We start from the raw sequence: 144179 nt of genomic DNA on the forward strand, positions 1-144179 counted from the left end.
GAATGTTAATAAATATTTTAGGAGGTATCACTTTCTGTTTTAGAAGCAGAGAAATAGACATTTTTAAAATTGCTAATTTTTTTTGTAAATTTGGGATTTTTTCATAAATAAAGGTGATATATATATATATATTGACTCAAATTTATGACTCATGAAGTACAATGTGTCACGAGAAAACAATCTCAGAATGGCTTGGATAAGTAAAAGCGTTCCAAAGCTATTACCACATAAAGTGAAGCATGTCAGATTTGTACATTTTGACCTGGACACTGGGGCATCAATGACCTTTGGTCATGAAAGGTTTAAAGGGGTTATCCCATGACTAAAGTAAAAAAAATTCCAATCAGACATCATATAGTACATGACAACCTCTTTCTAACAAAGCTAGAACCAGCCCTGTACCTCACATGGATCCAGAGATCTCCCCCATTCAATGCTCTGCTAGATTGATATCAAGCTGGCAGCTCAAAGGGAGTGTCTTCTCTGCTGCAGCTAAGGGGGCGTGTCCATGCTCTCCCTATCACAGCTCAGGAGCCAGTTAAAGGATGAAACTGAGCATGTGCGGCCATCTCAGTGAGCAGGTCATAGAAATAAGAAAAAAAGCAAACAGCGGGTGACGCTACACAGACACATTTTATTGAATAACTCTGTGGCTTTGCTAACTTTTTAATTACATATAAATACAAAAGTATTCAGACCCAGGTGCTGGTTTGAAAACTGTAGAATATTTTCTGTGGGACAACCCCTTTAAATGTCGTGGGGAGAAAAAAAATGTTTCCCTCTGTAATGGAGATCGCAAATTCGAATAATACATCTGGTATGTCACTGTCCATGTTGCGGGACCATTTGTGAGGTATTCCATTAAAGGTATTGCCTTTAAAGTGAATGGGGCCCGCCGCGAACTTGCAGTTCGCGAACATTTGACCCCCGCCGATCAGCTGTTTAAGAAGGCAGTAGTGCCACAGCTTTCTCTAGGCCATGTGACATCACATTCATTGGTCACATGGCCTAGGCGCAGCTCTATACAATGTACAGCGCTCTGATTGGTAAACTGTGAGAAGGTCTGTTGCATTCTCAAACAGCAGAGTTTATATTTGAGTTATTTGGTCAGTTTTGGCCCTGTAACTGCCCAAATAAGTGAAGTGTGCAGTGATTCTAAGAGTGACGCCTGTCATCTGCATGTCATCCGAACTCACAGTATTATTTCCCTACCAAAGCAGACTCCATATGTGTGTAACTGCAAGGCACAGTGTTCTACACCACTATAAAGGCTCTCCACAGCCAGGAAATAGCAGTTTTTTAACATAATTCGCAAAATTTTTCAAACAAATTTGGCGAATCGCATTTTTGAAAAATTCACTCATCTCTAGTTGCCAGGGGAGAAAGGTCAGCCTTTCAAATGGGAGACTATTTTGTTGCTTTCCAATCTTCCGGACTCACAAAGGAGTGTCTTCGACTCCTATACACTGGGCATTCCATGACTGGTTTCATGATCCTCCCATCAATTGGTCCAGCAATTTCATTAATTCCTCTTATTAAAAATGTGATATAGCAATATTAATGTTAAATTAAAAATATCAATGTTTAATACCCTGAAGCACAAAAACACTTATATTGCTTCATCCAAACAAAACTAAATAAAAAATATATATATAAAAAAAGGAATACATTTTTTTTTCTTTGGGCAAAAACACTTGTCTCACTTCAGCAAATGGTATTTATCATGTAGATAAATGTAATACAAGGCAATTACTAATGTATTGTTATTGTCCATATTGCCTCCTTTGCTGGCTTGATTCATTTTTCAGTCACATTATACACTGCTCATTTCCATGGTTACGACCACCCTGTAATCCAGCAGCGGTGACAGGTTCTCTAAGTTTTGTTGAAATTAAGGGGTACATTTATTAGGACCGGCGTTTTAGACGCCGTTCATAATAAAAGCCTGTAGCTAGCGGGGTATCCGCATCCACTTTCTACGCTTAATGTGTCATGGATACCCGTGATTAAAATGTTATATAGATTATGTAGCATCACAGATGGCTGCATATGGAGCAGCAACTTGGTCAAAATGCCCACGCTGACCCCTGCCCACTACCTGAAAGCACCTACAAATGGGCATGGGAGGATCAGATAGAAACCATGGAGGAATGGAAGAAGGTAGCCTGGTAAAACATCTTGTGGACAGTTGACTGTGTGCATTGCTCACCTGGGAAAGAGATGACTGAAAATTGATTGGTGTTCTGCCTCCTCTTACAGCCTGGCGAGATGACTAATCACTGGGCCCCAGGCATTCAACATTAACCCTTTCACTGCCCTCCATATGTAAGGAAGTGGGGAAGCCCCTTCAAACTGTTTCATTCGTGCTTTGAGTATAGTGTGTCCCTGATAGTGTATGATGTCTGTCTTCTATGTTTACTTTCCTCGCGTCTGATGTGTCGAAGAGGTTAGAATGAAGCCAAGAACCACAGTTGTGTCTGCAGGCTGAGCTGATGACCAGTTAGAAGACTAGTCTCAGTCATGGGAAGAATGCAGCAAGAGGCAGTTGAGGGGAAAATGGCTGGAGCAGGGAATTGCGAATGGCTGATAACCTGGATAGCATGGCCCTGAGCAGAGATCACTGAACCACATCTTGTCAGTGTGAGTTGTTATGAGAGACTATAGCAACGATGCCGAGTGCCCTCAGTGAAAGACTGAAACCATTAAGCAGTTCGCCTTCAGAGAGACCATAGTAACTACTAAGCTCCAACATCTGTAACCACTAAAAGATTTTTGTGAACTCACTTGTAAAATCTCTTTCTCGCTTAGTTCATTGGGGGACACAGGACCGTGGGTACAGTTGCTTGTTGCCACTAGGAGGCGACACTAGGCTGAAAAAGACTTATGCTCTCTCCAGGGTGGAGGGGGTATAGCATGCAGGGGAGAAGCTGTCAGTTTGTGCTAAAGCAGTAGAAACATGTGTGAAGCAAAAGAGAACGCAACAAATGCCGATGGGAGCAAACCCGAGCTGAATACCCGACTGGCAACCAACCAACCACCACAAATAATAATAAATACTGGATGGGTGCTGTGTCCCCCAATGAACTAAGCGAGAGAGATTTTACAGGCGAGCTCACAAAAATCTCATTTTCTTGCTTGTATCATTGGGGGACGCAGGACCGTGGGACGTCCCAAAGCAGTCTACGGGGAGGGAAAAACAATCACACACCCATGGAAAAAACTCCCTCGAGGATGCATAATCCACTTCTAGCAAAAGAAGCTGCTTGATAAATCACAGCGGAAAAAAAAAACCTGAATCAGGCATGCCCAACTACAGGCCAAGGAACCAATACCTTTGAGAAAGGTATTAGTAAAGCCGGTGTGAGAATCACCAGCGATGGGAAGCCTTGTCAGCGACCATATCTTGACAGTGTGGCAACTCTGCTTGGAGGGACAAATGAGCAGGACCAAGATGAGAGAAATAGTCCTGCCGGATGGAGTGCAGTGACAACGTCCGACGCCGCCACCGTATCCGAGAAACTCTGGTCACATGGAAAAAATAAATTGAGCTGGGATTCCTGAGCCATACCACACATGGCTACTGGTCAGGTACACAGAAGGGGGAGACGTACAACCATTCAGCTCGATGAGGGAGAAAAATAGAGAGGGTGTTCCATGTAGGAACTAAACCCCTACCAGCGGTGGCAAGGTGTGACAGCCACCGGCTCTGCCTGGCGTGGGGAGACTCGTAGTCCACCCACGGAATGAGCAGTGAAGGGTATGACCACCATAGGGCCGACATGAAATAGTCATTACTCATGTCTGAAGAGAGGTAGCACCGATGGCGTCACAGCATCAACTATAGCACCCAAGTCCCGCTTATAACGGCAACCTAGTGATAGACGAGTGCTGTAGGAACTAAGCTACCCAATAGAGTGCACCTGAAGCGAGGTGCTGATCAGCTATAGCAAGTATGCAATCGCAACCCCTGTGTGGCGACAGAAGAACAGTTGTCAGAACAACGGCAATTATCGGTAGTGTAAATGAGGAAGAGGCTAGGGTACAGCCTATTCCCATCGGAGACTGGCACTATACAGAAGTAGCCACAGAATCCAGTGATAGTTCAATACTCCGCCTGAGGAGGAGGCAATACAAGGAGAGCCACACAATTTAATGATAACGCCATACTCCAGCTGAGGAGGCGACCACACAGTAGAGATTCCAGAGCTAGAATAATCCGTCACCTGACGAAGGAGCTGTAAGTAGTGGTAACGCAAATATCACTTATACAGTAGTAGCTACAGCATGCTCCGCCAGCGCAAGCTGAGGGGGAGGCCTTAGGACATCCCGTAGGAGCCATAGTCCCATACTGCCCCAGTTATGTAGAGCTAAAAACACAAACAGTCCACCTGGTAAGGGCGCTGAACAGAAGTAACCGCCAAAGCCAGCGCCATGGTAGAACCCCTACCTGAGTGGGGGCTGCCCCACTGCAGTGAGTACGATCTCTAGCACTAGCGTGACAACTGCACCTGCTGAGGAAAAGACGCTGTAGCAGCTAATCCAGAGTGCCATCATAACCACGTCAACTAGATAAGGAGAGGTGGTGGACAGAGTCAGTGCAACACTCTGCTCACTGGATCATGATCTTGAAATACTGTGCAATGGCGTATGAGCAACATGTTGTCGAGAACCAATACCATGACCGACCTGAATGGTGGAGACCCATGAGGATGGGGGGTATCTAGGACAGATAAGTGTTGCTGTGTAACCCCACTGAGCGGACAGAGGTGTCTACCACTACATCTTTGCGCCCCCAACCAGTACCAGAAGAAAAGGAGGATACAATATGAAAGTAGCCACAGAATCCAGTGGCGGTACCCATATGCCACTAGATGAAGACTACGAGGCACCAGCAGGTACAGACTTTTGCCCCGCCTGTGAGGGAAGCCAAGCCATCTAGTGCCGTGGCGTAGTTGAAATATAGCATCCAAAGATGCTTGGTTATTCCCCAGTTAGCAGATCACTTGTGGAAGGGGGAAATGCAACAGGAAGCATGGTAGTGGCGATGCTACTGATGTAGAGCAACACTGATGCGAGACAGTCAGAACCGTATACAACGGTAGTGTAAATACCCCACCTATGGAAGGGGGTAATGCCTACGGCAAGCACTGCACTCAGTGGTATTGCAATTACTCCACCTAGAAAGAGAGGTCACGCATACGGCTAGAACTGTATCCCATGGCAAGGAAACTACACCGTTTATGGAAGGGGGTAATGCATATGGCAAGTTCTGTACCCAGTGGGCGTGCAATTACTCCACCTAAGTAAGAGGGTAATGCATACAGTAAACACTGTAACCAGTGATAAGGTTATAACGTCACCTATGGAAGAGGCTAATGCATACGGAAAATACTGTGCCCAGTGGAAATTCAATTCCGCCACCTATGGAAGGGGGAACGCCTATGGCCGGCCTCGGAAACAGCGCTAGTGCAGTTAGTACACCTATGGAAGGAGGTAATGCATAAAAGTACTGTATCCAGTAGTAGTGCAAATACCCCGCCTAATGAAGGGGGGTGGGGGATTCATACAACAACTACTGCTGGCTACCGTGGACGCAATTTTGGAAGATTGCATCGGATTCATGTCAGAGTCCGAAATGCTGATCCCCCTGCTCAGACCGAACCTCTCCAGGGAGGGAGGGTGCGACTGAGGGTGACCCTATGGAGGAAGGGTGGAGGTGACCGAGGAGGAATATGCCCTGCTCTGGTCCGCTTGTGCGCAGTTCTACCCCTCAGAATCTTGCCCATGGCAGTTGCAGGTTGCGCCGGTGGGGATTTGACAACCAAACTACCCAGGAGGTGGAATAGGAACTTCTAAATGTCCACCCACCGCATTGCGCAGGTGGTGCTTTATCAACCAAATGGCCGCGGAGGGTGGATTGGGAAAGAGAGATCCTCCACTGTCCAGGATAGGGCACGGGCCCAGTCTAGTACCACACAGTCAGGGTTGTCCTGCGATGTCGGCTGAGGGGGGCGGGACCTGTATGGTGCACTTTATTTTCATGAAACTGTGATGCCCCATTCTCAAGTGGACAAGAGGCAGAAAGGGGTTGAATTATTCAATAATAAGGCACATTGCCTGCAGACAGCCACCCTGGATAATCTGGTGCTGGCCAGGAAGGGACTGCCTTGAGTATCGGGGGCAGAGCTAAGCGGGCTCCTGGGGGGAGGGAACAGCTAGGCGGGAAGAAATCACGCCAGAGAGATGGACCCGCCTCCCCTTACCTGGTAAAGAAGTTGTGGCCTAGTAGGCCGCCAGCCGGGGCCTAAAGTTTTGGCGCACGGCCAACCGGGAAGCATTGCCGGTCGGCTGGAGCACAATGGGACCTGAAACTGTGCGCAGAATGCACGGGCCGGAGAGACAGGTAGGCCCGAAGAGAAGCCAGGGCCAAAATTTTTCGGGATTGACTGGATGTCCGTTCAGCCGGCCGGGGAATGGCAGGACGACACACAGATCTGGCCTTATGACTGACTACCTTAGTCCACCAGATATTCTTGCATTTACTGCCCTAGCTGACAAAATTCCTTCATAAACCCCTTCATGGCCCTAGACCACCAAGAATCTTTATACTAACCCCCTGACTGCCCTAGACCACCAGGGATACTGAAATAATCTCATCACTGCCAGAGACCACCATAGATAAAGACATTTGCTGTCTACAGATACTGATGACCTATCCGGAGGATGGGTCATTAATATCAGATCAGTGAACATTCAACACCCCGAACCTCAGCTGTTCCCTGAAGATTCTGGCACTGGAACTAGCTCTTAGCAGGAACCACAGCTCCAGTATAGTGGCTGTTCTGGATTTCTGCAGCTCAGCTCCCATTCAGTTCAGTGGGAGCTTAGCTGCAGTAACCCTGCATGGCTACTATATTTTGAACAAAGCTGTGCTTCCTGCTCCATTCAAAGTGCTAGTTCCAGCTCCAGGGGCTGAAGATGTTGTGGGACGTTGGGCCCCCAGTGAGCAGATATTGATTACCTATCCTGGGTATAGATCACCAATATAAGGAGCCTGGAAAAACCTTTTAATCCATCCACTACTGTACTCCTTCAGGGATCTTTACATTTACCTACTGTTCTAGGACACACGTATATTGATATTAACTCTTTCACTTCCATCAATCACCCCCTCATTGCTGTAGGCCACCAAGCATGTAAACATTAACCTTCACTGCATTAGAACTGCGTGCTGTTTAATACCATTTGCCTGGATGTTACGCAAGACTGTATATATGGTTTCTTATTTGCCTGGATGTTATGTAAGACTGTATATATGGTTTCTTTATAGCCAATTATTGGGGAGCTGTATATATATATATATATATATATATATATATATATATATATTTATATATATTTTAACATACAGCTCCCCAATAACTGGCTATAAAGAAACCATATATACAGTCTTACATAACAGCCAGGCAAATAAGAAATATATATATATATATATATATATATATATATATATATATATATATATATATATATATATATATTTATTTCTGTATTGCCCAGCTAAAGAAGCAGCGTCCTGGTGCTAAAGTCCCCACTAAATGTTTACAAAAGATTACAATGAATACTGCTGACAATTAGCTCAAACACAATATACACAGGGCCCAAAGTATAAATATAATAACACCTAAAAAATAAAAAACTGAAAAGACATGAGGGTAATATTTGAAGTCTGTGTTCATGCCACAGGTTGATAAATTTGTATTATCCTTAAAAGGGGTTGTCTCATCTGAGACCATAGGGGCATATGGCTAGGATATGCCCCCATTGTCTTATAGATTTGGGTTCCACTGCTGGGGCCTGCACCTATATTGAGAACAGAGAGGGCGAAAGTGGTGGCTGGACGACTCTGGTCCGGCCACCACCAAGCACTCTCCCCATAGAAGTCAATAGGAGTGCACCGTGCATGACCCACTACCGCTCCCATTCACTTTTATGGGCATGGCGGTCCGGCCACCACCAAGCGCTCTCCTCGTAGAAGTGAATGGGAGTGCACCATGCATGCCCCACTACCGCTCCCTTCACTTCTATGGGCCCGACGGAAATAGCAGAGCCACCACTCGGCTATGTTCAATGGCCTCATAGAAATGAATGGAGGCCAGGTGCGCATGCGCAGTGTGCCTTCCACCACTTTTAGGGCACCTTTTAGGAGATAGATTCGGGTCCCAGCTTTAAACATAAGGCTTTTGTCTAGAAAAACTTCTCCAGTTTTCCTACTCCACCCTTCTACTGCAGAACAATCATTAATATAACCAACCACACCCACACTTCAAAACTGAAGTGATGTAAAAATGCAAAAAGTTGGAAAATTTTGAAGCCAGATCTCAGGAGTGTAGGAATGATAAATCAGTATCAACATTTTCAAAAATAAATATTCATTCCATAACATAATAGTTCGATTTAGTTTTTTTAGTTTCCTTAGCAAAGAACACAAACTAATCTCTTCGAAAAGATAAAAACGATTATTTTTTTTTATAAATTTTTTTTTTTAAGTATTCACTGCTGGAGTTTAACAATTTACATATGGAAGTCTTGGGCAAGTGTACGGAACTGTTGGCCAAGGGTCGAGTAACACAAGGCTTCATGTATAAGAATGGCTATATTGCATTGAGACAAGAAAAAAATAAGTCAGTTTATTTAACAAGCCGTTTTCGTTTCTTCAGAAGTGAGTCTCGGAGAGCAATCTGAGGGAAAGAAAACAAAAAAGTTCACGAATAAGAGACACTAACATTTGGGAATTTAGATCAATATGGCGTTACACAGTAGATAAAAATGCGATGGGGACAGAACAATATCAAATGAGTATTGGGCAGCACAACTGCCCCCCTTTGTCTGCAATAATCGTTGGTTTCCTGAAAGATGATGCACATTACATTTATCTCCTCTTCCTACTGATATGGCCATACATGTTTGTATCCAACTAAAGAAAGCAAATCTGTGGGTGTGCCAGTAGAGATAGGCGTCAGCTGCTCCCTCCTATGTGTACGGCCAAAGTTACTCATTAACATTACCTGCTTATCTCTGAATGAGCGCTTGTTTTTGGATCGGATGTTCTGGCTATATCTCATCATCATAAAGTTCTTGTTCTTTTTCTTCTCTTTGTTGGTTGTGCTAGCATGGGGATTTATTTTCATTTTTTTCTTTACAAATTCTTTTCTGTCCGTCTTACCAGCCTAGTCAATAAAATTCATTAGGGAGGGGGGAAAAAACAAACAAAAAAAAAAAACCAGTCAGACATAAAATATTTAACAAAAATGCCAAGCCTATGTCAAGAGGCAAGTTAGAAAATAGCTAAAAGGACATGCAAACATGCAAAATATTGAATCTATCAGACTGTCAAATAATGCACACAACAATTCATCTGTTGTAGACAGGAGTGTGATCAAATTGAGGCGATTACATTCTGTTTAAAGGGGTTAAGCCAAGTTCAGACGCTTAAGAGACAACTAACTGATCACTGGCACCCCCCCCCACTGATCTGATGAAGTGGCCCTGCAGCTCCATTCATAGCAGAGCGCATGCACATGCTCAACCTCCCTCTCCATCAGATCACAGGATCGGTGGGAGTCCCAGGGGTCCGCCACGAGCGACCAGGTAGTTATGCCCGATATTGTGGATAGCGGATAACTACCCTTTACAATTATGATGCTTCTCTTTACCAACTACTGCCATCGTCTTGGTTGTGTTTGGTGTAAAAGGGTGAAGTCAATTTACCTCTTGGCAACATAAATATGAGGCAAAAGGTTCCGAAAAGGCTTTTCACCACCACCAGCCACAGATGCAGAGAAAAAAGGTCAGTAAATTAGGGTCCATTCACACGTCCTGTTTTTTTTCATCCTGAAAAACGGTCCGTTTTTTGCGGATCCGTTGTTCCTGAAAATGTTTCGGATCCGCAAAAAACGGAAACATGTATACATTTCAATAATCAAATAAAGTTGTTTGGATTTCTTTGAAAAAAAATTGAAAAAAAAAAAAAAAAGAAAAAAATTTGTTATGTGTTTCCAGGAACGGAATCCGCAAAAAACGGATGACATACGGAATGACATCCGAATGTCATCCGTTTTTTGCGGATCCATTGACTTTGTATTGTACCAGGATCCGATTTTTCAGGACAAGAATAGGACATGTTTTATATTTAAACGGACATGCGGAACGGAACAACGGAAACGGACAGCACACATTGTGCTGTCCGATTTTTTCCAGGACCCATTGAAAATGAATGGGTCCAGATCTGGTCCTGATCTGTTCCTGAAAAAACGGAACAGATCAGGAAAGAAAAAACGGACGTGTGAATGGACCCTTAATGTATCTTTGTCTCTTTGTCTGCAGTAACAAAAAGTCTGAACATGGTGTGAACAGATCCTTATTGGAGGAAGCTCTACAATACATTTGTGACCAGTAAAAATGATACAACTCACCAGAACTGTCGCAAGCCTAGTTTCTTTATCAGACTTTGGCTTTTTGTGTAGATGTTCAATATCTCTGAGTGACAGCAATTCACCTTTGCTAAAATTGAAAGCCACATGTATAGTCAATAGGTCTTTTATCTACATTCATACCAACAGTCTGCCAAAGTCTATCTCCAGAAGATATGACAAACATAGAAGACAACACAAACCTGTCTTCCTCATCACTGTCTATTTCAATATTCTTCCTCTTCTCCGCTTTCCCAGGTGCAGATTTTACTTCTTTTGCCAACTGTGCAGCACGGATTTTCTTAAATTCTTCTTGTGTGAGGAGTCTGCTGGAACTAACCGCGGCAGCCTTGGCCTTTCGCTCATCTTCTGGAATTGCTTGAAGCTTTTCTGCCTATAAATTCACAGGAGGCACTTAGTTGTAACACGGTCTATGGGTGACCTTATCACCGTGAATAAAGGAAGTCGCTCTCTGTTATGGGTACTACTAATCTTGCCAAGCCAGGGGACAGTAATGCATTGCATTTTAGGAACTGCACTTTTCCCAGCAGATGTACAGTCACAGCAAGGTTATTAAAAAAATCCATTACAAGTTTATTATGTGTATTTTAAACTGACTTGACCGTTTCGAAAAAAGTGTCTGAACCATGAAATACAAAACATATCTGTTAATCCTATGGAACATTTTTGGCATAAATTGTGTTCACGTATAGGTGGTGAAAGGTACGGCCACACATGCAGTTTTTTTTATTTTTAAGACAAAACCAGGAGTGCATTAAAATAAGAGAAGAAGTATCTGTTCTTACTGCTTTATGTCCTTTTATGGCCCACAGCTGATTTAGGCTACAAAAACTGTATTAAAAAAATAAAAAATAAATGCACATATGGCTGTATCCTAAAGCATGCAAAAAGTGTCTAACCTGCTTAGCAAGTCAGGCCAAATATACTATGTGCCAAATTGGAGAACACCGCATTCATAGCAGGCTTTTTTATTTCTCTTACAATGATTAAGGGTAGGGTCACACTTCTGTTTAATTGATCGGGCCTAGCCGGGTACTGCTGTTCACCGCCGAAACAGCCTGCTGGATCAGTTAAAGGGGGAATTAAACCTACCCTTCTTATGGTTATCCTAACAAAAATGTTCTGCTCCAGCAAATGAAAGATCCTAGAATTTTTATTACATGTGTCAGTGATATTAGATTATTAGTATACAATCACATAACACTTGGTTGAGCACATACAATCACTTATTAAATTTTTTTGATTGTGGCACTAAAAAGCTTTACTTAGGCTACTTATACACTAGTGGCCAGGACCTCCGGCAGGCTGTTCCATCGGGTGAACACCCTTGTCTGCCTGCCGCTAGTGACCGTGTGGCCCCGGACTGCAGCTCCGTCCCCATTGACTATAATAGGGGCGGGGCCAGAGTTCCAGCAGAGGCACGGCGAAAGGCTGCCGGAATAAAACTATAACATGTCTGACATTTATTCCGGCAGCCTCTCGCCGTGCCTCTGCACCACCCCCATTGTAGTCAATGGGGATGGAGCAGCAGTCCGGGGGCACACGGTCACTAGCGGAGGTCCGTGCCGCTAGTGTGAAAGTAGCCTTAGACAGTCTGCAGTATCTTTTGTTGGTAGCAATCACATGCCAGTTCTATAAAAGATGATACAACTGTTTAAAGGCATTATCTGAGTTTTAGCTGTCATTTCCAGGATCACATGCAGCACATTGGGCACATGATCCCAGTCTGGGGTTAGAACACGCAGCGCATGTGCGAGTCCGAATCTCTCGCAGCACTTTGGCAAGACTCACACTTGTGCTGCAGGTTGTAATCCCGGGCTGGAATCACATGCCAAATGTGCTGCATGTGATCCTGGAAATGGCAGCTGTACAGGATTTAGCGCATCTCAGGTAACCCCTTTAAATACCTTTTACTTCTACTACAGACCACAATTCCATAAGAGAGTGAAATTGAGAAATTGATAAATAAAATTATATAAGTTCTTTAACCCCTTCCTGACCGCAATCTGTATATATAAATGATAGCTGCACATACCCCGTGCAGCTACCACGTATATAAACGTTCTGGCAGCTCTTTAATCCAAGCGCTGCAAAGAGCTTGGATTAAAGCTTCTGCCCCTGCCCTGTATGCTGTCACAGACAGCATACAGTGCAGTAATGCCGGTAAGGGACCATAGTGGCCCCTTGCCGGCAATCGATCCGATTGGTTAGTCTGTGCACCAGGGATCAGAAACTACATAAAGCGCTGCAAACCGCAGGTCTGAATTGACCTGCGGTTTGCAGCGATCGCCGATACGGGGGGTCGCAGGACCCCCCTCGGCATTGACCCAAGGTGCCTGGCTGTGTGTAACAGCCGGCACTCAGCGCTGTCACCATGTCTGCAGACATGGTGACAGTTGAATGCCAGGACGAGTATACTAGTCATGGAGCGCTAAGTAGCAGTGCTCCATGACTAGTATACATGTCATAGGTACAGCAGATTGTCACACTATCTCCTTCTCTGATCGCTTCCCTGACAGGAATTGGGACGATCAAAGAAGGAGAAGCACACAGTCCCTCCCTAACGCCCCCTTACCTGCCCCGATGCGCTGAGATTGGTCCCTCTGCAGTATTGGACCAATCACAGCGATCGTAGGCGGGTCAGGGCTCCAATACAGTTCCTTCCGGCTTCTCTGGTTGCCTAGCAACCCCAGCACGCCGGCTTCACTGAACCTTCAGCGCTTAGGTCCCTGCGCTGACAGTGAAAGCCGATCACGTACAGGGGTTAAAAAGTGGGTTTTGGAAATTTTCTTCAAAATTGTAAGAATTGCTTCTAAACCTCTAAGCCTTCCAACGTCCTAAAAAAATAAAAAATAAATGACATTTCCAAAATGATGCCAACATAAAGTGGGGAAACATATATGGGGAATGTTAAGTAATAAATATTTTATTAGGTATGACTTTCTGTTTTAGAAGCAGAGAAATTGAAATTTGACCTGGACACTGGGGCATCAATGACCCTTGGTCATGAAAGGGTTAAAACCTATTCCTCGGTTTTCCCTGGGCTAGTGGATAGAGACTAGCTGCTATATTTTCTCCCATATACTGCATACAGAGAGGAGATCTTGTTCATGTACATGACTACTTCATTTTTCGTTTGAAGTCATCTTTATTTAAACAAAAAAAACTCTACTCTACTCAGGAGTTTTTCTTGATACCTATATCCTAAAAATAATAATTTAGCCCCGCAAAACTAACTTACGCTTTCTCCCCAATTCGGGGCATTTAGATAGACCATTCAATATTTCTACATCTGGCAATAGAAGGCATCTCGTCCCAACTTTGTTGTTACATTAAAAACTGATGACCAGTATACTAGTAATGTAGGGCAATGCTACATTAAATTGAAAAAAATTATAATCTGCATTATCCAAAAGATACTATGGGTATCAGTGATCCTTTTTGCATCTATCAGATGTAGCAATGCAGGATCTTTCTATGATTATTAGGTACAGATGCTTCTCTTATATTCCTATATGTTTTTCGCCACTGTTTATTCCTTATTGCTATATCCCGGTCTCATTTGTTACATGTTTCCCTATGCTCAAAACAAAATTTAATAAGTCCATGAGAGAGATTATATATATATATATATATATATATATATATATATATATATAGTGGTCCTTAGTGTATTCATAAGCATGTAAAGCTGCAAGTAATGACAGTTTTTCATAACCTGTGTGCCCCCTAATATTCTACCCTATAAAAATAATTGCGAAATAAGATATATCCTCTTAGTTTCCCAAAATTTATAATCAGGAATATATATTCTTATAAATATATACTTTGCGGGGAACTGCTCCCGATATAGGTGCAGGACCCGCACCTATGAGACAACCCCTTTAATATCTGTATTCAATAATGAAATAGATCTATAAGATTCTATTTCACATGGCTCCTTTCCTTTTTATAACAAAGTAATAACAGCTTCTGATAAGGATGGGAATAACAGGCCCATTTCTCTAGATTCACACAGTAATATTTATTTCTTGTTCATACATTTTATGCCATCCTCTATAAATGGGCCTCTAGTAAACAAACAAGTTGATGGAAGATGTCTGTTAATTTGATCACAAACCATTACTCTTTTAGCTCGATCTCCTTGGTGCTCGCACATTCCATACGAATAGTCTAACACTTATATTACAGTGTTAAAATAAATAAAATAAAACAGTCCTTCCCCAATGGGCCCTCTGCTCCATATACTTTGATCCATGAAGCTAGTCATGCCTCACAAACCTCTTGCCATCAGCTAGCCTCCCTCCCGACCTCATTATTAGCCCCAGTTCTTTTATTCAAAGACAGTTTTTAGTCCGTCCAGTTTGCAATATCCTCTACTCTGATGAACTTCAATTGATGCTTAATATAATGCACAACTTCACAGGATACTACATGGAGTATATCATTTTTGCTTGCATAAGTCTCCTATTAATATTCCTAATTTCTCATCTTTTACTTTGGGTCTCTTTTGAAAAATCTAGAAACAAATTATTTTTTATATCAATTGTTAGAGGATCTGTTAATTCTCTCTTCTGTACAGAATATTTTTATAGACTAGCTATAGGTGGACTACCAACTAGGTGTTTTCTACTTGGGATCTTGTGGGCATGTTCCACTCCAAACCTTGGAGATAAATATTCTTGACCCATCTCTTTTTCAGAGCCCCCCGGGAAACCTACCATTCTTATATTAAACCGTTGTAATCTGTCCTCCAAGTCCATCATTTTCTCCTTCATGGCCCGATTTTCTGCCTCTAATCCACAGACTACCATTTTTATAGTAGCTACACCCGTTGTTAGTTCTACAATAGCTACTTCCGATTCTTTATTATTCTCTTGCAGTTTGTTCACGTCATCTCTGATCACTCTGCACTGTGCCCATCTTCATAGTGAGATCTAAAAGGGACTGGTTGGATTTATTCACAGCGGAGTTGCGCTCCAACCATGTCATGCCATTGCATTGGACTACTTAATTTAAAACTGTACAGTTTTGGAAACCATTAAATGAGCCTTCTGTTTCCAAGGAATTTGTTCTACTACACTCTTCACTGGGCCCTTTTTAGTTTTACCTTTTTTCCTCTATGCTGTAAATGCTATATTATCTACAAGCTACTACCTGCAACAATCTAATTTGTGAACCAAGCCTGGCAACAGTGTAGTTTTTATCTGGGATTTTACATTGTTTACGGTATGGTCTCTAAAAAGTTTCACCCATGACGGGTTGAGCTGCAGTATGTTACTGTGTCAGGAACTTTACAGAAAGGGCACAGTGCCCCTTTCTTCTGCTAATAGGTCACAGAGGCAAGAACAGCACTGATCGTATATCAATAGTGTACACTAAGGATAGGTCATCAATATGAAAACTGGGAAATCCCCTTTAACATCTGTACGGATACAGCATCAATGTGTTTCTGGAATTACAGATGAAGCCAGCGTTACTATGACACCATCTTCACCAGGATGTTAACCTGAGTTGTATTACAGTAATGTGCTTGTTACAATCCAAATAACAGTGGCTACATCTGTAAGGGGTTAAGTATGCTTATGGTTATCAACAAACATCCTTGCTCCTACAATAAAATTAGGAAGTATTAAACCATATTTTAATACTTACAACTTCCTGTTGCTCCTCATCAGAAGAGTGATGAACGTCAATCCACTCCCCATCTTCATCATCACCACTGAGGCTTGCACTTTCCCAGCCATCTGAGAACAGAACATATCCTACATTAATACATCTGCATGCAAACATCTGGGCTCCTTGTCATTAGGTTTCTTTAAGTTACCATCTTCCCCTTCCTCTTCCATTGCTTTTTTTTCAACTTCCAACACCTCAGCTCCAGGAATATAGTCTTTTGCAACCAACTCTCCATATGCATGAATTGTTGCCTCTGTAGATGCTTCTGTTGGTTTACCCTGTGTAAATGCATTAAATTCTTAGAATACTAGATTTGTACTGAACATCGCATTTTATATTATCCAGGTTAATACATATATAGACATAACCAGTAACGTTATGGAATTCACATAAAGGGGTTTTCCGGGAATTAAGAAAATTGGATTTTTGTACTTACCGCAAAATCCATTTCTCGTTCAATGCATTGAGGGACACAGTACCATGGGTATATGCCCAGCTAACATGTTACTGTGTCCCCCAATGCCATTAACGAGAAAATGAAAATACTTAAATATTACTTTATTTTAAATATATTCCTAAAAACATTTCATTAGCTTTAATGGTTAATTATGTCTAGGGAGCAATCATTAGGAGAAATAAAATCGGTAAACAAAAAACCTGTCCTAATCACACATGAGACGAACTGTAAGGTCAAGTAAGCAAACTTGACCAATTACTCCCAAAAATTAAATAGCAAATGTACTGATCCCCTAGGGGACAAAGGTGTAAAACTTAACATTTATTGTAAATATTTCTAAAATAAATGAGCGCTAACAGAAGGAGCCTCTAGAACAAACAAACATAAGACAGACCATTAGGGCCTAAACAAGACATACGCAGTATGGTGACAAAAAAAGAGAAATATGAAAAACAGGAACGTTCTCACCCATGTATGCAGTAAAACTGGATGGTAAAATCTCTTCCGTGTTGCGGATGTCAGACGCAGGGGCGTAGCTAGAAATGCATGGGTCCCATAACAAAAAAAAAAAAAAAAAAAAAAAAAAAATTTATGGGCCCCCCCACCTATCTATCGGGCCTCCTACCACCCATTCCAGAGCTCCCACCCAAACACCCATCATAGTTCTCCCAACGCTCAATGGGGACAGAGCAGCGGTCCAGCAAAATAGCGGCAGGACGGATCTGACAGGCTGAACAGCCTGCCGGATCCATCCTGCCGCAAGTGTAAAACTACCCTTAGTCTGTCATATAAGTGGGGGGGGGGGGGAGGGAACGATTCTGCAGCCAGCTCCCGCCTCCTGTATATGAATGATTGAGAGATTTCTCTTCATTAGTGGCGCAGTGGCCACAGCCCCTCCCCTCCTCTTGTCCTCCCTCCTCTCATTGGTGGCAGCACAGGGGGGAGGGAGACACAGCTTCCTTCTCCCCTGTGCTGCTGAGGGAACACGGAGAGCGCTGTCAGCAGCGCGATCTGTGTTCCCCATAAGTTATCGGAATATCGGCAAAATCAAAATCCTCAATATCGGTCGATCCCTATTCTGAGCCATAGTTTTTTTTTTGGGGGGGGGGCGATTGTCTCAGGTAGGGGCTCATTTTTTGCCGGATAGATGACTGTTAGATTGGTACTTATTTGGTGGGCATACGCCTTTTTGATTGCTTGCTGTTGTACTTTTTGTGATGTAAGGTGACAAAATAAAATTGTTTATTTAGCAGTTTTTATTTTTTACGGTGTTCATCTGAGGGGTTAGGTCATGTGATATGTTTTTCTAGAGCCGGTCGATACGGACGCGGCAATACCCAATGTGTCTAAATTTTTTACCAATTTTATTTTTTTAACTTTATTTGGGGAAAATTATGTTTTTGTTTATTTGGTGCAAGATGTTCTTGTGGTGCATGCGGTGCGCACCGGCATCCTTCATTGTACGCATATTTTGCTGGCGATTGCCATTGTCTGCGGACCGCATGCGGAGGGATTGCTCCCCCGGTTATAGACACGCCACAGTGTCTGGGTTTGGAGCATTTTCCCCCCATTTAGGGGGGGTTCACCAAGCTCATTGAGCCAAGGTGCCTGCTCAATGATCAATGATTTGAGCAGGCACCTTGTTTCGATCACCGCGCAGCGTATGTGTCCTTAAGTACCGGGACATCAAAACTGTATTCAGGATCATAATCCCTGACAAGTAGGAGAGGAAGACGGCGCAGCTCTAACTTGTCCTCCTGTGCAATTAGGACAGGTTTTGCGTGGACTAGTAAGATGGCGGCCATTTTATTTCTCCTAATGATTGCTCCACGGACAAAACGAGCCATTATAACTAATGAAAGGTATGTGGTAATATATTTATAATGAAGTAATATTTAAGTATTTTATTTTCTTAATTCCCGGAGAACGCCTATAAGGACTCCTAACATAATTCATCACTAAAAGGAAAAAAATGAGCACCTGTTTTATAAAACTTATAATGCAACACTAAAAAACTTTAGTACTAAAAATATTAATTTTAAGTTTTTAAGTGCTCAAAATCTACCAATAACAGATAAAATATACCTAAAGGAGAAGTAAAACTCACCCGGAACTTCTTCTGCAGCATTTGAGGGTTTAGAGTACGGAAGAGCTGTATCAGTGCTCTGGCAGACATAGAGACGTCTAAATGAGACACAAAATAAGAAAATAAAAATATTTAAAAAAGTTAACTTCTGTAAATGCCTGATCCGTTCATTTCTTACACTTTCATTAACATTTTTAATGCAATTCTAAGCAAAACAGCCAAAGTTTACATATACTCAATGCATGAACAACATATTGTCAAGCACTATAATAAAGCAACCGCAATGCAATCTGTACCCTTTGTGTACTGATTCAAAAACATAGCAACCTGCAATATGCATAAACTTTAGCGCAGAGTACCCCTGCAGTAAGTACCACTTGTCATTTAGTCTCGGATAAAAAAAAAAAATAAAAAAATTAAAAAGATTTTAAAAACAACTCTCCTCTACATGGGAGGAAACATTGGTGAGTCAATTGGGGAAAAGGGTCAAAGTAAAAAAAATAATGTAAGAATCTAGGGACTGAATTAGTGCCAGGTCTGTTTAACTAGCCCCTAGATCTTCGCAAGTGTGTCTGGGCAACCACAGTCCTTATATATAAGCATGTACATAGTAAGCACCTTAAATTGGTGCTATGGATGCATTTTTCTTGGGGTGCCCAAGTAAGACTCCATGAATTTAAGGACCTCACATGAGTAGCTCTGTAAGATCGTACACTCCTAGGACATATGCAGTATGGTGCCATCAGGCCCCGTTGCGGCCCGTATACAGCGGGTCCGCAATACACAGGACACCGGCCGTGTGCATTCACTTGAATGGATCCGCAAATCCGAAGATGTGGTGTGGAACGGAAGCACTACAGAGTGCTTCTGTGGTGTTCCATTCCGCAAAAAGATGGAACTTGTCCCATCTTTGTGTGTAATGGACGGATCGCGGACTCCATTCAAGTGAACGGGGTCTCGATACGCATTCAGCTTGCCCAAAGTCTGTGCCCGTGCATTGCAGACCGCAGCACACGTTCGTGTGCAAGAGGCCTAAATGTAATCTGTACAAGATGATCTCTAGCACTAATTATAAGGATCTTACAATCATCTTCATCTAGGTTATCTCCCAGCACCATTCAAGTGCCTTTTCCTTTAACGGAGTATGGTGACTAGTCATAGGTCTATAGAAAGAAGATTTGCAAGGCTCACAGCCTGAGCCAATCCTTCAAGGACCTGGAGATTTAGTGAGGCTCAGACCCCCAGATTGTATCCTAAAACATGCTTCAACTCTAGTTCAATGTGATAAAGCATGTTCTCTGGGAAGTTAAAATTTGATTGCAATAGTGAAATGAGCAACTAAATAATGTTTGCAGTAATCTCTTCCTGACGAATGTTTCTGGATCTCCCAGAGCCTTACACATACTTAACAGTCACTCAATGCAACTCATCCTCACTGAAGACTGGTTAAAAAGAAAAGGGGACCGCAGTACAACGCAGCTGGTAATTGATCAGAGCCTTATTTTGCCAATAGCTGACCTCATAGCACCTGAAAAAATGATCACTGGAGGGCAGGAACTACTTTACAATGTGTGCCATTTCATAATGTTAGCTTAAATTGTTTGTCCAAGATTTTGATATTGATGGCCTATCCTCAAGATATCAGATCGGTGAGGGTCCGACTCCCAGCACTTCCTCTGATCAGCTGTATGAAGAGCTTACACCTCTGCCTTGGCCATGTAACGTCACATTCAGTCACATGGCCTAGGAACAGCTCAAGTGAATGGGGCAGAGCTGCGATACCAAGGCCCTGCCGCTATCCAATGGATGGAACTTTGCTTGATAAGCTGTGAGGAAGCTTCCTTAAACCTCTGATGGGCCCCTGCCAAATCTGATATTGATGAACTAACCTGAGGATAGGCCATCAATATGAAAATCCCAGAGAACTTTTTCAATATATTCATGTTCATGGATCATGTCTAAAAAGTTGCAGTTTTTGAAACATTACTCACTTTTATCCTTGTGGGTCTTATACTGTGACAGATCTTGCAACAGATCTACTTTCATTGCTAAAGGACACCGGGCAGTTATTTCCTTGATGGCATTTAGCCTATACAATAAAAAAAGTAGGGCATCATTCAAGACATAATAGGAAAGCCCACACGGCAAAATGCACCACAACCTTTATTGACATTGCCCTTAACTTTAGGACACGTTCTAACATTGATTTGAGACGTCACAAAAGGGTTAAAGGTATCAAACGTCAGTCAAGTTTGACTGTAGTAGCCACAGGAAAAGTATGGGTTAAAAGATTTTAGGTCATGTTCATACAAAGGAAACAGCTACAGCAAAATCCAAGACAGAACCTCCGATTTCTGTTGCAGATTGCCCCATTCAGTAAGGTCATACATGTGTAGTAGTTCTGCCTCAATAAGTTTTGGGAGCAGGATATGTGTTGCTGTGGAGTTTTGCTGTGTGAACAGTGGCCAAGTTTAACTAGGTTTAGATTTAACGCAATAATGTGTTTGTAGTAATAAATAGGCACTAACTGACAGAATAAAAAACCATGCATTCCTTAAAGGGTTTGTGCAAGTTATTTTTATTGCAGACCTAGCCTTGGCATAGGTAATTAATATCAGATCGGTGGTGGTCCAACACCCGGCACCCCTGCTGATCAGCTAGTTGAAGGGAAGGGTGTGCTCCGTGCCAGCGATGCCTTCCCTTCATTGTTTAACTCGCCGTTGACATCGCAGAGGTGAGCAAGTGTAATTACAAGACTATCTCCCATTCACTTCTATGGGACGGCTCCTTCCTATTCAAGTGTATAGGAACAAGCCTTCCCATTGAAGTGAATGGAACGGCTTCTTGTAATTACACCTCCTCACTGCTGCGGTTGCAGGTGGACAGCAGATAAACAATGAAGAGAAGGCAGAGCTGGCACGGCACGCACCGTCTCTTCCACTAGCTGATCGGTGGGGGTGCCGGGTGTCAGACCCCACCGATCTGATATTGATGGATAGGTCATCAAAAATAATTTAGACAACCTCTTTAATGTAGAGTTTGTAGGATTGCTTCCATTAATAATTCTGGATAAAAAGCAGGGCAATGGGGAATCTCATATTACCTGTACCTGTCCAAATTATCAATGGACATGAGGCTATCATAAAACATGCATCTGGTAATTTATAGGGAAATTAAAATTATTCATAGGAATCACTGCGCATGCAAAGCTACAGGGATGACACAATCCTATCACTCTAGCATTTGGCTGTATTACAGCTCTGTAAAAACTATAAAGCTGTAGCAGTGCATCCGGACATCTATACCACCATACTCTAGTTCTGTATGACTGCAATCATACTGAGCATTTTTCTGACGTATATTAGGGGAGAATAAGGTACACACAGAGAACTTCCTTTATACAGCTCTGTAAGGTGCATTGGGACTAATACAGGAATTTTTATATACATTGCAAAAGAGAAGAAAAAAAAACTTCCATGGGGATGGCGTTAGAAGCGCTTGACAGTGACCTAATACTGAAGATTACCACTGATCACTTACCCAACAGTCATCACCTCTCCTGAATTTCTGTCAGTAACAAAGTTATTAGCAATAGTCATCAGCAAAGACTCGCCAATCTGAAAAAAAAATAAAACTTCCTCATGAGAACATGACATGTCATTTATCACAAATCATGACAAACTATTACTAAAACAATCCCAAATGACCATACACCATCAGTGTAAATGTGTTTAATGCATTGCTAATATTACTTTGCATATTAAATCCACAGCATTAAGTTTCCAATGGCTCATTTAGCAGTAAGCATGGTCGCCAAAGTCTACATTAACAGAAATTCTGTAAAAATTGTGGACTTTTGGTCTGTAACTATAAAAAAAATAATAATTTAAGCTGAGTGTATGAGGTTACTGTGACTAATTAGCACTCCATTACTCACGGTAAACAAATTTTGCAAACACTTTAGAAAAAAACCCTCAGCATAAAACCCAAGAATACCATGGCCACATTGATCTGGTGAAGTTCTCCTCAAACAGCATATCCCCCCCCCCCCCCCCAAGGGTACCTTGCGGATTATGTGCGGTTTTTCTCCATGGATTCATGTGCAGAAAACTGCAAATTAATACAGTACCAGCAAAGTGTATGAGATTACAAAAATCTCATGTACACTCTGCTTCTTTCTTCCATGTGGAAATTAACCCGTTGTGCGGATTTAGACATCTGCAGGATGTCAATTATGTTTGCGATTTTTGGTGTGGATTTCACCCTTTGCGACAAGACCGCACCAAAAACCGCAAGTAACAATTCAAATGGTCTTCCAGTAATAGTGTCCCATGGAGTTGGTTAGTATGAACTCTAGGCGTCCAAAGAGCTGTAGTTCACTATAGTTCTGGTATTTTATATAATTAAATATGAATACTTTTTTTTATAGTCCTAGCATCAATCAGAACTTACCTCTGGAGGCACCAGGTTATGAGTGGATTGAGCAGCAAACAAGAGGATCTTCGTTACATCTGATTATTAGAAAAGGAGGAATCAGAGAAGAAACTAGTTCATGTATTACACTTATTGTACTGTAGACTCTGCATTTATAGCATTATAAGGTTTGTCCAGCTGATTAAACTATGTTTTGTAATCGACGCGCAGAACAGTGAAAAATAACAAAACAAGTTATAATCCCCTTAATGACCCCCACACACCCGCTCCAACAAGTCCTCCATCTCAACACACCGGAAATGACTGCTCAACCAGTTGCTGATCACGTTGATGACCGCCTCTCAGCCAGTGATTGGCCAATTATTCCTCTCCTTTTTCTAAAAAACAATAATCAGCTGGACAACCCCTTTACAAAAAGTGCTGGAGAGAGGGTAAACCGGCAACTACTATTTTAAAAGAGATGGAAAAAAAACAAACAAAAAAAAAACAGTTGATTGAAGGGTGAGAACCAGCAGTGGACTCCATGTCATCCTAAGGAGACCTCCTTTAAAAGAAACTCAATCAACAACTGATTTAGTGAACAGAATAAAGGATGTAGAGTACAAACTGGTAATTTTTACTCCCATTAGCCTGCTGCCCTGCAGTCCTGGAACCCACGTCAATTATGTGCACATGCTTAGGAGTAGGGAAGAGCGAACGTCTGTTTTCAAGTTCGGCGTCCAAAGTTCGGGTTCTTTAAGAATTCCGTTAGGCATTCCACTACCACATAAAACTTATGGTCCGTGGGAGCGGAATCCATAACGGAATTCTTAAATAACCCGAACTTTGTACGCTGAACTTGAAAACAGAAGTTGACTCAACACTACTTAGGAGACCTCTCTATGCATTGCATAGTCTTGTTGTTGGTGCACAGCAATGGAGTGGGAGTACGTATAAAGTTACAGGTTGGAATTCAGCATCCTTTAAACGTATTCACTCATTAAAAGGATTGTGTCACGAATCCTATCTGACATTTTTCAAACCAGCACCTGGATCTGAATACTTTTGTAATTGCATGTAATTAAACATTTAGTATAGCCTCTAAGTTACTTTATAAAACGTATCGGTGTAGCGCCACCTGCTGTTTGTTCTTTACCTTATTTTTTTGTCCCTCTCACTGAGTTGGTCACATGTGCTCAGTTTAAAGAGGACCTGTCACCGCTCCTGACACTCCTGTTCTAATAGCTTCATGCATTCCCCATGTAATAACAATTCTGGAACATCTATTCCTATGGCTCTATGTTGAGCCGTTCCTGTGTTATTTCTACTAGAAGTTATGAATAAATTGCTGTTAGCCTTCAGTAAGGGTACAGAGGGTGGGTGTACCTGCACAGCACTGATTGGATAGAGTAAGTCTGTGCAGGTACACACCCCCCCCAACTGGTTACCTCCCCTCTGTACCCTTACTGAAGGCTAATAGCAGTTCATTCATAACGTCTAGTGCAAATAATAAAAGAATGTAGCAACAGACACATAAGACTACATGCTTCAGAACTGTTATTTCATAAGGAATGCACGTAGCTATTAAAATAAGCATGTCAGGAGTGGTGAAAGGTCGTCTTTAAATCTTCAACTGCCATCAGCCATATCTACTGTTAGAAGCTATGGCAGTTGAAGAGAGCTGCAGCAGAAAGGACATGCCCCCTGAGCCGCCAGGCTGAAGAGAATCTAGCAGAACAATTGGAGCTATGAATGGGGAGATCTTTGGATCCACAGGAGGTACAGGGCTGGTTCTAGCTTTGCTAGACTGCCATGTACTATATGAAATCTGATTTTCACATCAATCATGGCATAACCCCTTTAATGTAGTTTGAAGTTGTTTGAGACATATTAGGGTACTTTCACACTTGCGTTAGAGGAATCCAGCAGGGAGTTCAGTTGCCGGAACTGCCTGCTGGATCCGGAAAAACGTGTGAAAACGGAAACAATTTGTTTCCAGATACGGATCAGTTGGACAAATGCATTGAAATACCGGATCAGTCTCTCCAGTGTCATCCCGAAAAATGGATCCGGTATTTATTTTTTGCACGTCTTTTAAAAGGTCTGCGCATGCATTCCAATGGGAATTAATGCCAGATCCGGCATTCCGGCAAGTGTTCCGGAATTTTGGACGGAGAAAATACTGTAAAAGTGACTGAACTGAAGACATCCTGATGCATCCTGAACAGATTGCTCTCCATTCAGAATGCATTAGGATAAAATTGAAGCGTTTTTTTTTTCCCCAGTATTGAGCCCCTAGGATGGAACTCAATACTAGAAAACTTTGTGTGAAAGTACCCTTAGATTTATAAAAACAGAATAAAAGTTATACGTATTGTCCTAAACCCCCTCTGTTCCACCATATCCAATTGCAATCTAACAGTAGCAAACAGATTATATATATATATATATATATATATATATATATATACACATATACACACACATACATACACACACACGTACACAATAATTTGTTCCAGTGGGAGATTAGCCGATACCACGATTCCCCACTGAAATTAACATGCATGTTTAAGGTGGAGTCGGGTGAAACCACTGCTGGCCAAACGCACACTGTATATGTAGGGCCAGCCTTTACTAATTGCAGAATAAGCATCTGAGAATAAAGCACGGAAGCTTACCTCTTTGGTGCGGCTGCAGAAATCTTTGTATAAATGGGTAGAAGTTAAAAAGAAATAGCTGTAAGAAAGTAACATTCACAATCAGAATATACACTGAAAGGAAAATCCTTATAATAATGATGATCAACTAGACAATGACACTTGGCAAATAGGCAGCTGTGTATGTGAGTACAGGCCATCACAACATGAATGAAAACCCTATGCTGTTTTACATTGCTGGATCAGTAAAGCAACTAGTACATTTGCAGTATTGCCTTTCATTAAAGGGGTTCTGCACCTTCATTTAACTGATTATCTATCCTCTGAATAGATCATCAGCTTCTGATCGGCGGGGGTCCGACACCCGGGACCCCCGCCGATCAGCTGTTTGAGAAGGCAGCGGCGCTCCAGCAGCGCCGCTGCCTTCTCACTATTTACCGCCGGGCCGCCCGCCCACTGACGTCACGACTTGTATCAACTAGAGTGGGCGCGGCTAAGCTCTGTTCACTTGAATGGAGCTTAGCCGCGCCCACTCTAGTTGATACAAGTCGTGACGTCAGTGGGCGGGCGGCCCGGCGGTAAACAGTGAGAAGGCCGCGGCGCTGCTGGAGCGCCGCTGCCTTCTCAAACAGCTGATCGGCGGGGGTCCCGGGTGTTGGACTCCCGCCGATCAGAAGCTGATGATCTATCCAGAGGATAGATCATCAGTTAAATAAAAGTGCAGAACCCCTTTAATGATAAACAAGCTTTAATAAAAAGCTGTTGAAACCCTTCAAGACCCACCTTCAAAAAATGCCTGCTCGTCCGTCTGTAGGCCAAAAAGCCACACTTTGGTAGCCCATGCATTTAATAAAGGACGGATGCAATGTCTCTGAAAAGGAAGGAGTCTGCATACCACCGAAGTATGCAGGAATGAGGGTTGGCCTTCATGTGAGGAAGAAAACGCTGAAATCCAAGTTTCAGTATGAAAGACCTGGGTCAAACTGGTGGCTAGAAGCATGTAGTATATTGAGACTCGGAAAGCCATGTTCCAATAGAAAGGGTGAGATAGCTGTGCCCAAAGACTTGGAATCATGATTAACACTAAGGCTAGACAAAACCTTTGGCAAAGGAGGTATCTGAGATAACTACTGTATGTCAATTATTTCTCCAATTCTATCACTGGAGGCCAATCAAGTGATAGAAGTGGAGAAATAATTGTATCTGGGAGCTTTCAATCAATAAAAAGGACCTGAAGTCTAAGTGGGAAGGGAGAAATCTTCAGATAACTATGGAGGAGCAACTCCCAGACTGCGGGATAAGGCCTTCCAACAGAATGCCCAATAATTAACATACTATAGCAGGCGTGCTCAACCTGCGGCCCTCCAGCTGTTGTAAAACTACAACTCCCACCATGCCCTTCTGTAAGCTGATAGCTGTAGGCTATCCGGGAATGATGGGAGTTGTAGTTTTGCAACAGCTGGAGGGCCGCAGGTTGAGCATGCCTGTACTATAGCATTTGAGTCCAGGAGAAAGAAGTTCAGTGTAATAAGACCTCACGCTGAAGAGAAGGGGAAGAGGGCAGACATCATAGAAGGAAGAGAATGTGGAAGAGCAGGACCTTGTGATGCAGCTGTAGAAATGAGGGTCTGTGGAGGCCTCCTAAGAGGCAATCTGTAAGACAGTCCAAGATGCTCTGGAACCCAGAACGGGGAGACCAAGAGAGCTAGACTCAGCCAGAACCCCAACTGTGCCCAGAAGACTGGAACTAGAGCAGATTGAGGAGATGGGTAAGAACGGACCACAGTGAGATCCAGTACTGTGCCAGAGGAAATCCAAGAAGACTTATGAGGTTATCAATAATTTCACTGAGTGAAAGAACTCCCCTGGAATGACAAAGCAGCACTGCCTTCGTCTGGAGAGAAAAGTGCTTAGTCTCCACAAGGCTTCTGCCACATAAGAACTGTGAATCTGTGGAATATCTTGGAACTAAATGGCATAATTAGCATAATGATTTCCAACACTATTTAAGGCCAGACACACATGAGCAAGATGAATGCGAGGAACCCGCAGCATGTGTCAGTGTGAGGTCCTGTTCTGACCACCCCTCCTCTAATAGGATCTCACAGCTTTATAATGCTGTGTAACCTGAGAGTCCGGAAATCTATTGTACTGGCAGCATTATGTCAGTGTATAGGCTCATGCACACGATCGTATGCCCTCCGAGACACGCGGGCCATATGTCCCAGAGTGGTATACATCGTGTGCACAGGAGTACACAGCATCATAGATTACAATGATTATGTGCACGTCGGGCTGCCCGGGGGGCTATTGTCCTGCACTCATAAGATCATATGAGTGCAGGACAATAGTCCCGCGGTCGGCCCAACGGGCACAGCATCATTGTAATCTATGATGCTGTGTACTCCCGTGCACACGATGTATGCCACTCCGGGACCTATGGCCCGCATGTCTCGGAGGACATACGGTCGTGTGCATGAGCCTATACACTGACATAATGCTGCCAGTACAATAGATTTCAGGACTCTCAGGGTCACATAGCATTATAAATTATAATACGGTACAATCCTGTCAGAGGAGCAGAGGTCAGAACAGGACCTCACACTAATACGCACTGCGAGTTCCTTAAATTCAACGTGTGTCTCGCCTAAAGCAATTGGATGTTACTAGCAATACAGCCAGCAGGATCCTGCAGAATCTACAGACCTATGTCAGGTACAGGGACCAGCTAAAGCACATGCACCTATGGAGGGGAATGTGTGCCCGTGTGCCTTCCGCAATTTGTGGAACGGGTGGCCTATTGTAGACATGCCTATTCTTGCCCGCAAAAAGGACAAGAATAGGACATGCTATTTTTTTTTGGCAGGGCCATGGAACGGAGCAACGGATGCAGACAGCACACGGAGTGATGTCTGCATCTTTTGCGGCCCCATTGAAGTGAGTGGGTCCGCACACGAGCTGCAAAAAATGTGGCTCGGATGCGGACCACAACAACGGTCGTGTGCATGAGGCATTAGGCTACGTTCCCAAGTTTTTGATACTTTTTTCCTAATATTCAAATTAGGTGCTTGGTGCAGTGAGGGTGTCACCATTGCTCCCAAGCTCCACTCCTTTCTGAGGCCAGCTCCCCCTCGCTGCTTTGTCAGGGCAAGGCAGTGGCAAAGCACAGAGAGGGGCTGGCCAGATGAATGAGTGGAACTTGAATACAATGAGAGCAATGGTGACACCCTCGTTGCACCAAATGCTTAATTTGCAAGTTAGTAAAAAGTATCATAAGTCAGGAATCTCGGATAAACAAAAGAAAAGCAGTGTTTTAATCAGATGAACTATGGTTATGTGTCCATGTAGAGGTCACTGGTGACAGACTCCCTTTAGTAGTTCATTATTTACATGTAAAAAACAGCAACTCACTTCATGGATTCCAACGAGCCTGGAGATGAGGTCCATAAGCATCATCTTGACTTCAAATCGTTCTTTGGATTTCTCTAGCTCCTTTAAAAGTTTTTCTGCAAATTCTAAGGGAATAATGAACCAAATGTATAAATGATAAAGGGCCCCAAAGTTTTTTCTATATTCATCATTAAAGACATTTTGCAGTCGAAAATTCTTCACTTATTTGTGCCTAGCACGAGGGAATAAGTAGGGCTCTGTTTATACCCGAAACTGCAAGCCTCCAAGATAGTTGCTGGCGAAGTTTCTGTGACCTTTGATGGCAATGCAGCACACAAACCTCAACAGGACGCCAACATTATAAGTCAACAGGGCTTTTGGGGCATGAGATGATCCATTACACAATGTATCCGGCTCCACAGAAACTACTGCTAGTGAGAAGAAGCTCATCGGTTTATCAAAACTCAAAAGGCCATCAATATGGGAAACTGAACAACAACTTTAATGAGCAGGGGACCATGCAAAAGCTGTCCACACATATGGCATTTCAGTGCCCAGCATCTGCTGCCCAGCGTGTGCCATGTGAGACACACCATGCCCTTTAAAATTGTCAATTCATCTGTCAGACAGGTTCTGCTAGGTACAGAAATGCCATAACTGTGGATGTCAGCTGCCGTTTGGGTACGCTTTACTTTGCCAGTCAATACAAATACAGAGAAGCCAAATGTACTATATTTTTTTCTTAAAGTTTTACTACTTTTACACAATTGGAGATTTAAAAAAAAAAAAACGGACCCATTCACTTGAATGGGGTTCGCGTTCCGCATCCAAGGTCCGCACTGCAAAAAAATAGTGCATGCACAATTTTTTTGCGGTGCGGGGGAACACAAAGAAACCCCATGGAAGCACTCCGTACTGCATCCGTAGGGTTCCATGCCTCCGTTCCGCATCGACCTTCTGGATTGCAGACCCATTCAAGTGAATGGGTCAGCAACCATGATGCGGGGTGCACACGGCTGGTGCCAGTGTATTGTGGACCCGCTGTTTGCGGGACGCAATACCGACACGGCCAGGCAACTGCCGTGTGCATGAGGCCTACGAGACCTAGCTTGGGGCTGGGCCTCAAGGATTCAGTAGCTAGCAGCCCCGAAGGCCTTGGACAGTCACAGCAAACATTGGCACCCTGATAAATTAAAGTGCACATCCAAATTATACAGAAAAATTATAACAGTACAGGAGTGTGCACAACAAATCTTTTCCTACATAAAATGTCAGCATGGACCAGCGAACTTCTGTGCACTAAGACACAGTGTCCTGCTTTGTTTCATAGATTCTCGTATTCAGAAGAGCCAGAACTGTAGTGTGTAACATGATTTTACAGCACTGACTCTAGTAAAGGACAAGGGAGCGAACTGAGCTATAATGAGTGTTTAGGAAGTCAGAGAGCAGAGATAAGGAGCTGTCAGCCGAGTTGCCTGATGGAAACAGTAAAAACTCAGAAACTGTTACTAGACAATCTCAAGGCTGTACAATCAAAGGGGATCAACATTTTTTTAAATAAAGGCCAACTGAAAAAAATATTTTGAGCTCAAAATGAGTAGAAAAAAAACAAACAAACAAACTACCCCCTAAGGTGTACATAGCCATTAAACATAAAGGGGTTATCCAAGACTACTAAATGCCCCCCATATATCCAGGCCCCTCAAAATGAATATACTTACTTGCCGCCCCACAACGCCATTTCTTCCCGTGCGCGGATGAAAACATCTGAACATCTGGTATCAGGGTGGAGCAGCCAATGGCAGGAGGGGACGGGGACGAGCCTCCCTAACATCGTGGGTGATGCTAGAGAGGCTCATCCCCATCCCCGTCTCTCATTGGCTTCTCCCCCCACCCCAACACTGGATGTTTTCATCCACACACTGGGAGAAGCAGCAGCAGCAGTGCGGGGACCACGAGTAGCGCAGGGAGCGGGAAGCCAGGTGAGTATATTCATTGTGAGGGGCCCGGGCGTACAGGGGGGAATTTATTTATATAATTTTTGTATATAACCCACCGACTGGGGTGGTAAAGCTGAAGTTAAGCTAACTAACCACACCCACTTCCCCGCCTCTTTTTAGAAAACTGTAAGTGAGTGGTGTAAAAATGCAAGTTTGTTGTGCACATAAACCCAAACAATGTTATGCATATTTTAAATTTACTCCTTCATTTAACACCATAAATGTATGGTGGAAGTTGGGCCTTTAAAGTTGGCGCCAGATCCGGAGCAGAGCGAGCGCCACAGCCGTCGGGTGCCTGCTGTTTCACACAGCAGACATCAGGGGGTAATGCCTGCAATCAGCGATAACGCTGAATGTAGGCATTTAACCCCTCTGATACAGTGGTGACCACACAATCAGCGTTAAAACCAGGAGCTGCGCACTTCCCCCTTGCTGAGATCAGGGAATGTCCATAGTAGCTATAGGCCTGAGGCTGTACAAGGCTTGCACGCCCATTACTGGTATATTCCAATGTTGGGCCGCAGGTGGCAGCACAGCACTGGAATATACTGAATTCTGTAATGGATAAAAGTCCATTACTGAATACAAATGGCAATCTAATGATTGCTTGTTATAGTCACATAGGATGAAAAAGTAAAAAATTGAAAAATATAAAAAATGTTAAAAAAATTAAAAATATAAGAATTCAATTCACACCCCTTCCCCAGAATAAAAATAAAGAAAACAAAAACAGTCATCATCACATCCGAATGGTGTAACGAAAAAAGCCCCATCAGAATGGTTGATTCACATTTTTTCATCTCTTCACATTCTCAAAAATTGAATAAAAAGGTGATCAAAAAGTCACACACCAAAATGATAATAAAAAGACAGATCATCCTGCAAAAAATGAGACCTCTCACTACCTCAGAAACTAAAAAAAAAAAAAAAAAAACAACACACACAACAACACACACCTATACAATTATGGTATTGTTATAATCTTACTGACCCAGAGAACAAAGGGCATGAGTCAGTTTTACTGCATAGTGAATGCCATAAAAACAAAAACCCATAAAACTGTGGAGGAATTGCGTTTTTTTTTTTTTTTCCTGCTTGCCATCAGCAATTTTGGTGCCATTAGAAAGAACAACTTGTCCCACAAAAACAAAAAAAGCCCTCACACAGCTATGTGAATAAAAACAAATAATAGTTATGGCTCTGGAAAGACAAGAAGTAAAAAACGAAGCAGCAAAAATAAAAATGTTAATAAAATAAAAATAGCCATCTCAGGAAAAAGTTTATGTATATGTGTACACCATGATCTTTATTACATACAACTCAAATACGTTTATGAACTCTTCAGTCCCATAAGCAAACATAAAAACTGATATTTTTAAGTCTGCCTCCAAAACAGCTTAGGGCAGTGCTATAGACCACCCATTTGTGCTGGTGATGTCATTGGCCTCACATCACTATGCTAGTCGGGGTCTTCCACCTAGCATAGTGATGTGAAGCCCGGAACGTCACAGGCAATAAACAGACAGACCTTGCCCTGCGTGATGCAGCACAAGGCAATGGGGAGCATCGGAGCAAGGAAATGCTCCAATGCCCCACTCCTATATAGTAAAAGAATAGCTTATTTTCGGACAACCTCTTTAAACATATAGTTACCTTGAGGGTCATGCACCAGATGAATTGCCGAAAAGTTGAATACCTCTGGCCGTCTCTTCTTTTTATGTTTCTGTGCAATTCAGAAATAATGGAATAAGAGGGTAAAAAGAATACTAGAGTCAAGTTTGATTTACTATTTTAAACATACTTGGCACTTGTTACGTTTTATAACTAAATTCTATATCTTCCATAAGAAAATTCTTTAAAGGGTTTGACTTCTGAAAAGCATTTATCACCTATGTAAAGAATAGGTGATGTAAAGAATAGGTGACAAATGTATGATTGCTTAAACCCCACTGATCACTGGAAAATAAATGTGAATGGAGCAGCAGGGCAAATGTGTGACCAGCGCTCAATTCACTTCTTCTATGGGACTGCAGGAGATAGTCCAGCACTGTACTCAACAGTCCCACTGAATGAAGTGATAGTCACACGCATGAGCACTACTGCTCCATTCACACAGGGTGCTCATGACACCTGTTCTCATAATTGGTGGGGGTCCCAGAGGTCAGCCTGTGGACAGGTGAGAAGTCGTTTTCTTATCCCAACCACTTTATGATCCCCATACAATATACAAGACAGCGATTTTAGTAACTGCTAGTCTAACAAGGACCCCAAAACCTATCACATATGCACCTTCAAGACTTTCATGGCTTTCTCCAGTTTCTTCTTGCTCTTCGTATTCTTTTTCCCTGTGGCGTACCTCACCATTAAGTCTCGTGCAGTTGGTCCTTCATCCTGTAAGAGAAAGTGGGAAACAATTTAACCCTAAACAAAAAAATGTGCTGCCAGAGGAGCCAGGTACAGTAGACAAGGCACAGGCGTCGTCATAAATTACCTGCCTCCCCCAGCTCTGTGTGTGCCGGAACGTCTACAGCAGCTCCAAGGTGCCGAAGATTTCAGTCATTACGGACACCAGTTATTGGTGTGAATAATGATGAATGAGCTGCTCACAGTCTGCCCATGCCCCACCCGCTTTTCTGTGGATTTGTCATTTTTCTACGCAGTCTAACAAATTATCCCCTATCCGCAGGACAGGCGATAACTAGTGTGGAGCAAACTTGTGCTTTAAGTTCGACGTACAAGGATCGGGTTATCTACGAAATCTGTTATGGATTCCGCTACCACGGACCATAACTTATGGAATCCATAAAAGGAATTCTTAGATAACCCCAACCTTGTACGCCGAACTTGAAACACAAGTTTGCTCATTCCTAGCGATAACTACTAGATCGGTGGGGGGTCCAGCCGAATGAACCCTCACCAATAACAAAATGGAGGACCCTTTACTCTGCAGGGTCATCACGAAATGAATGGGGCAGCAGGCCGGCCATGTGCATTACCATTCCATTTACCTCTATGGATCTGACAGAAAACATTGCGTGCTTGTACTGTGCCATCTCTGGTAGCCCAACAGAGATGAACGGAGCAGCAGTGTACATGCCCGACTTGCTACTCCACTAATTTTGGGTTCCCCGTTCTTGAGATTGGTAGGGGCCCAAGCAGTTGGACCCCCACCAATCTAATAGTTATTTCCGATCCTGCAGATAAGGGATAACTTGTTACAACCAGAGTAGCCTTTTAATATCTCTAATCTGATAAGACTCACCTCTGACTCAGAGTCACTGTCATTCTTCACATCATCTTTTCCCAGGAAGAATTGCAAGGCAGCAACCAAGATCTGGGAAGAAATCACTGACTTAGGAGAATTTTTTTTTTTTTTACGAATTACAACATTCACACAAACATTGTTTTTCATCTAATCTGTCTTAACTTCTGTTTTCAGGACCGCCATCCTGCCTGAGCTGCTGCTCCACTCTCTTTACAGCAGCCACATGGACCAAGGAAACCAGTGGATGACCGATTTCTAATGGAGAATGTTCTAGGCATGCTGTGGGACAGGTGCAGGAAAGGGGAGGAGGTTAAAGGGCTTCTGTCACCCCATTAAACCGTTTTTTTTTTTTTTTTTCTTTACTAATAATCCCTACACTGCGATCTCATCATACATAAGCTAATTAATGATTTTCGTTCAGTAGAATTTGTTAAAAATCGATTTTTGAAATATGTCAATTACCTTGCTACCAGCAAGTAGGGCGGCTACTTGCTGGTAGCAGCCGCATCCTCTGATGGTAATGACGCCCCCTCTGCTTGTTGATTGACAGATCCCGTCCGCTGGCCCTTTCTCTGCTGGCCCTGCCTGTTTTGATTCAATATCTGGCGCCTGCGCCGCGGCCGTACCTCTCTTCAATCTGCGCAGGCGCACTGAGAGGCGGCCACTCGCTTGGCCGCTCGCTCCTCAATGCGCCTGCGCCAGGTGTAGATGTGACGTCATCGGCGCAGGCGCATTGAGGATGGAGCGGCTGAGCGAGTGGCCGCCTCTAAGTGCGCCTGCGCAGATTGAAGAGGGGTACGGCCGCGGCGCAGGCGCCAGATATTGAATCAAAACAGGCAGGGCCAGCAGAGAAAGGGCCAGCGGACGGGATCTGTCAATCAACAAGCAGAGGGGGCGTCATTACCATCGGAGGATGCGGCTGCTACCAGCAAGTAGCCGCCCTACTTGCTGGTAGCAAGGTAATTTACATATTTCAAAAATCGATTTTTAACAAATTCTACTGAACGAAAATCATTAATTAGCTTATGTATGATGAGATCGCAGTGTAGGGATTATTAGTAAAGAAAAAAATAAAACGGTTTAGTGGGGTGACAGAAGCCCTTTAACACTGGCTATCTTCTTATCACAAGTGTGTTACCTTTCATTATAATCCTAACTGAGAGGATAAAGAAGAGTGATTTCTAAAGAACAGAGTAGCTAGTGTGAAAACTGCAAGATGCTTTTACAGTTAAAAAGCATCCATCAGCATGATCAACCCTATTAAACCAGGAATACTGCAGAGATCTCAGTTTCTACTCATATGCAAATGAGCACGCTGGAGCACTAGTGTGGGATAAAATACTCCTATGTGCCCTTGATTGAATGACAAGATGTCTAGCCCTGCCAAAACACAGGGAAGGGGGTGTGTGCAGAGCACACGGGTGTTACAAATGCAGTGCTCCAAGGACCCCAGGCGTCCCCTTGGTGCTCGAATTTGCTTATTTGTGATAACTAAAAACAGATCTTTGCAGTGGTTCAACATACTAAAGAAAGGTATCATTTTAATCAGCATGATCAACCCTACCAGGCAGCATGCCTTGTTTAATAGGGTTGATCATGCTGAAAATGCTCTTTAACCCTTAGGATACCAGATTTTTTTTGTTTTTCTTCCCTATTTTCCTTGAGCCATAACCTTTTCAAATTTCCGTTCACAAAGCTGTATGAGGGCTTATTTTTTGTGGGACAAGATGTCCTTTCTAATGCCACCATTAATTATGGAATAAAATGTAGTGGGAATCAGTAAAAAAAACGAGATTTTTGTATAACTTACCAGTAAAATCTCTTTCTCGCTCTTTCCTTGGGGGACACAGAAGACCTTGGGTATAGCTCATCTCCATAGGAGGCGTGACACTAAGTGAGAACTGTTAAGCCCCTCCTCCACAGCTATACCCTCAGCCTGGAGAGAGAGACTGCCAGTTGCGTGTCCAAGTAGTGAAAAAAGGCAAAGTCCAAAAGTGGAACCAACAAGCCAACTACCCAACGGGTAACACAAACTCGGAAACCGTGTAGAGAAAAACAAATGAATGGGTGGGTGCTGTGTCCCCCAAGGAAAGAGCGAGAAAGAGATTTTACTGGTAAGTTATACAAAAATCTTGTTTTCTCGCCCAGTTTCCTTGGGGGACACAGAAGACCTTGGGACGTTCAAAAGCAGTCCAAAAGGGGAGGGACCACAGCACCAAGGCGAAGCACACAAAGGCATCCAGGAACCGCCGCCCGCACACCCAGGCGGGCCAAGGCAGCATCCGCCGAAGCCAGAGTAAGCCCCCTGCAGAACTCGGTAAGGCGTGCAAGGAAGACCAGTGGCCGCCTTGCCCAAATGCATGGCCGAAGCCCAATGCCTCCGGCCCAGGAGGCACCGACCGCTCTGGTGAAATGAATGGTGACATCAAAGGCAGACCCCTGCCCCTGGTGCGGCAACCTCAGCAATAGCCAAACTGATAAAGCTGAGAAAAGCCATCCCGGAGGCAGTCAACCCTAAGCACGGACCGCCTGGAAACACAAGAGACCGAACGTCGACAAGAGTCGGAGATCTCCAACCAAAACTGCAAAGCCCAAACAACATATAGGCAAACACCACCTTCAGAAGGAAGGAAGACATGGGATGTAGAACAGCCCTGACCTGGGGAAAGACAGAAGGCTCGGAACAAGAAGGGCCGCCATTCAGGCACCCGTCCGAGACACGACGGCTACGGAAACAACCGTACAGGACAGAAGAGGTAGAGAGAACTTCTGTAACGGCTCCAAGGGAAAGATCGGAGCGCCGAGAACTCAGCATGCAGCTCCCAGGGCGGTACCGGAGGACAGTACAGAGGAACCAAAGAGCCACTCCGAGGAAGAAGGTCTGGACAGGCCCCGAGGGCCGGGGAACGCTGGAAGAGGAAGGACAGCGCCGACACTTGACACTTCAAGCAAAAGAGTCCTAGTCCCAGGTCCAGGCCGGACTGGAGAAAGACAGAACCATGGGGGGGGGGGGGGGGGGGGAGAAGGGCAGAGTGGGGAATGCCCAGCTACCCACAGACACCCAGACAAAAAAAACCTAAGTCCAACGACAGATCCTGGACGAAACACAGCCAGGAGCGAACAGTAGCGAGCCCGCTGGAGTCACCTGGGCAAGCTGGTAAAAACCCAATGTGACCAGGCGCAGACCAGTAACACGGGCAGAAGGGTCGGCAAAACTGGTCCCGTCGGCCTCCGAGCAACGTTGTCCCGTATCCACCCGGAGTGGGGGAGCAGAAGGACAGACGGAAGGGAACCGAAGGGTCCGCCCAGCATCCGCCAGATGCCAGGACAAGACAGGCTAAAGTCCATGCTGATGTAGCCATCACAGGAAGACTATCTACAGTCCTGGTGTGGGAGATCTAAGGACGATCTGGACCGAAGGGCAGTCCCCCCAAGTTACCAGAAGGTAAGTCTACAGCAGGACCATAGCCTAGAATGGAAAGCGCAATCTGCACCCAGCGGGAGGACAGAACGCGGTAGACCCAGCAAGAGGCACACAGCTAATACAGCCAGTGTGAACAAGGGAGACAGTACGAGACCAAAGGAACACCGGAACCATCCACATGAACAACCATGCTCCCCCCAGAGGGGAGGACAGTGAAGGAACAGCCTCTGAAGCCTGGCCGGGGCAGAAGCCACATCGGAGTGATCTGTACCGAACGGGGAGCCAAACAGAGCCGGCGAGACAAGGTAGTCGAGACAGAGGCCGGCATCACACCCTCCAACCGAAAGGAGGAGTGGGCAGCAGGGAAGCCATAGGACAGCCCAAAAGCAGAACCCTGCTACACTGTGAGACGCCCGGTTCACCGCCTCGCAGAAGGCAAATACCCTGAAGAACCCAAGGTGGAGGTCCTCCGGACCTGGGTAATCGAGCATCCAAGAGAAGTTGGGTGATCTTCCCGAGAAGAGTGGCCCGAACCTGGTAGCAGATCAGACCGAAGCGTAGAGGGCGCCAAGAGGAAGGACTCATACCACACTGCATCCGAAGAGGAGGAAATGGTAGTAGGCGAAGGAACCATAGTCCCGACAGAGCCAATGAAGAATCCGAGGGGCGCTGCAGACAACAGCACGCATCTAGGAGCCACGAACACTTCCCGGGGGGAAGGGCCAACGAAATGAATGAGTACCACCCAGCTCGGTGCAGTAGAGAGCATAGAGCCCTCCGGGTCAGGTGGACAGAACGATCTCTGTAGAGACGAGTGCAAGGCTTGCGGCAAGTAACCCAAGAGAACAAAGGGATGTCGCAGGAAGGAGGGGAGGCATACGTACGAGCAGCCCCGTAAGCAGTGAGAAGGCCAACCCACCTACGGGAGGAGAAGGCATAAACGGCCCAAACAACGCACAAGAACGGCCGCTCCCTGCAAAAAAGCCACTCAGAGAAGAGGGCCAGCCACAGAGTGCCCCAGCATCTATGGAAGTGCAAAGTGCAACCTGAAAGGGAGTTATGCACAAGCCTAGCATGGCACGCGATGGAACGTAAGCAGTCCGCCCCGAAAGGGGGGAATGTACCTGGCAAACTGCAGTCGGCAAGAGTGCAAAGGCCCACCCCAAAAAGGGGATGACGCCTAAGGCCGTACCTACTCCAGAGACATAGGACATACCATATAATCCAGCAGGAACGCAGGAGGTCCACCTAGTGGAAGGGGGACATGCACAGGGTGATCCTAGCATTAAGAGAGCGTGCAATAATTCCCCCAACACCGAACTTTGTGAGAGTGCAACCACTCCGCCAATGAAGGGGACATGTACAAGTCCAGCACAGCACGTACAAGGACAGCCGTGAATCTCATGAGCGTGCAAAAGTCCGCCCATGGAATGGGGTGGTCACGCACAAGGCCAGCACCGAATCCAATGGGAGTGCAAGCGTTCCACCCATGTTAGAGGCCATGCTCATGGCCAGCAACGTATCCGGCTAGAGTGCAGTATGCCGCCCGGAAAAAAAAGGGGGGGGGCAGCATCTCATCCAGGGAGAGTGAGAGCACCCTGCCATGTACGGGAATCATGCACATAGCCAGCAACGTACTGGCGAGAGACAAACACAGTCAGTGAGAATGTGTGTATGTCGCCTGAGGAAGGGAGGCATGCCCATGGCCGGCAGCGAATCCAGTGAGAGTGCGTACACCGCCCACGGAAGAGGGGCCATGCATATGGCCGACAGCGGATCCAGCGAGAGTGCAAGCACCCCGCCATGGAAGGGGTTCATGCACATGGCCAGCAACGCACCGGCGAGAGAACAACCACAGACAGAGGGAGTGTATGTATGCCGCCTGAGGGAAGGAGGCGTGCCCAAGGCCGGCAGCGAATCCAATGAGAGTGCAGCATACCACCTATGGAAGGGGGTCATGCCCATGGCCAGCCGCGAATCCAGTGAAAGTGCAGCGTTCCGCCTATGGAAGCGTGTCGTGCACCTGGCCAGCACCGCATCCGGTGAGAGTGCAGATTTCCGCCTAAGAAAAAGGGGGACATGCACATGATCGGCAACAAATCCAGTGAGAGTATAGCGTTCCGCCAATGGAAGGGGGTCACGCAAATGGTCGACCGCGAATCCAGCGAGAGTGCTGCGTTCCGCCAATGGAAGGGGGACGTGCACATGGCCAGTACCGTATCCGGTGAGGGTGCAGTATTCCGCCTATGGAAGGGGGTCACGCACACGGCCGGCAGCGAATCCAGTGAGAATGCAGCGTTCCGCCTATGGAAGGGGGACGTGCACATGGCCAGCACCGTATCCGGTGAGAGTGCAGTATTCCGCCTATGGAAGGGGGTCACGCACACGGCTGGCAGCGAATCCAGTGAGAGTGCAGCGTTCCGCCTATGGAAGGGGGACGTGCACATGGCCAGCACCGTATCCGGTGAGAGTGCAGTATTCCGCCTATGGAAGGGGGTCACGCACACGGCTGGCAGCGAATCCAGTGAGAGTGCAGCGTTCCGCCTATGGAAGGGGGTCGTGCACATGGCCAGCACCGTATCCGGTGAAACTGCAGCAATCCGCCTAAGAAGGTGGGTCATACACAGGGCCAGCCCGCAGCCAGGGAGAGTGCAGTATCCCGCCTAGGAGGGGGGGGTCATACCCATGGCAGGCACCATACCTGGAGAGGGTGACGAATGCTGCCTACAGAACTGACCGCATGCACTTGGCCCGCGCTGCATCCCGGGAGAGGGCAAGAAACCGCCTAAAAGGGGAAATGCACCTGGCAGCGACGCAGGCTGGGAGCGCGAAACCATGCCGCCTATGGAAGGGGGGCATGCAGACAGGCAGCACTACTGCGATGAGGCTGCAGCGTCCTGCGCAGCCCACAAGAATCTGTTAGACATCTGTTTATTCATTATTATTTCATATTTTATCTATTTCTTTATTTTATTTTTTATTTATTTATTTATTTTTATTTTTTTATTTATTTATTTTTATATTTTTTTTAAACAGCCTCTCTGAGGCTAAAGGGGAACCACCAAATAGGGGCACAGATTCTCTTGAGGCAAGAAAAAAAGGGGTGGCCAACCATACAGGCCCATTGGGAGCCGGCCTGCACCCAAAGTGTTAACAGGGAGCCGGCCTGGGGGCCGGCGCTGCGATCCACTGGGGGCGGAGGAAGCCCCAGGCGGGAAGAATTCGCGCCGGGAGAAGTACCCGCCCCCTCCAACAAAGGCCAGAATTTCGCGGCCTAGTAGGCCGTAAAGCCGGGGGCCTAAATTTGTGCGGCGCCCGGCCGACCGGGGCCGCATAGTATTATATACCGCCGGGACTGAGGCGGAGCGGCGCATTAAACCGGCCGCGGGAGGCCACCCCGCAGGCCGGAAGAGTCAGGGGCCCAAATGGAGTGCCGGAATTGCGGCCCCGCAGGTCATTGCGGCGCCCGGCCGCACCGGACTGTCCATGCCGGCCGGAGGCGAGGTCTGTCAGGAGCGGGCCCCCAGGCCCTGAGCAACGCTCCGGTAAGGAGATGGGGGGACCCTGAGATCGGGCGCCCGCGCAGTATTATATACCGGCGGGACATCAAAAGATAAAGGGGGACAGCAGCTGCCTGTCCTATTGGGGCCAGGGGGGGGGGGGGGGGGAAGCAGGGAGCAGATTGCCGCCCTGCGACACCCCAGGGGCCAGCCTAGATCCAGCAGTGGAAGGGTTAAGGTTTGTCCAGGGATTCGAACTCATGACCTCTGCCATCAGAGGCAAGGCATTCACCCTCACAGCTATGAAAGCTGTTCAGAGAGGCACAGTATGGGGGTCAGGCCCGCAGGAGACCGGGTGGTGGTGGTGGAAAGGGGGGGGGGGGGGGACGTAGGGCTGGAGAAGCCAATCTCTCACCATAGCCGTCTTCACCCTCGGTCCATTCCAGCAGGGTCGCCCCTTCAGCTACTGGCACCGTAGTGGCAGGACGCTGGAAGAGGGGCTTGGCGTGCGGGCGACCCTTGCGCTGGCGGGATACAGGGGAGCTAGGCTGCCCTGGTCCTCCTTGCCTTCTGTGGGGGAGGCAGCAGTGCGGGTGACCGGCACTGGCGCAGCTCGACCCCGGGAGAAACAGAGAGGTCTAGTGCGTCTCTGTTGTCCCTGATTATCTGGAACAAAAAGAAAAGAAAAAGTAAAAATCAAAAATTAAACAAGGAGAAAAGAGCCCTGCAGAGCAGGGAGTGTCTTGCCTCCTTGGACACTAAGCAAAAACTGGCAGTCTCTCTCTCCAGGCTGAGGGTATAGCTGTGGAGGAGGGGCTTAACAGTTCTCACTTAGTGTCACGCCTCCTATGGAGATGAGCTATACCCAAGGTCTTCTGTGTCCCCCAAGGAAACTGGGCGAGAAAAAAAAAAAAATATATATAATAATTTCCAATGGGTGGAATTGATAAATAAACGCAATTCCTCCACCGGTTTACAGGATATGTTTGCTCTGCATTCCGTTTGCAGAAAAACTGACCCATTCTCTTAATTCACTGGGTCAGTGCGATTACAACAATACCCGATATGTATAGTTTTTTTTTTATGTCAAAATAAAGTTAAAAAAAAAAAACGTATTTTTTTAATCACCGTATTATAACTAAAAAAGTTATGGGGTCATAACTACAGAGCTTTATGGGGGCTCATTTCTTGCAGGGACAATCTGTAGTTTTTATTGATACTATTTTGGAGCATGTGTGACTATCATATTTTATAAAATTTTTGGGGTAAGAGAAGCAATGAAAAAATTGCCCATTTTGACCCTTTTTCCGTTACACCATTCACCGTATTTGAAAAATATTTTTATTTTTTAATAGTAAGGGGCGCTTTCCATCATGGTGATATCTATGAGGTTTATATTTTTGCCATTTAGGTATTTATATTTTTATTATACGGAAAGGGGTGATTTAATGTTTAATATTTTTTAATTTAGTAAAATATTAACATTTTTTCATATATGAGCCTTCAAAATCTTTTTTTTTTTTTCATTTTGAACAACCATGTATTTTTAAAGGGAACCCATCACCTTTATGCTGCCCATACCAATGGCAGAATAAAGTAGAGACAGGTGAGTTAATTTCAGCGGTCTGTCATTTATAAGGCTACTTTCACACTAGCGTTCGGGGTTCCGCTTGTGAGTTCCGTTTGAAGGCTCTCACAAGCGGCCCCGAACGGATTCATACGGACCCAATGCATTCTGAGTGGATACGGATCCGCTCAGAATGCCTCAGTCTGGCTCAGTTTGGCCTCCGTTCTGCTCAGCAGGCGGACACCCAAACGCAGCTTGCAGCGTTCGGGTGTCCGCCTGGCCGTGCAGAGCCAAACGGATCCGTCCAGACTTACAATGTAAGGCCTCATGCACACGACCGTTGTGTGCATCCGTGGCCGTTGTGCCGTTTTCCGTTTTTTTTTGCGGACCCATTGACTTTCAATGGGTCCGTGGAAAAATCGAAAACTGCACCGTTAGGCAGCCGCATCCGTGATCCGTTTTTCCTGGCCGTGAAAAAAATATGACCTGTCCTATTTTTTTCACGGCCAACGGTTCACGGACCCATTCAAGTCAATGGGTCCGTGAAAATCACGGATGCACACAAGATTGTGATCCGTGTCCGTGATCCGTGTCCGTGGTCCGTGATCCGTGTCCGTTTTTTCCTATCATTTGAATGGCAAACTTGACTTAGATTTTTTTTTCATTTTACATGTCCGTGGATCCTCCAAAAAACAAGGAAGACCCACGGACGAAAAAACGGTCACGGATCACGGACCTACGGACCCCATTTTTGCGGACCTTAAAAAAAAACGGTCGTGTGCATGAGGCCTAAGTCAATGTGGACGGATCCGTTTGAAGTTGACACAATATGGTGCAATTTCAAACGGATCCGTCCCCCATTGACTTTCAATGCAAAGTCTGGACGGATCCGTCTGAATAACTTTTACACTTATATTTTTTTTTATATATAATGCAAACGGATCCGTTCTGAACGGATACCGTTGTTTGCTTTATAGGAGCGGATCCGTCTGTGCAGACAAGTGTGAAAGTAGCCTAAATTATAAATTAGTGGTTGGCGAGAACCGACATCACAATCATTGCAGACAGGGCCTGGAAAAGAGAGTCCCGGCCCCCTGAGAAGAGTCCTGGTTATTCATAAATTCCTGCTCTCTGCCCACCTGCTGATGGCTGACAGTCTTCTACCTACCGTATTTTTCGCCGTATAAGACGCACTTTTTCTTCCCCCAAAATGGGGGAGAAATGCCCCTGCGTCTTATACAGCGAATGCAGTCAGTTTTACATCGCTGGCAGCGATGTAAAGAGAGCGAGGACTCGGGGAGGGACTGGGAGGAGGAGCTGGGGCCGGCAATAGCGGCGGGGCGGTGCAGTCACTGTACTAAAGGCCCGCCCCGCCGCTCCGGTGTACTAATAAAATATGTCATATTCAATGAATGGTTATTAAATATGCCCCTTTTATGCCTAATAGTACCTTAAATCCTAAGCTCATCCGTACAATGCAGGCCGGGCGGGCGGCAGCGTAACTCCCTGATGTCACGTGCCTGCGCCGCCTACTTTATGAATGAAGCAGGCGGCGCAGGCAAGTGACGTCAGTGAGTGACGCGCCGCGCCGCCTGCCCGGCCTGCCGGCATTGTACTGAAGCGCTTAGGATTTAAGGTACTTTTAGGAATAAAGAGGCATATTTAATAACTATTAATTGAATAAGACATATTATATTAGTATACAGGAGCGGCGGGGGGATCTGTGGATGGCACAGTTATGGGCTGGGAGGGTCTGTGGATGACACATGTATAACAGTGCCATCCACAGATCCCCCCTGTAACAGTGCCAGCCACAGATCCCCCTGTAACAGTGAAAGCCACAGATCCCCCCATAACAGTGTCCGTCATCCACAGTTCCCCCCATAACAGTGTCCGTCATCCACAGATCCCCCCATAAGTGTCAGTCATCCACAGATCCCCCCATAACAGTGTCAGTCATCCACAGATCCCCCCATAACAGTGTCAGTCATCCACAGATCCCCCCATAACAGTGTCAGTCATCCACAGATCCCCCCATAACAGTGTCAGTCATCCACAGATCCCCCCATAACAGTGTCAGTCATCCACAGATCCCCCCATAACAGTGTCCGTCATCTACAGATCCCCCCATAACAGTGTCCGTCATCTACAGATCCCCCATAACAGTGTCAGTCATCCACAGATCCCCCCATAACAGTGTCAGTCATCCACAGATCCCCCCATAACAGTGTCAGTCATCTACAGATCCCCCCATAACAGTGTCCGTCATCCACAGATCCCCCCATAACAGTGTCCGTCATCCACAGATCCCCCCATAACAGTGTCCGTCATCCACAGATCCCCATAACAGTGTCCGTCATCCACAGATCCCCCCATAACAGTGTCCGTCATCCACAGATCCCCCCATAACAGTGTCCGTCATCCACAGATCCCCCCATAACAGTGTCCGTCATCCACAGATCCCCCCATAACAGTGTCCGTCATCCACAGATCCCCCCATAACAGTGTCCGTCATCCACAGATCCCCCCATAACAGTGTCCGTCATCCACAGATCCCCCCATAACAGTGTCCGTCATCCACAGATCCCCCCATAACAGTGTCCGTCATCCACAGATCCCCCCATAACAGTGTCCGTCATCCACAGATCCCCCCATAACAGTGTCCGTCATCCACAGATCCCCCCATAACAGTGTCCGTCATCCACAGATCCCCCCATAACAGTGTCCGTCATCCACAGATCCCCCCATAACAGTGTCCGTCATCCACAGATCCCCCCATAACAGTGTCCGTCATCCACAGATCCCCAGTAATAGTGCCATCCACAGACCACCTAGTTCCAAACCCACAGCACACCTTTTGGTTAAAAATATTTTTTTTCTTATTTTCCTCCCCAAAAACCTAGGTGCGTCTTATACGCCGGTGCGTCTTATACGGCGAAAAATACGGTAGTTTTCTCCCTTTTTTCTAGGAGAGAATTGACAACCATCAGCAGATGGGTGAGAGCACGAGATTATGACTTGGGCCTCTTGCACACGAACGTGTGCTGCCTGTGCCCATGCTACGGACCGCAAATTGCGGTCTGCAATGCACAGGCACAGACAGTGGGCCAGCCACATGCGGATCCGTTCTATCTTTTTGCAGAATGGAAGCACGGAACGGAGCCCCACGAAAGCATTCCGTAGTGCTTTCATTCCGCATCTGCAGACCCATTCAAGTTTCCGCATCCGTGATGTGAAATGCACATGGCCGGTGTCCCGTGTATTGCGGACCCGCGGTATGCTGGCCGTGATACGGCAACGGGGGACACGCGGTCGTGTGCAAGAGACCTAACCATGACAAGTAGATTTTACTCTTTTCCAGGCCCAGGGTGCAATGATTATGATGCTGGTTCTCGGCAAGAACTTACATTTAGCTCATGAGTGACACACTGCTGACATCAGCATTTCTGTCATTAACGTATGCTGCCCTCAGTGAGGTCAGCATAAAGTTGAGGTTCACTTTAAACTGCACTTATTATTGAGAACTGATCATTTCTTATGTTGGCCTGCCATCTGGTGGCCAAAATAAGAATTGCACTTTGAATGCTTTCAGCCTCTTCAGCGAGGCTGGGCCCATTCAAATCAATTACCGTCGTCCCCATTGGCCGCCAGTGACGCTCCCGGAAGCGTTTTTGCCACGTCTAATATTTTTTCTCTCTCTCTCTCTCTGATGGATTTGTTTAGTTTTTTCTAATGATGGCTTGCTTCACTGATAGTGACAGCTCTTAGGATCTCATCTTGAGAGTTGACAGCAATAGATTCCAAATGCAAATAGCACACTTGAAATGAACTCTGGACCTTTTATCTGCTCATTGTAATTGGGATAATGAGGGAATAACACACACCTGGCCATGGAACAGCTGAGAAGCCAATTGTCCCATTACTTTTGGTCACCTTAAAAGTGGGAGGCACATATGCAACCTGTTTTAATTCCTACACCGTTCACCTGATTTGGATGTAAATACCCTCAAATTAAAGCTGACAGTCTGCAGTTAAAGCACATATTGTTCCTTTCATTTCAAATTCATTGTGGTGGTGTATAGAGCAAAAAATGTTACAATTGGGTCGATGTCACCTGGAAAAACATTGTGAACTAAGTATCATGACATATACAGCAGCGCCCAGGGATCTCACTGCACCTACTATTATCCCTGGGCGCCGCTCCGTTCTCCCGTTATGTCCTCCGGTATCTTCGCTCAGTAGGTTATAGTAGGCGGAGTCTGCCCTTGTTCTGCTGGGCGTCTCCTCCTCCTAGGCTGTAGTGCTGGCCAATCTCAGCGCACAGCTCACAGCCTGGGAGAAAAAAAACCTCCCAGGCTGTGAGCTCCACGCTGCGATGGAGGGAGGAGACGCCCAGCAGAACAAGGGCAGACTCCGCCTACTATAACCAAGAGTCCTAAGTCTCCACCTACTATAACCAAGTGAGCGAAGATACCGGAGGGCACAGCGGCCGAACGGAGCGGCACCCAGGGATAATAGTAGGTGCAGTGAGATCCCTGGGCACCGCTGTGTATGTCAGGATACTTAGTTCACAATGTTTTTCCAGATGAAAGGTCCTCTTTAATAACCAGACCACTTTTTACACTTCTGCACGACACTACTTTCACGGTTTATTGCTCGGTCATACAACTTACCACCCAAATGAATTTTACCTCCTTTTCTTCTCACTAATAGAGCTTTCATTTGGTGGTATTTTATTGCTGCTGACATTTTTACTTTTTTTTATATCAAAATTGACTGACATTTTTGCAAAAAAAATAAAAATGTAATTTTTCACTTTCTGTTGTAAATTTTCTCAAATAAAACTCAATTTCTATAAAAATTTCTCTAAATTTATTGTTCTACATGTCTTTCATAAAAAAAAAAATGCAATAAGTGTATATATATTGGCTTGGGTAAAAGTTATAGCGTTTACAAACTATGGTGCAAAAAAATGTATTTACACACTTTGACTTTCTGAGCACCTGTCATGTTTCCTGTAGTTCTACAATCTCCAGACAGTAGAAACACCCCACAAATGACCACTTTATTTCAGAAAGTAGACACCCTAAGGTATTCGCTGATGGGCATAGTGAGTTCACGGAAGTTTTTATTTTTTGTCACAAGTTAGCGGAAATGGAATTTAAATTTATTTTTTCTCTTACAAAGTCTCATATTCCACTAACTTTTGACAGAAAATAAAATTTTACATGAACTCGCCATTCCCTTCACGAAATACCTTGGGGTGTCTTCTTTCTAAAATGGGGTCACTTGTGGGGTATTTATACTGTGGACAAGAATAGGACATGGCAGTGTGCTTTGCGCATTTTGCGGATCCGCACATTGCCAGAACTATATAGAAAATGCCTTTTCCGGACAAGAAAAGGCATTTTCTATATAGATCTGGCAATGTGCGGATCCGCAAAATGCGCAAAGCACATCCGCGGATCCGCAAAACGCATACGGACGTCTGAATGGAGCCTTACAGGGGGGTGATCAGGGGTTAATAAGTGACGGGGGAAGGGGTGTAGTGTAGTGATTGGTGCTACTTACAGAGCAGCCTGTGTCCTCTGGTGGTCGATCCAAGCAAAAGGGACCACCAGAGAACCAGGTAGCAGGTATATTAGATGCTGTTAACAAAACAGGGTCTAATACTTTTTTAGGGAAAAAAAATTAAATAAAATCGCATCTACAGGCTATAGATCAACTCGTTTACCTCGCGACCATGTGAGCATGCGTTCACAGGAATCTCGCGTCTCGCGAGATGACGTGCCGACGCGTCAAGTAGGAATAACCCGGCCGCCCGCAGGACGCATCCCTGCGTTAGGCGGTTAAAGGGAACCTGTCACCAGGATTTTGTGTATAGAGCTGAGGACATGGGCTGCTAGATGGCTGCATCCGCAATACCCAGTCCCCATAGCTCTCTGTGCTTTTATTGTTTAAAAAACCCGATTTGATACATATGCAAATTAACCTGAGATGAGTCCAGCGTGAAACAGCCCAGCACCGCCCCGCATCCTCAGAATCTCCTCCTTGCTCCCCGACGTCAGAAAGCTAGAGCGCCGTAATCTCGCGATGCGCTAGCTAGCGCATGCGCGGTATTCCTTCCCTGTGCTGGCATCAGCCTCAGGGAACCAACTGCGCATGCATTAGCTCGCACATCGCAAGATTACGGCGCTCTAGCTTTCTGACGTCGGGGAGAAAGGAGGCGATTCGGAGGATGTAGGGTGCTGGGCTGCTTCACGCTGGACTCATCTCAGGGATGGGACTCATCTCAGGTTAATTTGCATATGCATCAAATTGTTTTTTTTTTCCACAATAAAAGCACACAGAGCTATGGGGACTGTATACTGCGGATGTGCTAGCGGCCATCTAGCAACCCATGTCCTCAGCTCTATACACAAAATCCAGATGACAGGTTCCCTTTAACCCCTTAGGGACCAGGCAATTTTTAGCAAATCTGACCAGTGTCACTTTAAGTGGTAATAACTTTAAAACGCTTTGACTTAACCAGGCCATACGGAGATTGTTTTTTCGTCACATATTGTACTTCATGATACTGGCAAAATGGAGTAAAAAAATAAAAAAAAAAATTATAAAAAAAATGAAAAATTGGCAAGTTTCAATTTCTCTACTTCTATAATACATAGTAATACCTCCAACTATAGTTATTACTTTACTTTCCCCATATGTCTACTTCATGTTTGGATCATTTTGGGAATTACATTTTATTTTTTGGGGATGTTACAAGGCTTAGAAATTTAGAAGCAAATCTTGATTTTCAAAAACCCACTTTTCAAGGACTAGTTCAGGTCTGAAGTCACTTTGCGAGGCTTACATAATAGAAACCACCCAAAAATGACCCCATTCTAGAAACTACACCCCTCAAGGTATTCAAAGCTGATTTTACAAACGTCGTTAACCCTTTAGGTGTTCCACAAAAATTTATGAAAAATAGAGATACAATTTCAAAATTTCACTATTGGCAGATTTTAATTTTTTTTTCCAGTTACAAAGCAAGGGTTAACAGCCAAACAAAACTCAATATTTATGGCTCTGATTCTGTAGTTTACAGAAACACCTCATATGTGGTCATAAAACGATGTACGGACACACGGCAGGGCGCAGAAGGAAAGGAATGCCATGCCATACGGTTTTATGAAGGCAGATTTTGTTGGACTGGTTTTTTTACACCATGTCCCATTTGAAGCCCCCTGATGCACCCCTAGAGTAGAAACTCCAAAAAAGTGACCCCATTTTAGAAACAGGATAGGGTGGCAGTTTTGTTGGTACTAGTTTAGGGTACATATGATTTTTTTGTTGCTCGATATTACACTTTTTGTGAGGCAAGTAACAAGAAATAGCTGTTTTTATTTTTTGTTATTTACAACATTCATCTGACAGGTTATATCATGTGGTATTTTTATAGACCAGGTTGTCATGGACACTGAGATACCTAATATGTATACTTTTTATTTATGGAAGTTGTACACAATGATTTCATTTTTGAAACAAAAAAAAATCATGTTTTATTGTTTCCATAGTCTGAGAGCCATAGTTTTTTCAGTTTTTGGGCAATTATCTTGGATAGGGTATGATTTTTGCGGGATGAGATGACGGTTTGATTGGCACTATTTTGGGGTGCGTGTGACTTTTTGATCGCTTGCCATTACACTTTTTGTGATGTAAGGTGACAAAAAAAAAAATGGTTTATTTAGCACAGTTTTTACTTTTTACGCTGTTCATCTGAGGGGTTAGGTCATGTGATATTTTTATAGAGCCGGTCGATAGGGACGCGGCGATACCTAATATGTATACTTTTTATTTATAAAGTAAGTTTTACACAATAACAGCTTTTCTTAAAAAAAAAAAAAATGATGTTTTAGTGTTTTGCCACATATTCTAAACCATAGTTTATTTTTATATTTTGGCCAATTGTCTCAGGTAGGGGCTAATTTTTTGCGGGGTGAGGTAACGGTTACATTGGTACTACTTTAGTGGGCGTACACCTTTTTGATCCCTTTGCTGTTGTACTTTTTGTGATGTAAGGTGACAAGAAAATGGTTTATTTAGCACAATTTTTTATTATGTTCATCTTTGGGGGTCTAATCCTTTACAATACATTGGCTGTATGAGAAACGAGTATTACTCATACAGCTTCCGGCGTGTGAGATCCAGGGGGCTGGATCTCACAGGAAGGCAGCGCATTTAGCCAAGGTGCCTGCTCAATGATTTGAGCAGGCACCTTGTTCTGATCACCGCCCGCAGGGGATCGGAAATGCGGTACGTCATGTGTCCTTAAGTACTGGGACAACATGCCGTACCGGTACGTCACGTGTCCCAAACAGGTTAATGGCATACCAATACATTTTTGTCAACTGTATGCTTCCAACTTTTTGGGAACAGTTTGTGGAAGGACATTTTTTGTTCCAGAATGACTGTGCCCCAGTACACAAAGGCAAGGTCCACTAAGGAATGGTTGGGAGAGTTTGGTGTGAAAGAACTTGACTGGCATGCTCAGAGCCCTGATCTCAACCCCATCAAACAACTTTAGGATGAACTAGAATGGAGACTGCAAGCCAGGCTCGGTCATCCAGGATCAGTGTCTAGTCTCACAAATGCTCTTGTGGATGAATGGTTAAAAATCCCCACAGACAATCCCAAATCTTCTAGGAAGTCTTCCCAGAAGAGCAGATGCTGTTATAGCTACAAAGGAGGGACCAGCTCCAAAAATAATGTCTATGGCTTTAGAGTGGGATGTCATAAAAGCTCGTATGGATGAAGTTTTGTGTAGGTATCCCAACACCTTTGTTCATATAGTGTATGTAGAAGTAACATTGGTTTTAAGTAAATGTCAGCCTTTAAACACCATTCTTTATCCAAACAAGCCCAAAATGCAATGCTGGTTCATTTCAAAATGTATTTTTACAGGACGGTAAGAGCTCACAGCTAGCAATCCCTTGCTTCGATTTGGGGATATAAAGATATACTGTATTACACAATTACTCAGAACAGAATAAAAAATGTTAAAGGGAAAGATTGATTTTGTGTTCGTCAGCTCACCTTGGCGACTTTAGAAAAACAGGCGGTTGTTATAACATTCACTGTTTTAGCATCATTCCTGAGATAGAAAAAAAAAACAAAAAAAACAAACAAAAAAAAAACTTATTTAGCCGTCAGAGGTGTTTTAGCAAGGTCAATTACATGCACGTATCTTCATAACTAATAAGCCATCACAACATAGCCTTGTGGAAAGATCAAACATCTGGTTTTAAGCTGGAAATTTTAAAAAGTAGCAACTTATAAAATATATTTTTCCTCAAAGCACACAACATAATGACTAAAGTTGCCTTGACAGACTGTTGACAACCATGTCCACCTTCATGTAAATGAAGTAAAAAAAAAAAGCACCAAAACAAATATTTACACCCAACACACAAAATAAAAATATTTTGTATTATTTATTATTATTTTTCATAATAATGATAGTGTACAAAGCTCATATATGCCACAAGTGTATACACCAAGAGCATGTACTCTTAAAAACACAGAAACAGGAGGTCATGTAATAGTTGTCCATCATCTACAAATTCATTAAAAATCTGTGTTTGTGGTGATAAAACCGAGGTCATACATAAAATCCCTACAATCTGATATACATCAAAGAAATGTGTGGCCTAATCCATATTTGGGCAGCGCGCTTCCTCACGAAAACTCAGGCCATCTACAGTGCCTTACAAAAGTATTCACCCCCTTGACTTTTTTTTCGTATTTTGGTGCCTCACAACCTGGAATTAACATGGATTGTTTGAGGATTTGCATCATTTAATTTATAGATCATGCCCACAACTTTAAAAATGTTTTTTTTTTTTTTTTTTTATTGTGAAGCAATAGCGTTTTCTTTGATGGCCAAAAAGTTCAATTTTCTCATCAGACCAGAGCACCTTCCTCCATACATTTTGGGAGTCTCCCACATGCCTTTCTGCAAACTCACAACAAGCCTTTGTGTTTTTAGCTGAAAGCAATTCTGGCCACTCTGCCATAAAGCCCAACTCTATAGAGCGTATGGCTTATTGTCGTCCTATGTACAGATACTCCAGTCTATGCTGTGGAACTCTGCAGCTCCTCCAGGGTTACCTTAGGTCTCTGTGCTGCCTTCTCTGATTAATGCCCTCTGTGCCCAGTCCGTGAGTTTTGGTGGGCGGCTATCTCTTGGCAGGTTTGCTGTTGTGCCATGTTCTTTCCATTTGGTAATGATAAATTTGATGGTGCGCCTGGGGATCAAAGATTTGGATATATTTTTTTTTTTTATAACCTAACCCTGACTTGTATTTCTCAACAACATTGTCCTTTACTTGTTTGGAGAGTTCCTTGGTCTTTATGGCAGTGTTTGGTTAGTGATGCCTCTTGCTTAGGTGTTGCAGCCTCTGGGGCCTTTTAAAAAAAGGTGTGTATATGTAATGACAAATCATGTGACACTTAGATTGCACAGAGGTGGACTGGACATCGTTTCACTAATTATGTGACTTCAAGATAATTGGATGCACCAGAGCTTTTTATGGGCTTTCCTAACACATACGCACATGCCAATTTTCTGTTTTCTATTTCTAAACAATAGTTTTATTTATATATTTTTCTAATTTCACTTCACCTACTTAGACTATTGTGTTCTGATCAAATCACAAAAAATTCAGATTAACAAAACATTGAACTTAAGGCTGTAATGTAACAAAACATGAAAAAAGTCAAGGGGGTGAATACTTTTGCAAGGCACTGCATCTGCTTTTACTGTATCGAACTCAAATTCACAGGGCGGTAACCATTGGATTGCCATTACTCCCTTCCTGTTTGGTATTCATTGTGTGGGACAATTTTGAAAAAAAAATAAAAATTCATGTTTATTGTTAATGTGTATTTTTATTTTTTTTTGTAAATCTTTCTTTGTCATTTATATTTAATATTTTGGTGTTTTTATTTTTGTAACTTTTTTTTTTTTTTAACTAACTTTTAGCCCCCTTAGGGACTAGAACCCTTGTCCTATTCACCCTGATAGAGATCTAGCAGGGTGAATAGGAGCTCACACTGTCCCTGCTGCTGTGTGCTTTGTGCACACAGCAGCATGGAGCTTATCATGGCAGCCAGGGCTTCAATAGCGTCCTGGCTGCCATGGTAACCGATCGGAGCCACAGCATTACACTGCTGGGGCTCCGATCGGAGGACCAGGGGAGGAGGGGATCCTGTGGGGGGGCGCACTGCGACTGGGGTGGGGGGGCCCTATGCGCCACCACTGCTTAATACTGGGGGGGCTTGGGGGGGAGGCGCACTGCGCCACCAATGCTTAATACTGGGGGGGCTTGGGGGGGAGGCGCACTGCGCCACCAATGCTTAATACTGGGGGGGGAGGGGGGCGCACTGCGCCACCAATGTCTAATACTGGGGGGCACACTGCGACACCAATGAAGCTTAATCTCTAATGTATTCATATACAGGAGGCGGGAGCTGGCTGCAGGATCACATAGCCGGCTCCCGACCTCTATGAGCAGTAGCTGCGATCCGCGGCACCTGAGGAGTTAACTACCGCAGATCACAGCTACTGCTCATAGAGGTCGGGAGCCGACTATGTGATCCTGCAGCCAGCTCCCGCCTCCTGTATATGAATACATTAGAGATTAAGCTTCATTGGTGGCGCAGTGGCCAGAGCTCATCCCCTCCTCTTGTCCCCTGTCTTTTCATTGGCGGCAGCAGCAGCAGCACAGGGGGAGGAGACACTGCTCCTTCTCCCCTGTGCTGCTGCTGAGGGAACACGGAGAGCGCTGTCAGCAGCGCGATCTGTGTTCCCATACACTATCGGAATATCGGCAAAAAAAAAGCTGATACCGATAGCGTTCAAAATCCTGAATATCGGCCGATCCCTAGTAAAATCGCTGACAGAGTCCAAGTCGTGATCCTGACAATGCTGTACACGGCAAACAGCTGCCATAGTTCCAAAATCTACATTTTCTAACAGCGCACAGCATAATTTGTACAAAAATATAACCTAATAATTTATCCTCCAGCAAAGGCCAATTTGATAAATCTGCCATATTTTTAGACTGGCTAGTCTAAGTCTTATGGCTCTTTCACACCTGCGTTATTGTCTTCCGGCATAGAGTTCCGTCGTCGGGGCTCTATGCCGGAAGAATCCTGATCAGGATTATCCTAATGCATTCTGAATGGAGTGAAATCCGTTCAGGATGCATCAGGATGTCTTCAGTTCAGGAACGGAACGTTTTTTGGCTGGAGAAAATACCGCAGCATGCTGCGCTTTTTGCTCCGGCCAAAAATCCTGAAGACTTGCCGCAAGGCCGGATCCGGAATTAATGCCCATTGAAAGGCATTGATCCGGACTTAAGCTAAACGTCGTTTCGGCACATTGCCGGATCCGACGTTTAGCTTTTTTAGAGTGGTTACCATGGCTGCCGGGACGCTAAAGTCCTGGCAGCCATGGTAAAGTGTAGCGGGGAGCAGCATACTTACCGTCCGTGCGGCTCCCGGGGCGCTCCAGAGTGACGTCAGGGCGCCCCAGGCGCATGGATGATGTGATCGCATGGCACGTCATCCATGCGCATGGGGCGCTCTGACGTCACTCTGGAGCGCCCCGGGAGCCGCACGGACTGTAAGTATACCGCTCCTACAATGGCACCCAGGACTTTAATAGCGTCCTGGGTGCCATAGTAACACTGAAAGCATTTTGAAGACTGATCCGTCTTCAAATGCTTTCAGTACACTTTCGTTTTTCCGGATCCGGCGTGTAATTCCGGCAAGTGGAGTACACGCCGGATCCGGACAACGCAAGTGTGAAAGAGGCCTTAGAAAGTATTAGTAAATGTGCTCTAATGTTTTATGGGGATACATTTTACACGTTAACTATAAAATCATGGTAAAGGATAGACAGATTCTTACACAATATCCATTTATAGCCAGGAACTACGACAAACTGCAAAATAACAAAAAGAAAATCCAAACCAGCACTGCAGAGCTGACTCTAGTCACAAAGCTGGAAGTGCTTCACTGTAAGAAGCAGAAAAGGACGGGCACACACGCTGGCTTTACTTACCAGATATTTCTTCTGTATAGCTCTATCATGACATCCAGTGACATCTTCGCAGCTACTGTGTTGCTGTCTCTAAGCATTGTATACATAAAGTTCTGCAGAGTCTACAAGAGACGTAAAAAGTGTGTAATTATCTTACAAAAGCTATCTCGGGGTATTCTTACCCAAATCAGATGCATAGGAGAGGGTACTCACCGTGTTCACTTTGTTGTTTTTATGTTTGGCATTTATATTTTTGATGTCTGTCACAATGTGAGTGTATAAGGTCTATTTGAGATAAAAAGAGTGATAGGAATTAATGGCAGTCTGCAAAGATTGATTCACAGTAGTTTCATTATTTCTTTTTCATTAATGTGTTTGTGCCAAGATCAAAACTTATTCTCCATCCACAGGGTAGGGGGATAATTATCTGTTCAGCGGAGGTTTGATCACTGGGTTACCCACTGATTACGATGAATAGTGTATTCAGCTATTGCCAGCAGTCCCATAGAGAATGAATGGAGTGGCAACACGTATGCTCAGCCAACTGTCCATTCATTTGGGGAAAATGGCATCTCCTGTGGGTAGGGGGACAAACACTTTAATAAGCAAACTGGCGAGATGTGTTCATCTTAACTGTAAAAATCCTTAGTGAAAAACTGTTGGTGGGGATAACCAATATAGGCCCCCATCACTTCAACAGAACAGAAGAGCCGCACTATGGCTGCATTTTGGCAACTATATATAGACGAACTACAGTGCTGCTGAACTGAACATAGATCATCACTAGATTTTTATAGTGTGGTAGAACCACGGGATGTCCAGGTTCTTGGTTGTAATATGGAGGCTATATTGTGGCAGTATTGCCATACCCCCACAGGAACACTTACAAAACTCTTCCCCCCCCCCCCCCCTATCTTCTGGATGCCTTTATTAAAAACACAAAAACGTTTTAATTTAGCCCTAAGAATTCATGTTAATATTGTAAATGTCATTACCTTCCTTAGGAGTTTATCTTGACATCTCAAAAGTTCAAAGAAGAGTTCAAGAAGAACTGAAGGGCTTATTAAATCCTTGTTTCGCAGCAAAACCAGAGCTTTGCATAAAGTCTGGAAGACAACAAGCAAATTAGTCAATACATATGAGGGAATACACAAAGAAACTACACCCAGAACAATTGGATTTTCGTACTTAACATAAAAACTCTTTTCGGTTTAATTCAATGGGGGTAACTGCACCATAGATTATAGGCCCTGCCATTAGGAGGCTGACAGAGCGCGGGATCTGTGTCCCCCAGTGAAATCAATGAGAAAGTGATTTTATGGTTACTACAAAAATCCAAATGTTTGGTTAAAGGGGTTATCCAATTCAAAAAATATCCCACAATGCCGGGAGACCCTCCTATAGATCATACTTACCCGGCTTCCCTGGCACCCAAGTCACTCCAGATCCCTGCACGGCCACCGCTGCATCTCCCCGTCGTGTGGATCAAAACATCCGGCGACCGGGGTAGCAGTCAATAGCGGCCCGCAACGGTGACGAGCTTCCCTAACATTCATGAAAGTGTCATTACATTCAAAAGACCTGGCCCTACAAGGCTCTGCCTGATTTAACAGTGAATTCCCTGGTGACAGACTCCTTTAAGACTACATGCTATGAAGTGAGGCTCTCTCCCATTTCACAGGGCAGGTTGTCTTCACGCTACACTGTAATAACAATTCCTGTACATAAAACAGCAAACGTCTACTAAAAGTTTACAGGGTAAGATAAGGCCGCTTTCAGACGAGCGAGTGTCACGCTCCAGACTCGCAGTGCATCACCCTCCCTGCACTTCCAGCACTGCCGGGGCCGCATAGCATTATATTGATTTATGATGCTATATAACCCTTACAGTTCTGGAATGTATTGGATAACAGTGACTGCATTATGTCAGTGTTATCCAATCCATTCCAGAACTGTAAGGGTTACATAGAATCATAAATCCTGTGCTCCAGACAAAAAAAAATAAAAAAAAATAAATACCTAGTAGCCATTGGCTCCTGAACTGAAAAATGTAGGAGCCAAATGAAATTTAGTCGCCAAATCGAAACCGAATCAAAATTTTGGTATCATGAAAACGCTACGCTGATCAGATCGGCATAGGGTTGTTTCGATACCAAAATTTTTATTTGCTTTCGTCATAAAAAAGTATTGCGATACTCAATACCGCACAAAAAAAAATAAAAAAGCTGCGTGCATTTCACATTTTATGAAACGTTCGGCCCATAATAGAACAGTCCTATCATATTTTTGGGGGTGACAAGGTGACAAAAAATGGCGAATGCTCACCGCAGGAGATATTTTTAAATAATTTCATAGTTTGGACTTTTCAGACGCAGCGCTATGTAATATGTTTATTTATTTATATATAAAATTGGGAAAGGGGAGGGATTAAGGCCTCTTTCACACTTGCGTTGTCCGGATCCGGCGTGTACTCCACTTGCCGGAATTACACGCCGGATCCGGAAAAACGCAAGTGTACTGAAAGCATTTGAAGACGGATCCGTCTTCAAAATGCGTTCAGTGTTACTATGGCACCCAGGACACTATTAAAGTCCTGGTTGCCATAGTAGGAGCGGGGAGCGGGGGAGCGGTATACTTACAGTCCGTGCGGCTCCCGGGGCGCTCCAGAATGACGTCAGAGCGCCCCATGCGCATGGACGACGTGCCGTGCGATCACGTGATCCATGCGCCTGGGGTGCCCTGACGTCACTCTGGAGCGCCCCGGGAGCCGCACGGACGGCAAGTGTACTGCTCCCCGCTACACTTTACCATGGCTGCCAGGACTTTAGCGTCCCGGCAGCCATGGTAACCATTCAGAAAAAGCTAAACGTCGGACCCGGCAATGCGCCGAAACGACGTTTAGCTTAAGGCCGGATCCGGATCAATGCCTTTCAATGGGCATTAATTACGGATCCGTCCTTGCGGCAAGTCTTCAGGATTTTTGGCCGGAGCAAAAAGCGCAGCATGCTGCGGTATTTTCTCCGGCAAAAAAACGTTCCGTAACTGAAGACATCCTGATGCATCCTGAACGGATTTCACTCCATTCAGAATGCATTAGGATAAAACTGATCAGGATTCTTCCGGCATAGAGCCCCGACGACGGAACTCTATCCCGGAAGACAAGAACGCAAGTATGAAAGAACCCTTAAACTTAATATTTTAGGGTACTTTCACACTAGCGTTTTTCATTTCCGGCATAGAGTTCCGTCCTAAGGTCTCTATACTGGAAAAGAACTGATCAGGCATATCCTAATGCATTCTGAATGGAGAGCAATCCGTTCAGGATGCATCAGGATGTCTTCAGTTCAGTCGTTTTGACTGATCAGGCAAAAGAGAAAACTGCAGCATGCTACGGTTTTATCTCCGGCGGAAAAAAACTGAAGACTTGCCTGAATGCTGGATCCGGTATTTTTCCTGCACCTGAGGGGTCACTATGATTTCGTAGTAAAGAGGTCACAGAGAGGCACGGAGCATTATCAGTCATGTTACTGCTCCGTGCCTCTGCAGTCTGCATCGGGTCTTGGCACTCTTTCACGGAGCGGATGTCACGCACGGCATCCGCTCGTGTCAAACAGCCCTAACAGATCCTGAGGGTGCGTTAAACCTGGAGTGCATATTCCTGACCCAAAATAAACCTGAAAATGTATGAAAGGGCAATCATCCAGAACGTATTATGTAGAAAACAGCTTACCATTCTGAGATCTGGATCCATGACTGTGTGTTGTGAAGACAGGATGGATTTCATCTGCTGAGGGAAATCCTCGAGATGCTGTGGATAACAGTGTGCAGTCTGGAAAGCACCACAAGACATACACGATTACATCAAGGCTAGTTTCTAGAATGCAACACGGTAACAGTTTATTCTATGGATTAGACCGCAACACCCAGACTGGCCTGTTTTTCTATTGAGATGAGTTTAAAGGGGTTGTCCCACGAAAAATATTCTACAGTTTTCAAACCAGCACCTGGGTCTGAATACTTTTGTATTTATATGTAATTAAAAAGTTAGCAAAGCCACAGAGTTATTCAATAAAATGTGTCTGTGTAGCGTCACCTGCTGTTTGCTTTTTTCTTATTTCTTTGACCTGCTCACTGAGATGGCCGCACATGCTCAGTTTCATCCTTCAACTGGCTCCTGAGCTGGGATAGGGAGAGCATGGACACGCCCCCTTAGCTGCAGCAGAGAAGACACTCCCTTTGAGCTGCCAGATTGATATCAATCTAGCAGAGCACTGAATGGGGAGATCTCTGGATCCATGTGAGGTACAGGGCTGGTTCTAGACTGGATAGCCGCCATGAAATACTGGCCTTAAAGGCATTTTTCCCCCCACTGCTCAAACTCCCACAATCAACAGAATGGGGGTCCCAAATGCTGTGCAGTGATTAGGGACTCCCACTCTAGTGATCAGTGTGGTTCACAATAATAACACGTCACTTATAGGAGAAGATGAAGATAAATGTTCTCAGTCTTAGGGCCCATTCACGCAACCATATTTTCTGTCCACAACCGTTCCGCAATGTTGCAGACCTATTCATGGGAGCCACAAAAGATGCGAACAGCACACCATGTGCTATCCACAAAAAAACTTAGACCATGTCCTATACTTGTCCGTTTTGCGGCGGACATTTCTATAATAGGGCAGGACGTTCCAATCCAAAAAATGCGGAATGCACATGGCTAGTATCATTGTCTTGCGAACCGCAAAAACAGATATGGTCATGTGAATGGACCCTTACAAACAGATCCTACAAAATCCAGTCATTTCTGTATCAGCTATCACTAGATGAGTACTTAAATGGTCACTGACTTTTCCTAAAACTTTGACACGTCATAGAGACATATCTAAGGTTTTGATCGGAGTGGTTCCGAGTCCTGAGACTCCCACCGATCACTAGAAGGAGGAAAGAGAAGCTCCAGCCCATCGCTATAGAGGATGGACTGAATAGGAAGTTGAATGGCCTTTCTTGTTTCTATCTGCTGCAGTGAGGGGAGAGAGCGCGATACGAGAGTGCTTCTCTCTATTAGCGATCAAGGGGGGGGGGGGGGGAGAGACTTTTGCTATTTCTCTATGATATATAAAAAGCTTTCTGAAATCTGAGTGACCCTTTAATAGCAAGCAGGTCCCAAAATAGTTCAGAACAATTCTTACCTGTGCCATAAACATGACCAATGTAGCCAAATCCTTGTTCGGTCGGTCTGGTCGCAGCTTGAACACCTCAATGACAGACTGAAAGTGCTTGTACTGCTGTAAAAACTTTAGGAAACAAGAATGTCTTAGTATTTACCATGGTATAAACCCCACCATCAGAGATTAATGGGAGTGGGGGGGGGGGTGCATGCTTTGCCAACATCACAGGAAAATAAGGGCACATGGGTCTCCGGTTCTTCTGAACAGTGGCGGTCCCTGTGGTCAGTCCCCCAGCCCTGCTGCCTCTCCATACACGGTATATAAACAGTTTGGTACTGCAGCTCAATCCCGTTCACTTTAGAGGTGCACACAAAGGAGACAGAGTCACAGGTCTTCAAACAGCAGATCGGCAAGGGTTCCAGAAGTAGGACGCCCGTGATCAGACACATTCTGTTTTTTTTTCCTTTTCTTTTTTTATATTCACGGCCGGATGATAGGGGTTGTCGTCCCATCACACTGAGAGCACAGCATGTAGGTGTAGCAAGGCTTTCCATCAACTTGGTCAGATTCCCTTACCAAAGCCTTACCAAATAAACCCTTAGGGTACGACTACAGCTGTCACAGTCAGGATAGCAGAGTATCGGTGATCCCATTCATTTCTATGAGATCCCCGCTACTCTGCCATCTTGGCCATGACCAGTGTTGCCATGTACCAATACCCTTAGGGTCCAGCCGCAGCATGTCACATCATTGACTACCTTTATAGAAAAAGTCACGTGACTTTTCTGCGACTGTATGGGCTCTTTCACACGAGCGGATGCCAATGCGGGTAATCCGTTGCGTGAAAGACAGCCAAGCCCTGCTCCGGACAGCAGAGACACGGAGCAGTAACATGACTGATAATGTTCCTGCCTCTCTGTGACCTTTTTACTACAAAATTACGATAACTTTATTCCACTGCGATTTTGTAGTAAAAAGGTCACAGAGATGCACAGAGCATTATCAGTCATGTTACTGCTCCGTGTCTCTGCTGTCCGGAGCGGGGCTTGGCGTCATTCACGCAGCGGATTTCCCCATAGCTGTACACTGCCAGCCCCTAAACCATCCCACGACAGGCCGTCATTTACAGCCGGAGTGTCCAGGCTCTCACCTCCTCCGTGTATGAGGCCGGGTCCCTCTTTATCAGGTTCTGCAGCTGCGGCAGGTTAGTCGGCAGCTTGTTGTTATTTCTGCCGGACATGATGGCGGCTCCGTGGAAGGCTTCTCAGAACCAGCAGCAGGCGCTCCTATATCACCTGATGTACCGTGCTCGCTATACTATCACGTCAGCAATAGGTTCAATACCCAGCACACGTGTGTACATACTTGGAGGACACCATGTTGAATTTCCTAGCCGTCAGGGCTGCGCGTTACGTCAGGACGGCAGCTCAAATGGGACAAAACTTTGAGAGAGCAACCATGGAACATGGCGCCATCTAGTGTCCTCACAGGAGATTGCCGTCCGAGTACGCGGTGTGGCGGTTTCAGGTCACACTGGCTGGGGTCATGGGGTGAGTTTTGTCACTAGGTAGGACTCATGGCTCATGATAATGTTTCTTATATTGAAAGATGTTATAAAACAGGTGAAAGCTTGTCAATGAACAGATTACATGATCAGAACTCCCAAAAACATTAAGAGGGACAGTATGTGTGGCCCTCATATTGTGCCATAGCAATTTTTTCATACTGGCTACTTTCACACTAGCATTATTACTGGATCGGGCAGGGTTCTGCAAAAACGCTTCCGTTACTGACAATACAACCATCTGCATCCGTTATGAACGGATCCGGTTATATTATCTTTAACATAGCCAAGACGGATCCGTCATGAACTCCATTGAAAGTCAATAGGGGACGGATCCGGATGTCAGGCAGCGTTTTGGTGTCCGCCTCCAGAGCGGAATGGTGACTGAACGTAGGTAAACTGATGCATTCTTTTTTTTTTAAACCAAATTTTTATTAGTTTTTAGATCATCAGACATCCATAGCATGTACAAGATACATATATCCGAAATCCACATTACATCGGCAAAAATTTCAATCTTATACATATATCATGCTAAGTAAGTGTGAATACATGAGTTTACCTTCCCGCCCCCCTTCCCTCCCACCCTACTTTGAATAAGCCCCAGTAATAACCCCTACAGTAACCTGTGCCAGAACTCTCATTATTCCCTATTTCGTGTCTGACTTTGTTTTACCCCTAAACCCAAACCCCCTGACCCTACTGCTCTAAGTTACCTAAAGTACCCTTCAATTGCTCTAGGAGATACCAAGACGTCTGCTTCAAAGGGGCCATAATGCCCTTTATTTCTGTCGGATCCAATACCTTACTGATAAATCCTCTCCATCTGGTCATCAGTTTCTGCAAATCTTTCTCCGCGCCTTGTTCTGCCGCAAAGATTTCCCTACTTAGACACCATTTTATTTGAGTAACTACCTCCCCGATTGATGGGACAGCTTGGAGTAACCAATTTTTGAGAATGCAACGCTTTGCTGCCATAATGCATATATGAGTAATTTGCGTCATCTTCGTACCCTCGGGATAAAAGTGGAACAGTGTAAAGTCCGGAGTTAGTGACATTGTGACATGCATTACATCTTTTAACCACTTCTCAACAGACGCCCAAAATTCCGCTATCTTTGGGCATGCCCACAGACCGTGAAGTAAGTCGGAATTTTCCAGCGCGCACTTTGGACAGTGCGTAATTTTATTCGCCTGCACTGCTGATCTGGTATTATAGAACCCATAAATCGCTCTGTGTGCTATCCTGAATTGAGTCTCCCGCCATATTTCGTTAGGAATCACGTTCCGCAGACATAACCACCCTTTCAAAATATCCTCATGGTCCCCTAGCCTATCTAGCCCTTTACCCCATGCCTTAAATGGCTGGAGAGGGGAGGCCGCCCACCTGGCCTCTTGTAGTCTACCTTGTAGATCTGACAAGGATAAAGGCGAAGCGTTCACGTTTCCTAGTAGGTCAAACTTATTTGTGGGAAATTCTTTACTCAAGTCAATTATCTTACTTTTCAGGAAGCTGTATACCTGCCTGTATGCCAAATGTTGACTAGAATGTAAGTCATATTTGTTGCACAGTTCCCCGAAACTGAGGTATCGGCGGTCTGTACTATTCCACAAATCCGCTACAGAGCGTATTCCCTTGTCTCTCCATATACGGAATTGTTTGTTAAGCCTCACCTCCTCAAATTCTGGATGCCCCCAGAGAGACATATGCTTAGATAAAGAAAAAGGTAACCCATATTCCTTCCGCACTGCCTTCCACGTAGCCACCGTGTCCTTTATTATTAAGCTGCTTCTCAGAATCTGAGGCAACTTGGCATATTTAGTGTGAATCAGTGCAGACAAGGACCAAGGGTGAGCCAGATGCGATTCCAGTTTGTAATTGGAAAAACTGCTTCTCCCCGTCATCCAATCTAAGGCATGTCTGAGGTTGCTGGCGAGGTTATACCTCCTAATATCCAGGAAATTCACTCCCCCCTTTTCTTTAGGGAGTTGTAGTTTTTTCAATGATATTCTTGCACGCTTGCCTTTCCATAAAAAATACCGGAATGCAGACTCCAGGGTCTGAATATCAGCATGCTTAATTAATAACGGGATCGTCTGCATAGGGTACAATAAGCGCGCAAAGCTGATCATTTTTAATAAATGACATCTTCCCAGCAGGGAGAGCGGGAGATTCAGCCACCTGTCTATATCACCCTGGATTTTCTGTATCATGGGAGAAACTGATGCATTCTGAGCGGATCCTTTTCCATTCAGAATCCATTAAGCGCAAAACTGATCCGTTTTGGACCGCTTGTGAGAGCCCTGAACGGATCTCAGAAACGGAAAGCCAAAACGCCAGTGTGAAAGTAGCGTACCCTAAGCCACACCTCTAACTCTGCCCAAAACATAACTATACACACCCAATCCCACCCAGTATCCTTAAAGGGGTCATCCAATTTCACAAACAGCCCCCCCCCCCCATGTGCTGGGCCCCTCACAGGTATACTTACCACGCTCTCTGCTCCGCTCCTGGTCCCCGCACTGCCGCTTCTCCCTGTACACGGATGAAAACATCCATGGTCGGGGGGAGCAGCCAATGGCAGGATGGGATGGGGACGTGCTTCCCTAGCATCGCCAGTGATGCTAGGGAGGCTTGTCCCCGCATGCATTGGCTGCTCCCCCCGACCATGGATGTTTTCATCCGTGTACAGGGAGAAGCGGCAGTGCGGGGACCAGGAGCGGAGCAGAGAGCGTGGTAAGTATACCTGTGAGGGGCCCGGCACATGGGGGGGGGGGGGCTGTTTGTGAAATTGGATGACATAGCTACTAAACACCCTGTGTTAAGCCACGCCCCCATGACCACACCCCCTTTGGGTGCAGCCAATAGCCGGCGCTGACCTGCTCCAGGATACACGGACCAGTAAGTATTGTCAGTATTAGTGTTGAGCAAACCTGTGTTTCAAGTTCGGCGTACAAGGTTCGAGTTCGGGATATCTAAGAATTCTGTTATGGATTCCGCTATCACAGACTATAGCTTATGGTCCTTGGCAGCTGAATCCATAACAGAATTCATAGATAACCTGAACCTTGTACGCCGAACTTGAAACACAGGTTTGCTCAACACTAATACTGACAATACTTACTGGTCCGTGTTTCCTGCATCGCTCCACCTGATGTCACACATGACGCAAGGGGAGCAGGTCAGCGCCGGCTATTGGCTGCACCCAAAGGGGGTGTGGTCGTGGGGGTGTGGCTTAACACAGGGTGTTTAGTAGCTATGTCATAATGTGTCACCCAGTATTAATAATGCCCCCAGTAGTGCCCACCAGTAATACTAATACCTCCTTTAGTGCCCGCCAGAATTAATAATGCTCACCATTAGTGCCCCCCAGTAGGGTTGGGCGATATAAAAAATATTCTGATATAATATTAGGAAATTTATTGCGATACTGATATGTAGCGCGATAAATGCCCATTTAGAAGAAAAAACACTCATCATGTACTCGTGTTTCCTTGTTGCCCCCATATATTATAATGTTTCTTGATGCCACCATACAGTAATATCTCTTAGTTGCCCCACCAAGAACAGGGTCACTGTTCCCTCTAATCTGAAGGAGCGGCCGGTCGGGCATGTGCCCTGCTGCTCCATTCATTCTCTATGGGAGTGCTGGAGATAGCAGCCATCAGCTATTTTCGGCGCTCCCATGGGACATGCTAGCGGAAAACTCTGATAAATGGTTTGTTCAGAGTGTGCCCATCATAAGTGCTTACTGGCATCATAAACATGCCTTTCAGTCAATAAAACATTGGGGGTCATTAGCGCAGTGACTGTTATCACAGGCCTGGCACCTCCGCGGGGATTTATAACCACTAGATGCCATTTCTTGGTGACCTAAAAGACCTGAGATGACGTTATGCCCCCGTGACTAGGGTTGTCACAATACCAAAATTGTGATTCAATTTCGATCCCATAAAAAAGTATTGCGATACTCAATACCATTTAAACATAAAACAAAAAAGCCACGTGCATTACGCATTTTATGGAACGTCCAGCCCATAATAGAACAGTCCTATCCTATTTTTTGGGGGGACAAGGTGACTAAAAAATTGTGAATCGTGGGGGGCGTGGCCTGACCGAGCTAGATGGCGGCTGCTTGTTAGCAGAGCTCTCGCCACCAGCACCCGTCTAAGCCTCATTCTTAGCGCTATTCTGACCTTGGTATGAAGATTCAATCGAAGGAGTGCATGCAGTCTGCATCGGGACGCAGAGAGGACCCGAATTCCAGCCTAGAGATGGATAAATTCCTGAGTAAATCGGCAGCACAGCCCTCCAAGATGGCGCCGAAACCTCCCGGCTCAGCTACAGGAGATCATGCTCCCACCCAGATTCCAGGAGATGGCGAGACATCGCACAGCGACGAAAGGTCTGGTCTCACCAGGGAGATTCTTGAGGAGGCTCTACAGCGAACCCTAGCTCCTTTAGCCGCGGACCTAGTGGCGATCAAAGCGGACGTACACCACATAGGTGACCGCGTTGAGGCGCTTGAGCAGTCGGAGGACGCCATACTCACCTTTCATGCGTCTGTAAAGGATTCCTTGCTCTCGCATGCCAGGGCGATGAACACGCTCCTGCTTCAAATGGAAGACCAGGAGAACAGGAATAGAAGAAGGAACATCAGGCTCAGGGGGCTTCCAGAGGCGGAGGATAAGGAAGACCTTTTTCAGGTCATGGACTCCCTCTTCCGTACGCTACTAGGCCCAGAGCAAGCGTCACACATTACTGTGGAGAGAGTGCATAGAGCATTGAAACCGAAGCCAGCGTCCCGAGATAACCCAAGAGATATAATCTGCGGTATTTTAAGCTTCAGAGACACCGAATTAATACTCCAAGCGGCTAGGAAGCAAGGAGAAGTGAAGCTTCAAGGAGTCCAAGTTCAAGTCTACCAAGATCTAGCGCAAAAACGGCGCTTACTGAAGCCCCTCACGGATCTCCTGCGGTCGTCCAAGTTCCCATACAGATGGCTCTTTCCATTTGGGATCTCAATTACGGTAGGGAACCGCCGTTACACCGTTCGATCGCCTGAGGACTTACCACCTGTGTGGGAAGCACTCCAACAGCCTCCGGTCGAGATTCCCTCCTGGTTACCCGTCTTGCCCGCGGAGGACCTGCCACCGCTCCCCCAGGCGTCTAGATGGATGAAGCCAAAGCCCCAGAGATCCGGGAAGAATAAAAGAGCGTGGCCGCAAGGAGTCCCGGACTAAGGGTTCACTGTTAACGCATCTTTTTTTTCTCCCTTAGCAGTGTAGCATTATTGGCACAGCCGTACTGCGTCCTTGTTAACTGTTAACTACCCTTCCTGGGTTTATTATGCCTTTCAAATTGTCCATGATAGCCAGTATCTCTGACATTCTTTAGTTTTACTAGCATCTTGTTTTGGGCGAGGGCACATGCCCAGCTGAGTGGCTATGGTGCCTATTGCTACGCTCTGCCAATCTGCTGAGTATTGTGCCTTTCCTTCTTCAACAAAATGTTGGTCAGGATAGCTTTATTATAGCATTATTATAGCTTTATACAGTAGCTTTATCATAGCTGTATTATATATACTACTGCGCATGAGGTTTAGAAGTGGGGTTCTGGGCTGGTTGGGATACACATGGTTTTTACATGTGTAATTTTTTAGCCCCCTCCCCCCCCCCCCCGGTCCAATAGACCGTACTTCTTTGCTATTACCTTTAAGTTACAGTAATTGTTTGAATTGGTTTTTTAACCTGTTTAGTACATCCAGGCGGTCTAGTAAGACAAGTGACCTAAATATGCAAAATGTTACTTCTATGAGATGGCTCCGTTAACTTTATGTTTTTCCACCTTCAACGTACATGGTTGTAATTAGGGGTGGGCGATATGGCCTAAAATCTATATTGCGATATAATTTTAAGCATGTGCGATATGCGATATATATTGCGATATATTGTTTTCTATATTGGGGGGGGGGGTGTTTAAATTTTATTTATTTTTTACTTTTTATTTATTAACTATTGGCCTCCTTAAGGGCTAGAACCCTTGTCATATTCACCCTAATAGAGCTCTATTAGGGTGAATAGGACTTTACACTCTCCCTGCTGCCCTGTGCATAGTGCACACAACAGCAGGGAGCTGACCATGGCGGCAGCCTCTGATCTGCCCCCCTTCCCCAGCCTCTGATCTGCCCCCCTTCCCCAGCCTCTGATCTGCCCCCCTTCCCCAGCCTCTGATCTGCCCCCCTTCCCCAGCCTCTGATCTGCCCCCCTTCCCCAGCCTCTGATCTGCCTCCCTTCCCCAACCTCTGATCTGCCCCCTCTGGTAACGCAAACCCCCCCTCCCTCCCTCGCCAGTATTAATCATTGGTGGCAGTGGCCACAGGGTCCCCCCCCCCCATTGGTGGCAGTTTGCAGTTCCGATCGGAGCCCCAGCAGTGTAATGCTGGGGCTCCGATCGGTTACCATGGCAGCCAGGAGTCACGCTGCTGAAGTCCTGGCTGCCATGGTATGTTAGTGAGCAGAGAGCAGCGCATTATACTCACGTGCGCTGTGGCCGCCGGTCGCTCCTTCTTCTCATAGGTCTGTGCGGCGCATTGCTAATGCTGTAAGCATTAGCTATCCGCCGCACAGACAGAAGAAGGAGCGACCGCCAGCCACAGCGCACGTGAGTATAATGCGCTGCTCTCTGCTCACTAACATACCATGGCAGCCAGGACTTCAGCAGCGTGACTCCTGGCTGCCATGGTAACCGATCGGAGCCCCAGCATTACACTGCTGGGGCTCCGATCGGAACTGCAAACTGCCACCAATGATGGGGGGGAGGAGGGGGACCCTGAGGGATATGGCCGGCACATTCATTGGTAGTGCAGTGGCCACAGTCCCTCCCCTCCTCCTCCTCGGTCCTCATTGGTGTTCAGCGGCAGCCGCGCACAGTGGGGAGGGAGGGACTCCCTCCTCCTTCCTCCTCCTCCCTCCGCTGTGCCGGCCGGCTCAGAACATGGTGCGCGCGATCAAATCGCGGTCCGGCGATATAGGCGATATGGTGAAAATCCATATCGTGGCCCAAATTCATATCGCCTATATCGCCTATATCGCCCACCCCTAGTTGTAATAGCCCTAAAAAACATAGTAGAGTGTTTCAGGTTCTCAGGAGAATTGGTGCGGATATAATACTCCTCCAGGAGACCCATTTCTCTCATTCGCATGTTCCTAACCTAGAACATAGCCCTTTTAATGTGTGGTACCACGCTACCTCCAGTAGTTCTGCGGCCAGAGGAGTCAGTATAGGCTTTAGGCGAGGCACCCCTTTTGCTTTCCAGTCCGCAGTGAAGGACCCGGAGGGGAGATACTTATTATTGAAGGGAGAGTTGGGACAAGTCACTGTCACAATATGTAATCTCTATGCACCAAACGTGAAGACGGTTGGATGGATGGCAGAAGTGCTGGACAAAATTGGTCCATTTGCTGCGGGTCTATTGATAATTGGAGGCGATCTTAATCTAACCCTGAACCCTTTACTTGACTCCTCTGCCCAGAAATCTGCCGTTTCATTCCGAGCTCTCAAAACAGTTCAGTCACGTCTTAGATCTTTGCACCTTAGTGATGTCTGGAGATCGGCGCATGGTGACAGACGTGATTACACGTTCTATTCTAACCCTCACAACTCATACCAGAGGTTGGATTACCTATTTGTGCAGGATAAATACTTACCAGCTATTAAGTCCTCCACTCTCCACAACATCACGGTCTCTGACCATGCGCCGGTCTCCCTTGTCATCAGTTTTCCAGAATTGTGCAGTAGGGAGTGGACCTGGAGGCTAAATCACACCCTTTTAGATTCGCAATCTAGGGTCGATTCCATATCACAGAAGATACGGTCATACTTTGCTACCAACACAACACCCAATATGTCCCAGGCAATAATATGGGAGGCACATAAGGCGGTGATTAGGGGAGAATTTATTGCATTAGGGTCCCACATTAGCAAACTAAGAACGCGTAAAATGTCTGACCTCTTATCTCGCATTGCTAGCCTAGAATCATCCCACAAACGTTCTGGTGCACTTAGGGATCTGGAGGAGTTAAAGATCGTGAGACGAGAATTGCAGGAGCTGTTAAACATTAAGGCGTCTAAAGCCTATCTAAAAGTGAAACACAAGCATTACGTCCACGGAAATAGGGGCGGGAAAATAATGACCACGCTTATTAAAAAACAAGAGGACCAGGTTTTCATTAAGCGCATGAAATCGCAAGCAGGATCGGTTAAGACTGACTCAAAGGACATATCAAAGATCTTTAGAGATTACTATCATAATCTATACAACCTCAGAGGGGAGGAACAGGAGGAGGTACGGATAGAGCGCAAAAGGGAGATTGAGCAATTCCTGAAGGCATTAAACCTCCCCACCCTGGACGATTCCTCCAAATCATCACTGTTGGCCCCCATTTCACTAGCCGAAGTAAAAAAAGTCCTGAACTCAACTCCATCAGGTAAGAGCCCAGGCCCTGATGGGTTCACAGTGGCCTATTGCAGTGTCCCAGGGGGTCAGTAGTGTATGCTGGGCTTTGTAGTGCAGATTGACTCACTAACCTGGGATCCACTGTCGTCTTCAATTGGGGCAAATGCTGGAACAGGCAGGTATTTAAAAGTTCGTGACGCCAGTGTCAATTAAACGGTGACACGCCGTGTAGGATATTGTAGAAGAACGAAGCAAGCACAGGATAGCCAACGAAAACTGGAACTTTACTGAATATCAGTTATAATCATACATGGACGCAGTTGGAAGCGCCGTTCCATGAAAGACAGTTGGTTTTCCATAAGAATACAGGTGGTTCTTGGAATTACAGAATGGCCGGTCTTAGCAATGTATAATACAGAGTGTTGATTGCAGGAGATGCAGTACAGGCGGCTTGCACACTATTCCTGACTGGTCCTGACACATGTGACTTTCTCTCCAAGGTCTAATGCCCTTTATCTGGCGTACCCTTGAAGCTGTCCTTATCTAGTACCTCCTCTGTTATCTTGAGTACCTCTTGCTTTATCTGACCGGCCTCTGTGGTATTCTGTGTCTTGGCTGATGGCTTGCTTATGCTGTCTCAGCTAAACGGAGGATGACTCAGGAGGGGAACCTTTTCCTTGGATCCGGAACCCGGTTACAGGGCCTTTACTACCCTCTCCTAGCCGGCAGGCTTCAGGCCTGCTCTGCTCTCACAGGCCCATAGCCTGGCCTTCACTCAGACACAGGATCATTTCTGACCTCTGCTCCCACTGTCTGTCTCCTACTACTACTTCCTGACTGGGCCTTATATATCCTAGGGTTCCCTAGCTCCCTCTAGTGACTCAGAGCTGGAACTACACCCTAGCCGGCCTGCACATGCACGTTTCACAGTAACAGGAAAATACATAGCAGTACATTGACAAGATATTCTATACCAACCTCCCCTTAAATACAGGGGGAACGACAATACCCAAGTGACCCTTCTGTAGTGACGGGGTATTACTCTCCCGTACACTACATACCCCGCTGCTTTAAGCTGAGTACGACCTCGTACTCCATCAGGGCCCGCCCAACTGGAATCATTACCTGAAATAGAGAAAGACACATGCATACATATATGTCAATTACACTCTTATCAGACCCAATTGGCAAAGGTGAAGTCTGGTGACAAGGGGCGTCGTTCTCTTTTTCACAGGATAGTGAGTGGAACGGGGGCGCTGACCTGGCACAGCGGATGTTTAAAGAACCAGGATAGTCCATGACAATAAATAAGTCCATAATAAAATTAACCTCTCAGAGGCTTGCACATAGGAAGTCCATCTCTGGGCACATAGACGTGAATAAAAAAAAACGGTTACTAAATACAGTCAGCAGCACATATATAAAATGACAATACAGGACTCTAACAATACCAGGGCCATGTTATCCTGGCAAGTCCTGCTTACCCTTTAAAATAGTGCTGACATAAAAATGTCTTTTCAACCTGAAATGGGGGTAAAAAGGGAAAAACAGTGCAAACTAAGGCACAACTGGGATTATAGCAGCAAACCGGATGTCCCAAACATAACAAGGGCAGCTGGAAGCAGTGGTATACAGTGGCACCATTATTCAGTTAGAATGCCACCGGCCGTGTGTAACTGGCAGCGAGCTTCACCAGCTCTGCCAACTGGAGGGACAAAACGGCCATTAAGGGGACGGACATGAGGAACAGCGTACTCACAGGCGAGTGTCATATTCTTCCTCTGATGACGAGTCGATGTACGGAACTTGCAACAACTGTTCTGGCAAGGCCGGCCACATCTGGAAACCATCTCCTCTGACAATCTTTAGAGGGGGAGGCTTGTCCTTCATTGCCTCCATTTCGGCATTCGTCCTAGGAAACGGGAACCACCGCACGCCTCCTGCGCACCCGAGGTCCGCCACCCAATACACCCTCTTGCGTAGGGCCTCTAGGTCAGCTTTGGTGCAGGTCGTCGGAACTACCGGAGGTTCAGGGACAGTGGCCTCTGGGGTAACGGTGGCAGCTGCTGCTTGACGTCGGGCCTCAGCACATTCTTCTGCCCGCCGGCAGCTGTCCTGTCGCTCTCTCTCCTCCTCTCGCCGTACCGCATCCGGAGGGGGATATCGTTCCTCCAGCCCCTGCAGCACGATGGGCTCCCAGAAGACATCGGGACTTAAGTAAGCCTGGCTATGCAGGTGGGTAGTTCGGGCCGATTCCACTGGCACTGCCTCTGTCTCACCCGGATCTGTCCCCTCTTTCTCAGGGTCCCAGGTCTCAGCCGGCGCCTTCGGGCGAGTGACTGCGGTAGCGTAGGGGCCCCGTAGACGTTCGGCGGGGGTATACTCTACGATCTCTCCCATAGTCAAATTATGGAGATGCTCCGGGAGGTAGTGCCGCTTCACCGACCGCCGGTTCACATAAAAGTCCCGGCCAGTTCCCAACTCCTGGATGAACCCGTAGCCTTTTTCTTTGTCAAAGGACACCACGATCCCGCGGCGCCTTTCTAGCTGGGGCTTACCCGGAAAGGAGTCTCCTTGGATGGACTTGGCCATTTCCTCGAACCGCTTTTTCCGGCTGGTGTTCTTCTTAGCCACCGCGGCTCTCAATTCTTCCATAATAGCCGGCCATTCTGCGTGCCGGCGACGGATCGGTGGGGACTGAGGGCGAGTGATACTCAAGTCCATGGCCTGGGCCCAGGGGGTGGCCGTCCAGGCTAGAGGGTCCCACGGCCCCAACTCGGGAGAGTCCGGAGGAGCGGCGCCCCACTCGCACGTGGCATCGAACTCCGGCTCTTCCGCGTACGCCATCTCTTCACTCACTGGGTGCAGAGTCGACACTGACTCCTCCCACACACTGGGCCGGTCTACCTCAATCTGAGGCCCGCCTCCCAGGCGTAACTCTTCAAAGTAGTCAGCCGCGTCGTCACTCCTCAAGGTGGGTGGCGCTCCAGGGCAATCGTCTCCTCCTTCTTCTTGGAAGGTTTCGGCGCCAAATATTCGCGCCTCTGCACATCCTGATGGCGCAGTAAAAAGCCTCATGGCGTCGGCGGCCATTTTAAGTGTCCTGATGCCGCAATTCACTGACAGCAAGCAGGATGATGAAAAGTCCAATAAAACACAGTCCACAAATGCGATTTTCTCTCTGGGGGTAGCGCAACACAGTACAGCGCCTCTGATTCCTCCCAGGCACAATTGTAATCCACAGGTTTAGAAATAAAGGTTACAGTCTTTGCAATACGGTGGTGAAATAGTTAAAGCACACAGTTCACACTTCTCTGCACTTCAGAAGTATGCGTATCCTGTTCGTGACGCCAAAAAGAGCGATGCAGTGTCCCAGGGGATCAGTAGTGTATGCTGGGCTTTGTAGTGCAGATTGACTCACTAACCTGGGATCCACTGTCATCTTCAATTGGGGCAAATGCTGGAACAGGCAGGTATTTAAAAGTTCGTGACGCCAGTGTCAATTAAACGGTGACACGCCGTGTAGGATATTGTAGAAGAACGAAGCAAGCACAGGATAGCCAACGAAAACTGGAACTTTACTGAATATCAGTTATAATCATACATGGACGCAGTTGGAAGCGCCGTTCCATGAAAGACAGTTGGTTTTCCATAAGAATACAGGTGGTTCTTGGAATTACAGAATGGCCGGTCTTAGCAATGTATAATACAGAGTGTTGATTGCAGGAGATGCAGTACAGGCGGCTTGCACACTATTCCTGACTGGTCCTGACACATGTGACTTTCTCTCCAAGGTCTAATGCCCTTTATCTGGCGTACCCTTGAAGCTGTCCTTATCTAGTACCTCCTCTGTTATCTTGAGTACCTCTTGCTTTATCTGACCGGCCTCTGTGGTATTCTGTGTCTTGGCTGATGGCTTGCTTATGCTGTCTCAGCTAAACGGAGGATGACTCAGGAGGGGAACCTTTTCCTTGGATCCGGAACCCGGTTACAGGGCCTTTACTACCCTCTCCTAGCCGGCAGGCTTCAGGCCTGCTCTGCTCTCACAGGCCCATAGCCTGGCCTTCACTCAGACACAGGATCATTTCTGACCTCTGCTCCCACTGTCTGTCTCCTACTACTACTTCCTGACTGGGCCTTATATATCCTAGGGTTCCCTAGCTCCCTCTAGTGACTCAGAGCTGGAACTACACCCTAGCCGGCCTGCACATGCACGTTTCACAGTAACAGGAAAATACATAGCAGTACATTGACAAGATATTCTATACCAACCTCCCCTTAAATACAGGGGGAACGACAATACCCAAGTGACCCTTCTGTAGTGACGGGGTATTACTCTCCCGTACACTACACTATTATAAGAAGTTCTTCTCGGAATTAGGTCCGCAACTAGTGGGCTTTTTCAACGCCCTTTTAAGTGGTTCCCATATAGCCAATCAGGCCCTAGAGGCACATATAATTGTGTTGCCTAAGCCGGGTAAAGATGTCGAGGTCCCCTCTAGCTACAGACCAATCTCTCTGCTAAACGCAGATGTCAAGTTATGGGCCAAAGTATTGGCCAATAGGCTATCCCCCCTACTCCCAGGGATCATATCCCCCGAACAATCAGGCTTTGTGGGGGGCAGGGAATGCAGAGACAGCACCTTCAGAGTTCTTCAAGCTCAACAATTTGCTTTAAAACAAGGGAAGAAGCTTGTGTTCCTCAGCACCGATGCCGAAAAGGCATTTGATAGAGTGGACTGGGACTTTATGGAAGCTACACTGCATAAATTTGGCCTCCCCCCCAATTTGTGGGGGCGGTGCTGTCTCTGTATTCTAACCCCTCCGCAAAAGTGCAGGTAAACGGTATCTTGTCACCCCCATTTAAGATCTTAAACGGGACACGCCAGGGATGCCCGCTTTCACCCACTTTATTCATCCTGTGCTTAGAGACTTTTATACAGTCTCTGAGGCAAGACCCTGGGATACGGGGGCTCACAATAGGCAAGGACTTACATACAATCGCCGCATTCGCAGACGATATGCTTATATTACTGACCAATCCTGAAAAGGCATTCCCATCTCTCTTACGACAATTGGAAGTGTATGGAGCCCTTTCAAATTTCAAGATCAACCTCTCTAAGTGTCACGATACTGGTGCAACAGAACTGGAATCCGATGGCCAGGACTTAGGAGCAGAGTATATATAACACGGATGTAGCAGAACCCACGTTGTTGTGCTCCGCACAGGTGAGACAGAGTCTGTACACGAGAACCGAGGTCAGGATAGCAGAAGTCAGGGCAGGCGGCAAGCTGGCAGGAAGGTAGACAAGCAGAAGGTCAGGGCAGGCAGCAAGCAGGTACGAAGGTCCAAGAACAGTCCGGGTCAGCAACAGGAGGTAGCAGGGAGAACCGCTAGGGCACAGAACACACGGAGGAGTGAGTTCCAGCAAGAGGATTGCAGACTAAAAGCCAAACACAATACTCTAGCAAAGACAGGAAGGTCTGGCCAGTTTAAAAAGGAACAGGAACAGGAAGTGAGATGGCAACCAGGAAACACATAATCCACCATCTTGACTGAGGGCAAACTTCAGGGCAAAGTAAACTATATCAGGGTGGTTTCTGACAGGAACAGGAACAGGAAGTGAGATGGCAACCAGGAAACACATAATCCACCATCTTGACTGAGGGCAAACTTGAGGGCAAAGTAAACTATATCAGGATGGTTTCTGACACTAAGTGTACGGCAATGGGTATTAACATCTCTCATTCATCTATCATGAAAATGGAGAGGGACTTCCCGTTTGAGTGGAATAACTCCCATATAAAGTACCTAGGTATTGACATAACTAAAGACCCTAGCTTATTATTCCACCGCAACTACACGTCATTATTCGACAGTATCAAACAACAACTAGTTGATATAAAGATTCCTTTCTTATCCTGGCTAGGGAGGAAAAATTTACTGAAGACCTATGTACTTCCTAGAATACTATACACACTCCAGACCTTGCCCATACCCCTCCCTTAATCTTTCCTAGCAAAAATCCGACGTCTTTTCTCTTCTTTTGTGGGGGGGGGGGGGGGTAGGCCCAGGTTAGCATATAAGATCCTCACCAAACCCATTTTTAAGGGAGGATTCGGTCTTCCTGATGTTGCAGCATATTATAGGGCTGTCCAGCTTAGACTGCATTCCGAAATTTGCAACCCTATGAATACAAAACTCGGTTGTAGGATAGCTAGGAATATACTAGGTCCTAGAGGAATGGCAGCATTATGGGACCCAAAACTAGTGACGAACCATGCCATAAGTAAAAGGGGACTAAATCCTCTGCAAGGGGTAATGGTCACTTGGTCAAAGATATCACCACTCTTGCGTAACTCCCCATACATGTCTCCATATACTCCCATTTGCTATGTCCCGTATTTGGTTACTCAAGGATTTCAGGATGATTTAGGTTTATGGAAGGCATTGGGGAGTGTGGCAATTGGAGACATCCTGAAGAACAGGTTAATCCCCTCTGCTTAAAGTTTGTCAATGAGCTTTCCTCATATTCCTTGGTCGCCCACTCAATATTCCCAGTTCCATAAGATATGCACTCAATATTTGGCATGTACCCCTAGTAAACTAGACCCTACTTGGTATGATACGTGTCTACTCAGCCAGGGGAATAGGAAAGGAGTTATATCTAAGGTATACAATAAGTTATTGGAGGAAGAAGGCCATGTTAAACCTTGGTTTATTTCCCAATGGGAAAAAGACTTTAATACCACATTTGATGAGGGTATGGTGGATAGGATTCTTTGCCATTCACATGGATATTCTCGGTGCATTAGGATCCAATAAAATGCATTTAAATTGGTAACTAGGTGGTATAATACGCCAGCAAAATTGCATGCCATGGACCCCTCGCATACGGAACAATGCTGGAGATGTAAAGGTTCCAGTGGCACTTTGCTGCACATCTGGTGGACCTGCCCCTCGATAAAGCTATACTGGGAGATGATTTCTAGGAACATATTGGAAATTATCCCTTCCTCTTCCTCACTGACCCCCTTAGTGGTCCTATTAAATCTCCCTAATGAGAAATTCATTCTTACCAAACATTCTCTATTATCTTCCCTTGTAGCTGCAGCTAAACTTTTGGTTCCAGTTCATTGGCTTACCAATAGAATTCCAACAATTATGGACTGGGTCAACAAAGTCCAGGAAATCCGCTTGTTAGAGGAGTTGTCCAGTTGGGAATCTCTATCACACGAAAAACACCTGCAGATATGGGCTCCATGGCTGCAATGGCAGGCTAGAAATCAAAATGCTTTGGCACTGGGAGTGGCATCTGGTCCTACTAACAGTGATTAGTGTTTATTGTATTTATGTGCATTATGCATCCTACCACAAGAAGGTTTGTGATCGAGCTTCCGTGATAGGGGGCAGGAGGGGGATTTGCCCCTGACCGCCACTCCTATACACAGCATGTGATTTTGTTCAAAAGAGGCTTTAATATTAGAAATGATAATAATAGCTTTTTGTTACCATAACCATACGCCCACCAGTATCACAACCTATGTACTGTACTGTTATTATATCATTATGTATGCTATAAACTTGTATTCCATCTTGTGCTCTACCCCACGGGTCGCATTGTCTTACCCCTCTAAATGACTCTTATGGTATATACTGGACACTGGATGTAAGGTTCATGTTTTGTTAACGTTTATCAAATATGTCATGCACCTTATCTTCGCTCTGTAAATTGAGGAAAATCTTTAAATAAAGATTTGTTAAAAAAAAAAAAAATTGTGAATCGTGTGTTTTTAATATTTTCTTTCGGTTACAGTGTTCACCGCGTAGGAGTTATTTTAATAGTTTGGACATTTTCGGACGTGGCGATACCTAATATGTATATTTATTGTTTACATATTTTTATAAATATTTTAGTAAAATTGGGAAAGGAGGTGATTTAAAATTTTTATGTTTTGGTGAGTTATTTTTTTTTTTTTTTTTTTTTTATTTGTTTTTTTTTGTAACTATTAGCCCCCTTAAGGGGCAAGAACCTGGGATCTTTTAATCCCTTGTCCTATTCACCTTAATAGAGCTCTATTAGGGTGAATAGGATTTTACACTGTCCCTGCTGCCCTATGCTTTGTGCAGGGCAGCAGGGACTGGTGTGTGTGGGGGGTGAGGCCACTGCGCCACCATTAAATATAATTCTGAGGAGGAGTAGGGGACTCCTGCGCCACCAATGCATATAATTAACCCATAAATACAAATGTAGGCGGCGGCTGCTAGCTGTATCACACAGCCGTCCTCAATGACAGGAAACTCTAGCCCCCAGTAATAGTAATGCCTCCATTAGTGCCCCCTAGAATTAATAATACCCACATTAGTGCCCCTCAGTAATATTAAGGTCCCAATTAGTGCTCCCCAAAATGAATAATGCCCCCATTAGCGCCCCCAGAATTAAAAATGCCCCCATTAGTGTCCTCAGAATTAATAATGACCCCATTAGCATCCCCCAGAATTAATAATGCCTCCATTAGCGCCCCCCCAGAATAAATAGTTCCCCTCAGTAATATTAATACCCCCATTAGTGCCCCCCAGAATTAATAATTCCCCCATTAGTGCACCCCAGAATTAATAATTCCCCCATTAGTGCACCCCAGAATTAATAATTCCCCCATTAGTGCCCCCCAATAATAGTAAAGCCCCCATTAGTGCCCCCCAGAATTACTAATGGCCCCATTAGTGCCCCCCCAAAATTAATAATGCCCCCCCCCCCCCCCCGCTTGTGCAAAAAAAAAAAAAGAACGCACGTCATCCATTTGATCATGCCTCGTTGAACACTCGCAGCTAACTGGAAGCTCAGGACAGTATGTGCCTCCTTCAAAGTAGTTATGCCAATGTATGTGCCCCCTTCACAGTGGTTATGCTCCCTTCACTGGAAGAAAATAAGCAGTGAATACCTAGTTTCTCCGATGATCATCCCAGCTCACCCTGAGCTCCCAAGTAGCAGGCAAGATGCTGTCACACATGGCTCTGCTGGGCCATGCAGGATGAGCAGAGGCAGACTCCCGGGCCTGCATCCTCCTCCTACACGGCCCAGCAGTGTGGAGCTCTGACCCAGAACAGACGGCTCTCTGCTTCACCATTACAGGCAACTGTCTCTGCGTCCTATGAATGAGAGTGAGACATACCTCAGCTGTTCCGGGACAGCAGGACAGCCACCAAAATCCGGGACTGTCCCACCAGATCCAGGACAGTTGGGATGATATGCATGGATTATTAAAATGAAGCCACAGGCCTGTGCTGTACTATTTAGCCCATATTGTACCTGCACATGGCTCTGATTGTGTATGAAAGCTTGTGGAGATTTCTCTCTATCGGATTCATATGGAATTTCTGAGAATATTGCATACCATATTATTGATGTAAAGCCCATAAAAACTATGCTTCTAGGGGAGAATATGGTGCCTCATGGAGGCACTATACCATCAGCAACCTTCAGCACTGTATAGTGCAGGGATAGGCAACCTCTGGCATGCCAGCTTCTCTGAAACTACAACTCCCATCACGCCCCAGTCACTTCAGCCGAGAACAAGTGTGCATATTGGGAGTTGTAGTCTCACAACAACTGGAGCTTACCTATCTCTGCATTACACAATAGCAGACGGAGAACCTTGGCATACATAATACCAGGGGTGGCCAACCTTACAGACACAAAGAGCCAAAAAAAACAACATATGACTACCAGGAGCTACAAGCTATACAATTACACATGAGTCACCGTATTTTTCGCCCTACAAGATGCACCTAGGTTTTCACAAAGAAAAATAAGATAAAATAAATATTTTTCATCCGATCTGAGGTCTGCTAAAATATTTTTTTATTTTTCATTAGCAGAGAAAAAAAACTAAAAATATATTTATCATCAGACCTCAGATACCCAATCCTAATCTGACCTACAATAAGATCCTCAAACCTCATCAGACCTCCAAATCAGACCCCCCAAATCAGCCCCCCAATGATCAGATCAGGCAACATAAATCAGACTCCCAGTGCTCAGATCTCCCCCTTTCTCAGATCTGACCCCCCATGATCAGACCTGACCAACCCATGCTCAAACAGGACCCCCATGATCAGATCTGGCCCCTCATGCTCCGATCGTCCCACTCATGCTCAGATCAGACCCCCATTGTCCAGATCAGGACCCCCCTCCCCCCCATGCTCAGATCAGAACCTCCCATGCTCAGTTCTATCAATTAAAAATATATCTTCCCTCCTGATCAGGCACTGGGCTCCTGCTACTCTGCAGGTCTGACACGCACTCCACATACTACGTTCTCACACTGTGTGCATCAGGACGTAGTGGAGAGTGGGCTGGAGCTGCAAAGTAGCAACAGTGCCCGATCAGGAAAAGAGATCTGAGCTTGGGGTGGAGAGTGAGCCGGCCTGACTGCTTCCGGGCTCCACAGCTAGAGCCGCACTTGAAGAAGCAAAGAGCCGCATGTGGCTCAAGAGCCACAGGTTGGCCACCCCTGCATAATACGGACACATAGGTACACTGTGCTTCTATGCACCATTTGTGCACTATGTATGTGTAACAGACAGAGACCTAAAACAAACACTTTTTGAAGGCGGCAGTTATTAATAACTCTGATAGCTGTGAAGTGTTAGAACAACTTGGTCTTTGAAACTGGGTCCTTGGTCAGAATGTAATGGAGCAGGGCAGCCATAAGGGTTGTCCTTGCTGCTGGAGTTAGTTGCCTTCAAGAGGCTGTGAGATTGGTGCTCCTCATGAGCAATATCTTGTCAGTCCTGACATGCTTGTCCTGCCAATGTATACTTCTCCACTCCACCTCTGGACTTCAGGTTCAGGCTGCAAAATCTGCACTTAAAGGGAACCTATCATTAATGTTATGCTGCCCATACCAATGGCAGAATAAAGTAGAGACAGGTGAGTTGATTTCAGTGGTCTGTCATTTATAAGTTAACAGTAAGTGGTTCCTATGAACCAACATCACAATCATTGCAGACTGGGCCTGGAAAAGAGTCACGGCCACCTGAGAAGAGTCATGGTTATTCATAAATCCCTGCTGTTGCAGCGTCCAACTAATGTAGGTGGGTACTGCAAAAGCTTATTATGTCAAATGTTATATCATGCTGTATTTTATTCTTATGTGGAATCCCTGTTACCAGGCTGTTAGGGGCATTACACTCATTCCCCCACTAGATGGGGGTAGCACCACAGTATATATACTACAGTTCAGGCATAGTGAGGTAGTTTGGAGTTAGAGTTTGGAAGAAGAAGGAGATGGAGTGAGGAGCAAGGGGGAAGGAGAGGACCCCTCTCCTCTCAGTTCTCTCTTAGGCTCCACGGCCCAGAGGAGCCAATTCATGGTCTCAGTGTCAAGCCAGGAAAATTGGCAGAGGTGAAGTCTGTATTCTACCGTCTACTCTTCCGGAGTGTCAAGTGGATTTTACTAAGTTTATTGTGGAAAGACAAAGAAAGGACAATAGCCATTATTCTAGGCTTTAGGAGCCTTTGTAATAAGGTGAAGGTTTATTAGCTTCCAGCAGCCTCACTTTTACTTCGAGGACAGATTGGACATATGTTGCATCACTTGTGTGTAGAAGACACGGACTTGAACTACCTTTACTGAGACTGAAGCAAGGCAAAGAGCTGAATATCAGTGAGTACACAACTTCCTACGGTAGCCTGAGATATAACCACTGTGGGGATTCTCTCTGGTAGGCAGATTAGCAGACGCAGTACAGAGGCAAAAACAAAGTCTTTGACTTAAACAGTGCAGTGTTTATTTACACATAAACATAAATTACAGTTCGTCGTCTTGGTGTCACGGGTAGAGTCACGGGAATCAAGATAGAGCGGAGGTCCACCCCCTGAGCTGCCACCGGGTCCCCTGTCCCTGCCTACTTGCACCACCCGCCCTAGGTGACGGAGCGCAACTGGGCGACAGTCCCTAATCTACTAAGTGCAAGCAGAGAGAATGAGACAGCAAGGAAGAGGACAGCCACTGAGAAGTTACAATAAGCGGACAAGAGGTAGAACAAAAACGGAAGGCGAGGCGGGTCAACTGGCCGAGGTCAGTCCAGGAGGTCACGTCAGAACAAGGGAGGAGGCAAAGACAAATCTGTAAACAAGCCGAGGTCAAAATCCGAGAGGTAGCGTCAAGGGACAGGTTGCAGGCAGAAGAGGTGTCAAGAAGCGGATCGAGGTTCAATTCCAGAGGTAGCTTAATAACAATAAAGTACACAGCCTATAGGACGAAAATCACAGGCAACCTGTAGCCAGCAGGCCGCCTGTATTTATAGTAGGGAGTGAGGGTCATGTGACGTGGCCCGCGTCACATGACCGACAGACAGACAAGTCGAGCACCGATTGATCAGCTCAAGGCAGACCTAGGAGCAGGGAGCCTCCCAGCTAGCCGTCCTGGGAACGAGGCCAAACACAGATCCTCGCTCCCGAAGCTAAGCAGCGGTCTGCGGCTGATGGGAGACCGAGTGCGCCTTCGGCGCTCCGTTACACTTGGTGTTCATTCACACCATGGCAAGTCCACAGAACAAAAAAGTATTCACCTTGTCAGCGGTTTTGGCAGTAGTAGTCCCCAACAGGCTTGAGGGCCTGCTTCCCAGCAATGCGGCTCTCAGCCCTTTAGTACGGCACATATCATGCAGATCCCAAAACCACAGAGACTCCACAGATTCACTGTGAAATGGAGGATGATCCACACCAAGCTGAGACTGATGGCTGGGTTTTATATCCCTAACCAAAACCCGGCCTCGAAAGTGGGGAACAGCCACCCACCCTGCACTTTGTCTGCTCCCAGTAAGAGCCAGCCTGGATCGGCTTTACAGCCACACTAAATAACCATTAGTGTCAGTCAGCACAAGTGCAGCATCCTATCTTTTATGTGGGCACTGCAAAAGCTTATTGTGTCATATGTTATATCATGCTGTATTTCATCCTTGTGTAAAATCCCCGTTACCAGGCTGTCAGGTGCACTACGTACATTCCACCACTAGATGGGGGTAGCACCACAGTATATATAGCACAGTTCAGGCCTAGTTAGGGGGTTGAGTTTAGTTTGGAGGAAGAAGGAGATGGAGTGAGGAGCTAGGGGGAAGGAGAGGTCCCCACTCCTCTCAGCTCTCTCTTGGGCTCCACGGCCCAGAAGAGCCAACATGTATCTCGGTATCAATCCAGGAAGATAGGCAGAGGTGAAGTCTGTATTCTACCATTCACTCTTCCGGAGTTAGCAAGTGAATTTTGTCAAGTTTATTGTGGATAAGGACAAAGCCATTATTCTGGGCTCTAGGCGCCTTTGTATTTGAGTGAAGGATTTATTAGCTTCCAGCAGCCTCACCGTTATTTTTAAGGACAGATAAGATTTCTGTTGCATCACTTGTGAGTAGAAGACTAAGACTTGAACTACCTCAACTGAGACTGAAGCAAGGCAAGGAGCTTGATATCAGTGAGTACATAACTAACTACCCTAGCCTGAGACATAACTACAAGTACAGCCTGTTACTGGGATTCATCATATCCAACTTGCATGTGTATCAGAGACTGCTTTATTACTGGATGTAAACTGTTATCAAGAACCTGGTTATAGTAAAGTTCTCAGTTGGATTTAAACCTGCCTCATTCTTCTAACTTCATACTACTACCACTCTCAGTATTTTGCACCATCAAGGTGCTGACGTTACGACTCTACCTAACTGGTTAACTTTTTAACCAAGCTGGACCTTTTTCTCTCTGTTTCACGACACTACCTAAGTCAGGGGCCCAGCCACACAAGCACTCAGAAACCCAATCACCATCAAGGGCACCTCGATCACCACCAGGCCGGTGTCCCCTGGATTAGAGTGTGCCCCAGAGAATCTAGTGCTGTTCTCCCCTTCACTGCACTGCTGGCCCAGGGAAGCATCTGCTAAACAGTGAGTAACTGATGAACTGTTTGTACACTTTGGCCCACCGTGAACCTCACGTGTTCTACCCTGCGGACCGACACGTTGCACTCTCCCTGCCCACCTGATGATGACTGACAGTCTTCTACCTAGTTTTATCCCTTTCTCTATGGAGGAGAACTGCCAACCATCAGAAGATGGGTGAGAGAGCAGGAGATTATGAATAACCAGGACTCTTCTGAGGTAGATCTGACTCTTTTCCAGGCCTGGGCTGCAAACTCATGAGTGACACACCGCTGAAATCAACATTTATGTCTCTACTTTATACTGCCCTCAGTACAATCAGCATAAAGTTGACGACAGGTTCCCTTTAAGGTAGAGGCATTCCCTAAGCTATAGTAGGCCTGCGTCAACTGATCATCAGTCAACATGAAATTAGGGGTCACCATCTCTTCCTCAGTAGGGTCGCTGGCTGCCTCCACTGGTTTGCAGGTAAGGTATCAGCTTTCCCATTGCTTCATTCTGGTCAGTACACACCTTGTATTTGTTAACTGAGACAGCCACCATTGTTCCAAGGCACCCAGATTGGCAGTTACTGTCAGAAAGTAAAAATGACATATACTATATTTGACCTACAAAATAAAACAAGCCCAAAACAGTACCCATAAAATATAATAAAGCTTTAATGTGTATACAAATAACATAAAACAAGTTTTTATTAAAAATCACATGATGCAAGGACATTTGGCAGAAAAAGCATCCTCCAGAGACTACATAATTTACAAATGGGGCAAATATAGAAAGGTGTATATATTATAATGTATGGTCTGGACTACACCCACTGGGACAGTACCCTGTAAACAACGTAGCTACAAATAGTGCCAGGAATAAATAGTAATAACTGTGTCCAGACCAGAGTATACCAAATTTTTAAAATATGAATTTGTACTTTTTTAAAAATATGAATTTGGACTTTTTATCTATTTAACGATATCTAATAATTTTTATAACATATACGTATTTCACTTATTCACTTTATGTCGAGACCTTGTGGTCCGTTTTCCTGCATGATACATATTTTTCAGCATTTTCACATTTTTATCTCAATTTATTTTATTTAAGTGTTCTTGCATGGCAAGACCACTTTCTGTTATCTCACATATATATTCTTATTACTATAGCCAAATTTACCACTCTAACTCTTCCCACAGTTTTTACACTACATAGACAGTAATATAACGAAATGTGCGGATTGTTCACGATTGGTGTGCTATTACTTTGTGGAACGTTTCGACGAATGGTTCACAAAATATCTCAGTTTTTGTGGCGAAATTGGTCCCATAGGAATGAATGGCGGAATGTTCAAAACTAGAGTGGGAGCTGACAAAAGGTAGAGTCGGAGCTGAAAAATCAGAACATGATTTCTAAACTCTCTCATTTTCAAGCCCACCTACACATATCTTATTTTAAAAAGTTCAGCTTTCGCCTCATGCACACGGACATTGTTTGGGTGAGCATCCGAGCTGCCACTTCAATGCTAAAAAAATATAACATGTCCTATTCTTGTCCGCGCTTTGCGGACAAGAATAGGCATTATATTGACGGCCGCCCGTTCTGTTCCGCAAATTGCGAAAGGCACATGGCGGCTTCTGTTTTTTGCGGATCCGCAGTTTGCAGACCGCAAAAAATGGAACGGTCGTGTGCATGAGGACTATCCCTGCTGCCACTAAAAAATGTCCACGACTAAGCCATAGTTCTGATAGTTTTCACAATATGACCATTTGTTTGCAACTCACGCCACTCATTGACATTCATTGAAACTCCACTCTAGCCACCTCAAATTTAAAGGGAAATTTCTAAACTGCAACTGTGCCTTCATTTTTAATATATCAGAGACATACTATCAAAGTGTAGGTCTGGGTCCTGTGATTCTCACAATATAAAGCTCTTCGCTGTAGGATTTATATTTTTTTAACTACAACCGTTTAAATATGGCAACCGCCAGTGAAGTGAGCAAGTTGGAGCAGTTTGTTTTTAACCACTCTTCTCTGCCCTTGATGTAGAGTGAGTTGCCATAGGAACCCAGGTGTGTGAGCAGCCAGCAGAGTGACAAAAGCTAGAGTGTGAGCTGAAAAATCAGGACATGATTTCTAAACTGCCACCTCTCCCTCATTTTCAAGCCCACCTACACAAATCGGCTGCTAATGTTTTTATAAATGTATGTTTTAATGTAGAAAATCACAGAAATAAGATAATAATGCACTTAGTAGATGTAAGCATTATATATGGACAAAGTCCTCGCTCTGATATGATAAAATTGGAGACATATATATTTAGATCAAAACACGTGTGCCCGCCTACCAAGCGCCAAGATGGTCTCAGGTCAGGTGGGTCCCACGCTAAACCTACCTAAGCCATTGGGCTTCTATGTTCAGGAGCGCAGACCCCGCACATATGGTGTGCTGCTCCTAGTCACCTCCATGTGCATCAAGCAACCGATGGGAGGAGGAGCAAGCACACCTATATGTACCACTTGATCAAGGCGCTTTATTGGATAGGAAGGGCAAAAGTGCAAAGGAATGCTACTCCCAAGATAAAATAGAAGCGCATTCACACTTGAAGGTGCCACTCCCTCAAGCATACACTACATAGACAAAATAATAAAAATCACAGAAAAAACTAAGATAAAAACATCCTGCACGGTATGATATATAAATGTGCGGATGTCCCTGGCCATATTGAAGAAAATCACAGAAATAAGATAATAATGTGCTCAATAAAGTAGATGCAAGCATTATATATGTACAAAGTCCTCACTCTGATATGATCAAAACTGAGACACTTAGCCAATATATTTTGATCAAAATACATCTGTGCCCGCCTACCAAGCGCCAAGGTGGTCTCAAGTCAGGCGGGTCCAATAGAGCGCCTTGATTAGGTGCTACATATAGGTGTGCTTGCTCCTCCTTCCATCGGTTGCTTGATGTACATGGAGGTGACTAAGAGCAGCACACCATATGTGCGGTGTCTGCGCTCCTGAACATAGAAGCCCAATGGCTTAGGTAGGTTTAGCGTGGGACCCGCCTAACCTGAGACTACCTTGGCGCTTGGTAAGCGGGCACAGATGTGTTTTGATCAAAATATATTGGCTAAGTGTCTCAGATTTTATCATATTAGAGTGAGGACTTTGTCCATATATAATGCTTGCATCTACTTTACTAAGTGCATTATTATCTTATTTCTGTGATTTTCTTCAATAATATGGCCAGGGACATCCGCACATTTATATATCATACCGTGCAGGATGTTTTTACCTTTGTTTTTTCTGTGATTTTTTTTGTTGTCTATGTTTTAATCTAACTGTCAGTGACGTATTGCCAATATAGGCAGACCACGCCGTTGCTATGGGGCCTGCGGCACAGGGGGACCCAGAGCGCAATGAAGGCCCCGCCCCCCTACATCTACTTTGCACAAGACACAGTTTACTGGCTGAGGTATGAGGTGGCTTGTGGCCCGCCCACTTGTGTTCTCCCAGCGGAAGCAGCCAATCACAGAGCTGCATTACACACAGACCGACGGGGAATATTCGGGAGCTTTCTAGTCAGTCTGAAACTCATCCAATCAGCGGCGGCGGCTGTCCGTGATGTAATGGGGCAGAGGGAATAGTTCCAGGCGGAACTGTCAGTCAGAGAACTTCCGCCAATCATCGTGAGGCAGGGGCAGGGCGTGCGAGACAGCTCCTGAAGAGTCTGGAAGATGTGGAGACTGACAGGGAGCGGCGATTATCAGTGGTAAGAACGTTCTCCGTTGTTCTCGTCCCGTCTGCTGTGTGTGAGGGGAGGACGCAGTGGGCTGGGAAAACATAAAAATAAAAGTAGAGGCGCCGTGTATATGACAGCTGTAAGGGGAAATAGCTGGAAGTATCCTTAAAGTCGTAGAGTTTTACCTTACAGTATGGAATTATTAGGTGATGGCCCCACCAGGAAAAAAATAATATATAGTTTTTGTGGGACAATTTCAAAACCATTACATGTGAAATAAATAGAAGAACCTTTCATCAGACGGAATGCGCTATGAACTGGACCGTGTGACGGCGGCTGTATATTCTGCAGGTGCTCGGCTTCAGCTAGAGCCGGACCAAAGCAGCCGTAACTGTAAGGCCGTGTTCACATGGTCAGGATTTGCTTGTAAATTCTGTCAGAAACCATAGACATTGCTTCGGTAATGGAGTGGAGTGTGGTATATGAGATGTCGTACACTTGTTCTGAGAGAAACCTGCACAGAATAAGCCTCCTAATATGGCTTACAATGTAGTGGGAAGCGGGGGTGGAGTTTTAAAAAAAAAATATTAATTTCTCCACCGTTTTATGGGTTTTGTTCCTTCGGTGTTTCCTTTGTGGCAAAACTGACCTGTGTCTTTGAATCTTTGGGTCAGTACGATTACAATGATACCACATATGTATAGGTTTTTTATGTCTAAATAGTTTTTTAGTTACTGCAACAAAGTTGGTTAATAAAAAAAATAAAAAAATAAATAAAAGATTTATCCCTAAGGGCTCTTTCACACCTGCGTTCTTGTCTTCCGGCATAGAGTTCCGTCGTCGGGGCTCTATGCCGGCAGAATCCTGATCAGTTTTATCCTAATGCATTCTAAATTGAGTGAAATCCGTTCAGGATGCATCAGGATGTCTTCAGTTCCGGAACTGAACGTTTTTTGGCCGGAGAAAATACCACAGCATGCTGCGCTTTTTGCTCCGGCAAAAAATCCTGAAGACTTGCCGCAAGGCCGGATCCGGAAATAATGCCCATTGAAAGGCATTGATCCGGATCCGGCCTTAAGCTAAACGTCGTTTCGGCGCATTGCCGGATCCGACGTTTAGCTTTTTTAGAGTGGTTACCATGGCTGCCGGGACGCTAAAGTCCTAGCAGCCATGGTAAAGTGGAGCGGGGAGCGGGGGAGCAGCATACTTGCCGTCCGTGCGGATCCGTCTTCAAATGCTTTCAGTACACTTGCGTTTTTCCGGATCCGGCGTGTAATTCCGGCAAGTGGAGTACACGCCGGATCCGGACAACGCAAGTGTGAAAGAGGCCTAACTGTTTCAGTAGGTCATGTATACATTCCTTTATTGGCAAATGGGGGTGTGGCAGGGGAGGAGCCAGGACAGGAGGTGGGATGGGCCGGGGTGTGTAGTGGGTGGGGTTAGGGGGCCCAATTCAAATTCTTGCTATGGGGCCCAGTGATTTCTATGTACGCCCCTGGTAACTGTGAAGCACTTTAGGCAACAACATTGCAATTAAAATGTGCTATATAAATAAATAAAAGTTGAAGTGCATTTCTCACTCTATCAAGCTTGCCATGTGCACTTTTTAAATTTGATCAATAAATTGGTTAGTGTAATGTTTACAATCTTTACTCACTCCAAACACTCCACACAGTTACTCTGCCCACTCCATAAAGTTACTCTGCCCAGTCCAGCCTTTCCACAGTTACTCTAGCCACTCCAACCACACAACAGTTACTCCACCCACTCCAGTTGTAGACTACTGGTGGAGGCAAGAACACTTCACACAATTTCCCCAGAATGTTATTTGTATACACAATAAAGCTTTATTATATTTTATATGTACTGTTTTGGGCTCATTTCTTTTTTGTAGGTTTGCAGTTTTTGAGTTGGTACCTTGCTTATCATAATAGATGTGGGTAGTGCTCAAGCACAGTGTATTGTACACCCGTGATTTAGGTGTTATTAGTGCTTGGCCTGTTTGGTCTTTTTTGTATATACTGTATTTGGTATCGCCGTAATCACACGGAGAGTAAAGCCATCATGTTATTGATGACCAATATAAACAGACAATGGCTGTATTACAGTTTTTTTTCATTCCCCTCAGAAAGTGTTAATAAAAGTTAAAGGGCTTGTGTCACATCAGCAAATAGCATTCACCATGTAGAGAAACTTAATACAAGGCACTTACTAAGGTATTGTGATTGTCCATATTGCCTCCTTTGCTGGCTGGATTCATTTTTCCATTACATTATGCACTGCTCATTTTCAAGGGTACAACCACCCTGCAATCCATCAGTGGTGGCCGTGCTTACACACTATAGGAAAATGCAGTAGCCTACGTGCGCATCCACGTTCCCTGCCACCATAGAGGCTGGCGTTTCTTTCTATAGTGTGCAAGCATGACCACCACTGATATATTGAAGGGTGGTTGTAACCATGGAATCAAGCAGTGTATAATGTGATGTAAAAATTAATCCAGCCAGTAAAGGAAGCAATATGGACAATCACAATACATTAGGAAGTTCCTTGTAGTAACTTTCTCTGCATGATAAATGCTACTTTCTGAAGTGAGACAATCCCTTTAGGCCTCTTTCACACGGGCGTCATATTTTTGGCCCGAATAAGAGGCGGGTGCGTTGTGGGAAAATGCACTATTTTTCTGCGCGAGTGCAAAACATTGTAATGCGTTTTGCACTCGCATGAGAAAAATTGCGCATGTTTGGTACCCAAACCTGAACTTCTTCACAGAAGTTCGGGCTTGGGATTGATGTTCTGAAGATTGTATTATTTTCCCTTATAACATGGTTATAAGGGAAAATAATAGCATTCTGAATACAGAATGCATAGAAAAATAGTGCTGGAGGGGTTAAAAAAAAATAAAAAAGTTAACTCGCCTTCTCCTATTGATTGAGTAGTTCCCGGTCTCTTTACTCCTTGAATGATGAGCTGTGGGCTAAAGGACCTGTGGTGACGTCAGATCACATGCTCCAATCACATGGTCCATCACCGTGGTGATGGAGCATGTGATCTGACATCACCACAGGTCCTTTAGCCCACAGCTCATCATTCAAGAAGTAAAGAGACCGGGAACTACGCGATCAAGAGGAGAAGGTCAGTTTTTTTTTTAACCCCTCCAGCACTATTATACTATGCATTCTGTATTCAGAATGCTATTATTTTCCCTTATAACCATGTCTCCTAGCAACCATGCGTGAAAATCGCACCGCATCCGCACTTGCTTGCGGATGCTATGCGATTTTCACGCACCCCATTCACTTCTATGGGGCCTGCGTCGCGTGAAAATTGCATAATATAGAGCATGCTGCGATTTTCACTCAACGCACAAATGATGCGTGAAAATCACCGCTCATGTGCACAGCCCCATAGAAATGAATGGGTCAGGATTCAGTGCGGGTGCAATACGTTCACCTCACGCAGTGCACCCGCACGGAAAACTCGCCCATGTGAAAGGGGCCTTAATCAATGATTATGTTTACCCCAAAGTGGTGCCAATAAATACTGCCCTCATACGACTGCACTAAGGTGAAAAATGCATTGAGGGGGAAGGGGTTAAAAGCTTTCAATGACTGAGGACTCTCAAGTTTTAAGCCTCATTCACACGTCCTTGCTCAAATCCGTGAGCAGGTGGTCAGTGAAGATCTGTGACGCTGTCCAAGAAGGATCCGTGTTGCATCCGTGTGTCCGTTTTTTGCTGTCCGTGTGCCATCTGTGTTTCACTGGCACTGAACAGCTGAAAAATAATTTTCAAAGCATCGGTTCTTAATGATCCATGAAACACGGTTGCAACACGGATAGCATCCGCGTTGCATCCGTGGTTTTCACAGAGCCATAGACTATAATGGATGTTATGGATCCATGAACACGGACCCACAGACCGTGCTAAAACACTGATGTGTGAATACACACATTAAAATGAATGGTGATGTGTGCTGTCCGTGGAGAACACGTACAGCAAATGTCCGTGAAACACTGACGTGTGAATGAGGCTTTATCTACGTAAAACGCATAATGCAAGCAAGTATTGGCAGCAATTACAGTATTTAAAAAAATTCTGCCTTTAGACTGGCATTGACTGCTTTCCAATGAATTACCTATAGTTCGGCATATAAATTAGTGATGACATCATCAAGGTAGGCAGAGGACTAAGACTCAGTTGAGTTTGCAGCTTACATGCAGCCTAAATCTATAATCTATAGATCTACAGTATATGATCAATGTGGCGCATCCCTGGGATCCTCATGATCAGTACCAATGAGCGCCACAGTCCCTTCTCAGTTTATTTAGGTACAGTGGCTTGCTTCACATGTGCTTCTAACTACTCAGCCCCCTAGGGTGAGGGTTTGGGGGTCTGACCCCCAAGGATTACACAGTGATTTCTAAGCCACATGTATGCCTTAATATTTTTTGTTGCTCTTAATCATACGTTTAGACATTTTAAGTACAACTGGCTTAGTTGCCCATAGCAACCAATCAGATTCCATCTTACAATTTGGACAGCCCCTTTGGAAAATGAAAGGAGGAATCTGATTGGTTTCTATGGCAATTAAGCCAATACTACATTACACCAGTTTTATAAATGATCCCATTTGTGTTTCATGATTAAAATGCCAATAGATTCCTTATTGCCTTGTATTATGCTGTGTTCATTTATTGTATAGAATACAAGTTTAGTAGATATAAGCAGTGGTTACATGTTTGACATTTTCATTTACTTTTTGACTACTCAACCTTCACAGAGTATTCCAGACATGAACATTTATGTCCTATAAATTGGATGAATTCTAGATCAGTCGAGGGTCCAAGGGCTGGGACCCCCCCAGGTGCAAGACTGCTGCTATGGAATGGAATAGTTTTTTTAAGCCTGCCGATCTATGCAGAGTCTATGGCACTGATGGGAATAGCTCAGTACAGCGCCAGTGGTTGGGCCCCCTCTCCGGCCATTGGATAGGTGATTAATGCTTTAGGCAGGAATACCCCTTTCAAGATGTTGTGCATGATTAGGACATTATGCCAAGCACCTGCCAGAAACAGCGCCACTCCTGCTCACTGGTTGTGTCTAGTATTGCAACTTAGCTCTATTGAAGTGAATTAGGCTGAACTGCAATGCCACACACATAGCCTGTGGACATGCGTGGCACTGTTTCTGGAAGAAAGCAGCCATGTTTTTATAATCCTCGACAACCTTTTTAAGGAAGGATTAGGAGTCAAATAGATAATATGGTTGAAAAGGGATGGTTATGTTAGTTAAAGCCCGTATTCGCATTGGATTATATTGAGTAGAATAGACATTACTGTCATCTTGTTCCTCTTTACTCTCCAGATGATCTGTAACAAAGAAAAAGATCAATGTTTAGTGCACTAGATATCCCACCAAAGCTGGGCACAGCTTGTGTAATTAAAGGGGTTATCCAACACCTATATTGAGCCCCTCTAATGCCTAGGCCCCCTATATAGGTTATGCTTGCCCCGCGAGGGGGGGGTAGCCAATAGCAGGCTGTGACAGGGACGTGCCTCCATTGCAGGTGACTCTAGGGAGGCTCGTCCCCATTGCGGCCTGCTAATGGCTGACCCCACCTTCCCGCATCCCCCCCTGATCTGTGGGATGGGGAGATGCAGCGGCAGCCGTGCGGGCATCAGGAGCGTTGCAGGTCCCGGGGAGCGGGTAAGTATAACCTTATAACCTGTCTGAGGGGCCCGGGCATTAGGAGGGTCATTATAGGGGTTGGATAACCCCTTTAAGCTGCATTTTACCTCATGCAGTTTCTATAGGATTCTTGTTTTGTCTTAAAGGACTATTTTGTTTACCATAAATATAACTTATCTTTTAGTCTAATTAATCATTAATAATGACCTAATATACTGTAAATTTCTAATATTTATAATAATATAAAAGTAGTTTTCTTCTGCTACCCACTGTGTTTCCTCCTAAATTACCATGGCATCAACCTGTAGTTCTGAGCCTTTGTCAGGTCGAGCATGCTCAGTGTGTTGCTATCAATCCTCTAGCTAAATGTCTTGTGAAATAAAGGGCGTGTCAGTGTGCTGGCGATTACTGAGAAGAGGGGGCGTGACCGGACTGTGTATCAGGCAGCCAATCAGTAAACACCAACACAAACAGGAAAGCTAGGGATTGTGGGGATTGTAGTTTTGTGAGGGAAGATCAGGCGCCATGATACACCCAGTGTGCTGCAGGCTCACACAGGAGCTAGACAAATGGACTGCAAGGTAAAATGAAACTCTGGTTATATCGATAGGTATGGGCTCTGGTTGGGTCACAGCTTGCAGCCTTAATGCAGTTTTTCAAAAATGAAGTTACTTTACCAGAATACCCCTTTAAAGGGAATGTGTCGCCTTTACCTTTTTTAAGGATATTTGTCACCTATCCTTTTTTCCTAATCTGTTTTTATTTTATGATTTCAGATTTTTTTAATTCTGTTTCATGATAATGGGGGCAGCCATCTTGTCTGAGCTGCTCTTAACAGCAGTTACAGATATACTTCACAGCAGTCGCCATGGTCCATAGACACAATGGACAGGAGGGCACCCCATTGACTTATATGGGAGAGTTTTTAGGCATGTTGTGTGACCTGTGCAGAGATCAGGAGGGAATAGATAAGCCATAATATCACCTATTGTGAATTTTGAATCCTGCCATTTTGCTAGAGAAAATAGAGCAGCGTGCTACTCTATTTTTGTTCCATATTTTTGACGGAATTGGCGACAGAGGCCGATAATAGAGAGTCCTAGTTAATTGCACTCCTTTTTAATGACGTATGCAATCATAAGAAAAAAATGTAATGTGTGGTATGGGTTAGGGTCTTACTTTTTCTTTGCAAGTTCAAGAAGTTTCTTCCCCATTCTGGAGTGAGGATTGAGGCATATTGCCCTTGTCCCATGCTTTAATGTAACACTATAAAGATTCGAAACAAAAAGTAGAAAAGATAAATGCGGTAATAGTATTTCTGCATTAAAACCTGTGACTTCAGGTGAAAAATATATAATTTATTATAAATAAATATAAAAATATCAAATGTAACATTTCCTTTATATTCCTTTTGTACATTTTTCTCAGACAGCTGCTTAATGTGTGCATTTACAGATAGTGGGATGAAACAGGTCAGCATTGACCCAAATATATATGGAAGATCTTGTGGATTTCTACACGTGCCTTGCTAGAGTATTTGCATTGCTCCATTGGCTTAAAAGGTAGCTGTATTAAGATATATTCACTTGTGCTAGATATGGGCAGGCTTGTAATGAAATTGAACACTATGCTAACACTTGGCGGGGCACTCTGCTGACAGTGTTTAAAGAGGGTACTGTGCTGGCACTGATTATGCAGGACACAGCGGATCGGTTTATTATTGGAGAAGGGGGCTGCTGGCACTTATATTGAAAGTACGGGCCTGGCCTGTATATGGATGAAAATAGCAGAAAAATATCTGCGGCACACACAGGGCAACATGAAAAAAAAACTGCCTTTTCCTGTAGCTGCCACTTGAGGGAGTGATAATTGTATAAAATCCTATGCATTGAGCTCCCCCTAGTGGTGGTTTTAAGCAGTTTTATAGTACACTATAAAGCCACACATAGAGCTGTATGATGGGAGATTTATCAAAGTATTTATGTCAGTTGTGTGGCGTAAATGCATTTAGAAATATAGGGGGTAATTTACTATTCTGACATACGCCTAAAATAGACGTATTTCAGGCACAGATGGCAGCACAGCAGTTAGTTGAGCCGCTATCTACAACTTCACCCCAACTCACGCCAGGTCTAAAATTGTGGGTGTGATGTGGGCAGGGAAGAAATTTACAATTTTCTAAGCCTATTTTAGGCGTAGAAAGCTGTCTTACATTTAGAACTGGCATTGGATGCACCGAAGTTATGGAGAGCCCTGTGCCTCTTCATAACTTCGACGGAACCACCGCCAGCTATGGGGGTTTAATTAGACCGGCGTCTAAAACGCTGATCTAAATATATGTACCCCATAGTAGGGAATTTATCATGAGGGGAATATTTGAAGTCAGTTTTGCATGAGTCTGCGTTGGAGTACTTTATGCCACATTTATCAGATGTCTCATGTTGTTTGATAAATGTGTCTTATCCTTAGGGCTCATGCACACGACTGTATGCCCTCCGAGACATACAGTCCATGGGCGGGTGTCACGAGGGTGTCAAGAACCACGCCTGACTCAGTTATACCCGGGGTCAGGAAATCGCAGCGGTTTGCTGCGCGCTCTATGTAGAAAGATAGGGCTGTTTCTTTATGGTAGCTTTCTGGGTTTGCTTTGCAACCCTTTTTGGCTCACTCAGGGATCCGTAGCTCTTTCTCCTCAGCTGTTCCTTGTCCAGCACTCCCAGCCTCCTTATATTCCCCTCTCCCACTTCTCTGGTTGCCAGATATAGAGCTTCCTGCCTGGACTTCTATACTGACCCACTGGAGCTGTGTTGCTGCGTTCCCTGGTTGTTGTTCCAGAACGTTACCCTCCGGATCCCTGTTGGGCCTTTGTGGTCTGCTGTGGTCGCCCACCTGGGATTATATGTTTGTCTGTATTGTCTGTCCTCTCCTTGGTGTTTTCCTCTTAGTGTCAGTGGTGCGGACTAGTGATCCCATCGCCCCATTCACTACCTAGGGCCCATCTGAGGGAAAGCCAGGGTTTAGGCACGTGATCGGCGTACGGGTGAGGAACCCGTCTAGGGACGTCAGGGCAGTCAGGTGCCAGCTGCAAGGTGAGTCAGGGGTCACCACCTTTCCCTCTCCCTTGGGCAGGGCCTTCCCTTTTCCCTCCCTTTGCGTGACGCCGGTCATTACAGCGGGCCATATGTCCTGGAGTGGCATACATTGTATATTACAATGATGCTGTGCACGTCGGGCGGCCCGCTGGGCCAGGGGTGTAGCTATAGGGGGTGCAGAGGTAGCAGTCGCTACTGGGCCCAGAAGACCCTTGGGCCACATAAGAAGACACCGGTATTATAGAAAGTGCATGCTGGGAGGGCTCTGTTATAGATTTTGCACTGGGCCCAGAATCTTCAAGTTACACTTCTGGCTGGAGGAAAGGGGTTAGGTCAAGAATTTTGCATGGGGGAGTGCCGTTTAAATTTTTGCCTATGTGCTTCCCTGCCCCTGGCCACAAAGCACTGAGGGAAGGAGGCCCTAGGTGAACTCTTGCACCAGGGCCCATGAGCCTTTAGCTATGCCCCTGCGCGGGGCCATTGTCCCGCACTCATAAGATCTTATGAGTGCGGGACAATAGCCACGCGGGCAGCCTGACGTGCACAGCATCATTGTAATATATGATGCACGGTACTCCCGTGGACACGATGTATGCGGCTCCGGGGCATATGGCCTGCTCACGGACCATATGTCTCGGAGGGCATACGGTCGTGTGCATTAGCCCTTAGACCTAACTCTTTTGTCTAGAGAAGCTCCTTCAGTTTTCCTACTCCACCCTCTTCCTGGAGTGAGATTGCGACTTTAAAAAAAAAGTTGCAATGATAAATCTGGATTGAAACTCATTAACATAGCTAACCACACTCACTTTTCTACCCATATTACAAAACTGGAGTGAATGGTGTACAAATGAGTGAGTGTAAAAAGTCGCAAATGTTTACGCAAGCTCTAAAATGTTGTCAATTTTGGAGTGCAGGTATGATAAATCAGGGCCATAGTGTTCAGAATGAAGGTCATATTTATGCAGAACCTATTCAGCTTTTTCTGGCAAATAAAAACAAAAAAGCGAATCCGTTAATCTGGAGCTATGTGCTTTGCGATCTCTGTTGCCTGGGAGTGTCTGTTATGGGGGCACAGTAGGATTCTCACAATATTAAACAGGTGGTTCAAATGTTATGGCTGATTGTTGTATATTTGTAGTTATGTTTAATACAATTTTATTTAAAAAAAATTAAATTAGATTTAATTAAAAAAAATTATACACTTTTTAAAAATGTAATCAATATTTTTTAAATACCCGTTTACTAAGACAACCCCATTTTAAAAGAAGGCTGGCGTGGCAACCAGCTGATGTTGTGGATCTGGCTTCTCTAACCCTGGCTACAGTTGTTATTGCTAGAGGAATCCACATCTCACCAATCATTTCTACTGCAGAGACCGCTGAAGGTGAAATGTAGCATTAGGTGACTGCCGTTCCAATTATTGGTCTTCCATGTGATGCATGAGCAGATGGGTCTGCCAGAGCAGGAGTTACTTTTACAGAGTTGTTCTCTGTATTGGCTCATAGACAAAGTATGTGTGCTTTGTGTGGGAATTTATTGAGTCCTGAACTTCAGAGTTCTGACTTCAAAAACTGGCAAAATAGGGCTTGTGCACCTTTTGGGCTCACTTGTGCAAAATTTTTGTGAGGCTTTACAACACTCAATCTAGTTTTGAAGTTAGTGGAAAAGTGGGCGTGGTTAGTTATGTTAATGAGCGGGACTTCATAAAAAGTCCCAAAGCTACTCCAGTATGGAGCTGGTGCACAAACTGGAGTACCCAAAAGTGTTAGGTTTGAAGATGAGCTAAATTTAACAAGCAACACATGCAGTTTGGTAAATCTGGTACCAAAGCAGATTCAAGTAAAACTGACTTCAAACATATTCCCCCCATTATCTCCCAAAAGTAAAATACTTATTATTAATTTGCTTGATATACCATAATCTTAATGTTACATAGTTAATACGGTTGAAAAAAGACATAAGTCCATCAAGGTCAACCAAGAAATAGGTGGGGATGCGAATCCCAGAAGGAAGATGTTAATGCATTAAAGTGTGACATACGCGATTTCCATTTTCTCACACTTGGAACTTGGTGGAAATACTTTCAATGTCTTGATCTGCTTAATGTCCACAGAATTGGCACCAGACCCCTTGCACAAACAGCGCCTCTTCCCCCATAGGGACATCCCTATAAATGAAAACAATTACATGACTCTTTATACAGACCTTGAGGACAATCGTTTGTATTGTTTACAAGGCTCCATCTGTAATAAACTTTGGACCTCAGAATAGAAAGTAGTAGAAACAATTACTGGTTAGGGAACATCTCCAGAGCGCCAGCAGCAGTAGCATGTGCTTATATTACGAGTTTTTTTTTACTCAAGCTCCTAAAACATATTTACCCACTCTCCAAACCAAAATTCTATTACAGGAAGAACTATACTGGCACTATATCTGTAAAGAATATGTTTATCATTGGATAAATGAGAACCTTCACAGATATACTGGCACTGTTCATAGATGGTGCTTTGCCAACACCGCTTATGGAGGGTACTAACCTTGCAATTGTTTATGTGGGACACTCTTCTGACTTTGTTTATTGGGACAATTCGCATACGGAGAAGTGGGTGACTCTGATGAGAGTACCGGTACACGTAGCGCCTGTTTTCTACAATATCATTGAGAGTTTATTTATTTGGTATGAATGAAGTTCTTCCTTCACATCACAATACCTCAAGGTTGACACAGTGGTCTGATGGTGGGGATCAATAATTGGAGTCTTAGGCTACTTTTATACTCGCGTTTTGGCTTTCCGTTTGTGAGATCCGCCTTGGGCTCTCACAAGTGGTCCAAAACCCTAATCCATGGTGATGGATCATGTGATGGACCATGTGATGAGAGCAGTGATGTCATCAAAGGTCCTTTTCCTGTGCACAGCAAAGATGACCCCTCCAGCCCTATTGTACTATGCATTCTGTATTAAGAATGCTATTATTTTCCCTTATAACCATGTTATAAGGGAAAATAATAAAATCTACAGAACACCTAACCCAAACCCGAACTTCTGTGAAGAAATCTGGGTTTGGGTCTGGGTACCAAACATGCCGATTTTTCTCACACGCGCGCGCAAAACGCATTACAATGTTTTGCACTTGCACGGAAAAATTGCGCATTTTCCCGCAACACACCTGCATCTTATCCGGGCCAAAAACATGACGCCCATGTGAACGAGGCCTTAGGATTAGCAGATAAATTGAAGGTGAAATCAGGCATTTTTAATCAATGTTGTGACAATCAGGTGTGAGTGGCTGACCTGTTTTATTTAAAGAACAGGTATCTATGAAAGTTTAATCTTCACAACATGTTAGTGCAAGTGTATTACAGCACGAATTTCTGAGGACCTTAGAAGAAGTTATTGATATTTAGGCTGGAACGGGTTACAGAACCATGTCTAAAGAGTTTAGCCACCACCAATCCACAGTCAGACGATTATGTATTAATTTAACATAAAGACCATCAAGTGTAGCAAGGTAAAAGTATTAACAATCAAAACACAAAGTGTACCTTAGACCAACAGGACACTGAAAAAGTGGCCACCAGCCACCAATGGTGTCCCTTTCCCAATGCATTTTGCAAAGAATGCTCCTGTTTTGCTTGTTTAAGTACTTTTTACCTTGCTATAGTTGATAATCTTTACATTACCATCTGTGAATCATTTTTTTTAAGCTATTGAGCATCAGACTACCAGATCAAACATATGATTATGAACAGACTGGGGGCTACTATAAGGTAATGCTGGCGGTTTTATATGCATTTTTGAGGTGATCGGTTCCCTTTAACTGATATTTGGTCTGACGGCATCATAAATTTGTCCACCAGGTGTCCCCATAGTCTATCTGATTCCATTTGTTGCAGTATGGATGAATTTTAACATTTATGTATTTTTATGCTATTTATTGAATAAAGATTATATTTAATTTGGAGTGGTAGACATGTTTCTTTTTTGGTAGTATTTGGTATTTTCATGTTACCCCGAGTAAACAACAGGTGTTTGATCCATGAATCGCCCAATACATTTCCTGGTTCAATTAGAATTGGTATTTAAACAGTCTAAATCTTTTGTAATGTGTGCAGTCCTAGATCTGCTGTTTGATGGTGCTGTACCGGTAAGGAGGGGACTAGAGGTGCAGGGCAGGCTAGACAGGTGCATATAGTGGGAGATTCAGCTATTAGGGATGCAGATAGGGCGATCTGTCACAATGAACAGAATTGTAAAATGGTATGTTGTCTTCCTGGCAACAAAGTGTAAAACTTTTTTTTTTTTTTATCCCCTATCCACACTTTTATAATTGGGTAAAAAAAAAACCTCTACATATGTTTGGTATCACCATGTCTGTAATGACCTGATCAATACAAGGATCATGTTACCTTTACCACATAGTGAACACTATTAAAAAAAAACATGATTGAATTGCAATTTTCCTACCTCAATAATGAGGTATAAAAATGATCAAAAAAGTTATATGTACCCCAAATTAGTACCAATCAAACCGTCCCCTCATCGGCAAAAAATAAGCCTCTATACTAGACAATCTCCCCCCCCCCCCCCCCAAAAAAAATATGTCTTTCAGAAAATGGAGACACAAAAACATGATTTTATTTTCAAAAATGCTTTTATTGTGTAAAACCGAAATAAAATAAGGAAATTAGACATAATATGTATTGCCGCGCCCATAACAACCTGTTCTATAAAAATATCTCATGATCTACCCACTAAGGTGAATGACGTAGAAAAAAAAAAGTGCCAAAAAAGCTATTTTTTGTTACCTTACATCAAAAAAAGCATTATGCCAAGCGATCAAAAAGTCCAATGTAGACCAAAATAGTACCAATCAAACCATCAACTTATCTTGCAAAAAAATAACCCCCTACATGAGACAATCACCCAAAATTGTTTAAAAAATATGGCTTTCTGAAAATGGAGACACACAAACGTTTTTTTTTTCAAAAAGGTAAAACCGAAATAAAATAAGAAAAATAGACATAAGTATCGCCGCATCCGTAACAACCTGCCTATAAAAATATCTTATTATCAACCCCCTAAGGTGAATGCCGTGAAAAAAATAAATGGAAAATGGAGACAGCAGATAAATTCTACTACTAAGGCTACATGCACACAAATGTATATATTTTTTTTTTGTGGATTGGATGAGGAGCCCCGCAAAAAAATATGAAGCATGTCTTATTCTTGTCCTTTTTTCGGATAAGGATAGGCATTGTTACAATGGATCCACCATCTGTTGCTCCTAGAGGCCCATTTGCATATATTAAAACATAATTTTTCTCAGAAATGTGGGCACATATGAACATGGGACCAACACAGATGTTTTCAGCTGCCAAGTGCACATGTAACAGGACCGCCAGTTTCATAGGTACAAATCTGCTGATAGATGCCCTTTAGGGTCCATTCACACGTCCGTGTTTTGCGGTTCGCAAATTTTTGATCCGCAAAACACGGACACCGGCCATGTGCGGACTGCACATGTCTGGCACTATAATAGAAATGCATTTTTTTATTGTGCGTGTCTGCGGACAAGAATAGGACAGATAGTGCGGATGCGGACAGCACACTGTGTGCAGTTCACAGCTTTTCTGGCCCCATTAAAAATGAATAAATTGCGGAACGGATGCGGACCCATTTTGCGGACGTGTGAATGGACCCATAACATCATAGAAGAGGCTTAGTGATGTGTCTGGTCACAAGACCCTTCATCAGCCATCATCTTATTGACAGAACCTCTATGCGGACAACACAAAACATTTGCCTAACAAAGGGACATGGCTTATAAAATATAACAAACAGCACATCAAAAGCTATATTAGTAAGCCACATAGTCATCTTACATACACATTGGTCACAAGTAACCAGAAACTGACCAACTCTAGAAAGACAGTACTTTCCAAGGGTTTCCTTTCCTGCCCAGCATTTTCATAAAGCATGCCCTATTGGTGGCAGAAGTATACCACTCTGGCAGCTTCGCCGCTGCGATATGTATGTGTGTAAATAGATAGATATGACATAGATTATATATATATATATATATATATATATATACATACACACATATACAATGTATTTAGAATGACTTACCTTGCACACATGACTGAAGTAAGAACAGTGAACAGAGGACAACAATCATTGCTCTGTACATGGTGATGGATGAATGCAGACGGTGATGCTAAAGTGAAAGCGGTAACTAAGCTACAGTGAGTATATATCCTACATTCCATCCCACTGAAACCAAACAATGGGAAAATCCCATAGACTGATGTAACTGGGACTTTCGGATATTCTCAAGTTCTCATTTTCTTGAAAAGACAGATGTTATCAGAAAAGGAGCACCATAAACAGCCTAGTAATAATTATCATGATAGAAAGCTAAGGTAGAAAAAAAAAAATGATTTGTTGTGCACATTTTTGCAACCATTTCTTATGCTATTGTCTGTAACACGACATAAAAGAGCACGTATAACGCTATCCTTATTCATCATTTATGAGAAGCTTTGATAGTTGTATGGAGTAAGTAAGTGTACATATTGCTGCATTACAGAGAGTTTAAAGAACCCAGGAGACAACTTGAATGGAGCTACAATAGTAGCAATATAGATTTTAGTCAGCTTTTTTGGAAACTAAACTAAACTTTACTGAACTAAATAACAAAGCTTAACCACTTCAATACCAGAGTGTTTCCTAACCAGGCCAATTTCTCAGATTTAGCAGTGGGGCTATCTAACTGCAAATTGCTATTTAATTTCTGAGCCATGTATTTATTATTTTTCCCAGGACACATTAGACCTTTCTTTTGTGCCATTAGGCCTCTTTCACACTTGCGTTGTCCGGATCCGGCGTGTACTCCACTTGCCGGAATTACACGCCGGATCCGGAAAAACGCAAGTGTACTGAAAGCATTTGAAGACGGATCCGGACAACGCAAGACGTCACTCTGGAGCGCCCCGGGAGCCGCACGGACGGTAAGTATGCTGCCCCCCCGCTCCCCGCTACACTTTACCATGGCTGCCAGGACTTTAGCGTCCCGGCAGCCATGGTAACCACTCTAAAAAAAGCTAAACGTCGGATCCGGCAATGCGCCGAAACGACGTTTAGCTTAAGGCTGGATCCGGATCAATGCCTTTCAATGGGCATTCATTCCGGATCCGGCCTTGCGGCAAGTCTTCAGGATTTGTGGCCGGTGCAAAAAGCATGCTGCGGTATTTTCTCCGGCCAAAAAACTTTCCGTTCCGGAACTGAAGACATCCTGATGCATCCTGAACGGATTTCACTCCATTCAGAATGCATGGGGATAATCCTGATCAGGATTCTTCCAGCATAGAGCCCCGACGACGGAACTCTATGCCGGAAGACAATAACGCAGGTGTGAAAGAGCCCTTAGATGACAGATATAGTTAAAAATGTATATATATTGACGGGAAAACTGTGAAACAAAAATATTTTTTCTTTCTTATTGTTTTTTTTTTCTCTTACAAAAGATTTCAAGACAAAGCATTTCTAAAACCATTACCGTATGTTTGTACCATGAAAATAGATGCTACTCGTGTAATTTATCTAGTGGCAGGGCCCACCACAAGACTTTGAATGGCTGGGTCCACCACAAGACTGCCAAAACTGATGTAAGCATTTAAAATTCTTTTTAGAAATGAAAAAATATGTGTTACCTCTGTATTTTACATACGAAAAAAAGTTATACTAAATATAGCTAAACACATATCTAGAGTCATTTATAAATCTGAAAAAAGCCTAAGTTAGGCGTAGTTCAGGCGCTGTCTGCGACTTTTCCCCGCTCATGCCAGGTCTAAAATTGTAGGCGTGGCGTAAGCGGGAAAGGGGACGGACTGGTAGGCCCGTCTTATTCATCATTTTTTACGCCTGTTTTAGGTGTAGAAAATGGTCTAAATGTAAGACAGCTAGGAAGCTGTCTTACTTTTAGAACTGGCGCTGGATGTGCCAAAGTTATGAAGAGGTCTAGACCTCTTCATAACTTTAGCGGATCCACTGTCAGCTATGGCCCTTTATTAAGACCGGCGTCTAAAACAGCACTGTCAACTATATTATTGGTAAAACAAATAATGCTAATAGTGTGTGTCCTTAGTCTGCTGTACTATTGCTAAAATTTATAATTATAGCAATAACTTTATGTTTTTTATTTAACTTTTTATTTTTGTAAGTAATAAAAAAGTGAATTAATTCCTTCCTGCTACCGTTCAGGCACAACGTGGTTAATTCACGATGACAGCAGGATCACAGTTAATTTTATAGCCTGCAGGGGTCGCTCTCACATGGCTGGCTTTATACTCTTTTTCACAGTGAGCTCACAGAAAACATTAATGAAAGTGGGATAAAGAAATGGCTTATTGGAAAAAAAAACTCTAAAAATAACCTTTAATAGTATATACAGTACAGACCAAAAGTTTGGACACCTTCTCATTCAAAGAGTTTTCTTTATTTTCATCACACTGAAGGCATCGAAACTATGAATTAAGACATGTGAAATTATATACATAACAAAAAAGTGTGAGCCAACTGAAATATGTCATATTCTAGGTTCTTTAAAGTAGCCACCTTTTGCTTTGATTACTGCTTTGTACACTCTTGGCATTCTCTTGATGAGCTTCAAGAGGTAGTCACCTGAAATGGTCTTCCAACAGTCTTAAAGGAGTTCCCAGAGATGCTTAGCACTTGTTGGCCCTTTTGCCTTCACTCTGCAGTCCAGCTCACCCCAAACCATCCCGATTGGGTTCAGGTCCGGTGACTGTGGAGGCCAGGTCATCTGGCGCAAATAGCCCTTACACCGCCTGGAGGTGTGTTTGGGGTAATTTTATTCCAAGACACGGGGGCTCCTATTGCTTAATCTTCCTTTACTGACAACCACAGCAGCAAAGAAAAAAATGGAACACATTAATATATTGCCATAGCAACCGTCCCTCCCCACACAGTAGACCCTATATAATGTCCACCAGTCCTCATAACTTCGTCTTTCTTTGCTGCTGCCACAAGCTAAGTATACTCTGATCTTGCAGCATCTATTTAAAGTGTTGTAATTCATTTTGTGCTTGTTTTTTCTCCATTATCCTTGTTATTGCGTGGGGGGGGGGGGGGGGAATTTATTTATATTGAGATATACCTATGTAGGTTTTCTTTCCTAGGTTTTTCTGCCGATTATTAATCTTTGTTCCCTGTTCCTTCCCGCTCCTGTCTCCCTTCTGGGAGCGGGTTCGGGGGACGAAAGGGTTAATTTTTTGTCCTTTTTCTCCCCTGTGCGTTGTCCCTGCTTACCCCCGTCTCCCCTCTTTTTCCTGGTGGGGGCCATGCGCCCGCACTTTTATATCGCTTACCGCTTTGTCTTTCCCCGTTTCCAGCCGGTGCCTGGTGCTGGGCCGCAATCTCGCGGGACTTCGGCCACCTGCGATCTTCGGCGGCCATTTTCTTGTAGTCTTTTCTTTCGGCGCCTCTCCTGTCTATTTCTTCCCTCTGGCGCGGCGTGCTCTCTTCCGTCTGTAGCCACGCCCACTTCCGCCCTGTGCTCGTTCCGTTCCGATGCTGTTTCTGCGTGCGCACTAGCTGGGTGACTACCCTCTGTGTGCCTCCTGTCCTCAGTTTCAGTTAGCTGTTAGGCGGTTTTTTCCCCCTTTGTGCTTGCCTACCTTTAATATAACCTGACCCATCTGATATTCTTTGCTGACCACTATCTTCCTGGGCATATATATATCATTCTGCCAATCATGTCTCATACTGGGCATCCCTCACAAGTGGTTGAGACAGGGAGAGACGCACTGGTCTCTTCTCCTGCACCTGCAGCTGCTGGCACCGCATTCTCTGCGGAAGCCTTCCAGCGATCTGTCTCTGAAGCCATCATGGCTGCTATGGGGTCCGTTACCAACACCCTCACTAGGTCCATTTCTGATGCCCTTTCAGCACGCCCTAGTGTCTCTAGTCACACAATACAAGCTGAATTACCTGTACCTCACGCCTCCAGAACCACTGTGATTGGTGAGTCCAATGCCACCCAAGAGAGCACGTTATCGCGCAAAAGAGCCTCATCCAGCCGGGCAGAACGGGCGCGGAATTGGAAGTGTGCGATAACACACCCTGAGCTTGAGATCGACTCTGAGGTCGACTCTGATGAGGAGGTGAGATTTGAGGACATGGTTTTCCCTGAGGACGAGCTGTCCGATTCTGCCCCTGCCGACCTAGTTTCGGCACCCACCCCTGCGCCTCCGGGCGCTTCATCCTCTGACGTTATACAGGGTCCTTCTGGCGTCCTAACCAGCCCTCTTGGAGAACCCCTCTTTGACCCCGACAGTCTCCACCACCCTAGATCTGCCGAATGGCTTCCTATTGACCATGTGGCACAATACCTAGAGGCTCGGGTGCGTTGCCCTCTGTCTAAAGAGGCTCGCAATAAAATGAAAGCAGAATGCCCTAGACCCATTGTGGCGAATAAGGTTTGTGAGACCCCGTCGGTGTATCCTAAAATGATCCAATTCTTATCGAAGTCAGGGTGGAACCCCAGAAGGGGCCTGGAATCGGCCTTAAAAGCGTGCCAGGCAAACTCCTGGACGTTTTCGGCCCACTGGCCAAAATCTTTGAGATGGCTGAGATCGCCAGAGAGTCCAACACATCTGTGGATCCGGAGGAACTCCGTGGGTGGATCCAAAGGGCCATCTGTATAGCAGGCAACGTGAACAGTTCCCTGTCTATTGAACGCCGTAAGGCTATTTTATTTAAGATTGAGCCCAAATTAGTGAACTTGTCCCTCACTGAGGCCGGAAGTGATGCTCAGGGTCTCCTGTTCGGGGATTCCTTTATTAAAGACATGGGAAAATTCGTTGGAGCCTTTACAGCTCTTGACAAGGCTCAATCTTCCATGAGGAAGGTATTCCAGGGCCGTTTTTCCTCAAGGGCCGGCAACTTCAGGGGCCGTTCTGCCGGCCGCTCCTCCTTCCATGCACGGGGCTCGGGCAGAGGCTCCTACGGTCAACGACCCTTTAATCAACGATCCTCCTTCCAGGACGCAAGGCCATCACAGAGTTTCTTTCTATCCCGAGGTGCTCCTAGCCGAAGACCGTTCAGAGGAAGCTCCGGGTTCCGTTGTCCCCTTGGTAAGTGTTCCTCGTCTTCTTTCTTTTCCAGTTTGTGTAGGGGGCAGACTCCGACTTTTTTCTCATGCTTGGGAATCAATCACGTCGGACGGCTGGGTGTTAGCCACTATCCAGGGTTTCCAGAAAGAACTGGTTCAGTCCTCTTATCTCCCTGCTCCCCCACCTATTCCAGCTTCCGGGGCTGTGTCACTAGCCATAGACAAGGAACTCACAGACCTCTTCCTCAAGAGCGCAATCGAGTTGGTTCCGTACCCTTCGGTGGGTCTGCTCAGCAGTATTTTACTTGTACGAAAGAAAGGGGAAAGGTAGATGCGCCCCGTCAAACCTCTAAACAGGTTTGTTCGTTACAGGCACTTCAAAATGGAGGGTGTTCACCTACTCAGAGATCTCCTTCTTCAAGGGGATTGGATGGTGAAGTTAGATCTGAAGGATGCCTATCTCACTGTCCCGGTTTCGACGCCATGCAGGGATCTCCTCCGTTTCCTGTGGAAGGATCAGGTTTGGCATTTCACTTGTCTCCCCTTCGGCCTGTCCTCGGCCCCCTGGTGCTTCACCAAGATCATGCGCCCGGTGGTAGCTTGGCTCCGCAGTCGCGGGATCAGGTTGATCATCTACCTGGACGACCTCCTTCTTATGGCCCAGGACCCCGCTGTTCTCCGCTCGCAGTTACAGGTAACTATGAACCTCCTATCCCGTTTAGGTTTCCTCATCAACTACAAGAAGTCTTCCCTGGACCCCTCCAGAGTTATGGAATTCCTCGGCTTCTCAGTGGATTCCGTCTCAGAGACTCTCAGCCTCCCTCTAGCGAAACTCCGGTCCATACGCAAGGAGCTACGCAAGACGCTGGCTGCTCCTCGGATTACGCTTCGCCACCTGGCGCGGATTATAGGACTCCTCTCCTCCTCCATTCAAGCGGTGTTTCCGGCTCCTCTCCATTACCGGGCTCTTCAGCGCTTGAAGCACGCTCACCTTCAGACCGGGGCTTCGTACGCGGATACGATCTCGCTGGATTCCGAGACTCGGGACGAGTTGCGTTGGTGGATCTCGAACCTTCAGGCGTGGAATGGGAAGGCGATTTGCGGTCCTCGTCCTGGTTTCACCATCGACTCCGACGCCAGCCTGCTCGGGTGGGGGGCCCACTGCGGCAGAGTTTCCACTGGAGGTCCCTGGTCTCAGGAGGAGGCCTCACTCCATATCAACGCCCTGGAGCTCCTGGCCGGCTTTTTTGCCATCCGCAGTTTTGCCAAGAACAGTGCCAGTGCCTGCATTCGCCTACGCATGGACAACGTGTCGACTGTCCGATATGTCAACTCCATGGGAGGTACCCATTCGAGCATGTTATCTCACTTGGCCAAGGAGTTCTGGTCCTTCTGTCTCAACCAGCAGGTTACGGTGGTGGCGGAGTATCTCCCTGGTCTGCAGAACGTCCTGGTGGACTGGAACTCTCGGTATCTCAGGGATGGCAGCGATTGGAAGTTAGATGGTCTGGTGTTCTCACACATCTCCTCCCTCTGGGGTCCGTTCTGTATCGACCTGTTTGCCTCTCGGTTGAACACTCAGTTGCCACGCTTCTTCATTTGGCGCCCGGATCCAGACGCAGAGGCTGTGGACGCATTCCTGCAGGATTGGCATGGACCTCTACTTTACGCATTTCCACCGTTTGCGATGCTTCCACGGGTCCTTTCCCAGGTGCATTGGCAGCAAGCGGAGTTAGTATTGATTGTGCCGTTTTGGACCTCTCAGTCATGGTTCCCTCACCTGCTGGACCTGCTCATCCTACCACCGTTGCTCCTACCGGATCTTCCAGAGCTTCTCTTAGACGCTGGAGGCGCGCAACACCCACTATTGCTGGAGGGATCTCTCCGCCTGCTAGCATGCAGAATATCAGGCGTTTCGGACAAGGCGAGGAGCTTTCGGACGCGGCTAGAAGACTCTTGGAGCAGTCGTGGGCTCCTGGCACCAGAAGGGCCTATAGAGCGGCCTGGGGCTCGTGGACTAGTTGGTGCGTCGCACGGAGTGTGGATCCCCTTTCAGCTCCTGTTTCAGACGTTTTAGAGTTTTTGACTTCTTTATTCGAGGAGGGTAAGGCGTACCGTACCATCAACCTCTTTCGGTCCGCAATTTCCTCCTTCCATCAGGGTTTTGAGGGTCGTCCTGCGGGGCAACATCCTCTGGTATGTCGTCTCCTTAAAGGTTTGCGTATGTCGCGGCCCCCTCGGCCGCATTTTTCTTCCACCTGGGATGTTTCCTTGGTCTTGGATCTTTTCACGGCTTGGCCGTCTAACTCTCTGCTTTCTCTAAGCCAGCTCTCTGCCAAGCTGGTTACCCTCTTTTGCCTGGTATCTTGCAAGAGGGTTTCCGATGTCAGGGCATTGGATTTCGATGCCAGGTCCTTTTCCCAGAGGGGGTCACTTTCAATATTTCTCGCCGAACCAAGACGCATATTCGCTCGGTCTCTTATCCCAGTTTTCAGACCATTCCAAACCATTGCCCGGTTGCTTGTCTCCAAGAGTATGAGGCTCGAACCTCTTTGCATAGGTCGACTGAAAGTTTTCAGTTGTTTCTCTCTTATCGGCGTCCTTTTGCTCCGGTTGCGACTCCCATGCTGGCTCGTTGGGTTAAATGGTGTATGTCTTTGGCAGGAGTGGATACCTCTGTGTTCACGGCTCATTCAACTAGGAGTGCAGCTTCCACCTCTATGTTGGTGTCTGGGGCTCGTTTGGAGGACATTATGAAGATTGCTGACTGGTCTCGAGTTTCGACTTTTAAGGAATTTTACTTTCGTCCTGCTCGTCATGCATTTTCTTCTGTTGTTGTGCAGCTTTGAACTTGCAATAGGAGCCTCCGTGTCTTGGAATAAAATTGTTGGATTTTACTAGTCTATGACGTAAAGTCAAGATTTTATGAAAGACACGGAGGCGAGTATTGCCCTCCCTTTGTATTTTCCCTCCCTTGGGTTATTGCTTACTTATTATGTACAGTGTCATTTTGGATGATTCATGTTACTGTCGTTTGATTGATTAACATGTTTGCAGGTTTTTTTATACGGATGGAACATTTCCTTTCATGCATTTTTATTCTCTTGCAGGTTGAATAGGATGGTGATTTACATCCAGGTGTTCCTTTGGGGTGTCTTCTGCCTGTTCCAGTTCGGCAGTTACGTATTCGCAGGAGGACTCCCTTGTTTCCGTCTGTTCCGGGAAAGGATTTGGTTGTTGTCCCTCCGGCTTTCCAATTCTGCAGGTTTGCAGTGTCCTGAGGTCCGTTTCAGAGTATCCAGTATCTGTTCCGGTAGAGGTGGCATTCGCCAAGAAAGAGGAAGTTATGAGGACTGGTGGACATTATATAGGGTCTACTGTGTGGGGAGGGACGGTTGCTATGGCAATATGTTAATGTGTTCCATTTCTTTCTTTGCTGCTGTGGTTGTCAGTAAAGGAAGATTAAGCAATACTCGCCTCCGTGTCTTTCATAAAATCAGGATATTACGCCATAGACTAGTAAAATCCAACAATTGTCCTGTTGAAAAATAAATGATGGTCCAACTAAATGCAAACCGGATGGAATAGCATGCCGCTGCAAGATGCTGTGGTAGCCATGCTGGTTCAGTATGCCTTTAATTTTGAATAAATCCCCAACAGTGTCACCAGCAAAGCACCATCACACCTCCTCCTCCATGCTTAATGGTGGGAACCAGGCATGTAGAGTCCATCCGTTCACCTTTTCTGCGTCGCACAAAGACACGGTGGTTGGAACCAAAGATCTCAAATTTGGACTCATCAGACCAAAGCACAGATTTCCACTGGTCTAATGTCCATTCCTTGTGTTCTTTAGCCCAAACAAGTCTCTTCTGCTTGTTGCCTGTCCTTAGCAGTGGTTTCCTAGCAGATATTCTTCCATGAAGACCTGATTCACACAGTCTCCTCTTAACAGTTGTTCTAGAGATGTGTCTGCTGCTAGAACTCTGTGTGGCATTGACCTGGTCTCTAATCTGAGCTGCTGTTAACCTGCGATTTCTGAGGCTGGTGACTCGGATGAACTTATCCGCAGCAGAGGTGACTCTTGGTCTTCCTTTCCTGGGGCGGTCCGCATGTGAGCCAGTTTCTTTGTAGCGCTTGATGGTTTTTGTGACTGTACTTGGGGACACTTTCAAAGTTTTCCCAATTTTTCAGACTGACTGACCTTCATTTCTTAAAGTAATGTTGGCCACTCGTTTTTCCTTACTTAGCTGCTTTTTTCTTGCTATAATACAAATTCTAACAGTCTATTCAATAGGAATATCAGCTGTGTATCCACCTGACTTCTCCACAACGCAACTGATGGTCCCAACCCCATTTATAAGGCAAGAAATCCCACTTATTAAACCTGACAGGGCACACCTGTGAAGTGAAAACCATTTCAGGTGACTACCTCTTGAAGCTCATCAAGAGAATGCCAAGAGTGTGCAAAGCAGTAATCAAAGCAAAAGGTGGCTACTTTGAAGAACCTAGAATATGACATATTTTTAGTTGTTTCACACTTTTTTGTTATGTATATAATTCCACATGTGTTAATTCATAGTTTTGATGCCTTCAGTGTGAATCTACAATTTTCATAGTCATGAAAATAAAGAAAACTTTTTGAATGAGAAGGTATGTCCAAACTTTTGGTCTGTACTGTAATAAAAACAATAATAAGAAGAAATAACCCCCACATAAACAAAATAATTCAGACATAGAATAGTACATATTCCCACAAAAAAGAAAGTGTGGCTAGATGCAGTAGAACAGATACTAAGGTATATCCTGGGCAAGTATCCACAGATAATACTATGCAATAACAGTGTGGTCTGCGTGGGTAGGTTTACTCACGGTTCCTGTAGTTATTGGAAATACGCCCACCAGGGTTTGTCACCGTAGGGTATATTGTCGGGAGATGAACTGTCCCTGGGTGTCCCTCTTAGGCTATTCCTTGCCTAAATGAGGAATACCCACCCTGAAAGGGGCGACCCTACTTATCGGTGGCTAAGCCCTAAAAAATGCCCTGGAAAGCCCTTAGATGTTTTCAAAGAAGCTTGTCATAATAGGTCCCGACGAGTTTCCCCATTGAAGATAATCACTGGTTTATCACGGGACAAAAACAGCAGATGAGTGAAGATGATGGCAACCAAGATGATGTGGGCGCAACAATGTATAAAGGCGTGATTTATGGCGGAAAAATAGTAGCTCCGCCTTACATCCAGTTCAGTGGAACGCAAATGCGTTCCAAAGACAGAAGGCGATTAATACCACATTGGTAAATAATAAATACATTGGGAATAAAGCCTAGGTAGTGAACTAACACTAAAGCGGGAAGAAACCTACCAAAATAAAATATCTATGTACATAAATATAAGCTTGGAATACTGGAGTCAGCGGTATCGCCGGAGACTTAGCAACTTCCGGCAGATGGCACGCACAGCCGGTCGGTGGAACGCATCGTGCGGATGCACTGGTGGAACGCAAGCTTGCGGAACGCTTGTGGAACGCAAGCTTGCGGTCCAAGCAACTAATACACAGTGCGTTCCACATCTTTAGAAATAGCCTGTGTTTTCTTTCTTTCAGAGTAGCCTGGTAGCGTTCAATATTATGTTGTAGAATAATTTTACGTCTATCAAAATCAGAGTCAGTCTTATATTTGAGTACTGATTTAAAAAGAATATTCAGATCTGTCAAATAGAACACGTTCCTCATCTAACAACAATTGCATAAAACAAATTTAACTATCTAGAGATTTTTGTTCCCACTTAGCAATGGGAACTTAGCTATGGGGAGCCCTTGTGCCCCCAGTTATGCAAATCTCTTCCTGGCCTGGTGGGAAGATACTGTAGTCTTTGGCGAGCAATACAAGCAATGGACCTTCCATATCATCTTCTGGGGGCGGTACATTGACTATATTCAGATTTTATGGGATGGGTCTATTGATCTCTTTAAGACCTTTATACTGCAACTTAATCTTAATGATACCGGTCTTAGATTTACACATGAAATCCACAATCAGAGCATCGCTTCTCTGGATATCTACATAGCCAAGAAAAATGGGGAACTATGCACTGAGACCTATCGCAAACCGACAGCCACCAATAGTTTACTAAGGTGAGACAGCTATCATCCTTTAAACCTAAAAAAAGGCATCCCTAAGGGAAAATATTTACGTGAATCTTTCAGATCCCAAGCTAAAGATCTGCGGGATCGTTTCTCCCAAAGGGGATATCCCCCCAAGATTCTTAAAGATGCATTTAAACATTCCCTACAAAGAGATAGACACTCCCTCCTTACTTCAGAGTCTCATCCAAAAGAGGAAAATAAGACCATGAGAATAATTGGTACTTTTGATGAACAGAATCAGAAAATCCTTAGTATTCTGAGGAGATACTGGGGAATCCTTTTATATGATCCTGATATGTGATCTTATCCCCCACAACCGCTAGTCATGTATAGAAGAGGCAGATCAATTAGGTACAGACTGGTATATAGCCATTACACGAAAGCGCAAGATAAAGGAACATGGCTTGACCGTAAACCGCCAGGAACCTTTAAATGTGGCAATCACTGTATCTGCTGTCCCATGATCCTTAAATCAACCACCTTTAAAAGTGTATCGACAGGTAGGAGGTACCATATGCGAGACATTGCAAACTGCAAGACTCAGGGAGTTGTTTACTTATGCACTTGTGAATGCCCCCTATATTATGTTGGTAAGACAAAGCGGGAAATGAGGCGTAGAGTAGGAGATCACCTTGGGGATATTAGTCATCATTGTGACAAGCCTATAGCATGGCATGTTTTGGAATATCATAACGGAGGCTATAGGACTCTTAAATTCCAAGTGATTGAAGTAATCCAAATATTCCCCAGAGGTGGTGATTGGGATAAAAGAATTCTCTGTTAGAGGCTCAGTGGATATACCGTCTCAAAACGGTGTGCCCACTGGGCCTCAATGAACAGATATCCTTTGCCTCTTTTCTTTAAACCTCTCTTTTGTTCATGTACGCCTTTCTTTTTTATCCTGTATGTCCCTTTCCTTCTTTCTGTACATTTAGATTACCTGCCTAAATATTAACTGTGAGTGGTCGTATATGTACAGTGCTGCCCATAATTATTCATACCCCTGGCAAATTTTGACTTAAAGTTACTTTTATTCAACCAGCAAGTCATTTTTTGATGGGAAATTACATAGGTGTCTCCCAAAAGATAATAAGACAATGTACAAGAGGCATTATTGTGTCAAAAAACATTTCTCAGCTTTTATTTACATTTGAGCAAAAAATACAAGATGTTCCGCACTGTGGAAAATCTCAGAGGACGTGGTCGGAAGCCAAAAGTGACACCTGTGCTGGCCAGGAAGATAGTTAAAGAGGTGAAAAAGAATCCAAGGATCACCACCAAGGGCATCCTGGTGAATCTGGGCTCTGCTGGTGGCAATGTCTCAAGGCAGACAATCCAACAGACACTGCACAATGCAGACCAAGGAGGACGCCACTTCTCCAGATAAGGCACACAAAAGCTTGCTTGGCCTTTGCAAAAGCTCATCTGGACAAAGAAGACGACTTCTGGTCTTCTGTGTTATGGTCAGATGAAACAAAAGTTGAATTGTTTGGTCACAATGATGTTTCCTTCATTTGGCGTAAAAAAGGAGAAGCCTTCAACCCAAAGAACACCATTCCCACTGTCAAACATGGTGGTGGGAACCTAATGCTTTTGGGGGTGTTTTTCAGCCAATGGTCCAGGGAACCTAATCACAGTAAACGACAACATCAGGCAGTATGCAGAGAAACTTGGCCTTGGGCACCAGTAGACATTTCAGCATGACAATGACCCAAAACACACAGCAAAAGTGGTGAAGAAATGGTTAGCCGACAACAACATTAACGTTTTGGAGTGGCCCAGCCAGAGTCCAGACTTGAATCCAATTGAGAATCTGTGGAGGGAGCTAAAGATCAGGTTGATGGCAAGAAGACCCTCCAACCTGAAAGATTTGGAGCTTATTGCTAAAGATGAATGGGCAAAAATACCTGTGGAGACATGCAAAAAGCTTGTCTGCAATTATAGGAAGCGTTTGATTGCTGTAATAGCCAATAAAGGCTTTTCTATTGATTATTGGGAAGGGTATGAATAATTTTGGACTGGACACTTTTTGCTCAAATGTAAATAAAAGCTGAGAAATGTTTTTTTTCCACAATAATGCCTCTTGTACATCGTCTTATTATCTTTTGGGAGACACCTATGTCATTTCCCGTCAAAAAATTACTTGTTGGTTAAATAAAAGTAACTTTAAGTCAAAATTTGCCTGGGGTATGAATATTTATGGGCAGCACTAGTAAGGCGGAGCTACTATTTTTCTGCCATAAATCATGCCTTTAGGAGCGGGAGCTCCATTTTCAAACATCATTACCACTTCAGGTATAAATAGGGGCTTCTTCGGATACATTGTTGCGCCCACATTATCTTGGTTGCCATCATCTTCACTCATCTGCTGTTTTTGTCCCCTGATGAACCAGTGATTATCTTCAATGGGGAAACTCGTCGGGACCTATTATGACAAGCTTATTTGAAAACATCTAAGGGCTTTCTAGAGCATTTTTAGGGCTTAGCCACCGATAAGTGGGGTCGCCCCTTTCGTGGTGGGTGCTCCGCTTTTAGGCAGGGATAGCCTAAGAGTGACACCCAGGAACAGTTCATCTCCCGACAATATACCTTATGGTGACAAACCCTGGTGGGCGTATTTCCAATAACTACAGGAACCGTGAGTAAACCTACCCACGCAGCCCACACTGTTATTGCATAGTATTATCTGTGTATACTTGCCCAGGATATACCTTAGTATCTGTTCTACTGCATCTAGCCACACTTTCTTTTTTTGTGGGCATATCTACTATTCTATGTCAGAATTATTTCTTTTATGCAGGGGTTATTTCTTCTTATTATTGTTTTTATTATATACTATTGAAGTTTATTTTTTAGAGGGGTTTTTCAATAAGCCTTTTCTTCACAGTGGATCACTATGATAACCTGTTACAGCAATCACATGGATCTTCACTGTGACAGCAGCTATGTTATGACAGCATGGTCACCGCAATTTACAGTGCCACGGGACACTGGGAAATGTAACCCGATGTATAATAGCCTACCGTCACTAAGTATAAAGTTGTGCGGTGGTAGGCAAGTAGTTAAAGGGAACCTGTCGCACAGTTCCTTTCCGCAGGCATCATTCAGAATAAAAATCTGAAGATGAGGGGCACTCTAAACCCGGAAGTGCAAGGACTTGGTAGATGAAAAAATACACCTTTATTTAGCAAATATTAAAATGTCATATCATAGACTGCAAGAATAAGAATATATGTAAAAGGTAAAAAATAAATATATTGATGCATATAAAAAAAATTATAAATAATAAACAGAATAATCAAAATAAACACACAATTAAAACAGACGCCCACTGCTGCACTTTGGATTTTTTTTTTTTTTTTTTGTAGAAGGGGCACCTAGTCAAAGGTCCACATGCATAATCCGATGTGATCCGGTATGTCCAAAATCCTATATAATCAGGAGCCTTGCCTGGTTTATTGTTAATCCAGTGTTCTTTAAATCTAAGATGGCTAAAGCAATCAGTACAATTGCATGATATATATGCTGAATATATTAGTGCACTGAATACACAGAAATGCTTGGTACACTGAGATGCTGGGTACACTGGTATGCTGAGTACACAAATGTTCTAAGTACGGGCTGGATACATAAACGTGCTGGATACACCACCGTGCTGGGTACAAGCTGGATAAATAGAAATGGTTCAAAGCTTTGTCACTCTACATGTGTGCCTATGACACTCTCCTATTTATACTGTCATAGTCCACAGTCAATCATGCGGTGCTGAGTACATGGTCCACATTCAATCATGCAGTGCTGAGTACATACATCAATGTCAATGTGCTAGGTGCATACAATCAACTTTATCACGACTGGAGGTCCGGTACTTTACCACTCCACGCCTCTGTAGTTGTCCGCCTCCTGTACTGCTCCTCTGACCTGCAAGGACCTACGCGGCATCCCACGTGGTCGACACACCTCCACGTGACATCCCACGTGACAGAGGCTGAGCGGTACGTCACATGCAGGGAGGATTGTAACCGGTCCTAGGTTCTGGGCTGGGGATGCGACACCTTTGTGTATAAATCAATTATTTCAATCCAGCGTTAAACTTCCAATGTTCCCAATGGTCCTGGCTTGCACCTCACTGTTCTTTATACCAAATGTGTTTCTGGGCTACACATGCCCCTTCTTCATTGGCTAAACAGTGGGTGTGTGAGCCTCCCTTTTATATGGTATATGGTAGGTATTGCTGTACTTACTGGTGCAGTGAGGTATCCGCTATATACGGATTCAGGACTTTCAGGAAACCTTGGATTATGCTCAAAATTCCATTCCTTAAGCACCTTTTAACCTCTTCATTCGCATAAAAACATCTGGACTTATATAAAAAAAAGGTATATATTAAACCAAATTAGGTATAAATGGTATATATGGCACATCAAACCCTATATTCATATAAAATGCTTGTCCAAGCGGATAGACACATGTTCACACCTAAGGTGCATATACATGTGCAGAAGTCGCATAAAAGACAAATATCTGTATTTTCCATAATATCTATAAACTTCTACATATAACAATACAGGACAATAAGGAAAATGATGAACATAATACACAGTACATAGATGTACTGTGTATTATGTTCAGCATTTTCCTTATAATTATAATTGTTAAAAAAGATTAGAGAAGAGTGGCTAACATCAAGTAATGGGAGGATCTCATAATATTATACATTTTTGTAACCATGTCATTAATTGAAAGCAATCTTTAATGTCTCCCACGGGGTAGGAGAATTGCAATAAAGCTTTCAAAAACATAAAAAAAAAAATCCTTGCATTTTTCTTTCTTGGAGGATGCCTCCACCCATTCCATCTAAGAACAGTTTGAATAGAGGCAAGTCTGGATGTATGCAGACTGTGTAAGATAGTTTTAATCCCCTCTGCAGCTATCATGTGAAGTTTTCTGCTACCTGGCGAATATGGGAAATCATGCTGGTCTATGAAACCAAATATGGTTCAAATTGGGTTTAATGGAACATATGAGATGAGATATGTGGTTGCAAAAGTTGAGATTCTGTGCCAAAATTGTTGGATAGTCAGGCAGTCCTAGATGCAGTGATAAATATAAGCTGCATCACCAAGAAAACGGAAACATCAGTCTGTGGAAAACCATCTCTATATATCAACTAGAGGAAAGAAATTTAAGTCTGTGTTCATTAGTGCGATGTAGAGTAGAGGCTGTCAGAGTAGTAATGTTGGTGATCCATTTATTAAAAGCCATTTGAACGTTGACATAGGCAAATGGGACATGGAGGAACTTGTCATATTGGGAAGTGTCCCCTCAAAGAGGCCGGGTGAGTAATTGCTTTGTATATTGTTATATTTCATTCCGTTTGTGAGAATAGAGGAAGTAATCTAGATATGTATCTATGAGCATGGAGGTAAGGGAAAAATGTTACTTGAGCCTGAGGAAATTTAGTCTGGAGATCTGAGAGAGAGGATCTTGTGTGAGTCCAAATCCATGAGTTGTTTCAAGCAAAGGATGCCCCCACTTTGCCAAGTATAGAAGCTTTTATAAGAACAACCATTTTGAAAATCTGGGTTGTCAATCAGTGTAAGAAATAGTTAGGGTGAAACTGTCTATTAAGTCACATTATTTTTCCACACTCGCCAAATACTCATTAAGAGCACATTACTTCTATGGGACTCTGAGAGCGTGTCATAGGGGAGATATAGAAAGTTAGGGTGGGCTATATTGGACACATATCCTGGTAAAAATCCGTAAAGAGAGAATTGTTGGAAAGCCAGTCCATCACTATACATAATAGTGCAGGCATATTATGTGCTTGAATATTTGGGAAGTTTAAATCTCTATTAAGTCGTGGTTGCTGCAAAAAATTAAAATGAGATTCTGGAAACCCCCTCCTTCGATATAAACGTTCTCTACAAATAATTAATCCTCCTTTTATCCTTGGGAAGCAAGTAAAGTGGTAGAGAGTAAAAAGTATATATAAATACCATCACTACCTCTTTAGAGCAAAAAAAGCATTGTTAAAAATTTGACATATCAAACGCAACACACACTGGCCCTTTTCCAAGACAAAAACTTCAAAAAATTAGGAAATTGCCCATCCACTCTATGGTGCGATTTTAAAAAAACTCCATTGAGGTAAACTCAAGGGTCAAAAAAACAGGACTACAGAAAACACATTTGTGCTGAGCTTAAAATTCCTTATAGACTTTCATGTACAGTCGTCGCGAAAAGTTTTGAGAATGACACAAATATTAGTTTTCACAAAGTTTGCTGCTAAACTGCTTTTAGATCTTTGTTTCAGTTGTTTCTGTGATGTAGTGAAATATAATTACATGCACTTCATATGTTTCACAGGCTTTTATCGACAATTACATGACATTTATGCAAAGAGTCAGTATTTGCAGTGTTGGCCCTTCTTTTTCAGGACCTCTGCAATTCGACTGGCCATGCTCTCAATCAACTTCTGGGCCAATTCCTGACTGATAGCAACCCATTCTTTCATAATCACTTCTTGGAGTTTGTCAGAATTAGTGGGTTTTTGTTTGTCCACCCGCCTCTTGAGGATTGACCACAAGTTCTTAATGGGATTAAGATCTGGGGAATTTCCAAGCCATGGACCCAAAATGTCAACGTTTTGGTCCCCGAGCCACTTAGTAATCACTTTTGCCTTATGGCACGGTGCTCCATCGTGCTGGAAAATGCATTGTTCTTCACCAAACTGCTGTTGGATTGTTGGAAGAAGTTGCTGTTGGAGGGTGCTTTGGTACCATTCTTTATTCATGGCTGTGTTTTTGGGCAAAATTGTGAGTGAGCCCACTCCCTTGGATGAGAAGCAAGCCCACACATGTATGGTCTCAGGATGCTTTACTGTTGGCATGACACAGGACTGATGGTAGCGCTCACCTTTTCTTCTCCGGACAAGTCTTTTTCCTGATGCCCCAAACAATCGGAAAAAAAGAGGCTTCATCGGAGAATATGACTTTGCCCCAGTCCTCAGCAGTCCATTCACCATATTTTCTGCAGAAGATCAATCTGTCTCTGGTGTTTTTTTTGGAGAGAAGTGACTTCTTTGCTGCCCTTCTTGACACCAGGCCATCTTCCAAAAGTCTTCGCCTCACACCTGCCTGCTGCCATATCTGAGCAAGCTCTGCACTGGTGGCACTCCGATCCCGCAGCTGAATCCTCTTTAGGAGACGATCCTGGCGCTTGCTGGACTTTCCTGGACGCCCTGAAGCCTTCTTAACAAGAATTGAACCTCTTTCCTTGAAGTTCTTGATGATCCTATAAATTGTTGATTGAGGTGCAATCTTAGTAGCAACAATATCCTTGCCTGTGAAACCATTTTTATGCAACGCAATGATGGCTACACACGTTTCTTTGCAGGTCACCATGGTTAACAATGGAAGAACAATGATTTCAAGCATCACCCTCCTTTTAACAGGTCAAGTCTGCCATTTTAACCCAATCAGCCTGACATAATGATCTCCAGCCTTGTGCTCGTCAACATTCTGACCTCAGTTAACAAGACGATTACTGGAATGATCTCAGCATGTCCTTTAATGACAGCAATGAAATGCAGTGGAAAGGTTTTTTTTTGGGATTAAGTTAATTTTCATGGCAAAGAAGGACTATGCAATTCATCTGATCACTCTTCATAACATTCTGGAGTATATGCAAATTGCTATAATAAAAACTTAAGCAGGAACTTTTAAATTTCCAATATTTATGTAATTCTCAAAACTTTTGGCCACGACTGTACATTTGGAGTTAGCATTTTTTGACTAAAACACTCCATAAACTGCAAAATGCCCCAAAAACGCCTAAAAACTATTTATTGCAGTACAGACTCCCCTGTGGCTCTCCTAATAGCCTGTGCTGCTATTAGAGCAGGAGCTCACATATGACATTGCTCCTTTGCCTGTGCCCATTCTGCTAAAACCTGACAGCCCATCTATGCCAGGCTTTAGGAGAGCAGCGCTGGGACAGGCAGGAGCAACCATGTTTGGCTTGTACAGCGCTCAGCATGGCCAGAGTGGAGTCCATACTCCCTTACACAGCGCTGTATTGGAGAACGGATTCTAAAACACAATAGGCACCTAAACTTCAGGGACCTATTTTGCTGGGAAAATGTTAAAAAAAAAGTAAATTAAGTATATTGCAAAAATGTTATTTATGGTATTTACAAAAAGTTTTAAAAAAAAGTACCAGTATATGGAAAGATTTAGGTATACTGTAATTATATATTTAAGTATATGTATATTAATATGGCAAGGAAATTCTTCAGTAAATTATTCTTGTACTATTATCTACCTTGATTTATAAAGTGCTGAGGACTACATTGGTACTATATAAATAAACATTATTATTATTATAGGTTAGTGGAAAAATTCTATTCATATTACATAATACTGCAGGCACACCAGAGATTTAAGCGTCTATCCAGTAGGCATGTTTTGATTAGTTACTTGGCTGTGGTTACTTGGCTGTGTTTTTTTTGTTACCTAATTTTCTCCCACACACAAAACAAAACAACTATAAAGATGTATTGTACTTTTTTGAAGCGGGGTTGTGTAATTTAATAGTAGCACATCTATGCTGGCCATAGACTTCTATCATGACGGAATGCAATACGGAATGTCTCTTATAGGCTTCTGTGGTGCATGCCATCATAGAATTCTGTTATTTTCCATCATAATGGAATCCATTATGGAATTTTTAGATAACCCAAAAGTTTTCTCAACACTAGATATAAGAATTGCATCTGACATGACACAATACATTTTTATGTTGCTTTGTCTTCCTATCTAGAATAATATGAATAAATGTTTAATTCCAGTTACATGAAGTTATCCGCTATTCTGGGAACTACAGGAGTCAGCTATTTCTGTCAGTTCCATCAGCATTAATGGAGTCGCACTGTGTATGCTTGGCCTGCTGTTCCATAAATTTTGTGATCCCCTGGGGTACTGGGTCCTTGTTCTCGTGATTTGTCGGGGTCTGAGCACTCAATCCCCCACCAATCTAATAGTTAACTTGATGTACTGGAATATCCCTTAAAGGAGTGTGTATATAGTATAGCCCACGCAGCCAATTCATCTTCAAAGGGAATCTGAATGGTAGGGGGCCCACTCTGGCTGATCCTCCACCTGTTTACACTTTCCACAAGTCTCTCGTAGATTACACAGACATTGGAGACAAGCAAATAGACACTAAACAAATCCATTTTGTACAAATTTCCTGAAATGTCTACTTCCAGACAATGCTGAAGTTCTGGCAATTCGATTAAGGACTATTATTGGCGTGTCTTCAATGGAGGCCAACCACAGGACGGCTATGTGACGAGGAGTCAGGAGGGGCCCAACACTGAACTGTTACTTCTATTCCTGATATGAAAACATCACATTTTCATGCAGTCATCACTAGAGGGAGTCCAGTGCAAAGAGATGATTACAGCTTCCATTGCAGGCAATGGTTACTGTATAAACTCCTATGCACTGAGCTTCTAATGCACTCAATGTATTTATGCCAGTTGTCTGGTGTAACTACATTAAGAAATACAGTGTTCAAAAGGATGACTATACTTTTTAAGCACCAGTTCCCCTTTTTCCAATATAGAGATTGAGGGTGACTTTTTTAATTACAATTTTTTTTCATTCTTAATTTTCAATTACTTCTGCTTGTAAATTCATCTGAAAACTTGGGCATTGTAGTTTACTTTCTGCGTTACCTGGGAATATTTGATGCACCCATACTGGAAAATTGGTGGGGGGGTCACTGTGTCAGGTCCCAAGCAGAATGCCATTCTCAGCTCAGCCACTGAGTTTATAGGGCAGTGATGGCGAACCTTTTGGAGACTGAGTTCCCAAACTGAAACCCTAAAACCCACTTATTTATTGCAAAGTGCCAACACGACAATTTAACCTGAATACTACAATCCAATAAGTAGTATATCCTCCATGTATTCTTAGCTATAATGGGGCGCCCTGCGCTGATGAATGGCAGGAAAAGTCTAAGGCATATTGGTACGACATAGACTTTTTCCAGGGCGTGGGTGCCCAGTCAGAGGGGCTCTGAGTGTCGCCTCTGGCACTCATGCCATAGGTTTGCAACCACTTTTATAGGGTATGTCTGCCACTAGTCATGTAATGATCACCCGTATGAGGGCCTTGTGTTGATCACCTGAACAAAAGAACAGCATGACCTCACAGATGGCTTTTAAACGGGTTGTTTGAGATAATTAAAAATCTCTGACAACTCGTAAAATGTCTTAAAATAAAAATATACTCGCCCATTGTCCAGCACAGCTCTATGGTGCTGGACCAGTACTCTTGCCGCTGTTTATTTTCAAACAGTAGCGGTGCCCTGCCTCGATACGGCACATGACTGCTGCAGCCAACCCTGCAGCCACTGCTGAGGACAGTGATTGGTTTCAGCAATGAGGTGCAGAATCCAGACATGTGACTGTACACATCACATTGTAGAAGCTGTATGAAATTTATAATTAGATCTGACAATCCCTTTGACCTGCTCTTGAAGGAGTGGGTATTGAAAAGTAAACAGTCACTCACAGATTATATGTAGATAGAGGTCACTTCTTGTTGGTGAGGTGAGTTGCCTAAGCAAGTAAGCTGGAACAGCTAGAGGGTTATAGTTCTAGGCTTTGGGAAAGACCTTCTCCCAAAGTTTGTGAAATACGTGGATAGGCGCCACTGGGGGATGTGTCAGAAAAATTATTTGGAATAGGATAGACAGTCTAGGTCAGTAATAGCGAACCTTTAACAGACCAAGTGCCAAAACTGCAACCCAAAATCCATTTATTTATCGCAAAGTGCCAACACAGCAATTTAACCGGAAAATAATACAGTCTAATCTAGTATATCTTCAATGGACTTTATCATTTAGCTATAATAGCCTGCATTCAGTGCGCTGCCTGTGCTGTTCATAGCACGTTCTGCGCTAATGAATAACAGGAAAACTGTAAGGCATATTGGTACACTATAGACTTTTTTGAGGAAGTGGGTGCCCACAGAGAGGGCTCTGAGTGCCGCCTCTGGCACCCATGCTATAGGTTCGCCACCACTGGTTTAGGTGCTTTTTTTGTACTGGTGTAGCATATATTGGAGTAAGAGGCTGGAGTTAGTGTAGTCTGCTCAGTTACATGGAACAATCGTCCATGGGTGGTCTCAAGTAGCAAGTGAATGGACCTTTAGGGGAATGAATCCCTTTGTGGATAGGTCTCTGGAGAAGGAAAAGAAAAAGGGTGGAAAAGGTAACCATTATATAAGCAATTTTTACCTGATGAAGGGGAAGCTAATATACCCGAAATGCGTTGTATATGTTGCTCTAAGACAGTGTTTCCCAACCAGCGTGCCGCCAGCTGTTGCAAAACTACAACTCCCAGCATGCCTGGACAGCCTTTGGCTGTGCGGGCATGCTGGGAAGTGTAGTTTTGCAACAGCTGGAAGCACACTGGTTGGGAAACACTGCTCTAAGATACTGTACCAATAAAAGAAGATCCTCTACACATCCTGGTCATGAGGGTGATTGCGCCATGCAGTAATATCTACTGGACCTTGTTAATTATCCTCCTAGTGGAAAGGCATCTCCTGTAGCTGCACACCAAAGGACCAGAACAAATTTCATCTATATGCCTACAATAGAGTTGTGCCTATGTGTAGCACAACTCCATAAGCTGCCTCCACTTTAGACCACTCCAAGCTGACTAACTGGCAACATCAACCTGTAAATGTATTCCTGTCATCTAATAAGGAAATAGAGAATAGGGGGCACACTAATTATATAAACGAGTGCCAGCTACAGTATTACAAAGCAACCACATGAAATGAAAGAAAAGAAATACCGCATTCAAAGCTGCACCTCTTATTATAAAAACATGACATTTATTGAAAAGCACAAAAACTCAAAGCATAAAAACATTGTATACAATGGAACAATGTGTGTGGACTGAATGTGTCCAACACACAACCCTACACACCCTGGTTTCTAAATGGAAACATACAAGTATTGCTAGAATAATATAACTATGCATAGCTATAATATAAATAAGGCGTAAAAAATTGCAGATCCATCATGGACTCCTGAGGAAGCCAGTTTGAGCTGGCGATACACGTGGGGCGTATTCTCCCTGCACACCATGCCTGCTGTTTATACACCATGATAAGTATCTTCAATTTTGAATGCCTTATTTATATTATAGCTATGCATAGTTATATTATTCTAGCAATACTTGTATGTTTTCATTTAGAAACCAGGGTGTGTAGGGTTGTGTGTTGGACACATATTTAGTCCACACACATTGTTCCATTGTATACAATGTTTTTATGCTTTGAGTTTTTGTGCTTTTCAATAAATGTCATGTTTTTATAATAAGAGGTGCAGCTTTGAATGCAATATTTCTTTTCTTTCATTTCATATTCCTGTCATCTAAACGCCCTCCCTGTGTAGATGAGCTTCATCAAGAAGCTGAACTCAACCTACAGATTCTACTTCAAGAAGGGGGATTTGCCCGTAACCCTCAAAACGCGTTGAGATAATTATTAACCATTTCCAGACCGGGCCATTTACCCCCTTCCTGACCAGGCTTAATTTTGCAAATATGACATGTGTAACCCTATGTGGTAATTAATTTGGAATGCTTTTACTTATCCAAGCCATTCCGAGATTGTTTTCTCGTGACACATTGTACTTCATTTTAATGGTAAATTTGAGACAATATGTTTTACCTTTTATTTATAAAAAAATCCAAAAGTTAACAACATTTTTTAAATATTCATTAATTAACATTCCCCATATGTCTATTTTATGTTGGCATCATTTTAGTAATGTCATTATATTTTTTTTAGGACATTAGAAGGTTTAGAATTTTAGAATACATTTTTTTGTTATTTGTAAGAACATTTCCAAAGTGAACTTTTTTAAGGACCAGTTCAGTTCTGAAGTCACTTTGTGGGGCTTATATAATAGAACCAACCCATAAATGACCCCATTTTAGAAATGAAACCCCTCAAGCTATTCAAAACTGGTTTTAGAAATGTTGTTAACCCTTTAAATGTTCCTCAGGAATTAAAGCAAAATAGAGGTGAAATTTCTAAATTTAACTTTTTTTGCAGATTTTCCATTTTAATAATTTTTTTCCTGGAACACATCAAGGGTTAACAACAAAAAAAAACCTCAATATTTATTAACTTGATTCTGCAGTTTGCAGAAACACCCCATATGTGGTTGTATAACGCTGTTTGGGCACACGACAGGGCACAGAAGGCAAGGAGCGCCATATGGTTTTTGGAGATTTTGCTGGAATGGCCTTTGGGCACCATGTACCTGAGGTACCCCCACAGTGAAAACCCCTAAAAAGTGACCACATTTTGTAAACTACACCACCCAAGGAATTTTTAAGGGGTGTAGCGAGCTCTTCACTCAACAGGTATTTCATAGAATTTTTAATACTTGGGTGTGAAAGTGAAAAATTACTTTGTAACCCACTTTCTCTTAAATACAGTAACACCCCAATTGTGGTCGTAAACTGTTATTTGGGGATATGCCAGGGCTCACAAGGGAGGGAGCGGCATCTGGATTTTCTAACATGGAATTTTCTGTCATGGTTTTTAAGGCTACATGCTGTCACAACCAGACAGCTGAGAAGCTCTGACAGAGGCCTTTCAGAACCTCCTCCTTGAATTTCTGTGTTGTGGTATTCAGCTCCTCCTCTCGTCAGCCTCTCTCAGCTGTCATGTGTTAATTGCTTCCCTTTAAATGCCTCCCCAGAATGCTTTTCTGGGCGGCTTATATTACTTTCTGGAGTGTGTGTGCACGCTGATCTGTCCTCCTGTTTGCTTCAAAGCTAAGTGTACCTTTATCTGTTAATATCTGTTAGCTGGATCCCAGGTGACCCTGACTCCCTCCGTGTCTCGTGTAGGGAGCCGGTGGTCGTGTCCCCTCACTATTGTAGGGTGCTCAGGGCTTTAAAGTCAAGGTTCGTGGATATGCAAACCTCCACCATTCGGATCTTTGCATAGGCTGAGCAGCCAGGGAAAGTGCCAGGTCTTCTGCAGGGGTCTCCCTTGGTTCCTTAGTTTTTGGATCCAGCGAGTCGTTTATACATGTTGCTTTGCCTTGTTACCTGTACACATTCCGTGACATTATAAGCCGCCAAAACCGTCTTAAGCATGGATCCGGTTTCACTTTTGGCTGAACGCTTCCAGGGTCTTTCATTGGAGGTAGCTGACCTCCGTAAGACTTTTTCTCAGCTTCAAGTGACCGGTTCAGCTTGCGTTCATGGAGCTTGTTCTGAGCCTAAGATCTCGCTCCCGGATACGTTCTCCGGGGGTAGTGAGAATTTTGTGCGTTTTAGAGAGGCTTGCAAACTCCATTTTCGCCTTCTTCCCCATTCTTCTGGTGATGAGGAACGGAGGGTGGGGATCATTATATCGCTGCTCAGGGGTAACGCTCAGTCCTGGGCCTTTTCGCTGCCGGAGGGGGCACGGCCCCTCCGTTCAGTGGATGAATTCTTTTTAGCCCTGGGTCAGATATATGATGATCCGGATCGTATTGCTCTGGCGGAGTCTAGACTACGTCTCCTATGCCAGGGTAAACAATCCGCAGAAATATACTGCTCAGAATTTCGGCAGTTGGGCAGCTGATACTGGTTGGAATGATGCTGCACTCCGAAGTCAATTTTGCCATGGTCTTTCAGAGGGATTGAAAGATGCATTTGCCTTTCATGAAAGGCCTATTTCTTTGGACTCTGCTATGTCTCAGGCCGTTCGTATTGACAGGCGTCTTAGAGAGAGAGGAGAGATCTCTCCTTCCTGTCATACTCGGTCCCAGGACTGTGCAGCGGTCCCATTCTCTGCGCAGGGGTCTCAGTCGCTGTCAGCCCCTTCTGAGCAGGAGTCCATGCAGCTGGGGTTGATTGCTTCTGACAATAGAAGATTCAGCCCGCATGGGAGGGTTTGTTTTTGTTGTGGAGGTATTAATCATTTGGCAAATATTTGTCCCTCTAGGAGATTCAGGCAGTTCTCTGGGTATAATAAAGAAACAAAGAGGAAAAAATCTTTGAAAAATGTTCCGTCTGTTACTATTGGCAGGATTGAGCCGGAGATTGAAGATTTTCCGTTTGCTTGTAGTTCCCGTTTTGTCCTGCCGGCTAGGGTGGCGCTAGAGAGCAAGAACATTTTTTGTGAGATTTTTGTGGATAGTGGAGCAGCGGTCAATCTCATTGATAATCACTTTGCGATAACTCATGGTTTCCAGGTGTGCGCTTTGCGAAAGGATATTCCTGTGTTTGCTATCGATTCCGCTCCACTTTCTCAGAAGTCATTAAAGGGCATAGTTCACAATATCCGTTTAATTGTGAGTGATGCTCATGTTGAGGATGTGTCATGTTTCGTCCTTAGCGGTTTGCCGACTCCTCTAGTGTTGGGGCTACCCTGGCTCACTAAACATAACCCCACCATTGATTGGCAAGCAAGGCAAATAAATGGTTGGAGTGACTTTTGCAGAGAGAATTGCCTCACGACATCTGTTTCTGAGGTTGCTACTAAGACTGTACCATCTTTTCTCTCTGAATTTTCGGATGTCTTCTCTGAGAGTGGGGTTCAGGATTTGCCCCCGCACAGGGAGTACGATTGCCCTATTAATCTCATCCCAGACGCCAAGCTGCCTAAATCTCGTTTATACAATCTTTCCCAACCTGAGAGGATCGCTATGCGTACTTATATCTCTGAGAGTCTGAGAAAGGGACACATACGACCCTCGAAGTCACCTGTTGCCGCTGGTTTTTTCTTTGTTAAGAAAAAAGATGGTTCTTTAAGACCTTGTCTGGATTTCAGGGAGCTGAACAATATCACAATTCGTGACCCTTATCCGCTTCCTCTGATCCCGGACCTATTTAACCAGGTTGTTGGGGCTAAAGTCTTTTCCAAATTAGATTTAAGAGGGGCATACAACCTGGTCAGGGTCAGAGAAGGGGACGAATGGAAGACGGCCTTCAATACCCCTGAGGGCCATTTTGAGAATTTGGTTATGCCTTTTGGTTTGATGAATGCCCCAGCCGTTTTTCAGCATTTCGTGAACAGCATTTTTTATCATTTGATGGGAAAATTTGTATTGGTGTATTTGGATGACATTTAGATTTTTTCTCCCGATTTCAAAACTCATAAGGAACATTTACGTCAGGTCTTGCTCATCCTGCGGGAGAATAAATTATATGCGAAACTGGAAAAATGTGTGTTTGCGGTTCCAGAAATTCAATTTCTGGGGTTTCTTCTCTCCGCTTCTGGTTTTCGCATGGACCCCGAGAAGGTCCGCGCTGTGCTTGAGTGGGAGCTTCCTGAGAATCAAAAGGCGCTGATGCGTTTTTTGGGCTTTGCCAATTATTACAGGAAGTTCATTTTGAATTATTCTTCTATTGTTAAACCACTCACTGATATGACCAGAAAGGGGGTAGATTTTTCTTCTTGGTCAGTAGAGGCGCGTAAGGCTTTTTCTGATATCAAGGAGAGTTTTGCTTCCGCTCCCATCTTGGAGCAACCTGATGTTTCGTTACCCTTCATAGTTGAGGTTGATGCTTCTGAGGTGGGTGTGGGGGAGGTCTTGTCTCAGGGTTCCTCTCCTGCCAATTGGCGACCGTGTGCCTTTTTCTCAAGAAAACTCTCCTCCGCAGAGAGAAATTACGATGTGGGAGATAGGGAATTGTTGGCCATCAAGTTGGCTTTTGAGGAATGGCGCCATTGGCTAGAGGGAGCCAGACACCCTATTACCGTATTTACTGACCATAAAAATCTGGCCTACTTGGAGTCAGCCAAGCGTCTGAACCCGAGACAGGCCAGATGGTCGTTGTTCTTTTCTAGGTTTAATTTTGTTGTCACGTTCCGCCCTGGAGTTAAGAATGTGAAGGCAGATGCCCTGTCACGTTGTTTTCCGGGAGGCGGGAATTTTGAAGACCCGGGTCCCATTTTGGCTAAAGGTGTGGTGGTCTCTGCTCTTTTTCCTGAATTGGAGGCAGAGGTGCAGGCAGCCCAGTCAGAGGCTCCTGATCTTTGTCCTCCTGGGAGGTTGTTTGTGCCTCTCGCTTTAAGACACAAGATTTTTAAAGAACACCACGATACGGTCCTTGCTGGGCACCCGGGGGTAAGAGCCACACTGGATCTCATCGCTCGGAGATTCTGGTGGCCTGCGCTTCGTAAGTCGGTTGAGGGTTTTGTGGCAGCCTGCGAGACTTGCGCTCGTGCCAAAGTCCCTCATTCACGGCCATCAGGTCCTCTCCTTCCCTTACCCATTCCTTCCCGTCCTTGGACACATCTGTCCATGGACTTTATCACGGACCTGCCTCGTTCCTCGGGGAAGACTGTGATTCTGGTGGTGGTGGACCGTTTTAGCAAAATGGTGCATTTCATCCCTTTTCCTGGTTTGCCCAATGCTAAGACGCTGGCGCAGGCATTTGTTGATCACATTGTCAAATTGCACGGTATTCCTTCAGACATAGTCTCTGATAGGGGCACGCAGTTTGTTTCCAGATTCTGGAAGGCTTTCTGTTCTCGCTTGGGGGTTCGGTTGTCATTCTCTTCTGCTTTCCACCCGCAGTCGAATGGCCAGACAGAGCGCGTCAATCAGAATCTGGAGACATATCTGCGTTGTTTTGTGGCGGAGAATCAAGAGGATTGGTGTTCTTTTTTGTCCCTTGCTGAGTTTGCTTTAAATAACCGTCGTCAGGAGTCCTCTGATAAGTCACCATTTTTTGGTGCATATGGGTTTCATCCACAGTTTGGGACTTTCTCGGGAGAGGGGTCTTCTGGTTTACCTGATGAGGACAGATTCTCCTCGTCTTTGTCATCTATTTGGCAAAAGATTCAAGATAATCTAAAGAGCATGAGTGAGAGATATAAGCGTGTGGCTGATAAGAGACGTGTGCTTGGTCCGGACCTGAATGTTGGTGATCTGGTGTGGTTGTCTACCAAGAATATCAAATTGAAGGTTCCCTCCTGGAAGTTGGGTCCTAGGTTTATTGGGCCTTACAAAATCCTGTCTGTCATCCATCCTGTTGCATACCGTCTTGATCTTCCTCAGACTTGGAAGATCCATAATGTTTTTCATAAGTCCTTATTGAAACCTTATGTTCAACCCATTGTACCCTCGCCTTTGCCTCCTCCTCCGATTATGGTTGATGGGAATCTTGAATTTCAGGTATCTAGGATTGTGGATTCTCGTCTTGTCCGCGGTTCTCTTCAGTACCTTGTTCAGTGGGAGGGGTATGGTCCTGAGGAGAGGATGTGGATCCCAGTGACGGACATTAAGGCCTCTCGTCTCATCAGGGCTTTCCATAGGTCCCATCCTGAGAAGGTCGGTTCTGAGTGTCCGGAGTCCACTCGTAGAGGGAGGGGTACTGTCACAACCAGACAGCTGAGAAGCTCTGACAGAGGCCTTTCAGAACCTCCTCCTTGAATTTCTGTGTTGTGGTATTCAGCTCCTCCTCTCGTCAGCCTCTCTCAGCTGTCATGTGTTAATTGCTTCCCTTTAAATGCCTCCCCAGAATGCTTTTCTGGGCGGCTTATATTACTTTCTGGAGTGTGTGTGCACGCTGATCTGTCCTCCTGTTTGCTTCAAAGCTAAGTGTACCTTTATCTGTTAATATCTGTTTGCTGGATCCCAGGTGACCCTGACTCCCTCCGTGTCTCGTGTAGGGAGCCGGTGGTCGTGTCCCCTCACTATTGTAGGCTGCTCAGGGCTTTATAGTCAAGGTTCGTGGATATGCAAACCTCCACCATTTGGATCTTTGCATAGGCTGAGCAGCCAGGGAAAGTGCCAGGTCTTCTGCAGGGGTCTCCCTTGGTTCCTTAGTTTTTGGATCCAGCGAGTTGTTTATACATGTTGCTTTGCCTTGTTACCTGTACACATTCCGTGACACATGCACATTACCGTATGTATTTTGCGGTCTGCAAAAAACAGATCCGCAAAAAATACGGATGACGTCCGTGTGCATTCCATATTTTGTGGAATGGAACAGCTGGCCCCTAATAGAACAGTCCTATCCTTGTCCGTAATGCGGACTATAATAGGACATGTTCTATTTTTTTGCGGAACGGACATACGGAAACGGAATGCACAGTTTGAGCTGGCGATACACGTGGGGCGTATTCTCCCTGCACACCATGCCTGCTGTTTATACACCATGATAAGTATCTTCAATTTTTGATGCCTTATTTATATTATAGCTATGCATAGTTATATTATTCTAGCAATACTTGTATGTTTTCATTTAGAAACCAGGGTGTATAGGGTTGTGTGTTGGACACATATTTAGTCCACACACATTGTTCCATTGTATACAATGTTTTTATGCTTTGAGTTTTTGTGCTTTTCAATAAATGTCATGTTTTTATAATAAGAGGTGCAGCTTTGAATGCAATATTTATTTTCTTTCATTTCATATTCCTGTCATCTAAACGCCCTCCCTGTGTAGAGGAGCTTCATCAAGAAGCTGAACTCAACCTACAGATTCTACTTCAAGAAGGGGGATTTGCCTGTAACCCTCAAAACGCGTTGAGATAATTATTAACCATTTCCAGACCGGGCCATTTACCCCCTTCCTGACCAGGCTTAATTTTGCAAATATGACATGTGTAACCCTATGTGGTAATTAATTTGGAATGCTTTTACTTATCCAAGCCATTCCGAGATTGTTTTCTCGTGACACATTGTACTTCATTTTAATGGTAAATTTGAGTCAATATGTTTTACCTTTTATTTATAAAAAAATCCAAAAGTTAACAACATTTTTTAAATATTCATTAATTAACATTCCCCATATGTCTATTTTATGTTGGCATCATTTTAGTAATGTCATTATATTTTTTAGGACATTAGAAGGTTTAGAATTTTAGAATACATTTTTTTGTTATTTGTAAGAACATTTCCAAAGTGAACTTTTTTAAGGACCAGTTCAGTTCTGAAGTCACTTTGTGGGGCTTACATAATAGAACCAACCCATAAATGACCCCATTTTAGAAATGAACCCCCTCAAGCTATTCAAAACTGCTTTTAGAAATGTTGTTAACCCTTTAAATGTTCCTCAGGAATTAAAGCAAAATAGAGGTGAAATTTCAAAATTTAACTTTGTTTGCAGATTTTCTATTTTAATAATTTTTTTCCTGGAACACATCAAGGGTTAACAAAAAAACAAAAACTCAATATTTATTAACTTGATTCTGCAGTTTGCAGAAACACCCCATATGTGGTTGTATAACGCTGTTTGGGCACACAACAGGGCACAGAAGGCAAGGAGCGCCATATGGTTTTTGGAGATTTTGCTGGAATGGCCTTTGGGCACCATGTACCTGAGGTACCCCCAAAAAGTGACCACATTTTGTAAACTACACCACCCAAGGAATTTTTAAGGGGTGTAGCAAGCACTTCACTCAACAGGTGTTTCATAGAATTTTTTATACTTGGGTGTGAAAGTGAAAAATTACTTTGTAACCCACTTTCTCTTGAATACAGTAACACCCCAATTGTGGTCGTAAACTGTTATTTGGGGATATGCCAGGGCTCACAAGGGAGGGAGCGGCATCTGGATTTTCTAACATGGAATTTTCTGTCATGGTTTTTAAGGCCTCATGCACATTACCGTATGTATTTTGCGGTCTGCAAAAAACATGTCCGCAAAAAATACGGATGACGTCCGTGTGCATTCCATATTTTGTGGAATGGAACAGCTGGCCCCTAATAGAACAGTCCTATCCTTGTCCGTATTGCGGAACGAACATACGGAAACGGAATGCACATGGAGTACCTTCTATTTTTTTGCGGACCCATTGAAATAAATGGTTCCGTATACGGTACGCAAAAAAAACAAAACGGAATGGACACAGAAAGAAAATACGTTCGTGTACATGAGCCCTAAGAGCGATAACTTTTTTTTATTTTTTGTTGAATGAGCTGCATGAGGGTTTATTTTGTGCGAGACAAGCTGTACTTTTTATTGGCACCATTTTGGGTGCTGTGTATACAGTGATCTAGAAGGCAGGAACACCCAGGAACGGTCCCTGCCTTCTCTCTGGGAAGTCCTGGCAGATTGCTGTAGAGGCCACTGTTAAGGGGACGGGGTGTTGTGGAAATCACTGTTAATGAGACAGGGTACTGTGGAAGTCACTAATAAAGGGGCGGTCGCTGTGGAGGTCACTGTTAAAGGGGAGGGTGCTGTGGATCTTACTGTTAAGGAGGCATGCCGCTGTTAAAGGGGCGGGGTACTGTAAATGTCAGTGTTATAGTGGATACTGTCGATATCTTTTAACAATACACTCAAACATTAAATGAAATATACTCGTGCAGAGCCTCCTTCTGCTAGTAAGTAGATAAATATAGAACGTATTAATATCTATATATTATATATCACCCTCACCTAACCAACGGTATTACCGCTCATTTTTTTTCCTTATCCCGGTTTCCTTTTCCACCCTTTTTTCTCTTCTTTCTCTGGAGACCTATGCACAGAGGGATTAATTCCCCTAAAGGTCCAATCACTTGCTACTTGAGTATTGAAGCCCTGGAGCCCCTGGTTTGTCTGTGGGTGAATCACCGGCCGGACAACCACTGAAGACCAATACACGTTGATAGGTATAAAATGGTTGCTGTCAGTCTTCCCTTTTTGTCAAAAACGAATGAAATCTGTAATGCTGCCATTAGATCCCTTCCTAATAGGCAAACGGGGCATTCTAGCAGGACTGCAAAAGACATGTGCGTCACTAGTTCCCCCGTAAGAGTACAAACCGGGAGCGGTGCTGTCACCTTATGTATCACTGTCGTCCCATTGATACCCATAGAACTTCCTTCGGTGCATTTGTCGTTAATGAAGTCTATTTTGTTTACGCTTGAAGTCGTTGCTCCGGTGTCAAGCAATAAATTAACTGTAATACCATCAATTTGCAGTATTACTTGTGGTAAAACTTGCCAATCAGTTGGAACAAAATGCATAATGAAGGACGGGACTCGTTCTGGGCACCCCTAATAGTGATTGTTCCCCCGTGGGGACGGGTGTTCATGCTCAGACCACCTCTGTATTGATTTGGGAGCCAGTGTCTGGGTCTATGGCTGAGAGTATTATCTGAATATCCTCCATTGTTAATTGGCTCCCTGCAGTATACTTCTGCAGAAACATTGCTGCTGCTCTAGGGTCCTTTTTTGGATTGGGACACATATCCTTCAGTTCTTTCATTAATCCTAAAGGAAGAGGGATATGGACTTCAGTGTCACCTACAGTGATCATGGGGAGCTGTAGTTTTGTGCCTCTATTATCCCCTTCCTCAGGTGTTAGAGCGAGTTTGGAAAATATGTCTGTCAGGGGTTGCATTATTCCAGGTACTCTAGGGGTGGAGGTTGCCAGGGGCCTACCATGTTCTAAACTGTCTGCCCCTATCTGTGTTTCAGTTCTCCTACCGTATTCTTCCTGAGCTCTGGTTTCCCAGTCCTTTTTCACCCTCCTGTACTCCTGTCTTAATTGTTCTATCTCGGTCAGCAGCCGGTCTTTTTTGTTAGTCACAGCCCTGGTTTTCCCACACTCTCCTCCCAAAATGCCTCAATGAAATGTGACCTGACAAACCCAAAAAGACGTGACATGAATGGGTTCTTTTTAAGCATACCAATGTCCCTGGAAAATCATCCAATTTGGGCAAAATGTAAAGACTCAGTAGGAACGATTAACTGTGAGCCCTACCGGCCCTGTTTGAAGGAGGGGGTTATGCCAACCTTTCAGAAACAATACCCATTGAGTGAGGAAAAGTTAGAGGGTATAAGGCCGCAAATTGAGAAATACTTACAGATGGGAATTCTTAGGAAGATTGTCAGTCCCTAGAATACACCGATAAATCCCGTAAAAAAAAATAATGGCACATGGAGATTGGTACAGGATCTAAGGAAGGTAAACAAGGCAATTATCCCACTTCCCCCCTTGGTGGCAGACCTTACAGCTGTGTTTGGGGCCATTCCTGCGGGATCCAAATACTACACTGTAGTTGACCTCAGTAATGCGTTCTTTTCCATACCAGTGGCTTGGGATGCACAAAGTCTTTTTGCTTTTCAGTGGGCTGATGATGGTCAGGTGACTTGGACCCGTCTCCCACAAGGTTTTGGGGATAGTCCAGCAGCCTTTCCTATTGTATTAAAGGCTACATTGGAAGATTGGGAACCAAAGAGGGGATCCACCTTAATACAGTACACAGACGACCTTTTACTCTCCAATTCGGAGTTAGAAGCCTGCGAAATAGATTCACAGAGTTTATTAGACCACTTGGCAAGCAAAGGACACCTGGCCTCGAAGAAGAAAATCCAATATGCAAGTACCCAGGTAGAGTATCTGGGGTGCATAATAGAGGCAGGAGAGAGAAAGATCTCACCCGCTAGAGTCAAGGCAGTGACCTCCCTAAGCAGGCCAGGGGACAAAGCTACAATGCTGTCCTTTCTAGGGTCAATAGTGTATTGTAGGCAGTGGATCCCTGATTGCTCCCACTGGGATTCAATCCTAAGAAAAACTACACTCACAGAAGCACCAAAGATAGTGGAGTGGACAGAGGACAGAGTAGAAGCCTTTGAGAGATTGATTCGGTCCCTGACCCAAGCCCCAGCCTTGGCCCTGGCAGATTATGAAAAGCCATTCCAATTATACTGTGTAGTATCAGGAGAAACCTATGCAGCAGTTTTGACACAGACACATGGGGGAAGAAACAGGCCAGTTTCATACCTATCGAGAAAATTACCTCCTGTAGTTCTTGGAATGCCTCACTGTCTCCAAGCATTAGCAGCCGCGGCTATGTCGGTAAAGGATGCTACTAAGATAGTCCATGGAAATGTAATGGAACTTTTCACCACTCATACAGTCTTGTCTCTCCTTCAAAACATGACCACGCAACACATGACAGCTCAGAGACTGTCCGGATATGAGACCATATTACTCAGTACGGCAAACCTGGTGATAAAGACATGTCCAGACACCTCACCAGTGATAAGATTTTTGCATACACTTTTAAGACTTAAGCGTGAAGGTTCTGACAAACAAGTAGACCCAATACCTGAACACAGATGTGATGAAGTGATCTTGTCATGCACAACACCTAGGAAAGATTTAAAGGACACGCCACAGACTGACAGTATAGATGTTTTTGTGGATGGATCATGCACAAGACCAGATGACAGGACATATCAAACAGGTTACGCAGTGGTCATGCTCCCAAATCAAGTGATAGAAGCTGAGCCAATTGTCACAACTTCGACACAACAAGCTGAGCTGGTAGCGCTCACAAGAGCCTGTGAAATATTCGCAGGACACAAAGTGAATATTTATACTGACAGTAGCTATGCATTTGGAACAGTGCATGATTATGCATTAATATGGAAAAATAGGGGATATATCTCAGCAGATGGGAAGCAGATAGCGAATCAAAAATACATAGATCACCTGCTACGTGCAATTCAACTGCCAGAAGCTATAAGTGTGATAAAAGTGAAAGGACACTCTGCAAAAGGAGATTATCAAGCTATGGGAAACAACTTAGCAGACAGAGCAGCGAAAATGGCAGCCAAGAGAGACACGAGAAGGGAAAGCAAGTTATTATTCATGACAGATTTTGAAAGTGAAAACTGGGTGTCAGTAGTATATCAACTTCAGAAGCAGTCTACCAGTGAGGACATCAAGTATTGGAAATCTCAGGGACTGCAGATGACAGGTACAGGTATATGGACAAAAGATCGGATATTGGGGGTTCCCACTGCATCAGCACCGCTCCTAATATCCTATCTTCATGGTCCTGGACATTTGTGAAAACAATACATATCAGAACATTACAAGTCACTGTTCTGTACACACCAATTGCAGAGATTGATAGACGATCTGGTCGACTCATGCATGACTTGTGCACAGAATAATGCTCAAGGAAAAGCACACGGAAGACATGGGAATCTACCACCCCCTACAGGCCCTCTGCAAGATTTGCAGATGGATTACACACACATGCCAAAGCAACCCGGGAATATAAGATATCTCCTTGTAATAGTCTGTAGGTTCTCCGGATGGTGTGTAGCCGTACCTACTTCAGGAGAAACAGCTGGTGTGACAGCTAGGGCATTGATAAATCAATGGATTTCAGTGTATGGACTCCCTCGGGTAATTCATTCAGATCAGGGACCTGCTTTCCAGTCCAAACTAATACAAGAACTGACGAAGATTCTGGGTTTCCAGTGGAAGCTCAATATAGTCTATCACCCACAAAGTGCAGGAGTCGTGGAAAGAATGAACCGAACCATTAAGGATAGGTTAAAAAAGGCTACTTCAGGACATTGAAAGATTGGCTGAAATTTCTACCCGCAATTCTCTACCAAATAAGAACGACACCAAACAAACAGACAGGGTTGTCACCTTATGAAGTGTTATTCGGTAGGCCCCCTAATGCCCGTGAGGAACCAGATATTGACAGTAACATTTTTGCCTTGCAGGAGCAGTATGTGAAACATTTGGTAGGTATACTCTCAGAAAATTATGATAAGGTTGCTGTCACCTTTCCTCCTCTTTCCACAGACCCAACTCATCCATTCCTGCCCGGAGACAAAGTTCTGGTGAAACAACTGGCTGCCCGCCACAAGACTGGTCCAATATACCAAGGTCCATTTGAGGTTCTGAGAGTTGCTCGGACGGCTGTCCTTACTGACCAGAGTCCACAGTGGATACACGCCAGCCGGCTCAAGAAGACACCAGAAGGAGTCCTCAAGGAATTCTCCGGACAAGCATGAGTCCTTCGGACTTTATGTCTGTATCCACACACGTTCACATATATGTATTAATTCAGCCTTATATGCTTGTATTAAAGTATACAGAGTTCTTCTTTAAAGGAAGTAACAACAAGGTCTAGTAACACAAGCTAACAGGAAATGGCTGTCTGAAGCTCAAAACCGCATGGCTAGAAAGAGATATGCATGCTTTGCAAAAGAATGCCACATTTATGATGAAGGTATCTGGAGAGAGAATTGCTGAATGCATGACATCATAGCTGCAGAAACATATATATGCATATATACCTTTTTACACTTATATCTAATATGTGCATTAGACATATATTTTACATTTGCTATAATACTGGTTATATAAGCATCTTGTATATTGACGTTCATCTTTGGTTTAGATAAGTGAAGGATGTTTTATCAGATAAATGTTGGTACAAAATAAACAAGGATGATTCCGCGAAATATTTGAACAGAGCGAAGGTTGACAAACATGGTGGTTAGATATCTAAATTCTAAGAATTATAAATGCGTCACATATGTACCTTGTTTCTAGGAAATTATCATGACTTTTTTTTACTTTGGCTGTATAAAGATGAAATTGATCAATTCGTTACCTGATTGGATTAAACTTAGGGGAGGTATATGCTAATTTTGTGGTTTGAAGCTATAAATTGTCTACGATGTCAAAATAAAGGCAGCAACCATTTTATACCTATCAACGTGTATTGGTCTTCAGTGGTTGTCCGGCCGGTGATTCACCCACAGACAAACCAGGGGCTCCTTTCAATTGGTAGCAGAGGATGGTTCACTGACTATCCAGGTGAGTAATAATTTCTGCCACTATTTATGTTGGTTGGAATGTTTCTCTCCTGGATACGGTGGATATCTGATGTATACTGGATGGCAGGTTAGTTGATAGGTTAGTTTAGTGTTCATATGACTGTGGGACAGACACGAGGCAGCACTCAGTGTTCTGCGTATCCTGATAGGAGCGGCGTCTCCTATAGGCACAGTGGTTGGCAGGGGATGTTGTTCCAGGAACATACATCATATTGATGGCAGGGAATTTTCCGAATGTAGAACTAGTCTCTTCGGACGTTGGCAGGGATTTTACAAGTGGGAATTAGTCTCACTTGACGGTTTATTGAGTTACAGGATAACTCCGGATATATGTGAATGAGTTAAAGGATAACTCTGGATTTATGTGAAACAAGGAAACAAGGTACCAGGAATATATGTAAAGGAATACATATGATACAAGGAAACAGTGAGGGAAACGCATACATCTCAATGCAGATGTTGGTTTCTAACTCACTAGGATTGTCTGTGGAGTGAATTGTTTAAAGAACATAACTGTACAGGTTATAACTTGGAAGGTGACATTGATTACTGCAGTCTATTAAGTCCATAAATGGTGTTGCCCATATTAGATATTTTACACGTGTTATAAGAATATTGTACTGGTGGAAAATCTGATTGTGCTGGCTTAATTGATCACAGTACTAACACAATTACTTGCTGCTATTCAATTGCTGCTATTTCTATGCTGCTATTTCCACCTCACTGTTTGCTGCTAAAATATATATAGAGTTTATTGTCAATTGCATTAAACATTATGGGTAACAGCGTGGGAAAGGATCTGGATGGTGAGCCAGAGACCAGACCCACACCGTTACATTTTGTATCAGGCACCTGTGGGATTAGTGTAACTGATCCATTTTGGGTAAATATCTGTGACCGCAGTCAGCAACTGTGTATTACGCAGATCAGCGATGTAGGTCCTCGCAATGAAGGGGACTGGGAGGAGGTTAAAAAAATGGTGGGGCTTCACCCGAAATATAACTATCCAGCCGGTGCCTGGGATGAAAATTATATGAAAACATGTTTTAAAAAATGGGAGAAAGCATTAAAAGAGTATAGGAAGAGATTTCCACCAACCCATCACATATACTTAAAACAGGATAGGGGGACAGTGAGTAAAGAGGAAGAAGTTCCATGGTCAGAAATTCTGCCCTCCTTACCAGATAAACCACCGGCATATGACGTGACGGTATTAGAACCAGAAAAGGCAACACTCCCAGCTGTCTCTACGGAGGACATGCTACAAGACCCTTATGATAAGGTCCCCTGTCCAAAACAAGCAACCGCACCAGAATTATTATTATTTTCTGGTGAGAACCAAAAGAGAACCGGACTGTACCCGGATTTGGGGGATAGAGATTCCCTTTTGAGTACTGCAGTTATAGTGGCAGCAGCACTTAGGGAACAAAAAGATGTGGCTCCACAAGTCAAAGAGGCTCAGGAAAGGAGAAAGGAATATAGAAAAAGTATGAACATTTATGTACAGGAGCTGACCCAACTGAGGGATAAACTAAAGATAGACATAGTCTACATTAAACAACTTCCCCTTCAGGGTGTCCTTCCCATCGCGTATAATCACGAGAACCCAGATGATACTGACCTTCCTAGTGAGGAAAGGATGGATGAATTGAAGGGCATTCTGGGAGGAGAATGTGGGAAAACCAGAGCAGTGACTAACAAAAAAAGGACCAGCTGCTGACCGAGATAGAAAAACTAAGACAAGAGTACAGGAGGGTGAGGAAGGACTGGGAAACCAGAGCTCAGGAAGAATACAGTAGGAGAACTGAAACACAGATAGAGGCAGACAGTTTAGAACATGGAGGGCCCCTCGCAACCTCCACCCCTAGAGTACCTGGAGTGATGCAACCCCTGGCAGACAAATTTTCCAAACTCGCTATAACACCTGAGGAAGGGGATAAGAAAGGCACACAACTACAGCTCCCCATGATCACTGTAGGTGACACTGAAGTCCATATCCCTCTTCCTTTAGGATTAATGAAAGAACTGAAGGATATGTGTCCCAATCCAAAAAAGGACCCTAGAGCAGCAGCTATGTTTCTGCAGAAGTATACTGCAGGGAGCCAATTAACAATGGAGGATATTCAGATAATACTCTCAGCCATAGACCCAGACACTGGCTCCCAAATCGATACAGACGAGATAAAGAAGGCATCAGAAAAGGAAGTTAGGGATGCAGGACAGGAAGTTGGCCGCCCCAATGTTTGGAAAAAGTTTTGGGATAAGATAGGAGTAGAATGGATGAAAAGATACAAAGGAGATTCAGGCTTACACACAATGCTAAATACAAAACAAGAGCCGAAAGAGGATTTTTATAGTTTCTGTAAGAGACTGTTGGATCTCTACAGTAGTACAGGGATGAATGCACCTGAATTGTTCAAGACTACATGTATGAATAATGGGGACCCTAAGACAACGCAGCTAATAAAATTAGTGAATAACGAATGGCTTACTCAAACGGTGACAGAATTTATGGATGACATAGCAAAACGCTCAGCCTCTGGTGTTTTCAATCAAAAGGGAGGAGTATTCCCATTGTTAATGCAGCA

At 44.5% G+C, this 144179-nt stretch overlaps 2 protein-coding genes across 2 annotated transcripts; both read right to left on the bottom strand.

The window, feature by feature from the left end:
• Positions 1 to 8411: 8411 nt before the first annotated feature.
• Positions 8412 to 62595, bottom strand: SDAD1 (SDA1 domain containing 1). The gene is made up of 22 exons (XM_044277279.1): positions 62346 to 62595; positions 61217 to 61321; positions 59758 to 59856; positions 57023 to 57133; positions 56241 to 56312; positions 56049 to 56149; positions 52016 to 52073; positions 34441 to 34512; positions 33468 to 33569; positions 32832 to 32901; positions 29200 to 29303; positions 25810 to 25867; positions 23168 to 23226; positions 22256 to 22332; positions 20707 to 20804; positions 18737 to 18813; positions 16321 to 16450; positions 16149 to 16240; positions 10676 to 10866; positions 10476 to 10563; positions 9069 to 9230; positions 8412 to 8741 (listed from the first exon to the last, which is right to left on the bottom strand). The coding sequence occupies exons 1-22, from the start codon at positions 62433 to 62435 to the stop codon at positions 8691 to 8693; spliced, it is 2067 nt and encodes a 688-aa protein (XP_044133214.1). The 5' UTR covers positions 62436 to 62595; the 3' UTR covers positions 8412 to 8690.
• A 30960-nt stretch (positions 62596 to 93555) lies between these two features.
• LOC122925954 (C-X-C motif chemokine 11-like) lies at positions 93556 to 103920 on the bottom strand. The gene is made up of 4 exons (XM_044277314.1): positions 103800 to 103920; positions 99710 to 99836; positions 95757 to 95843; positions 93556 to 94258 (listed from the first exon to the last, which is right to left on the bottom strand). Exons 1-4 carry the CDS (start codon positions 103858 to 103860, stop codon positions 94243 to 94245), a joined length of 291 nt encoding a protein of 96 aa, XP_044133249.1. The 5' UTR covers positions 103861 to 103920; the 3' UTR covers positions 93556 to 94242.
• Between the last annotated feature and the right edge of the window lie 40259 nt (positions 103921 to 144179).

This window comes from Bufo gargarizans, chromosome 1 (genome assembly GCF_014858855.1).
Source record: "Bufo gargarizans isolate SCDJY-AF-19 chromosome 1, ASM1485885v1, whole genome shotgun sequence".
Taxonomy (NCBI): domain Eukaryota; kingdom Metazoa; phylum Chordata; class Amphibia; order Anura; family Bufonidae; genus Bufo; species Bufo gargarizans.

Bases quoted from the DNA above. Each gene is read 5' to 3' on its own strand.
- SDAD1 (XM_044277279.1), bottom strand. From the start codon at position 62,435: ATGTCCGGCAGAAATAACAACAAGCTGCCGACTAACCTGCCGCAGCTG. The intron at 59,857-61,216 runs GTAAGAATTGTT...GGTGCTTTCCAG, and splicing joins TGGTCATGTTTATGGCACAG to ACTGCACACTGTTATCCACA. The intron at 22,333-23,167 runs GTAAGTTCTGAT...TTTTTTTTTCAG, and splicing joins ATAACCTGGTGCCTCCAGAG to ATTGGCGAGTCTTTGCTGAT.
- LOC122925954 (XM_044277314.1), bottom strand. From the start codon at position 103,860: ATGTACAGAGCAATGATTGTTGTCCTCTGTTCACTGTTCTTACTTCAG. The intron at 99,837-103,799 runs GTAAGTCATTCT...TTTCATTTATAG, and splicing joins ACTTCAGTCATGTGTGCAAG to GGATGTCCCTATGGGGGAAG. The intron at 95,844-99,709 runs GTATGTCACACT...GAATCTTTATAG, and splicing joins TGTGAGAAAATGGAAATCGC to TGTTACATTAAAGCATGGGA.